Source organism: Diadema setosum, chromosome 11 (genome assembly GCF_964275005.1).
Source record: "Diadema setosum chromosome 11, eeDiaSeto1, whole genome shotgun sequence".
Taxonomy (NCBI): domain Eukaryota; kingdom Metazoa; phylum Echinodermata; class Echinoidea; order Diadematoida; family Diadematidae; genus Diadema; species Diadema setosum.
Genome location: NC_092695.1, coordinates 4,782,615 through 4,926,262, shown reverse-complemented (window position 1 = coordinate 4,926,262; position 143,648 = coordinate 4,782,615). Strand labels below are relative to the sequence as shown.

Below are 143,648 nucleotides of genomic sequence, written 5' to 3'. Positions count from 1 at the left end.
CATAACCACTATGAACCCAGTCAGGATGATCATTAAAAGGGCCTACGGTAATATCATTTTCATCACAACAACTATCATCATTATCAACGTCATCATCATCATCATCATCATCATCATCATCATCATCATCATCATCATCCTCATCATCCTCATCATCAACAATATCTCCATCATCGTCACATCATCATCATCATCATCATCATCATCATCCTCATCATCATCATCACAGTAGCCTAAATGTCATCCTTAGACTGCATGTCAAAAACAATTAACTGCCATTAACATGTTTTCCTTATTTATGGCGATATCATCGCACTGAATTTTCTATTTCAACGTCACCGTGAATTAATTTCGTATAATAGACTAGCATAATCGTGCGACAGACGAGGATTAGGGTCTTTCCTATAAATTAGGCTGTGTACAAAATTGCTCTTGAGTGCTTGCATTACGTTATGAATACTATAACTGAAGAAAATTAATCAGCCTCGAATATTTACCTCCTCACAAATTCAATAATGCGGATATATCCGCATTACTTGTTTGTTAAGGACCCGAGTATTCCATTATATTATTTGGAAGCTGATATCATCCGGATGATATCCGCACCCAGATTTGGAGTTTGTTAACGCCATTCCTAGATAATGCGGATCATTTCCAAGTTGTCCAAGTTGGTCATCCTTTTTATCATCGGAAAGGCGTAGGCATACCCAATTGTGACAATTTTGAAATTCACACTGCTCTGTTTTGTCTATCTTAAATAAAGTAATAAGATTGGTATGTCCAACACATGTTTATTGGATTGCAACTAGGAGTAAAAACTTGTATTGTGTATGAGTGGTGCCATTGATGGTGAACATGCTCAAGTGCCATTGATGGTGAAACTAATTAACATGATAATGATTGAAATTTGTGTGTCAGTGTAGTGAAGTACACACTACATAGTATAGAGACTTGGTAATGTAGGTGTATTGAGAACTGGTTTTGGCTGGTTGGAAGTTGGCCATTTGGTTGCACCTAGGTAGAGGAGTGTAGTAGAAGGGGTCAGACACGCCCTAGCTGCCATGTTGAGTGGACAGAGTTCTCTAGAGCTGTCACACGGCACAGTCTACTTTGCAACATGCAGCAATTCGTCTGAGAGTTTAATCTAAGCAGCTGTAAACTACTGAGTTGAGGAAGGCTGCTAACCTGCCAGCAGAGTTGGAGCTGGTTTTGCAGTTTGTAAGCTGTATTCGAGCAATTTTTGGTCACCCCCGATGGCACTAAGGACGGAACAGAAGTTTCCGTGTCGCACTACGGACTGGACTGGAGTTTGAGTAATGCACTTAAGCTGGGACTGCATGGCCTAGCGTCTCCATGTTGCTGAGACAACGTGCATGCGAGGGTAGACGAGTTATCGCGATAGCCATCTCGCGTTGGTAGTGAGAGTCGCGTGGTTACATCGTTAGTTAGCGAGACTAGTGGACACGTCCATAGACTTAGAGAGGCCAGATCATGCATTCGATACACATTCGCATAAGAGAGCAGAAGTATTTTCAAAAGTCTGATGAACTTTCAAAGACTCGTAGTGAGATGAGATACACTTCAACACACCGAGATATATTTGATTTGTACCTATTGAGACCCAGGTTGTTGTGAAATTTTCAGGTGGTGTATAAGTATGAAATACCAAATTTCCCAGATGTGACATTGGTCATTATTGAGTTGAATCATAATATGCATAATGTATTCAGGTCAAGTCTGTTTCAGGTAAATCAATGGAGAATGTGGCTTTAAAGTGTGATGACTGGGTTTAAGACTTAAGTGAGATTATGAAGTAAGATGTGGCAGTGATTCTGAGCCAGAATTTGCAAATTTTCAGGACAAGTCAATTCAGGACTGTCAATTGAGTTGTGGTAGCCCTGTTGGGTGGGCACGATATAGATAATGGACGTGAAGAGATAGAGTTTTAGATGTCAGGTGAGATAAGGACCTGGACATTTTGGTAAATTTGGATTGACTCAGAATCAGAGAGGTCGCACAGAGTCAAGTCAGCTCAGGACTTGCTGTGGACCAGAGTTAAAGCCAAACTTAATTGGTTAACAGCAATAGCATCTCATATGACCTGTATACATGAGACGGAATTGAAGCAAAGGGAAGTCAATTTGTGAATTAAGTTTGATTTTTTTTTTTTGTGAGAATAATTGAGGTTGGGTCCGTGACCTGGTGGAATGGTTTGAGGTCAAGACAGTGTCAACTGATGTGTTTAATCTCTTAAGGGGGCGATGCACTTTCAAACAGCAAAAGTGAGATTTCGATATTGACTTTTGCATCGGTTTAATGTTTGGAATTTGGAGATTTGAATGGACGAGTTTGCTATAGAAATGGAGTGACCAGTCAAGCAATCCTTTGTATGTGAATTGAACTTTATTGGAAATAAACCTTGAGAGGTAACTGTACATGGCATGTGTGAAGTTATCCTTATTTGAGTAAACCCACGTGACACCAATGACGATTATCCGTCTTTTCCAGTGGTCTTTTTTGTTTGTTTATTTGTTTTGTTTTGTTTTGTTAAAAACCTCGTAGAAAAGGTACATGAAAAAACCCCTAAAAAACTCAATTTCATGGAATACTGTCAGGATCATTTTTATATGTTGATAATAATAGTATTAAGGATGTTTTTGTGAAATATACTCATAACTCTTTGTCATTATCCCCCTCCCATTAGCGTCTTCGTTGCCATCATGCTACCTTCATCTTTGTCGTCACTTTCGAAAATGTTGTTTCCGGATTAACGAACCTTGTTTCATTGTTGGATTAACGAACCTTCGGAGTAATATAAACCTTATCTAATTTTTGGAATTACGAGTCTTTAGAGCATATATTTATTGCTTACAGCATCATGTCTACATCGTCTTCACGATTTTATCATCTATATAGGCCCAAGAATGATATAGAAAAATGCAAAATGTCACAAAGCAATACAGAAAAAAAATCCTAATTTTGAACAAAGAAAATGAATGTAGTTCTGTTTATTCTCAACTAATATCAAACACACTCTTCCTATATCACTGGATTAGGTTCTGTACGCCTATCTATCGTGAGTGCTTCTGCATTTCACGCACGTTCAATTGAAAGTACACTTGGCTGGGATTGAAGATTCTTTTCGCCGATTTCAACTTAGACTAGTTGTGCTAGTGACCGGGTTTTCGTTGTCTTATCAGGGATTAATGATTATCAATTGACGTCAGAAGGTACTCCATGGTATCAGTAAGATGAAACTAACCCTTTCAAGACGACCAGATAAAAATATCATTGGCGTTGTAAATAGCACGGATGCCGGCGGTATTGGTAGGCATCTTGTCCGCGGACATGTGATTCAAAGTGGCACTGTCAGGGCCCTCGGGATAAGTGATTTCCTTTCATTCTTATCTATTTTTTTTTTTTGGTGCTTTTTAATTGAACGAGGATGAGCCGCCTTTAAAGGAAACCAAATCCAAAGTACGTAAATGTTAATAGAACACATCAGTATAAGGTTTGAGAAAAATAGGACAATCAAATCAAAAGCTATCTATGATTTTTTTTTTAAAAGTCTTGGTGCCGTCATCGCTGGATAAGAAGACCACTACAGTTCATGACGTCACAATGGACAACAATATGAAGAAACTTCAAGATAATTCAACAAAATTTGTATTCGTGAAAAGTACGCATTCCATCGACTTGCATGCTGACATTATTGATATTCACATTCTTCTCATGCTTTCTGAAAGAGGTAAGTTAAGTGCTCTTTTATTGTGCTAAAGAAAAGTGAAAATATGTTGAATTGTCGACATTTCTGTGGTTTTGGTGCTTTATCTTCAAATTGTAATTTTTACCAATTATTGTTCGTTGCTTTCATTGTTTCATTAGGTAGACAGAGTAAACACTTTTTGCTCATTTGAACATATTTTGCTGTTCATAATATTGTGTGTTTCGAAAGATTAATTTTCCTGTTTCTCTTTCAAATTGGCTGAATTCTTGCGAATTTCTCTTCGATCTGTAAGATTTTACTAATATTCATTTATAGTTCCGTCTGCTCTTTCTTCAGTGTAAGCAAACATGCCGTTAAATTCAGAGGTGCTTATTAAGGAGGACAAGGTGACATTTTCTGCGGCAAATCCCAAGGACTTGATAGGCTAATGCGAGAAAGTTGTTGCCGACAGAGCAAAAGGAAAACATAGAATAAAACACACATTCCCTTCCGAACCACACACACACACAAAAATAACATTAAGTATTTGAATATTGGACTCCTCAAGTGCAATTATACCACTGGGAAACCAAAGCGGACGAGTTCCTTCATTTGTAACTTTTGAAGTAAGATTACTGGAAAGGGAATCATTGTCCTCACCATTATTGCATATGTTTGTTATTGTAAGACAGAATCAAACTAATTCCTCGTCGAAATTGCCACCTTTAAATATCCATTCAACAAAACATCTTAATTGGGCATTATTACTAAAACCGCGGGATAATTATTAATCATATTATTAGTCTCTCAGAAACTATTTCCTGCAAGATACATCACCGTTTTTCTTTTCAAGCGAGAAAAGTGTCTGTGCGCAGAATCTCCTCCGTATAAGCAGGATGAACAATCATCCAGATCGGTTACACTGATAAACCTCTCCTCCGTTCAACTCTCACTCAAAGAACGAGGAGTGCCTGCTGCCAAGATTGTGTTACAACAACAATTAAAAAACAGTTTAACGCTCTCGTAAGTATAATATACCCGCTTCACCCGAAGAAAAAGGAGAAGCAATTTACACTGAAAAAGGAGAAACTACGACTGATGAAGATAAACAACCCACCAAAACGCGTTGGAGCTATGGCGTCCGCGCTACCGCTCCACCGCTTGGCGAATTTTCGATTTACGCCCTGCTCTCACGATGTCGACGCGGCGCTGTTAACCACCCTTCAGGTGTAATTTTCCATGCGTTCGCGCACGAGGTTTTTCAATCATCAATCAAGCTTCTGCCACAACTCGTCCACCGTCAGAGATTTTCATGCTTCAAATCGTTTCAGTCTCGATTTATCGCCTTTTGCTATTGTGAGGGAATTTGAAAAGCATCATTTAATGAAATGATACTTCACTGGCGGTGCTACTGAAGTATCACGCTGTCATGCCTCTGTGCACCCAGGGTTTCAATAGTGTTCAAGCACATGTGAAGAGCATAGTAAAGACCAATTAAATGATACTGTTCCAAATCATATCTTAATCAAAATATGCATTGTTATCATCTTGTTAAGGTGGTAGTATGCTACCTCCACATTGATTTAACTTCTGTCTACGAGACATATTGAACACAATGTGACACTCTTGATGAAAATTTGTGTATAATTTCAAAAGAAAAGAATGCGAATACTTGTCCTTTGGGGAATATAATAGCAATACACTATTCTCTTTATAACGTATAAGAAATTACTCTATAGCATGGCATTCAGCCCTCCCCTCAAAAAAGAGGGGAACTTGTGTGTGGTTGTGGTCTTTTCTACAAGACGTTTTATTCTAGGGTTTGTCAACAGAAAGACCACACCCAAGCTTTCACCCGACATATCATGGCGCACCGTAGATCCGCCCCAAACATGAACTTTAGTACCAAACTGTGACCTTTATTGTTTATCAATAATAAAATAAACACACTTCAGTATAATGATAAATTAATGATAGTATCTGAGGCAACTGCCAGCGACGTGTACATGAAGCTGAAGTCCAGAAATCTTGTCAATTCATGTGGATCTCATAGGTCAGTGCATACTTAGTGTGCCATAGGCAATGTCGATCCAATTTTCACAACAGCATCAAAAGAGGTAATGGATTTCTGGACAGAGCACACATTGCCAATTTGCAGTAAAGATAAATCACGTCGTAAAAAAATGGAGCATGATCAGGTTCATCTACATTGTACCACAAGTACCACGCACTATATTGGCAGAACTAGTCTCGTCTAGAGTAGATGTAAAATTAGTGACTCTAAAGGAAGTCAGAAAAATAAATAAGTTGAAAGAGAGCATTCGAATTTTAGCATATGATGTTTAGTGGGCCGTCGATCCAGATTGATGAAGATAATAATGATAATGGTGATGATGATGATGATGATGATGATAATAATAATAATAATAATAACAATAATAATAATAATAATAATAATGATAATAATAATAATAATAATAACAATAGCAATAAAGCAATAACAACAATAATAACAATAATAACAATGATAATAATGATAATTATCATTATTATTATAATGATAATGATAACAACAATAATAACGAAACTGATATTACTATATACTGCTATTTCTAATGATGACGATATTATTGTAACTGTTTCTTTTTCAGTAGTTTTACAGAAACCTGAAGCGCTGTTACAACATACAGTTTTTATGAAATGATCATTTAATCTGATTATATTTTTAACAGTTTACTCTTGACCTTAAGAGCTTCTTCTGTGACACATAGTCGGAGTTGTTGTGGTGAAATATTCCAGATAAGAGATCCAGCATATGAGAATGTGCGCTCGACTGCCTCGGTGTTTGCTCGTGGGATTTGAAGTAATGTTTTGCCGTTCTGCGAGCGGAGTTGATATAGATAAAAGTATGGATTTCAAAACTGCTCTAAGAGTTGATGGAAAATTTCATAGATATCAAAACCGACTGACCTTTAACCCTCGGCATGCCATATCCGTTTCCTGTCCATTGGTTTGTGTGTGAAATTTGTGCACATTTGACTCATTGACATAGAGAGGATTGAGGAGCTATCGTGAGGGAATCTGAAAAATCGATTGTATTCATCCATCCAATAGAAGGAGCGCAAGTACCATAATGGGGAGATCGTAAAAATATGTACCTATAAATCACACATTGCTTTAAGATGATGATATCACTGAAAATTGCTTAGGGTATGGAGAGTATATAAATACCATATTCTGCAGATAGCATCACAGTTTCTACATTATACATCCTCAATACATCTTAATGTCTGTTTCGGGAAATTGATGGTAACACCAAGAATAGTGTCTAGAAAAAATAACTCAAATGCTGGTAACGTTCGAGCATGTAATCTGTTGCTTTTTTGTGCCATATGTAGGCATAAAATACCACCTCCTTCTCCTTCTCAGAAACGTTGAATACTGACTACATTTACACTTATATTTATAGCATTGGAAGAAATGAGAGGAAATGGCATCGCAGAAATGTTTATACAGGTGAGCGACTCCGAAGTTTTCTTTTACCGTCTTAGCCCATCTTTGGTATACGATTCGACTTTTACGTCCTTTTCTTTGCTGGAACAATAGCTCGATTGGTGTTATATTCGTTGCATCTAACTTGATGTAAGAGTAGGAGAAGATGATATGGGAATACTAGCTGATCGTGTTATTTTTGTCTTTTGCCGAAAATCCCCAGGTCCCCCATCCCGTGCCGCCTCCTCTTTAAATCCCCTCGAAGGCCGTTACTAATACGACGTATAGCCGGCTATTTTCTTGGCATAAATGCCGCCCATAATCGTGTCCTAAAAACGTGTTTTTCTCTTTTGCTACCCCCTCTCATCCTGATCCTTCCCTCTCCATTTTCTTCACAGCGTCTGATTTGAGGATGTAGATCTCTCCCTTTCCTCCCTTTCTCTTCGACTATCAAAATGAACAAGACAAGGAAATAAAGTAATATAAGTGTATACATTATACACTTGTAGTGTGTATAAGTAGATAGTGACGTAGATACGCTTAGCTAGAATTTACTCATTCATGTTATGTATATAATATATCTATTATTGTTTTTTTTTTTGGTAAAGTTATCTATTCCATTATCATCACTCCATCTCTTCCACACTGAAATTTTATGGAGACCTTTTCAATCTTAGTTTGTTTGTTTGTTTGTTTGTTTGTTTTTTGTTCTGATCTCAACTGCCTTTTCGCTATTTTGATCAGTTTGAGAGCTGCAAGGTCACATGACAAGAAATCCCAACTGATCTCAAGATTGAAGCGCCAAATCTGAGACACTCCTATAGGTAGTGTTTTGACCAAGAGTTTCGCTTCGTATACTACTATGCAATAACTTCATCCCTACTCGTGGAAAAGACTCATAATGCAGACAAAATGACCATTGTAGATAATAAGTCAAAAAAAAAAATCTCTAGGCTTTCTCTTCCAAGAAGTACAGTCATGTGATCACTGCTATTGAACAGTTGATGAACTTCGTGAAGCAGGAGAACATAAAAATGATAAAAGAAGCAAAGTACCTCCACTAAAAACTGGCAGGACTACAATTTCAAAATACTCCGTGCATGTTCATCCACATATTTGCCCGCGGTAATAATATAGTTGATATATTCTTTTTACGACTCGAGTCAATTTCCATCATTCCCCTTTCTTCAGTGGCCTTTTTTCCAAGAATTGTGTTTTTATGGAAGTCGTGTGGCCGCCAATATGATATAGCAAATGGTCTGTGAAGCCATAAGCACTCATTAAGTATAACATATGACGTTATATTTTCAATATCTCAAGCATCGTCATGCAGCGAGAGAGAGAGAGAGAAAGAGAGAGAGAGAGAGAGAGAGAGAGAGAGGGGGGGGGGGGAGGGAGAGCAAGACATGACCTTATACGTCCCCAGTCCAAGATAGTTTTCCCCCTTTTTGTTTGTTTATATTTTGGAAAGCGCGTTCAACATGGAGGATGTCGATTAATCTTATGTTGATGACTATAGTTACGCATGTCTGGAACGTTCTATAGTCCTCTTGTGAAAGTACAGAAAGATAAAGAAGTTTTCCTATTGTCTTTAGGTTGTAACACTGTTAGCTTTGCCTTAAAAAATGTGTTTCCTCGTACTTTAATGTAGTTACTGTTTATAATGATGTTGTCTTTATCACCTGCTGTACATGAATTAATTCTGGATAATATTACAGTTATACACATAATAAATGTGTTAAAGTGATTCAAGTCTTGCAAGCCTTGCCTTTCAACAGACCCCTTTTTTCCATTTTTATGCTCACACTGTTTGTCAACTTTACAAAGCATGCATTGCTATTTTTGGTTATTGCATATTATATTTTATTATGTAGGTTATGATCCTTACAAAATGATAAAACATAATTCGTATAATGTATGTTTTTATTTCAACTTTTGTTGGATGGAAACACATGACAGTTCAATGGTATGGAAATGTCTAAAATGAAAATTGAACGTGAGGTTGATGATGAACAAGTGCAAGAATCACAGTCCTGTTTTAGTTTCAACGTGGGTGGCGGTGTGACGTATAATTGTCGTAGCAAAAGGTGACATATTACAAACACACAGGAGAAATGCAAAACCTGAGAAAGAGTTAGACGGATTTACACTTGCGTGGGGAAAACATGAGATCATTAATTGCTGAGAATGTGAGGTTATTTCTCGCTAGTATGAAATACCTGAAAATGAAACGGGATAGTAGCATAGTGGCAACAAACGGAAGAGAGTGTAAGGTATTTCGATGATCATACTTAATCACAAGCACATCCTTACCTTTCAACATTGCTATGGAAAGGTAAGGATATACGAGTATAGAAACCCACAGAGAGATATTTCGGTTGGTATCCCTGTAGGTGAATATGAGCCTCTGGATACATTATGTGATCATATTTATGACTTAATTTCTTGTTTCTCAGACCATACAGAATAGGGATTATCAAAATCAGGTTATCAACCATTTGAAAAACTAAATTAAAAAAAAAAAAAGGTTCCTCACGAAACAAACATCGCAAAAGGTGTACGAGGACGTTAAACACCCACATCTGTGGGTTTATCTTTTGACACGCCATTCCCGGTAAATAACTATTCTCATTCGGTGGAAATTAAAGAGTGATTTGAAGACTTGGGGGAATTCCTCAAAGAAAGGGACCCTATCCGTTCCGATCAACAATCGATATCTATTTCAGTTATGACGTCACCAGCCCATCTGTTCTGCCCTATCTCACAATCTCTTCTTGTAGTACGACGTGAAAGACTTGCAGCGCTAGCCGGACATCCTAGACATAATCCATACATGTTTGCGCATCTTGTCCTGTTTTCTTTTTCACTGCTGCAGTGTCAGCGTACCTCGATAAAGCAGGGAGGTGGGACTCCCTGGATAAAGCAATACAAGCGACTTTTGACAACGAGGACACGGACAATTGATTCTTTGTATAATATTTTTTTTTTTTTCATGGGTGGAAATACCACTTAAGAAATCCGCTTTTTGCATGGAGTCAGGTGGTCCTTGTCTCGGGCAACCCCGAACTGAGAACCTAGTTCATGGGCATATCTAACGCTGTGATAATACAGATTCGCTAAAAGTCAACGAAAGCAATTACAAGAGAATTATAGGCTGGTGGAATAATAGTCAGGGATTGGATGAACAGAATCACGTGATCACTGTCCTACCGATGGAATGAACTACTTTGAGAATGTTCTCTTATTGTGTGTGTGTGTGTGTGGGGGGGGGGGATACCTTGTAAACGCTTGAATACGCAGTGCTAAAATGAAGCGCAGAACCCCTGAATCTGCGTTGTGTTGTGTTCATTTATTTATTCATTTATTTATTTATATATCTATTCATTTATTTATTTTTTTTTTTAGAAGAGCTGCACGTGGTATGTATTGAGTTCAAATATTTTAGTAAAGCAATATATAGAAAGTCGTTTCGCCCAGACGTGTCTATAAAGCAGATGGGCAGATTTTCTCGTTTTACTTAGACTAATATGGCAATTTCCCTGAAGAGGTTGGGATATGTTTTTCTCTTCATCAGCTCCGATATAGAAAACATTTCATTAATTCAATGTTTGAAATTTTTAGATTCCCATTCGTGAAACCACGAGAATATCAAGGACGTGTTTTTATCTTATTTTGGACAAGTTATGTATTCATATAACAATAATGCACTTCCTTCCTTTTATGATTCTATGCTCCCCAAAACCAATCATTTCATAAACATCCCACTCGACGTTCTGATGAGGTCCACTTACCTCTTCTACGAACGCTATTATAGCTCAGAGTACATTAATATACTGGCCCAAGTTTCTAGAACTCCCAAAATATCGATACCAGAATTGCTCCTTCGAGATAATTGATTCAAAAAGAGATTTGAGTGCTGTTTTCATTTGCAATCCTATGTTCATTGCCACATGTTTGTCTATTACCCGAGTGCAGTTATCATCGCTTTTGTCCAGCTTTGTTTCTCTTCAAGTTATTTCCTCAATTCATTTCCTGCCTATAACCGTTTCTCCAACACAAAGTCGATGAAATGAATTAATATTTCATGACTAAAGGCGACACTGCAGCAAGATGATCAGATTTATGTGTGAAATAAACATTCCAAGCGAATAATCGGCCTGTAAAGATCAAACATTTGATACTGTGTTCTGTCTGTTTGCATGTATGCTTGTTTGCTCGTTTGTTTTTACTGTGGGTATCATTTAATACCAAGGCATGCACACAAAGGAATGTTCAACAAAACAGTTTTAATCACGGCTGGAGGATATCCCTCGCGTAGTACATTTTATCGCACAGAGTCCGGGAAGAAAACAAAGGTAGAGATAGACTATAAATAACGACTTTTTCCAATACATGATTGAAAACAAGTCGTAGACAAACACCTTGAACTCGCCTAATCACGCGGGATATTTCAAGACACCCGCAGGACATGTTTAACCTGTACTGAATTCGTGTACATGCTTCGCTTGTAGAGATTCCGATGTTCTGGTTTCATTTTCTCTTATTTTTATTTATTTATCTATTTATCTAATACCATTATTATTGTTTAATCTAGCTGTTGCTTTTCAGTAGTACGTCATGCAGAATGATGAAATTAACGTTCCCTTAGGATAAATTCTCAGTTGCCTAACTTAAAGACAAAAAAGAAAAGAAAAGAGCTGAACAAGATATAGACCTAGTTCCATCACACTTATGAACAAAAGTAATACGAACATTATCAAGGAGTGAGGGGGAAGTCACGTGACGTCCATTTCTTTAATAATCATCAAAAGGGAGGGACAGTCGATGTAATTAACAACAAATTATGGCCGTTTTCTCTCGAGTTGAAATTTTTCTCTGGACATGGAGACTTCATTAGGTCTTACAAATTCCAAGGTGCCCCGGAAGAATAACGTGCGGAAATGAATAGAATAAAACGAACAATACCAGCAAGGGAAAGGAGTGGGCGAAGTCGGAAGAATGATTATTTATCATGATAAAGAATATGACCATTTAGACGTCCGTCCGTGTAATGACACAGCCCTCATTATGCACTGGGAACTTGATTAGGAACAGCGTTGTTGTTCAAATAATTGTAATCATACTTGTGTAAAATGCCACTTATTTCTCGAAGGCGTATTTCCATAAACATTATATGATAAAGACTTGCTTTAAAGAAGTAAAAAAAAAATGAAGAAGTATCGATACACTTCCTCCAAACCAGATAGAGATGACGCACCAGAAATTCTTACATGGTTTTTCTCTTCCCGTATTGAGAGAGTTACACGAGTAAGATTTTCTTTGATTGACTCTGCTCCACTCCTCCCCCTGCGCACTCCAAGGTCTTATGCAGAATGGCTTTGGCAACTGTCGTTGTTTTGGTGACTGGGCAATAGCTAGAGACTTTCATTTATGTATGTCCGTCTCAAGCTAGCTTCTGTTGCAATGTTTGCAATACTTGAGAGAGGCCGGAGCATCATCAGATCATCTATTTTTCTGCAAAGTGTATACGTCTATAAACTGCACATCTATCCTTCTCTCTGTGGCCTTAACTGTCTCTGTCTGTTACCACTGTCTGTCTGTCTGTCTCTCTGTTTTGCATCTCTTTTCTACCTGGGGTACAACTCATTTCACAGAGGTTGGGCGCGGCGGCGCCCCCTATCTCTAGATAAATTGGGCAAACATGGCAAAACCGAACGCCACTTCTTCGAAGCTTAATCATGGAGGGAAGTGCACTCTCGCTACTCAGAAATGGGTCTCTGATGAGTAAAGAGTTCCGGTCATCAAACTGAAGGCCGGTGTTAGCGAAACGAATCGTCGTATCTACCTAGTAGTTTTGGACGTAAACTCTCGCCAAGGTGGCTTTTGAAATTTCAACCCTTGAAGGGAAAATGAATAAGGAGATACTGTAATTAGAAAAAAAAAAATCACTTTTAATAATATGTTCTGAATGGAGATATATGGATATCATTTAATATGATATGCATGGAATTTTGTCTATCGGCCTAACTTGATTAATAGATTTGATCTTCAATAAGAAAAAAGACTAAAGGGCAATAAAATCCATTTCTATGATACATGAGGATGACGCGCGCATTCCCCTAATTTCATGTAATTTTAGGTTCCATTGTATTTCTCTGTAGCATTCTTTTGCTTTGATTGAAACTGACACATCGACTGCTATATAATATGTTGGTATCTTTTTTCCTTATATATCCAAACTGGACATGCATAATGTATTTTTATATTTTGTTATATCTTATGTATTTTTCATCCAGAAATACGAAAATGAAAATGAAATTGAAATTGAAATTTCATGTAATACAGTCACATGTCAGTACTTTTAAACTGGAATGCGGCTCCTACGACGACAAGTTCTCAGTGCGATAACATAATGTACGACAAAATATTGACAAATATTTCTAAAAAAACAACAACAACCCACAAACTTATCTTTAGACATTCACTTACCAGCTTATTACATGTATACATAATGACATGTATGATGAAGTAAATTCGAGTCTGATACATATCTATCTGATAAAGCACAAGGAATATTCTTTGTTAATGATTCAATGATTCAAACTATATTTTCACTTTTTTTTTCAACAGAACGTACAAAGAAATATGTGGAATTTGACACGCGCGTCGTTGAAAATAAACATAACCCGCCAGAGATAACAACATGTTCATATTCATATCTATGTGGTCAGAACAAAAAAGAGATATACAATCGTATTTATACACTTTGCGAAAAAAGTGGAAGTACCCACTCAAAGACTAAGCTTGTATTATGAGGGTACCTCTGAGGAAGGGAGATAGAGGGGGTGAAGAGCTTACAACTACAAAGAGTGCGGGAGAGTGGAGAAATAGGGGATAGAAAATAAAAATGAAAGTGTGGGGAAAAAAAGGAACAGGAAATATGGAAGAGAGAGAGAGAGAAAAAAAAAAGCCTAGATCACTTAATAGTTCTTAATGATGCCTTTACAATCCAAAACATTAAAATTCTTTATTGCACAGTTACCCTTGACGGATTCACAGAACTGACGTCGTGTTCTGGTCCGTTTATTATAAGCGTTGATAAAAGTTGAGTGATCTGATTACTGACAGAACTTCATTAATAGTGAAATGACCTCAGAAAGAGATTTTAGTGAGGTACATTGTATTAATGAAAAATGGCTAGTTTTTAGAAGGACAGTTCCTGGAAATTTATGTTGCGTCAGAAAGATGTCTCGTGTGGAGGGTGCCGATAATAATTATAGAGTTTTAATTATGAGAAACCATAATGCTCATCGGTATTCTCTGTGATTCATAAACATGTGCATATATCCTTAGAAACGTCCGCCGAAATTCACGGTCTATAGCAGTGGTTTGATAACGTGGCCGTGCATTTGATCTTTTAATTAGACATCTAGGAAACGTGTCTTGCTTGTCTATCAGTGCTTCCTTGGGAATTCAAATCATCAGTGGTAATAGTTCATTTTATTTTCAAGTATAATAAAAAAGGAACAATACTCTAAGGAAAGGCAAATTCCAAATGATTTTTATAATTCCCATCATGTAGTACATTAATCGACAATGCCATATGTAGATTCGTGGTATTTAGTGTGGTCCTTAACCCTAAAGGGGCCGGGGGGGGGGCAGAATCCGCCCCCTCGACGTTTCGCGCTATAATTCTGTAACGCGAGAAGGCCTCGTCGCGAGGCTTCTTGACTTTTTTTGTTCAAGTCTCGCGCAACTTTTGAGACCAAATTTACAACGTACGTGTGTACTTTTTCGAAGCCACGCCCATTTTTGTAACCGCATGTCATCCCAAAACGGGCACAATTTTGTGATTTTGTGTAGATTTCCTATGGAAAACTGTGCTCTGTCATGAAAGTCATAAAAACCTGATTATTTTTACAATTAATCACTTTTATTGATTAATTTTCGGCTTATTATGGTAGAAAAGTGGTCAGTGACAATTTCCAATAAAAACAAAACAAAGAAAAAAAGTAAAAGTCGAAAAACAAGGAAATACATAAGAAATTCTGAAAACAATAAAATACATAAGAATTGAAATGACTTTTGGAAGTTTTTATGATGTACAATTGTTGAATATGCTCAAACAGATGTACAAACCAAAAAGGAGACTCTCAATGTTTTTAATTAGGCTAAAATATGATCTTTTGATTAATTTGCATGATTAATGAATTAAAATTAATAACTGGTTTCTTCAAAAAATCTTTTGACACAATCTTGTAGATTTTGACGTGGGTGTCACGCATGACAAATTTCGTCCCGATCGCACCTCCGATGGTCGAGATCTTGGGGGGGGGGGGAAATCCGCCTCCCCCCAGTTTTAGCATTCTTATGTGAATCTGCTACGTCATCATCCTCGTTCATTGTAATTTGTTCTCAATTTTGAAAACATTGTTATTTCTCATACTAATCACTACAAATTCGGACATTTTGTACCAAGTATAACCTATTATATAGATGTTCAATTGCAAAAGTCTGAAAATCATCCGGAAGTCTCCTTTAAAAGCTTGAAATGTCAAATATGACACTCGGTAGGGTGTGATAATGGGATGTGCTTTATACCGGTAGATGTAGCGTCACCATCTCTCTATATAGCATAGATATGTCAATGAAATTTTCATGAATGCCTCTCAGATCCCCATGTCGCCGGGACGATATACCATTCCAGACGGTATTGAATGCCGAAGCCATGTCAATGTGTATAATGATGAACAATTAAAACGTTTTCCTCTAAAATGCGTTGTCTGTGATTTTTTTTTTTTCGTCAAAACCTTAAAATTTGTTATAAATAAACCCAACAGACCAAAATGTTTGAAGGTTCAGTTTGCTTTTAGGGCTATATGAAATGATAGATAGATTTTGACAGAATGACAAAACAATTATACAGAGGAGTACTTGATGCAGTACTTAACCTCGAAAGATTTCTATGTTAGATTATCTGGTACAGTGAGATGCGAATGAGGAAGATAATGAATATATTCATCTGTATTATAATCGACTATATTTATTTGTACATTCACATATTTCTCTGTGAATAGAACTATTCACACATTTCTTAGTACATTCTGTACATTGTAGATATTCCTTCGTACATTCAAAGAAATATTTACATGTTTCTGTGTACATTTTGTTGAAAAAAGTGAAAATAAAGTTTGAATTAAATGGAATTGCATAGAAAGGGTTCAAGTTGTATTCATCATCACAATTTAGATATATGCACAAAAGGTCGTTTCTTTATAAAGTGATGTTGCTTGAATTTCAAAGTCAACAAGATAAGGAAAAGGAGAAGAGAAGGGAATTAAGGGAAACGCTTTCAGCTGGCTTCACTGAAAATTAAACGGTGAGTACCGAGGCATCGAAGTTTTAACAATGTTTAATGGGATTGGCTAATTTCCAGGCACCGAGTAGGAATTAAAACGGCTCCAGTGAAGCGGCGGCTGCTCTGATAAACAAATATGTTTAGATGATTTGATTAAGTCATTAATGTCTTTAAGGAAAATCAATCTACGCACATTCCTTCCAAGAAGTCGTAAAAGACTTAAAGCCATGTCATAGATTGGGAAACTATGATAGAAAAAAAAAATCTGCAAATATTCGATAATGTTAATCAGCCACATGTAAAGAATCGAAGTACAGAAAACATATCACTCTGAAGGTTTACATACCACGACCAATGCATAATTACATTTGTATACAGTACAAGCGCTCTTACAAGCTATAAGTTGTAACAATTCATGAAAAATTTTGTTTCCTCACAATGGTATGGGTTACTACTACTACTGCAAACATTTCTTGGAATACGCATAGTGACATTAACGGTCATCGCTGGACTGTCGTGTTAATGTAGGGACATACTGACAGAGAGAGAGAGAGAGAGAGAGAGAGAGAGAGAGAGGGGGGGGGGGTTCTGTGGATGGACAGTGGGGACATGACCGCAGATAAATTGTAGTGTTGCATGGATTTCCCGACTGACTGACCACGATGACAAAAACGTCAAGTGCCGTGTTCACTTGATAATGACTTTCCACTGCTGCTTCATTCTTGCTTATCTACTTGGAAACAACAAAATTAGGATTTGGTTTCACGCGATAATATCTTCTTTTTTTGTATCGTGACATTTTGAGCAATGATTATTGTTTGTTTGATTTTTATTGCAGCAGATTTCTTTTTTGTTTTGTCCTCAAAATGAATGTGTACTGCTGCGTAAAAGGACAGAGGACAATAGTGATGATTAATTGATATATGTACATTACTTTCTTTTGTTTTGAACCTGCTCTTGGAGGTTTCTCCCAAGACTACAATCCCTCACTCAAGCCAGTCATGAAAGATTGGTTAGAAAACCCGTCCCCCCCCCCCCAAAAAAAAAAGAGGGCAAAATGCCCCTCTTAAGTTTCTGGCATGTCACTTTTGACCTCAGGTGTTTACATCAATCAAGGCCTTTGTGACATGCCTTTGCATTCATTGACATTTTCAGCTCTGAATTTAGGCCCTCGTATACTGTCAAAGCAGGCGCAAGGATAGACACAGATGGGACAGGTAATCTGTCTTGTAGTGTAAACATACTTCATCGTTTAGTTTAATGTCATACATGAAGAGTAAAAGAAACATTGCCATTTATTATCGGACTATAATCAAGAAAGTGCAAGAATTGCAAAGTTTCACTTACACAAGTTTTCCCCCTGAGCAGTTTCAACACAGTTTCCCATTCACTTGCATACAAACTACACCGTATACTGATGTCCCTTTTCGACATAAATTAGCCCAAGAGTGATAATGCTTCACATTAAACTGTTCAAAAGATGTAACGATCTAGTCGTGATTACTATTATTATTTTCATTTTTTGTGAAGAGGAAACGGCAATTTTGATCGCTTATTTTTAAAAAGGATAACGAAATTTTGGTTATATACCGGCCAGTGTAGAAATTACAACCTTCATAGGTTGTCAATTTAAGATAATCAAGTGTTCCTGAAAACATATTCAACATGAAGATTTTCGTCCGATTTTAAAAGAAGGTCAATATGTTATTGCATTTTAGTTTAACGTCTTTAATATCAAAGTTAATTTAAACACGGGGTGCAGTTTCCCTTTAACTGCTTTCCTCTTTTGGATCGATTAACCCTTTGCCTTCTGGACTCCAATGGATCATGTAAAAAAAGTTTATGGCATTTGAAATCCTCAGTAAGAAAAGATTCTTTCCATGTTCTGTACTCTCAACTCGAAGGAAATACAATATTATATAGGTAAGGATCATATATGTTAATATTGATATTACATCTGTCATGTAATCGTACATATCGCATATCTCTTTTCTCTCTTTTGAGCCTTTGTAAAGTCTCCTAAGATTACGTGTTTTCCAAATTATTTGTTTTGCAAAAGGTCGATGTCTTTCAGTCTGGTGAGAATATATTTCAGTGACGAACATCGGATCATTCTGTTTTTGTTTTTCTGTCGCAACATGAGGAATCATCATTTTTAGATGTCTTCGCACCGAGACATTAAAATATTATTTTCGATGTGAAACATCCCCAGAGAAAACAGGGTGATAAAACCATTGATTTCCACCCTCTCGTTTTCTCCTCATTATATACTCAAAATGGATCCTGACCAGCTCTGCTTTTTATTATTATTATTTTTTTAAAGACAGAGCATCATACATATTTCATTTCAATACATCAAATTCTCTAAAAATTGTAATGGAATATGTCTTTCATTTCACATTCGATTCTCTACCAGCTAAGTAGATATCAATGTACTCCGAGGCACAAAAAAATTGTCAACTTTTATTTCCAAGCCAATAAGTTCTTTCCTTCGAATTCGTTTTCCGGCGAGAGAGGGAGAGAGTGAGGAGGGAGGGGGGGGGGGGGGGGAGAGATATAGTTACTGAGAGATATATAAAGAGAGAAAGAGAGACAGACAAACGGACGGACAGAAAGACAGAGGGACCTGGAGAGGTAGAGAAAGAGAAGAGGGGTGTTGGGGTTGGGGGAGAGAAAGCACCATTTTCAAGCGCACTATCGCAATCAGCTGATATCCGATACATTATCAGTGAAATGTTGCTGGAAGCGAGGATCACCTCGATGCGTTTATGGATTCTGATGTGTTTTCCATCTACGACGTAGAAGAGCCGAGCGATAACATTACCAAGCGATCCGGTACTTTGCAGAGTGCATCAACAATGGGTTATTCTATCAGTGACATGGACTTGGTTTCGACTGGGGAAGGGGGGGGGGAGGTGGGGTGGAGTGGAGGATAGTTAGATGGGTAGTCCTGATTTTCAAAGTCCTCCATTTCCGCGAGGTTCAATTATATCTGGGAAAAAAAAAAAAAACCCACCACCAACAACAATACTGAGCTGTCTCAGCTTATACCCACGAAATATATAAAAGTTGATTCAATGTGTCTTGGTGTCTAGTATTTCGTCTTGAGTAACATACAAACTATCATTAGGCCTGTTGGTTTCCTCTCACATCCCTGGTTACTATATACATGCATGTATATGATATATGCATATACATTATAGGCAGGGCTCGACACTAACGGTGGCCCGGTGGCCCCGTGGCCCGGGCCACCAAAAACGCACGTCGGGCCACCAAAATTTCAGAAATGAAGAATTTGGTGGCCTGATCGGGCCACCAAAGAAAGGTCGGATGTTTGCCTTTGGGCCACCAAAAATAAAAGTTAGTGTGGAGCCCTGCATTAGGCGATTGACAGAGATAGAAAGAGGAAGAAAATGATACATGCAGACATGCATAATCATGTACTCAATATCAAAATCAAACCTGATTGAGTTTACATCAAATCAGCTTAGATGAAAGATACTAATAAGAGGTACCATCCTTTTGAAAATGAGCGAAGTGTTATCATAAGCACACTTGGGCCTATGTTATCATATTCGAAAATCATGATGGGTCGAACCTTAGTGACTATTCCCAGACACTAAACTGCGCAGCTTTAAAGGGATTGCATACGTTCGTTTGAGACTTGGCTTCAGGTTTCGAACTTCTTTAGATGAGATAATGAGAAACCTCTCATGATATGAAAAAGCAGGTAATTTTAAAAAGGAATTCAGCGTTTATTTGATAAAAATTTGTTTTGAAATGGCCGCGATATTCAAAACAATGCAATCTGAATAAAAGATGGGACTCAACTTTTATTTGGATCGCTTTATTTTATATTATTTTTGGATATCTCGGCCATTTCAAAACCGATTTTCATCAAATAAACTGTGAATTCCTCTTAGAATGGTATCCTCTGTAACATTCCAAAAGTGTTTTTTTTTTTTTTAGTATCTCGCAAAAAGTTGTAAGCTCAATTCTCATCTCAACCAATGCCATACCATCCCTTTGGTGGCGTTAGTATAACTATAGAGCTACAACATGTAGCTCCATGGTATAACATGACCTTCATTTCGTCATGGTGTACGGTTCGGTCATACCTTGGCTAGAAAGCACGCCGAATGTTTTATTCGTCATTGGGCTATCCTTATTCAGATAAGGCCAAAAGTCAAAAGGTGCACTTGAATCATACTCCGGCTGCTTGTCCATTTGTCATGTTTGTCGTGCGTTATTACGACCGTTTAAGACCATGATAATTCATAATGGGTATATCTCCAATTTGAAACTTCCACATGATTATCTCTATAATATCAAGAGACAGTTTGTCGTTTAAAGCTGCTTTAATCAGACAAGAATAGAAAGCACCACCCACATTTTTTATTTTTTTGATTGCCCAAGGTCTTGTTCCCTTGATGGTGATTTTTTTTTCCTGATCCTCTCGTTTTTCGAGATGACAATACAAGATACCAGATAAAGTGACTATAGCCTTCACCTCCGTCCGTGTTTTCTACATATTGTCTCTTTGCTCTAGAGGATGTTGCGCTCAGTTTCTAAGTTTCCATGGTAACGTGTTTGATCACCTGAGGAAGATTGCACATGATCTGCGTGAAACCCATCTTTTATTAAAGTTACACCGACTGAATTAGTCCCTCCAGCGCACATACTTGAGACATCAGCTTCATCGTTATTTGAGGCTAACGAAAGAGAAAATTATTTTTACACAAGATAAACATCTGAGGTAAAGTAATTGAGTTCTCTATTACGACCAGTAATATTTCCACTGACAACAGGCCTATAAGAAGTCAGTTGAGAGATATATTATAAAGTGCATTCAATGCTGACGTCAGTCAAAACACAAGATCCTCTACACGATAAGTTGTCATGAATAATAGGAAAGTCAAACAAAAACGGTAAAATGACAAAATCATAAGAATTGAGAAAATATGAAAGTCTTTGACGAAGATGAGATGTTAACAATAATCATATTCATCATTATCAAATCAAAGCAACTGTAGAATAAGTTTTAGCTTCTTGAGACAAACACACCTTTGATCTTATAACGATTCGTTTACCAGCAAGTGGACTATGAGGCATCATCTTGAGTATATTGTGACCGACATCCTCGTTACAAAAAGAAAAAAAAAAAAGAAAAAAATCATGAGTCTGAAAAGAAACCTCTCACTTTTGTTTTTATCTTGAATTCATACGAAACATGCCTTGTTCTACAAGTTGAAAAATGTACATTCCCCATGAAACTTCACCTTATGTGTGCTTTGTAACCCCTTGAGATGAATACCTAAACACATCCATCAAACAGCGATCTTTCTGAATACCGGGACAGGTGGTGAAGTTCACCAACACCGCGAGGTACAGTAATCCTGGCCCGCGGAAAGGGGTCGAAGGTTACAACGTGCCCCGGGATCTCTTAACATCGTCGGGAGGACGAATAATAATAATCATAATAATAATGCAAATGAAAACTACAACAACAAACACACATGAATCCAGACTAATCAAAACTGCAACAACAACGACGACAGAAAACACGGGAAGGAAATAAACAAAAAGGATTGATGGGGAGGCAAAAGAAATGTCCTTTTTATCGTTGTCACGTCTGCAGTTTACACGTGCGTAAAGAAAGCGACTTGTGGGGAATGTCTGAGGGGCCTTGCTTCTACAATGAGGAATCGAGAATGCACTTTCTTAAACACATCATCCAAGGTGTCAAGGCGACTTGTTCAAACTCGTGTAGGCGTCTTAAAAGGTAAGGAGACGACTTGCCCAAACTCACCTATGCATCATTTATTATTTATTCATGTTTTCTTTAAGAAAATACAGGGTAGACACATTCAGTTTGCTAGTAAACAGATTTACAATGACGCCCTGTAGATATACACAAAATAAAATTACAAATGCATTTTATAGTACATGATTCACACAAATACAAACAATTGCATAAACGAAAGAAATAAACTTAAAGGGACATTCCAGACGATTTTCATAATTTCACATCATATAGTACATAAATCGACAACTCCATGTATAGATTTGTGGAATTTATTGTGGTTCTTGAGCAGAGAAACGATACTTTGAAAAACCTTAAACAAATTACACTGAACAAGGATGATGACATAGGAGGCTCACATATTTCAGAAATGTAGAAGTGTGTTTCCATTACAATACCGCTTGCTTGCGAGTTCACCTGTGTATAATCTATGCATTCCTTCTTCTTTTGTTCTGCTTCCTTGAGCCCCAACTCATGCATTCTTATGGTGACTCTGCCATGTCATCATCCTTGTTCATTGCAATTTGCTCTAAATGTTGAAAATATTCTTATTCTTCATCCCAATTATCACAAATTCTGAAACTCTGTCCTCAGTATAACTAATTTATAGTTGTTCAAATGTAAAAATCTGAAATCATCAGGAGGTCTCCTTTAACTATATTTCTGTTACATACTGTGCAATACTGTGTATATCAAAGGTATAGGCCCTTAGCAATTTGGAAAAGGGGAGAGTAACCATTAAAAATGTCTAGTGGGTGTAATACAGAAAAAGAAAAAAAGGTTTTGTTGAATTCATGGGAGAAAAACAATAAAGCACGCGGATAAATCTTAAACAATTTGTTTTACATAATTATTATATTCAGACACGAAGACAGTTGTACTGTAATGGGGAGTTTGTTGAAAAGAGAGCTACCGGTGTACGAAAAGAAACGTTTCTATATTTGGTTTTCGGGTGAGGTATTGACAGAGTGCTATTGAACATCCGTGTCCTGTACGTGAAGGTTTGTGTCTAGCTCATACGGCACGACTATGTCGTCTGATGTGGAGAAATATTGGCGTCTTTTAAAGTTTTGGAGAGCGAGTCGCACTCTCGTCTTCTTGTCCGAAAGTTTGAGAAGCATGCATGCCCGCACGATCTGTTCTCCCAAACATGGCGCCCGATGTCCTGGACGACATTCAACAGTTCATTTCTACACCTCAGACGGTGCCGTAAGAGCTGTAGATGAAGACCTTCACGTACAGAACACGAATGTTCAAACAAGTCAGAAAGTCAAATTAATGTCAAATTGTCTTCAAGTAAATGTTACAAAGCAAACCGGACAATTCGATTTTAAAGTGACCAGATGAGCCCTTTATCCTTACACCCTCCCCTCCCAACAGAGAAAAAAACAAACGAAATATCGACGATAAATCTCCTCTCATTTGTTTGGTTTGGGATAGAACAATTCTCGGCATTTGTACCGAATGACATCTTCGAATGATATTTGGTATTTGATGTTTGCTATTCACGCCTCGCAAGGGGTGTTTTTGTAAAGAAGGGCTTACTTCTCCTTTTGAATATCGAACGATGGGACTAAAAGTCTAATATAATTTCGATTCTCTTCCTGCACTTATTCCATACATGCAGATAATTTTAAGGAAGAGTTTTCTATGTTGCCGCAAGAGAAAGACATGACTACAAGGCAAAGAAACATGAACAAAATTAATGTGGAACAATATAGCGGCAGACTTGAAATCAACGAGAAAACTTTAGTTTTCTGCTCTAGTTATTGATTGAATTCAGAACAGAGGAATTGTATGTGACCTTTACAACTCTTTTACGGGAGCTTTGCCCCACTCTCAAACATTATTTTTGTAGGCTTTCTCTCCCTGTTGCTGTAATAAAAACCATCTTGCAAATCGCCCTCACTAGCCAACTTCAATTTTCCAGTTCTGGTATCTTACGCATTGCTAAGTCATGAGGCGTATCAACAACACCGTTTGAAATTCGCCGCTGTGAAAGATGATTTTTCCGCGATGTGACCAATGTTCAGTGATCAGCCCAAATAAAGCGTTCTCTCTTCGAGCACTTTCCAAGGTCAGAGCTAAAAATTGTCAGGATTGAATTTCTCTTCAGTTATTTCAAAGTGATTTAACTTGACTTTGATTTTTTTTTTTATGCGTGACTGTTGGTTCACACAGGACTGGTGATTAGTCACACACACACACACACACACACAGCACACACACACACACACACACACACACAAATGTGAAAAGTCGTTCTTTAGAATGATTTGTAAGCTAGCCCGTCCAAACTCTGGATTGCTGATTTGAGAAAACTGTACAGGAATTGCTAAATAGTTATGTTACTGATCACGTGCAAGGGGCAAAAAATTGTTTGTTCTACAGAATAAAGGATAGATTAGCAGCGAAACAATAAATACTTGATAAATTCTTACTTCTAAGGCCCCCCCCCCCCCCCGCCATTCTCTGGCTGCTTCTGCATGGCTGTCTCTGTAATAATATAGCTGGGATGACCAAAAACGGGTGCTGCTCGTTATTCCGAAGGTTCGTTATTCCGAAGGTTCGTTAATCCGAAACACACAAATTCCCTATACCTAGATTTTCGTTAATCCGAAAATGAAAAAGGGTTCATCAATCCGAACATATGTGGCGTTTTTCCGAAGGTTCGTTATTCCGAAGGTTCCTTAATCCGAAAATGAAATAGGGTTCGCGATTCCGAAGGCTCGTTTATCAGAAAATGAAATAGGGTTCGTTATTCCGAAGGTTCGTTAATCCGAAAATGAAATAGGGTTCATTATTCCGAAGGTTCGTTGATCCGAAATGAAATAGGGTCCCGTCCTGAACCTTCGTAATAACGAGCTTTGTTTCGATTTCGGATTAACGAACCTTATTTCATTTTCGGATTAATGAACATTCGGAATAACAAACCTTATCACATTTTCGGATTAAAGAACCTGCGGAATAACGTATCTTCGGAATAACGAAGCTTCGGAATAACGAACCTTCGGAATAACGAACTGTATCTCAAAAAACAACTTCTAAACTAATTCAGTCTTACAGTATGATTAATTGATTTGCATAATCTTGTGTGGCTGTGACCAAATAATCATTGTTTGGTTTAGGAGTTCACATGAAACTTTAAAATCTAGTAATCCCGTTTGGTTAAGGGTTAAAGGTTAAACTCTCTACCTTAACGAGCAGGGGGGGGGGGGGGGTGGATCAAATTACGGTTGCGCAAGAAATTGTTGGGCTTAACTCCATACAGATGACCCTCATTGCTTTTTTTTTTTTTTTTGCTTATATAGTTTTTTCAATGAATTATTACTTTTCTCATATATGTTATAATGCATTTAACAAGCAAGTTATGTTACTTCATTTTGTTGTACTTATACGTCACTACATACGTATACTATAGATAATGTATATATATATATATATATATATATAACTGCATCTTATGTCTGAATAGTTTTTCGTCGTTCTTTCAGTGAAATTTTTATTTGGTTCACTTCCATTACTGCATATACCGTGTTGTTATGTCACTTCATTTTGCTTTATATCATGCTATTATGCTGTATATTGTGTCTTCATTCACTGAAAAAATTGAAACAAAGAAAAAAACTGCACTGGAATATGTAAACACTTCTATCTTGACAAGTTCATTATTTTCTATTTCAAGATTCTTCGGTTAAATATAAAACATAATATGTTATATGCACTGTTTCGAGCCACTAATAGTAGAATTATGAGTTCCTCGGTGACAGAAACTGTTCTATTCATTCCACATCGGAATTCACAATTACAAAAAAAGAAGCTTTTCAGCGCATGAATATTTGTTACTTTAACTACAAATACAACATTGTTTTTTTTGTTTTTTTCTCCATTTGGAAAAAAAAAAGAATTATTGAAGATATCTGTATCAACGTTCTCAAATTAGATTCTTTGTCTCGAAGCGTGTGGAAATACCATTAAGGAGTCTAAAAGAAAGTGAAATAAAGCTCACGGATTACCTTCACTTTCTTTTGGGTGAACAAATCTAAATTTGGGATAAAATTTGATACATGATATTCCATTGCCATTGGCCATTCTTAAAAAAAAAAAGAAATTTAGTCGACGAAAACGTGTGGAATCCATAACGTCATTGTCACAATGTATCTATTTGTAGAGGAATCGGGTTCTCTGTTACAATGTGATAAAACGTTCAAGAAAGGCCCCTTAACAACAACAACAAGAGAAAATGCAGCTTCTCTTCTTGATATCTATTTTTTGTTAGCTTACCTTCGGATTTATCTCCTCTCTTACTGACGATTCCTCTACAGTTCATCAAAATTATGACGGTATTTGGCTTGACAAAAAAAGAGGAAGCATGTGTCAAATTTCACTTGATTTAAACAACGCGTTTCAGCAGAAGAAGGGTAAAGCACAAGACTTTGTTCTTTTTCTTCTTCTTCTTCTTCTTCTCCTTTTTTTTTGGGGGGGGGGGGGGATTCTCGCACTTTTGGAAATTTCACTGTCATCAGGAGACAGTGACATTTCTCTTGTTTTGTCGTTTTTCAAAGAAGTGAATGCATGCGATAGTTCTGAATTTTTTTGCTGGGGTATGCCGAACGCATGACTGATCGAATCAATATGTTGATGTAATTCTGCGATTACCAATTCTGCAATATGCCGCCATCACATACATAGCTTTCTCATTTTATATTATACGATGTGATGAAACCTCCAAAGTCTCGTTTGTTTGATAACATTCTCTCTATTCCATTAAACTTTAACAAGGAGTAGGATTCCAAAATAATTCTTGTCTTCTTTTTCTGCCCCGATGAATCATGACATCGATGCTGCATTCGAAAATCTGTGCACAAGTTTGGCTCACACTTAAAAGTTACCGTTGATGCGTTACACCCTTTGTGAATACCAATCTACTGAACACGTTTGGAAAGAGACTACAAGAGCCTTTTCCTTTCCAAGATATGCTCAGATTAAGCAGGAGCTATCGATTCGTCAAAATTATTTATTTATATCATAGGCATGGTTAATATAGATTTATGGTTGATAAAGATCGGGTAGACCTTTTTTTATAGGCGTATCACGTGTGTGGTGTAGAATGGAAAGTACATGATAAAGGGTAAAACCTTAACGGATTCTCTCTCAATGATGCCGCCACGCCCGTTGCCGGGAAACGGAGTGAGCTTCGGGCTTTCTGGTGACGTTAGCGGGATGGTTGGGGCCAGATACATGGAAAGTACAATCAATTCATGTATGCGCGTTCAATCAAGTTCTCGAATCTTGAAAAGGTCCTTCTAATATAGCTTTGCGCTGCGGGAATATATTTGATTACCGATTCCTATTGCTAGGAAGTTAATTGATACGTTGAAAAAAAATAACCCAAACAAACAAACACAAGAAGAGGGGGGGGGGGGGTATTGAACATGAGGTATACAATCCTTCTGGGGAATGCAAACATCTTCTTAAACTTCCCGAAACACCTCTAGCATGCTCAGGCATTCACAATGCTAGGCACTACATTAAATTATTAGTGGATGGTGTTTTAAAGGTCACATTAAGGTTAAGGGCACGGTATACATCAGATAAAAAGATATTCATAATTACTTAGAGATGGATAGCTGTCAGGACAAGTCGCACGTTAATTTTCCGTGAGTGTCCAGAATTCTTCTACATGGAAAAAGCAAAGAGCTGATCTTGAAAACTCGTTAATATAATCCCGTAAATAATTCATTTGTGTTTACATTGCATCAGCAGTGATCAGGATAAAAAATGAATTTGCATTTTGTTAGAATCAGCGGGATACCAATATAGGTTTCTGTGTTTGTCTTTGAAATTGACATATCTTTAACATATTCATTAACATATTTGAAATATTTCGCTTGAATGAGATTCATTTAAACACAGTTATTTTACTGAATACTGAATTGACCATTGTGATCAGTCTGCCCTTGGAGCTACTAGTAGCTCCATGTCTACCTCACGCCATTCTTTCAAGGCGTTGTTGAAGGGAAACACGGGAAGTATAAAACGCAGTAGCGACAACCGACTACAGTGATTTAGTTTAAAATTTTGAACATTTATCTTTTAATTCTTCTCCATACATGATAACAATCACTTTATGAACATTGATGAATGCAACAATGATTTGATTTTAATGGGGCCACATCACCTCCTTGCAGATACAATGTATCGACTGAGCACACATACACACATGCACACCTATCACACACACACAAACACACACGCGCGCGCACACACACACACACACACACTTTTTCTTTTTCAGTAGTCTTTACTTGGTTTCTATGATTTCACATGACACACAATCAGGCAAACACACACACGACACACACTCCCAGACGTTGAGTGACATGCATTCTTACAGTATTAAACTCACAAGTACATTTTTTTTGTAACTCTTACAGTCTGATTTTTTTTTTTTTTTTTTTTGGGGGGGGGGGGGAAACCAATCTGTTATTTCATTGTCGTAATTGTTTCATAGCTTATACTTCATATTTTGCATACTATACTAATTGCGGGGAAATGAGGCCCTTCAGATTGTCAAAACCCTGATTGTAGACGTCAAAAAAGACGTTTAGACAAGAATCTAAAAGCATCGAGCTTGAATCACTTTTAAGGAATCACGACTGGCAATTTGTAGTCTGGCTCCTGGGGTGATGGGGTTTGACCTATCATTTCACTTCTACCACGGGGCATGCATATCATATAATAATGTTATGATGTCATATGGGGGCACTGTGGCACTGTGGATAAGCTCCGTTTAAAAGAGTCTTTCAAACTAGAGTTACCGCGACAACCGTCCGGGCAGTCTTTTATTTTTCTTTTCTTTACCCTGCCTGTAAACGGTCCCCGCAAAATGTTGCTCGGACATTGTCGCGGTAACATTTGCCAAATTCTGCCCTAGTTAGCCAGCTAGGATTTTTACCTCGACATTACCGTGACAATCCTCTTAAAAAGCTTTCGCGGTATAGAAACTTTCTGTTGATGTATGCACTCAAAACTCAACAATGTTCAATAGTCCAAACAGAATGACACACCGACTACGCGCATGAACAGGACTGGTATAGAGGTTGTTGTGGAAACCTACCCGGAAAAGGTTTTCGGTATGTTTCTATCAAAACCGTATACCCCTTGCTTTTCCCTGCGGTTTTATTGCCCGAGGAGAGGAATTTTGTTCTCCGGACGTTGTCCTGACGTTGTCGGAGTAAGATCTGTTAAAACAGGACTTTAGACTCTTGACTTAAAATCAGACGACCCGAGTTTGAATCTAAGTTCCTTGCATTATTTACGTCCTTTAACAAGATGTTTAAAAGCCACCTATCAACAAAGGTGTAATGTGAAGCTGACATTGTGAGGGTCCGGTAGAACAGTGGATGCTACCATGGATAAAGAGGATCATATTATTATCATTATTATTATCATTATTATTATTACTATTATTATTATCACTATTATTATTATTATTATTATTATTATTATTATTATTGTTATTGTTATTATTTTTATTATTATTATTATTATTATTATTATTATCATTACTATTATTATTATTATCATCATCATTATTATTATCATTATCAATGTTGTTGTTGTTGTTATCATCGTTATTGTTATCAATTAATATTATACTCCGGCATATAAGCATTTGTTTTTCATTGACAGGCATTGAAGTTTGTATAAGGCTCATTTCAGTTACGTTTGGAAACGTAATCGAACTCGTATACACGTTTCGAAACAGGTTCGGAAACGTAGTTTCAAATGCGTTATCTCGCTGTTTTGTGTTGTCATATCAATGAACTATTTTTCGGCAAGTGTGAAACCCCTCTGCGCTTTGCAGCTATTACGGCTATATTCGATAGGGAAGAGTGCGATTGAAATTGGGATGGGTAAAAATTCGTCAGAAGTTGATAACCTCGACCATTCCTGGATGTAATGACCGAGTAAATTGGCGTTGAATCTGTCGTCGTTTCGAACCCAGGACGTTACGAATTTCACAGCTGGTAGTACTTCTGTGTAACCTATGGTCACCTTGCCCAAATTATCGGGTACCAATGTCAGCTGTTGCCGCAGAGAGGACAGACATATTCCAAATTCACCGAATTGCAATTCCTCCTGAAACTTTCGTGTGTGGAAGCATGTTAAACCGTAAATGTGCATTGTGCTTTCTTTATGGTTTTGCGATGAGCTTTTGCCCGTTGTAAACATGTTGTTGCTGTTGCACTGAGTTTACAACTGTACATCTCGGCATGAAAATTTACGCGAGGACACGTGTAACACTGACCTTCCTAAACTCTGGGGTGTTTTTTGTTTTTTTAGTCAGAATTTTTACGATGATCGATGGGAGCAATCGCCTGCACTCTGTAAGCCGTTTATGATTGCGTATCAGGTTCGGAGAGACCGTTTCCTCTCTCATGCAGAGCAAGGCGTCACCATGGCAACGCCTAGATGGTATCACGTGAAGATGGGAACAACTGGACCGGGGAATAATGAAGCTGTTCTCTGTTTAAAGCGGGACTTTGTAATCCTATCTGCCATTATTATACCGACTACGCTCACCTTTGTTTCTCTCACCGTACAGACGACTGGATCCACTTAAGCGCCGGTGTGTCTGATTTCCAGACTGTAAACCAAACGAACAAAGAAAAAAACACGTAAGAGAGAGAAGTTAGAAATAGAGATAGGAGGAGGAGGAGGAGCAGGAAGACGAGTGGGAGGAGAAGGAGGGATAGATGGAGGGAAGAGAGGAGGAGGAGGCGAAGGAGGAGGAGGAGGAGTAGGAGAGAGAGAGAGAGAGAGAGAGAGAGAGAGAGAGCTGAAAAAAAAAACAGCTCTACAGACAATAACAGGCTGGGAGACATCTTCACTTTCACCAAGAATAAGGAGAACTCTCTCAACCTGTGTAAAAAATTGAACCCTTTCTATGATAGGGATAATTTTCAAAGTAAATTGGAAGAAATAAAACAAGAATTGACTGGAGAAAAGACTGGTTGATGTATTTTTTGTTTCCATTTGAATGATCATAGCAGAAAATAAATCAAACATTCCATGTCCTTCGTCACACAAAAATCATCTGAGTAATCCAAGGGGCTTGATAAATATACAGTACATCAACTTCAACATTGAATGAATCATCATAAAATTAAGCAACAAAAACACACATTACACACATTGGTTTATGGAAAGCTTGTGCAGTCCTAGATGACAGCGAACAAATTCGCTGTTAGCGTCAGGAGCAATGGAAAAGATAGACAGCCCAATCGTACAAACTTGGAAATGAAATCGCTTTTTGAAACACAATACAAAAACCGAAAATTTTTTATTTGGTGTGGACAAAAACAAGAAAACACACAAAACAAAATACCAATTATTGTGATTTGTATGGTGCTGAAAAAAAATCACCTTACCCTATTTTCTTCGGAAACCCTCAAAGTGATTTGCCTCGTGCAATGTGTGTGAGCGGCATCGGAATTAAAAATTATTCCCATTTCAGTTTTCAATTCCATTCTTCAACTACCAAACTGCTTGAGCCTGGGGTGAGGATACCTACAGCCATGCTTTGGTCATTGGTTTAGGTTCAAGTGCTCCCGCTTCCAGCCACATGAGATTTGTGTGTGTGTGTGTGTGTGTGTGTGTGTGTGTGTGTGTGTTTCTTCCTCTTCCTTTTCCATTCTTCTTCTTTCCAGATTTATGAACGGCGACGGATAAAACAGATTTTTGCTTCCCGATCCACTGAGCTATAATTCTTTAAAAATGCGAATGGGCCTTGGAATTTTAGACCATCTGAAACGACAGTAATCTGTGACACCTAATATGATCTCACGTGATATTACGGGGAAAAGCGGCTAAAACTTGAAAGATATGTCTGACCCGGGTTCAGAATATCACATTTCACACCGATAGACACTATACAAAGTGAAACAAAACATACGAGAAGGTATCTTCACAGTATCTCAACCCTAGACTGTATGCACTCTAAAAGTATAATAACGATTAATTGAAAATAAAACAATAATCCAATCAATTGAACATACTGGGTCCTGTGTGTGCAAGTGAAAGTGAGGTTTGGACGGAAAAAAAAAATACGGGGTGGGCGGGGGGAGTGGAAAAGATGTGTTCTGATAATTTTTTTTTCTTGTATGTTTGATTCGACACATGAAATTGAGTAAGGCCCATGATTTGCTTTTAATTTCATGAGTCGCTCTGCGATCAGGACTGTCATGTCCCTTGAAGTACAGGAAAACTTTTACTAGCTTCCATGAATGAGATTTCTTTAACAACGCGTCAACACGCGTTTTCATAAAGGCAGAAAAATAAGGAAGAAAATGCCTGCCATTTTTATTTGGACTTTCCATCCGTGGAAGGGTTCCCGCATGCATCACAACAACGATTATTCAGACACTAACTCCTTGATCATAAATTTAGTCACCTGTTCATCATGGCTGTTCATGGCCAAATTGTAGACATTTTCAATTACAATTGGCATTAGATATTTAACTAACGATGTTTACCACACGCCCACACGCTGTATTCGCGGAAAGCTTGCATGCCATCCACTGAAAAGCGTTCTGGAAACATACACACATTATATCACAATCATTAGATATCACAATCGTGACAAGCGAAGATATCGAACATCCAAAACCACGACAACAACAAATTATGACATTGTCTATTCACTTTTTGTTGTTGTATTGAACAATGGACAACAAACCTTGTCAAAAGCGGAAACAAAAGATTGACAATATTTTTCCCTACTCTGTGATTAGGGAATCAGGAAAATTGTCTTCCCTTTACTTTTCTTTCGAAAATAGCTCATCTGAAAGTGACACTTCTTTCTTCCTTTTTTCGTCCCTTATGTTCTACCTAAGTTAACCATCGACCATCATTTGTGAGCAAGTATAAATGAAATAAACGTGAGATAACAAAACTATCATCTAGCCTAATTTTGCATAAGTGTATGACTGAAAAAAAAAATGTCACTGTGACGAGAAAGTCCAATTTGAAGTTTTAGTTTTTTTTTTTAGATGTTCTTATCTTGTGTCAGTTTTTTTATGAATCTTATACTCTTGTGTTTATACTTTATATTGTATTCAAAAAATCCTTTATCAGACGAGTGTAAGAGAAATGAAAAAAAAATGTATCACTTTGGATCATGTCAACTTTTTCTTTTCTTTTCTTTTTGATGACGGAAATAAATAAACTATTGAATTGAAATTGAATTGAATTGTGTTTGATTTCAGTAAGAATGATAGACCGAGTGGCATCTTTGTTAAGAACTTGAGTGCCTTTAGTGCAGAAAACAAATTAAAGTTGCATACACACTGTCTGGATTCCATGGCAGAGGATAGGTTAAACTGTGTAATCGTTTTCCAGCGACAACAGACAGTTTTGGCGGGTAAATCAAGTGACGACATGTCATTGACATCAAGTTGAACACGTACGCGATTTACTCTATAATCCCATAACTGTGAATACAACAGCGCAGCTGATTTTATTCCATGAATTCTGTTTTGTTCAGATCAATTTCATCAAGTTTCAGGTGACTTTGTGACGAAACGACACTCACAAAAAGTCATGGTAAACATCACTGCCTCATAAATTTGGGTAAATCGTCCATAGCGACCATACTAACTCGGCTCTAGCTACCGCACGTACTCTATACCAGACTGTGCACAGCTGTCGACTTAAAGGTGACCTCTTCTTATTATTTTGTTGTGTCTGTAAGTCTATGCAATTTGTAAATCAGCACACGAGTTCGTGTAACATTGTATTCAGATGTTGTAATAAAACAAAACTAAATCTTACATTTGTATCACAAATGCAGGCTGTTAAACTTCGCTCAAAGGTATCATTCCACTTCTACAAAAAGCGATTTTCCGCAGACTAAAACTTATCAATTGCTCAGTGTGTGCATTTTGAAATAGGCCTACAACGAAACTTTCTTTATGGAAACTTTACAGTTAGCATAAAATACTTTTACATTTGTATACAGATGAGTACAATGTGTAGGATAATGATGATAGCATTGACAAACAATAAAGGTTCCATGACATTTGTTCCTGCGACATTATAGCTCCCGTGAAATCATGTGCATGCTATTAAAGTCTAACGTAAATTCTACCCACACACATAACCCTAACCCTAATCATAATCCTCGCATCAAACTAAACCTAAAATCCTACCACAACCTTTACACTAACCCTGCGTCCTTGGAGAAAATGAGACCGGAGCAATAGTCGCAGGAGCAAATGTCGGTTCACCCAAACAAACAAACATACAAACAAGCAAACAAACAAACAAACAAACAACAAACACGATGAAAACAAAACAAAACAAAACAAAACAGAAAATCTCGAAGTTGACGGAAAATGAGGACGAGATTGAAAGGACTGTTTGCTCAGACCTGTGATCGAGGTGATTAACATATTCTGTGTCAATGAATCAAATGTTCACAAAATTCACACACAAACCTAAGGAGAGGTAATTAACGTTGCATGCAGAGGGTTAAAGATACACCGACTCTGGGCGGCGACCTAAGTCCCTACACTGAAACGAGGGTTGAAGATGGCCCGATACAAGGAATGTGCAAGGACAGTTTAGCGTCGAATCGCCCGTCATGTTTGATGAATATCCATTCCTTGATTCACGCCAACAAACAGCACCAATAAAGACAACTGTTTTCTCGCTATCAAATTTATGTTTCGTCTATCCTGCTCTCAGGGTAAGCAGTTTAACCCAGTATGTCATGAACCCATCCTCTGGCCTTTTAAAAACCCCAATTGCGTTGTAGCCTCGATCAAGGCGTCGACTGAGAACCAGAAGGACGTTATCACAAGCTTGGAGGTATTGAATTATTGGCATCATGTTGTAGAACTTGACTTCTCTTGTCAATCAAAACCACAATTAAGGGTGCTATTTTACTCGATATTTGGAACAATACTTATTATCAGTCTACCAAATTTTGATTGAATAAGCTTTTTATTTCATGAAAATTGATTGTTTCCTTTTTATTTAGAAGTCTTAGAACGCAATAACGCTCTTCTGGTTCTCAGCTAACGATTTGTGCTTGATGCCCCGCATAAGGTGATGTAAAAGGAGGAGCAATAATAATGACCCCAACACACACTGTTAACTAGGCAGGCTGGTGTGAAGACCACCGCATCCTCCAAGCCGCTGAACTCTCTGGAGGATACCTAAACAAAAGACCGTGAAAGTTTGACAAACAATCGGGAAGAATAAGACATTCCTGTCACAAGTAACAAGCTAAGACTGGAGTTTGATAAGGTGATTATGTTATCGTTTTATGATACCCTTTTCACAAATGCATCCCAAAATTATGCGCATAAGAATAATTAGTACCATGCGGACGATTCATAAAAAGAGCGCCCATTTTAAATCAAATAAACAAACAAACAAAGTGTGAAAAAGACGTAAACTTGTCATAGTAACTGCACATGTCCCCCTATGATGCTTGCGCGAAACGGTGGTCTGCCGACTGTACCATGAGAATAACCCGCATTATTTTGGAATTGCGTTCTCAGACCCGAAATCTGGTCGTGATTCGACTATTATGCGGATGATAACGTCGTCGAAACATTGCAGGATACTCTGGTCCCGCTCCGGGGGAAAAAAAAATCTGTGACGGATCGCTGAACAACTAAAATTATCGCTATGAATACATGGAAGTGAAATGGTGCTCTTACTTGTTGTCGCTGATTTCTTTCATTTTTCTTAATACGTGTCCACAATATTCCATCAATAATTTGATATGGAACAGTAAGTATTCTGTAATTATCACTTTATTTCACTCCACATTCATACGATCACACCCATATTAGGTTAGGCCAGCTCAGAATAGAACAACGAAGGACGTGGTATTACGTGTGCGGTGATCACAGCACCCCCTCCCCCCTAACAACATTAAACATGCCATAATTTGTAAGGATTAAATGCCAATTAATGCGGAGTCGGCCTTCATCAGAGCACCGGCTTCGGGTGCTGTTGACACACTCTAAAAACAAACGCGTATCATATCAGTTCTCCGTCGGGTAATACGCAATACATAGCACAATGAGGTACCATTGTGAATAAATATGTGCATAGAAGAAATGGTAGCAGACCTGAAGGATACATTCATATAATATTTATGGAATACAAGAAAGGAAAAACATGACACAATCATGTCAATTTCATGCCATGTCCATTCAAGTTAAAGGGAACGACATGTTACCATTCTTATTGAATTTAAAGACAATAACAATGATTGACAGAATTAAATCCTATTGCCGAACGCAAACATGCAGTTCATGTCTTACTTTGCGTTGCCTTTGATACTTTTTCAAACCTGTTTTTGTGGGTTTTTTTACAGCGGAAGAAATGTACTTTTCATATCATTTTCAAGGCATTACCACGTAACGCAGATTGTTATAACATCAACAAACGATGAATCCCTCGCCATGTCTTTTGTTAGTCACATTAATAAAACATGCAAGTTATGCAGAGTCGAGGAGAAGGTGCATTCCAATGTCTTTTGTTAAACACTATTAGCAATGATTGACAGATGAGGTCATCTGAGGTATATTGGTTTCGAAGGATTTTTTTTTTTTTGTGAGCGTTCCCAAGTAATCTGAAGAAAAATAGAAGAAAAAAATCGTTAAGATATATGGAATGTTTTTAGATATTCGTTTCACTGCAAAAGTGATGTGGAGGGTATCATAAATCAACACAAATCAACATGCATTTGGATTTCAGGGCCCCTTTAAGAATTTGAATGATTTTTTTATTTTTTTATTTTTTTTTTTGGGGGGGGGATCAAATCGGATGGGTTAATCTTTCGTTATGATAACAACATCAGGTAGCAGACATTGGAAATAAATTCCTCATAGTTTCTGATAGAATAAACGGATCAAGAATATTTGATCACATAACATGCGCTGAGTTCATCATTTGATTGCATTGGGACGAGCAAGAGGTTTTTCATGGGAAAAAAAAGTGAAGAACACACGATTTCAGATATCAAAAGTTAGGATACAGCTGCACTTTCCGTGTACCTCTAATTCTCGCCCTATTCCTATCGCATTGTATATTCCACTTATAGAGGCATCAAGGATATGTAACTGCAAGGAGGTAAGAAGAAACCTCCCTGGTAACTGTCCCTCAATAGTGCGCAGGATAGCTGTGTTTATGCATGATGTTAGAAGTCGGATTTTCCAAAAAAAAAAAAAAGAAAGAAAGAGAGAAAAGAAATATAAACCCCCAAACATTGACATGGCGCCCACAATAGTTCAATTTACATTTCGTAAATCGAGCGGGAATTGCAATTATAAATGTAAACAACACGCTCGCACAAAGGGTCGATTGGGCTACAGAAAGTTGCCGCTGCGAATGCCACCCGCCTATAATTATATCCGCCTACTCGGATTGAATGGATATAAGTTACTGGGAATAGCTCGCAAATCGATCTAATTGAAAATCACTGCATGCGCTCCCTTGTACTTTCACTTACGTGCGCCTAAGATGTTACGTAATGTACCTACATTAAAGGGTTTTAAATGACAAACCCCTACAACAGTTAATGACCTTATGTCATCATTGTGTTGGGGTCAGTGATCTCATGTATCTTTAAGCCATCTTAAGTTTGTTAAGGTGCCTGCTAATGGAAATAACTTGGCTTTTTGACATCATTGGATGCTGAGATTTTTAAAGACACTGTCGTTAGGATACTCCTTGAACATCCTCGTTTTAGCGTCATCAATGCAATGTAAGTCTATTCAATTTAATTTGAGGCTCGAGGACATTTCTACTTCTGGCTTTTTTGTTTTGTTTTGTGGGTGTGTGTTTTGTTAAGGGAGGAAGATACGTTCGGCCAATCACCCCAAATCTTCTCCGGAAGTTGGCGATTTGACATGGCTCGGAATTGATAGCGTATGTAAAATTTGCACTTAAACTGCCAACACCTTTAAGTATGAGCAATGAATTTTGGGGAATTTTAGAGCATTCCTCAGTCGGTTTGAGGTATAGAAAGATCCTCATCAGTAACTGACTTGTCAGCAACTCGACTTAATGGAAAACTCTACTCTATTTCAGGCTAAATCGAATCATGGTTGCTCACGTGCTGATGCGACTGATACGGCGGATACCGGGTAGCTCTTTCTTGAATTCATTAAAAAAAAAAAGCATGAGGAAAAAAAAAAACACACCTTGTAGTTGTACGGTAAAAAACCATCATCTATACGATTTGCATATTATGTGACTGTGCCGATCTATTTAGAATACATGTAAAAACTTCAGATTCAATAGGTTTCTCTGTGATTTAGTCCGATTCTAATGTAAATGTAACATTTCAGTTGGTTTGACTTTGCCCTATTAATTGAATTCTGTCGAATTCCCTCTACATAAGCATGTATTGCCACTATGGCAACAGCTGCCGTTCCAGGGTACAATGAACCCACGTCTGATCTTAAAGACCATGATATTTGGTGGATGGGGGCTGCTACGCTCTGGATTAATTTCCCGGCTCTTATTGGAAAGACATTTTGTTTTGTTTTTTCTTGAGTTCTCAAAGTCACACAACATGCGTAGTAGTGCATAGGTAAGCGAGAAACCGAGGAAAATGAAATGAAACAGTTGCACAGAATGCAAGACAAGTAGGGAGGTCAGATGGGGGGGGGGGTGAGCAGAGAGACAGAAATATATACCCATGCATAGAGAGCGAGAGTGGAGGGGGAGGGGAGATGAATGAGGAGAGCGAAGAGGCAGTTGAAAAGATGACCGAAGCTGGGAGATAAAGAAAAACACCAACAAAAACAAACGGGCGATACATGAAGAGAGAGAGAGAGAGAATGGACAGTTAGCTTCGTGGTTAGATCAGGGAGGTTATCTTCCACCTTCCTGGTTAAATCAGGGAGGTGGGAAGAGTCTCCTCCCAGGTTAAACAGAGAGGGAGAAGGACTTGGAGGGAAAGAAAAGATCGATTCATAATTAGCCCTATTTTTAAATGCTGACCTGAATTGAGAACGGGAGTACGTTTTCATCCCCTATAAAATACGTTGAAATTGAGCTTTACTTTTCTCTCTATAGGACGCATGAACTAATTCTTTCCATCCATGAACTGATGCTTCTTGTGCATCTAAAAACACGATTCAAAGAGTCATGAGCATAATGGATTCGATTTTCGGTTTCGTTTTTCCCCCTGAGCTCTACACTGATTTCTCATCGATTTGCATCTTCTCTAGGCCAAGTAGCCCGCTCAACCAAAGAGTTTACACCTTGTTTAGGCTAATTGCGACTAACGGTCTCTTGTTTTAAGACCACCAACGTACACAAACAAGGCCTATCAGTTCTTGGTCATTGAGATGTGCTAGCTCATGCAAATAGGCCTTGATAAAATTTAAGGGGCTGAGAAGATTAAACATTGCAGACAGGCGTGCGTCGGGAAAACACCGAGAGGCGGGGTCTACAAACAGCCAGAGGATGTTGGACAGTCCTGGTGGTCGCTGTCCAACTTGCAGTGGCCAATCGTAGGGGAGCAGGTGGAACAATGCACCAATCAGAACTCGATATCACTTTCAAGCGCGCGCTTTTGTTGCCGCACACCACGCACGCACTCGGCGTCAGTCGTCTCGGGCTGTGCTTGGGCATCGGATTTCACAGAGCGACACCAGTAAATGACGCACGTCTCGAGGGGCGGAGGAGCGATGTTTTGGTTACGCGGTGCTTGAGAAACCTTAGCATTTCACAGGACCTGCACGGAAAATGCTGACAGACTCGCGTTGCACTTCTTGACTGGCCCACGCTCCACTGCCTCACGCTCACTTTCCGCAATTTACGCTCCATCCCGCAAAATTCGCACCAATATCTTCTGATATTTTTATCAGCAGACGTTAGTCTAAATTCCGTTGCCAGCTAGCAAGGATGTTTAACAACTTGTGCAAACTCTTTCCCGATTCTACCGCTGACGTGTATCTGTGATTAAAAGCTATCGATATCAATGTAGGGTGCGGACATAATCCAAACAAGCAGCTATATCAATCCCTGGATATAAATTGTTTCGTGGAGAGAAATAGCGGAGAAAGGAGAGTTACCTCTTTCTATGAGGAAGACCTTGCCAGAGAAGAGAAAGATGGAATGGATTTGCATTGGTAAGTATTATAACAGTCATAACAGCTGTCTGTAGTCGTTGTCATGGTGATATTATGTCGAATTTCCTAATGCTCTCCATGGACCCAAATAGCATTGTGTCTCAATTTTACTGTTTTGCTTGAACCAGGGAGGTGGGTGAGAAACATTCTCTCACTTCCCTGCTCCAGTACTCAATACATTGTTTTGACTTGGTACTCTTTCTGCATCGTGTATAAGGGGGAAGTTCGGGCTGACGATGTTTGATGCGAGAAAGAGCGTGAAGCTGAAGGTTGCTGCTACGATCAGTGACGGTGCGATGGCAGTTGCCGCTAGCCGTAGCACCATCTCTTCCACCTCCCTGGTAATACTGCGGAGTAGATTGTACCAGTAGATCCATGATTGTACGAGTACAGTACAGCGACATATTATTTTCACCTCTCTCTACTTCCGCCTCTCTTGCTGAATGTTATCATTTTGCCAGAGAGGTATTCAGCGAGCTCGCCTAGTGCCTCTTTCATCATTCACTGCAACAAACTGTTCACCGAGGCAGTAGTGAGAAATTGCAAACGTGGATCGTGAATGAACACACGTTCAAGTAATCCTCGGAATCGGAATTGTATCCAATCCGTCTAAGCGCTTTGTAAATGACACCTAAGTCCTAACGATTGCCTCACCCCGAAAAAGAATACTAGAAACTTCGTATCAATGATGTCAAGAGCTTGATTGATATCATCATATTCTATAATTCATCATCATAAGAAAGATATCTCCTTGAGATTGACATCGCGTCATGTTCCATCCTGCAACCTTAATCTTAGACTGCTAATACTTTTCGAAAGTTTTTCGCAGTCCTGTATTAGTACTTCTTCTATAAAACTTCTACTACTCTATTACTTCTACTACTTCCATTACTCCTCCTCGTCCTCTTCCTCCTGCTACTACTTCTACTACTACTACTACTACTTCTAACGATAATAATGATAATGTTGATAATAATAAGGATAATGATATTATCATTATCCTCATTATCATGATAAACATGTAGTAGAAATCATAGTGGTAATGGTAATAGTAGCAGCAGTGACAATAGCATTAATTTCACTAATTAGGCAAACCTACATGGAATCTATCATCATCAATATCATTTGCGGATTCTTTTATGTTCTAATGCAATGTATTAGAAATACTGCAAGTAGTAATACAAGTAGTATGTTCTAGATGACAAATCGAACGAAATTATCTTCCTGGTTTATTCGCAATTGTTCGTGGTTGAAGATGGGACATCACCTTGGCATACAGGGAATGAGGTACCGATAATGTAAGGCTGTGATTAAAGTGCATGGCTGCCGAAGATTGGTAGAGTGAGCTGAGGGAATTATCTTTCTTTTCTTTTTTTTTTAATACGCACAGTTGGATAGAGCAGTAGCTAAAGACTAGCTGGAATGAGAACTTTTGCTGTTTATTCTCTCTAACATTAACAAGAAAGATTTCACTGTTTTCTGGTAGGCTTGACACTGATCGTGCAGCTTTCCATGTCTTCTTATTAATCCCTTTACCACCTCCGAAGGACTGTTAAAGAACATTATTATCCCATTTTCACAATAATCCTTTATATTTTATAGAAATATAGAGTGTCCCTAAAAGAACAGGTCATGGTCAACCTTGCCAAATTCAAATTCCACTGAAACAAATATATATGGCCTCGAGTGCGAGAGGCTCGGACAGCCCTGAATGGATGAAACTGAGGTTTACGTGGGTTCTACGGATCGGCACACTGGACGTCAGTGAGCGTGAGTTCCACAGTTGAGAGAGACTGGCTGGGTATCAACATTGTCGAGAGAGGGCGCACTACAAGATGACTTCACGGTTATTCTTACCATGATGGCCAGCTGTTTGTTGGTTATTAATGGTTTCATTGTGGTTTCGTGGATGCATAACACTTTTTTAGTCCTTTGCTCTGTTTCGCCGAATGTCAAAGTACAGAATCATTGTAGCAATTCATACACTAAGTTTAGAGCCAACGCCAGAACTCCACGAACACTTTATTTTCCCATTTCAAATCTGCGTCAAAATTCCACGAAAGCGTAATACTAACAGTAGCAAAAATAGAAAATAAATGAATAATAAATATATAAACAAATAAACAAAATAAAAGGTAAAATAGTTGATTAAAAAATTTGCTTGGTCTTGTAGATAGGATATGATTGGAGTTGATCCTCACGTCGTTTATCAAGATTTGATACAAATTCTGCATCTCTTTCTTTTAATAAAATCATTCGTAATGCATTACTTCAATGAGATTAGCTTTTGATGAATCACCTGTCATAATAGCCATGGAGCGAAAACCAGAAAGTTATTGGGTGGATTATGTGGAAGCTCAGCATCAACTGCACTGTGACTGATACTCTCTGGTTGGTTTGCTCCTTACCCCCCCCCCCCTTTACCCTCTTACCCCTTTAACCCCTTACCCCCTTGCTCCTTACCCCCCCCCCCCCCCCCATCTCTTTCTGTGTACATGCTTCATTTACTTGCGATTCTTTGGTCCCAATTTACGAAGGTGGTTTGAAGTTAAACCAATTTTATGCAAATGCCTTCTGCGTAAATGCGATTGACAGAATGATTTCGTAAGCCAACAGACGTCCAGTTACAAACGCACATTGATACGCCGCATGTCAAAGGTAGTACACCTGTTTCATGCTTATTTTAGACTATGGTCTAAATTTGTGCCATACGGGTCTATTACTTTAAACCACCTTCGTGAATTCATGCCTTTGTGTTTTTATGTTGCAGCTGTAACATTTAACATATTTTTGCCAATACCCGCACATGCGTGTATGGGGGCATTATTCACTACAAAAAACAGTCTTCACTGGTCTCGTATACGTATATCCCTAGTGATAGGTTAGTCGTGTCTCACAACAACGCATAGTGTAAGAATAGAAGAAATTTCCATTCATATTTCTATTTAATGGCATGATAAAACCTCCCCGATGCATCAGAAAGTACATCCCTCTGCCCAAGTGAATATCACACGAAAGGCATTTGATCTTAGCTTTCATACCTCCTACTCAATCACATTGGCGGATTCAGCGCCGCGAAAATGGCACCCGCCATTCCAATACCCTCATCATCCTATCTCCTGATGATGATTCTAGTGTCTTTTCTCGTATCTCGTGGCTTGATGATCACGTGCTGGATGATATCATGTGCCAGTTCGTCGACTGTGGATAGCTGTAGCCACCTCAGGCGACTCCACACTGGGGATGTTATTACTTTCGCTCTTCATCCAGAGCGGAGGTCGTGGGGGACTTTTCCAAGTTCACCGTCGGTGCATTGTACTCAATCGCAAGAAGTGAAGTGGGGTCCATTGTGCGCGCGAGATGTGACCGTGTCACGCCACCTGCTTGATCTCCATTGTTCTATTGTTATCATCATCGCTATAGTTTTTATCATATTTGCGTGTAAGTGTGTGTGTGTGTGTCTTTGTGTCTTTAGAGCAAGGGTCGGACTGCTTTGTCTTTCAAAAAACACAAATGATAAAGGGGGGGGGGGGGAGGGGGTGGCAGTGGAGGGCGGCATAAAACCAAACATACTTGATCTCAGTTCAGCTCGATGGCTTGCGAACCCCGGACCTCTTGTCGTTGATCTTAAAAGTTTACACACTCAGAAGACCGGGCTATTCAGGCGACAACAACACTCTGTTCTTCGGACGAGGATACAATCTGGACGAGCTTTTAGATCCACATTAGTGACGTAGAAATCATAAAATGTTCCACTCAAAAGTAGTCATTTCTCAACCACTACGACGCTGGAAGGATTTGATTGGAAGACCGTTGCATCGTTTTTGGTTTTTGGTTTTTATTTCATTTACTTATTTACTAATGTATTTATTAATTAATTTATTATTATTATTATCATTATTATTATTATCATTATTTTAGCAATTTTCTAGTTTTCAACTCGACCAAATCCATGGTGTAAGGAAAACCCATGAGGGGAAAAACTTGAAAAACTTACATAATTTACTTGTTGATTATGAGGTGTAGATTTATCAAAAATTTGAAGTGTCACCGTACCTATTTGGCCCAAGGAAAGAATCATTATTTTTATTCAACTTTAGCAAGAGCATAGTCGCTCCGCGCTCCTAAAGGTAAAATCTCTTTCCTATTCAACTGCATTTGTTTTCCTGAGGGGAGCGCTCACGCAGTTTAGTTTACAGAAGTTACGACCCCTCTCAAATGTGTTTTACTTGGAAACAGAAGCTTGGCAACGTGATAGCTGGAGATATTCCTTTTCAACCTGTGTCAAGAAATTCATATTGAATTTCAAATAAACAGAATCTGCTTGTAAAATTAATTCTAAACTTATGTAATGTTGTGTAAGTATCGCTGGTTAATCACATTTGTTTCTAAAGGTAATGGTATCTGTGTAATGTAAGCAAAGTGCAATGCTCAGCAAGGTTTTATCGACAATTCCTTTTAAATTGCGTGTATTTCTCTTCCCAAAACCCGGCTAAAATGACAATTCGCAATCAAACAAACAGAATCTTTGAAGATTCATTACCAGAGTTGTAGAATGATAAAGATATTGAACTGTCTAAGATTTTCCATGTTTTCACTGAGCAGTGCTATCGGTGGCAACCAAATAATTAAACCACTGGATATTGTTATTGCCTCACGATGTACTTATTTCAATTTCAATTTATTTTCATAATTATTATTTCTCGATGAAAAAAAATACATCAAATATAACAAAATTAAATAATACGTGATATCCAGCTAGGAGGCATAATACTGCAAAATGATATACATGATATCCAGCTAGGAGACATACATAGAATATTGCAAACATATAAAACGTAGTGGTCGATCTATGAAAGTTGGAACCTGAGAATGAATGCTATAGAAATATGAAGGAACCTACTTAAAAGCGAGCTTGTTGAGTGTAGGTCCCAGTTAAAATCGAGTTAAAGATTGAGATGAGGAGCATGGGTACAACAAATGACCGAACCATAGAGAAAAAAAGAAAATACAAAAAATACACATATACAGGGATATAGCAAATTCTTCTCTAATGCAGGTTTCGGGGTCGGATAAGCCACATGCTGCAAGCGGATGAGCAGTTGTCATTCTGGCAATAATAACAAATATGAGTTCCTGATTAAGAACATTGAAAGGAATCATGTTTTTAGCTAGAGCCTTATCGAGTAAAACCACTACTCTTTTTAAAGTCAGTACTGCTGTGTTGTTACCATTTTTCACTTCAAATATCAGGGTGCAAACGATTTTATGAAATTCTTGTTTAATGACATAGGAATTAGGACATTCAGTGGAGATTTGTGTTGAGAGAGTTGTTGAGGCGAGGACTTCAACACTTCTTGGGAGCAGTGATTTAAAAAAAAAATCTTCGAATTGTCACATTCAACGCATATGCATAGATCAGTCATATCACAAAATACCATACCGTACAAAAATTTCGCAATAAAGCCGCAAATATAAGGAGATATGACTAATTTTCCCAATACTAACCGTCACGGTGACGGTTTATTCTGGAAACTTTTTAAATAAAACTATTGTTCACATTTTGCATAATATTTAACAATACTTAACATTGACTATACTGAGTAACATTTTCATAGTGGTTAACCCTAACTCACATTTTAGAACTATTTTAAACCACCGAACCTGTTTTTTTTTTCTTTTTTCATCTGCAAATGTTTGCAAGGGGCTTTAATTTCATCCGGGTATCTGCATGGGTATATATAGGACCTACTGCTTGTTCCTGAGCTCAGCTGATGACCAGAGTGCGGTCATATCAACTGCACAATCCAAGTATTCTGCATTTTTTTTGACAAACTACTTCGAAGTGCGCTTGATACGGAATGTAGTCCCGATCGTTTACCCGAGAGACGGCGGAACATGACGTGACAACATTCGATGCATATTCGTGAGAACGCCTACACTTTTGAAAATATTTCAACATTGTTTTCTTAAAACGGGAACCCAATGAAACCTATATAGAAGATGATATTAAAGCAAGGAATGGAGGAATATTTTCACTAGGCTGACACATTACCCACCTCGTCAGGTATTGTTAGCTATCTGATGAACCCTGACATTCTCACACCAGGCCATTTAGACATGAATTCACATGGAACATGAGCATGTTTCTAAACAGCAATATCTCTCTGACCTAGAGGCCAGGAAGTTTTACAACCGGAGATGTAAGAGAGGGAGAGATAGATCTAGATAGAAAAGAGAGATATAGGGAGAGAGAGAGAGAGAGAGAGAGATGGGTGGGGGAGGGATGGGAGAGATATGGGGTGGGGTTGTCGAGAGAAGTAGGAAATGAACATCGCTTTCAACATGCATCCTGCACGCGTCTTCTTCGCTCACGCGGTGAGGTTTCTTTCTCCGTGTTTACACATCTCTCGTGAAATCGACAAGCAAAGTGTTATATGTATACATGACCCTATTTCATCTGCAACGGCATCAGAATAACGCGAGGCAAAAGTTTCGTGACTTCACCGTGTTTGAGATATCATAATGTCGACCGATTTTGTGTGACCCATTTTCGTAAGTGCGGAAAGGAAGTGAGTGAAAATATTCCAGAAAATAGAGAAACGCATTAGTCGTTCATTGAGAAACAAACAATGACGAGCAAAAACAGACACACAAAATACAGAACCAATAACATAGCCAAACCACACACACACCCACATACACCCACGTATACACAGCTGACAAGAGATGCTTGCAAATGCTTTCATGCGTAACAATCTTTCCCATGTCGCTCTTTCAAAATTTCATGCCTCATCTGGATTGTCTCTTTTTGTCTGCTCCCCGAGTCTACTCAGTACATAGATTTCGCTCGATCGCCCTCGCTAAACTGACGTCATTGATTTTTTTTCTCTCAGGTTTGAAAAAGAAAAACAAAGTTCTTAAATTTCTTGGTTTTTTGCAGATTAACTTCGAGACTGTCACGGTGGATGCAAGTTGGGCTGCCAAGTAATTCTCTCTCTCTCTCATTATTGTGTGTGTGTGTGTGTGTGTGTTTGTGTATGGTTATGTATGTATGTGTGCGTGTGTGTATGCATATAATTATATATATATATATATATATATATGAAGAGAAAAAAAGGAGATATTTAGATTTAGGAGCTGTTTGTGTAGTGAGTGTATGCATACTTGTCATATTTACCTTCTATCATCTTACAAACGCAAACGCAACTGCTTCAGTTAACACGCCCCTTTTCATCTACGAATAACGTCGCCTCTACAAGTCAGCAGGCAAGAAGCTACCGCAATGAAAAGCGTTCACTTTGCCCTGGCGCCTCGGTCCCAAGTGGGGCCGGAAGCATTGTGTTTATCGACTTGTTTATAACTGCCCCGAGCGGACTTAAAATAGCTTCACCCTCCCACTCCTCGACTCGAAATTTACCTAAAGAGGACGTTTGCCCTTGAAAACATGACGACCTGCCATTGCCATTGCCTGAGAATATCAGCACTGTAAGGTGTAAATATAGGCAGGTTAATTGGTGTAAATGGGCTCAATTTACTGAAAGTATACATTTTCTTCTCGTCCCATATTTCTTTGTCCACCCACACTGTACTGTCATTACACGTATTAGCCTTTCACGTTATCTTTGTACTTCCACCAAACTGTCGTGCGTTTTTATGCCCATAGGAGTATCCCAAAATTGTGTTTTTGGCGCAATTCATTACGGCTGGATTCACAGGCTAGTGGACGTCCTGGCGGATTTTCATATCCCACCCAAGCTTGAACTCGGCTTGAACCTCCCCCTGTGGGGGAAAGTATAGCCTCTTCCCGAATTGAAATGAATGTGTATGGAGAGTTCTTTTATTAAATACCTCCGTTCATATACGATGATTTTTATTTTATTAGGGTTTTATTTTTTTCACATTTTTTTTTTTTTTTGGTTTTCTCCTGTCTGATTTCCTCTTAACTGCACTTTCCTGCTCCTGGCTGACCAACGAGATAAAAGTAATTCTCGCAATTATTCTTGCTCTATTTACTGCTGTTGCTCCCTCTGGTGAATTGCTCAGATTCGAAGTGTCTTGCTCGACAGAGTTATAACATGCCAGCTGAATTAATTGCCATTGTGAGGTGTTTTCCTTCGGTTCTTGGTGTTGTCTGCATTCCATCATGTTGTGGTCTGTTGTACATACAACACAAGACCCCATCATGGTCAATTTAGTGTATATTTTCCCCGCAATTGCTCGTGGAAAACAGGGTTTTTGTTTTGTAGCATTAAGGGACATGTCTAATGTTAAACATGTCTCTTAACCGTTGAAAATTATCGGTTTCTGTAACGACATTAAGATAAAACTTAACTGGTATATGTGTGTGACTTTCACGAAAATTTCCTGTCAACAAAGTGAGCTAAAAATGATGTGATTTATCTTCAGCATGCAACAATACAATTGAAACTAGAAATGATAAAATTATGTCATTTAGTTATGAAGATATGATCGATCATTTGGCATTATGTCAAAATCACAAAATGGCGCCTAAATGGCGCCTAGATGACGTCACAGACAACTTGACGTCATGAAAAAGATTTCTCTATCGAGATGTTGACATGTTATATGATGACTGAAAATTTCATGTTAATTGGTCATGTCATTGTTGAGATATTGCGTTCACAAAATTCGTCAGAAAGAATTAGGAATAAAAAAAAAGGAAGATCCCGTATAGATACAATAGGTGATACGCCGATAGCGTATCACTTAATAAAAAAGGAAGATTCCGTACAAACACAATAGGTGACGCCGTTAGCGTATCACCTAGTAAAGAACTATTAGTAATGGGAGCTTTCTCCATTATATTCAAGACAAAATATTTCAGAAATCAAGAATTTCTTAATAAGTAAATTAGCAAGTAGGAAACTGTTTCATATAAAAGTTATCGTTGCTACGCGATCAAACTGCAGTAGTTGATGAGAAGGACTCGACTCATTTTACACCCAAAGGCTGCTAAACCCTTGTGTTTTCGGGTTGTCTGTCCGTCCGTCCGTCTGTCCGTTCGACTGTCCTTCTATTGCACCCAGATCTTGACAAGCCATTCCATAGATTTTATTATACCTGGCCAATATGTATTCTACATGGTTCCGATGAAGAAGTGTTTATCAGACTTTGGGCAATATACGTAAAGGTCTAAGATACCAAACTGCAGCTAATGTAAAAGATGCATTTTCAGGTCAGTTAATTACGACTGTCCACTGCATGGTTATATAATTTTGGAAGAAGGGAAAGACTGCCTTGACAGTTCATAACAAAATAATGGTGCTGAAAAGTCAACATATATATATATATATATATATATATATATATATATATATATAAATTTTATTTGGTAGCCATTACTCCCCTTTTGAATATTCAGTGCTGATGTTCGTTGGTTATGAGAATAGAAGTAATTGACTATTATTGAATCCTTGCATTAACAATGTAGTAAAAACAAAAGATTAAAAGTCAAGGTCAAAGGTTGCTGTACTTTGGTTGAACAAGATGCAGCCCGTAGTTTCAGCTAGCATGTCCAGTTGTAACGTTATCTGGTAAGGGTTACAGCTCGTTATTCCGAAGGTTCGTTATTCCGAAGGTTCGTTATTCCGAAGGCTCTTCAGTCCGAAGATTCCTTATTCCGAAGGTTCGTTTTTCCGAATTTCATTTTCGGATGAACAAATCTTCGGAATAACGAAACTTCGGAATAACGCCGCAAATGTTCGGATTAACGAACCCTTTTTCATTTTCGGATTAACGAACCTCTAGGTATAGGGAATTTGCGTGTTTCGGATTAACGAACCTTCGGAATAACGAACCTTTGGAATATCGAACCTTCGGAATAACGAACAGCACCCTCTGGTAAGAGGGATAGAAATGACTAATGCAGTAGGTTGACTGGAATGACAGGGCTAAACGACGGCCAAAATTTACTCGAAAATTTTTCTGGCCAAAAATCCCACTGGCATGTCAAAGAATGACCATCCTACACATTGTATTGCAGTAATTGCGTGAAATGTGGATGGATCCAGTTAAACTGCTTTGGTTTCACATAGATTTTCTTTCAAACAAAGAATTAATAACCGGTAAAGATTTATAATATACACGTATGTGAATAAAAGATTATTGTAAGGTGATGACGCAACCAACGTCCCCTATGTACATATACGGTTGATCATCTTACGTGATCAAAATTTCATAACTTTTATTTTGTTTGTACTTACTTTAAAAAAAAAAAAATTATTGCGTTCGTCCGATATTTCTGTAATTGTTAAAGATCAATAATTTAACAGGGTGTGAAATTCCCCGTAAAAAATAGAGGTACAGAGGGAAAGGGAGGGGTGGATGGATCGGATTTGGAATTGGTCGGAATTGAATTGAATTAAATCCATGGAAAATGTAGGCTGTCGAAGCCGCCAACCTCCCCCGGCCCTTGCGCGTGTTTAATCAGCTTTTAGTTGTACACTTTGTGGCGTTCCACTTTAAGAGCCTTTTCAGATGGACATATCACGGAATGTCGTTGACCTGAGGGTTTGCAATTTTATTTCGAGAAAACGATACGCACTTCACGGCGTCTGGGGACTAGCATGTGTCCTTCCTTGTCCAGACCATGAGAAGTCAAAACTTTCAGATATTCTTTCCCCCTTGAGACAGTCTTGCAACGTCTCATCACCCCTCTCAGAACGAATACTACCGGGGGCACTCCTTGTGCGACCGTCTGAAATATGATATGAAAGCAGCAGAGAAAAAATGACATTAGAGTGTCATCAAGAGTAGGGTGAAATGTCAAGATCCCTGATTAGAAGAAAAACAAACAAAGTAAACAAACAATGCAAGCATAGTGCAGCAAGAAGAAAGAAAATGATAATAAAATGCATGGTTTCAAAACATGAAGAAGATGATTTGCTACGACAGATCTTTATCATTTTTCTCCCTCTGTACCAATGTATTTGAATATTAGATCGCAACTGCTGATCTATATTTCAACAAACATGTCGGAAAGGAACCAGTGGGATTCGAACCTGTCATCTACTATGTGGGAGTGTCAGAGCCTGGGTATATTTCCCATGTTCATGTATTGTGTCGCTGACGGCAACCAGGGACAGCCTGGTGGAGTATCACTACCCGGAAAGCAACAGATGACAGGTTCGAATCCCACTGGTTCGTCATCGTACTTTTCACCCCTCTGCCTTATTAATCTCTTGCATTGAAGGGAATAATTCTTATCAAATATTAACACTTGTGATAATCTTGCCTATGGCTGAAATCAATGTTGTAATAGCTGTGGTATTGCCTAATATGTCCCATCAAGTGATGTCGTTTTATAGCAATTTCCATTTTGCTGTTCTAGATGAATATAGTAGGAGAATGTGCATTTTTACTCTGATAATGTAAATCCATTCTCTGTTCTTTGACATACGTTTGATGTAACTCACGAAATTTGCAGGTAAAAATCAATGCTCGTTAAATTACATGGCTAGTAGGTTGTTATAGGACTTAAACCGAACTATGCTAAGTGAATCAACAGATAAGGAGATAACCAAGAGTCTAATGATAATCATGTCCACGTAGTAATTATACAAAAGCAATGATGACAGACAGGTGAGTTTGGGTGAAGGATATTTTGGCGTTCTGCTGTTCGGCAGTGCTGTTCCAAGGCCGTGCAAAGAAGAAGGTAAGAAGGTTAAGAAGAACGTAAATACATAGCCAGAATTGTACATACCTACGTGGAACGAGTGCAAATCGATCATTTGTGGAGATTATTTCCTGTAAGTTCAGATTTCTCTTTGATGGCACGCGCATGGAAGATGACATTGTGTTGTCCAAGGTTTCCGTAAAGGTCATTTCCTTTCCAAAAAGTAGTCACATAAGAGATTTTGACTGCTGTATCTTTAGAAGGTACTTAGATATGGCATAATCTGGTTCAGTCGTATTTTCACTTTAACAAAAAAATTCAAGTGTACGTCATATACGCCAAAAGCATTTTTTTTTTTTAAATTTCGAATCAGTATTTTACGTTTTGTATGTTTTTGCACATTTCAAATGGGGTCCAAACACATACGAAAAGCGCCTACATAACGATATAGAATCTCCAGATGTTCATTATGAAGTAAGAAACGCAAACAGCATTCCGGAGCATTACTCTTTAGTCTGCTGTGTAGTATGCAGCGACCTTGCCTTGTCAACTTGTGTTGATCGAGATTCAAGAAAATATTAAAGTGGAAGTATAATCATGGCTGTCAACCTGGAGTACGGTAGCTTCAAATCATACAGCCGGTAGGACAAGAGACGAACAGAATACTTTAACAATCTCGACGTCTGATGAACACACATGCATGGAAACTCAAGTTGGAATTACTGTCATCTTGATGTCCAAAATGCTGAGTAATATGCCAGGCTTGCCCTTGTGTGTAAGCTATTGAGACTTGAGAGAGGTGGGCTCTGATTAATATAATACATTGATGACGATATTCACAGGGAATGGCTAGTAACTGATCAGTGGGAATCGGTGGGAATGCTGGGGGATGATTGTTCCAAAGAGTATATAAATATATCTGTTGTTGTGTGACAATTATTTGCTTCAGAATGGTCTCATATTCAAGTAATGCGCAATTTAATGTTTGCAGGTTAGCATGCCTGTACAGTGACGGGGCGATCGTTAACGGTCCGTTAGCGAATAATGATCAGTTACTGATCAGTTACTAGCGATCCCCTTTAAACTTTATTTCGGACTAGGAAAGACGCTACGACTGCGTCAAGTATTACGAACTTCCATGCACCGCTTATACTTGCAACTGCTCCAAATTAATGGTGCCCGTGATCTTTCCTTTCCTTATCATTACATTATTTAATCATCATACAACTGTGATATTCGATTCTTCTTCTTACTCTTCATAATCAGATCACAGCAAATAGATTGTTATTGAACCTTAAAAAAAAAAAAAACACACACCGAAATTTATGAATTTCAGCACCTTATTAGATATAGCCTACCCATGAATATGACCATAGATGGCACAGTCCGGGAAATCGCGGCCCCTACGACATATTTTTCTGGATTAACCATAGACAATAAACTTTCTTGAACACTTCATACTAACAGCTTTTGTCGAACCATATCCTGAAACTTAGAAGCCACTAATTGTAAAGTAAAATTGACATGGGGTTACACGCATTTAACATAATTATCTTGAAAGAAAACACTGCGAAAACGTTGTCATATTTCTTTGAGAGCTCATTCAGATGAGTTATTTTTTCTGAAAAAACCACACGATATTGAAAATATTTGATTTTAGATATTTCGTCATTACCTCTGCCAATTTATAGAAAAGCTTGAATTTCAAACTCCGACATTCTCGACTATGTCAAACTCTGCCTCCTTTTTTCCCTTCCACGAAACAAATCAATTCATAAGTATTCAACCCATAACTTGAAGGAATTTTACTTGCCGTTAACGAGAACTATTCTTACCTATTCTATTTTTACATCTGCTTGTCCTAAATTTTGGAATTCCCTTGATGACAGCATTGAATTAGCACTGAGTATTACGTTATTTAAATCCAGACTGAAATCGTTTCTTTTACGTTTCTATAACGGGTCTAGAGGGAACCATTATCACATTTAAAATTTTCAGTCATCCAAACCTTTTTATTCTATTACTTTGATTTATACAATGCGTCCTACGCAATTCTCACATGTTATCCAGCGTGCATATTCTTCTGCCTCCGAATTTTGAGTTGTGTGCGAGGATTTGTTACGTTTCATTTGCAATTTCCTTTCCCAGTCCAAAATGATCCGTTTTCAAACTCATGACTCTTTCCACCCTCTTCCTTGGTACAAGAAGGTGACCTTGTAAAGGGCTTTTGTAAGGGTTTAAAGGGCCCCTGAAATCCAAATGCATGTTGATTTGTCTTGATTTATGATAGCCTCAACATCACTTTTGCGGTGAAACGAATATCTAGAAACATTCCATATATTTTTAACGATTTTTTTCTATTTTTCTTCTATTTTTCTTCAGATTACTTGAGAACGCTCACAAAAAATCTTTCCAAGCCAATATTCCTCTTATGACCTCATCTGTCAATCATTGCGAAAGTACTGATATGTTTAACAAAAGACATTGGAATGCACCTTCCCCTCGACTCAGCACAACTTGCATGTTTCTGTGATATGAATCTGACTAACAAAATACATGGCGAGGGAACATGCAAGTTATGCAGAGCCGAGGGGAAGGTACATTCCAATGTCTTATGTTAAACATTTCAGTACTTTAGCGATGATTGATAGATGAGGTCACAATAGGAATATTGGTTTGGAAGGATTTTTTGTGGACGTTCCCAAGTAATCTGAAGAAAAATAGAAGGAAACAATCGTTAAAATATATGGAATGTTTCTAGATATTCGTTTCACCGCAAAAGTGATGTTGAGGGTATCATAGATAAACACAAATCAACATGCATTTGGATTTTAGGGGCCCTTTAAAGGACTAGTTTAGTATTGGTGGAGATGAGAATTTGGCTTTTAACTTTTTTCGAGATACCAGGAAACCACTTAAGTACAGAGGATGCCATCCTATGAGGAATTCAAAGTTTATTTGCTGAAATCGGTTTGGTATGGCTGAGGCACCCCAAAACAAAGTAAAACAAAGCGATTGTAATAAAAGCTTGGTCCCAACTTTGATTAGGATCGTTCTTTTTTGGATATCTCAGCCATTTCAAAATCAATTTTCATCAAATAAACGCTGAATTCCTATTAAAATTACATGCTCTTTCATATTTCATAAAAAAGTTTCTCATTGTCTCACCAAAAAATGTTAGAAATCTGAAGTTAGGTCTCAACCGAAACTATACAATCCCTTTAAGTTTCGTCATCGATGCCCGATGTGTTGTTGTCACTCTGCGTTATTCTGCCCGTGATAGCATTTCCTCTACCTTATTAATGATGGTTGTGAGTGGAATGTATAAACAAGTCTTGCTTTTTTATAGTTTTCCCTCCATTTTCATAATATTTCGACATAATTTAGTACAAATGCTATGTTTGATTTGGTTTGGTTTTTGTATGTGTGTGTGTTAAAAAATAATTTCAGAATTCGTGAGATACCAAACAAAAATGAAAATCTCATGATATAGATGTTAATGCCACGGAAATTGTTCCCTGGATTTAAACACTTTTTTAAAACGATTTCGATGCAATTCATAACCTCCTTTATGATTTCTCAGGAGTCAAAAGAGAAAGGAAGAGAGACAGAGACAGAGAGAGAGAGAGAGAAAAAAAAAAACCTTTCTTGAAGAAAATCGGGTGGAACCTTAAATACACCCCTTTTTCATTTTTAGATTCTTTTTCTAGAAAGCCAGACTTCGTTGGGCAAATACCCTTTCTCTCAATCAAGCTTCAAGAGAGAGGTACTCAAGATCCAGCTCCGTTAAACAGTCAGTCCGCAGCATGTATGCTAATGAGCCGATCAGGCAAGATTTATTCAGCACTCTCGTTGACGATCTTTAGGTTCGAAAGGTGTCTCTTCGTGCGAGATTTTGCGAGACTTTGATAGGGCTATGGTTTTCACAGTGTAGCGACTTGTACATACATTCGTCATGGCTACAAGTCACGGTAAATTGTTCTCTAGACCTTGATCTTTATTTTGATACTAAATTTGCGTATAATATCGGATCTTATCATGACTATATAATCAGTTGAATTTGCGTAAATTTTACCTGCTTTTCACGGAAGATTTTGTCGTCTAAAGTTCTTTTTTGGTTCCTGACCGGATTAAGAAACTGTTGTTTCTGATTTTGGCTTTTTCGTAGAGAGGAAACTTAGCTGCTAATCATATATTGGAGTCAAGGAGACGCAAGAATGATTTATACTAGTTTTTCCGTTTTGAAATGTCTGTAAAATTTACTCCTAAGCCGGAAGTATGGTCCACACAAAGTGTACAGTGGCGCGAAAGAGCTCTCTCATTGGACAGTGCTTGCATTCAGCGCTTGAACTACACGCGTGCCAAGAAACCGCAAGTGGCATGAAACCGTTATGTAGCAACGTAATGACGTAATGCAAGCGCTGAATGCAAGCGCTGTCCAATGAGAGAGCTTACTCTTGAGATTGCACGGTTTCAAGCTGATCAGCACTTACATCGATGTATATTTTACTGGTTCCTGACCGGATTAAGCAACAAATTGTCGAGATTTTTACATGGATACAAAGATTAGGAGATGGACTACCAAATAAAGCATTTTCATTGAGACGCAAGGTGAATTTGGTATTTTTTTTGACGTTTTGAACGTGTACTGCACGAATTACTTTTTTCATCAGTTTTCAAGCTCAAATTACGCTATGATATTTTTCATTTACAATAATTTGAGTCACATGTGACGATAGTTTACATATTTTCCTTGAATTTGATACCAAATTTGTGAACATAAGGTGTATTTTGGTTGTCGAAAGCCCAAGGACAAAATCCCCTTACGCAGCTCATTACGTATGCAAGCCTAGAGCGGGCTTGCATACAAGTTGAATAAATCCGAGCGAATTATCGGGTGCTGCGGACTGACTGTAAAGGGGAAGGCTAGTAACTGAACAGTGGGAATCAGTGGGAATGCTGGAGGATGATTGTTCCAATCCATGTGGGATTCATTTAAGAGTACATTATATATCTATTGTTGTGTGAAAATTATTTGCTTCAGAATGGTCTCATATTCAAGTAATGTGCAGTTTAATGTTTCCAGGTTAGCGTGCCTGGTCAGTGACGGGGCATTTATCTGCACATTACTTGAATATGAGACCGTTCTGAAGCAAATAATTTTCACACAACAGTAGATATATAATGTACTCTTAAATTAATCCCACAAGGATTGGAACAATCATCCCTCAGCATTCCTACTGATTCCCACTGATTGGTTACTAGATGCCTGTTTTTAGCCGCACATAGCTCAAGGTAGATCTCTTTTTAATCCAGACACTGTACATACGCCTGCACAGCACAACAGTACGAAAACACACCCGACGGTGACCTCTACTTATAGTGAAGAAGAAGAAGAAGATATAGGAGAAGAGTGGTGGTGTGGGGGGGGGGGGGGCGGCGGCGGATATCAGACATGCAGCTTAGACGTTAGATGTTGATGTTTTCGTCTCGAAATGTGCCTGAAAACATCAAATTGGAAAAATTCGTAAGCAATACCTCCGAAGCTTTAGCCACTCTACAGCCCACTTTTGAATACCCCCGGTGCCACATTCCTCCCACGATGTCATTCAAATGATTAAAACTTGAGTATTATTAGTCTCTTTTTGCCTTAGAAATTCCTCTATGCAATCACACTTCTTTCAGTTCTTAAATTACAAATAACATTTTCTTTGTGTTTGTATCTCCTTGAAAAGTGCAATCACAGAACGAAATCAAAGCCATATGGATCTACTCAGCAGACTTAATCAGATGAATTGCTTTATCCGTGGAAGTGCATTCCTTTTTTTATATCGACATGTATCACGTGCCTGTCCACGTGATAGTGGGCATGGTGTGTAAGGATCCAACACGCTGATGAAAGGTCTTTGTCATAAAATGTAAAGGTAATCTTTGTATGATGAAATCACTAAAACCTCATGATAAATTCATTTCGAAAAGAAAAATGAAATGAATTAAAACATTGTTGATAGTCTAAGCAAGAACGCACGAATTTTATGGAACCTCCTATAAGTTCACATCATGATTAGATAACTGCTGTACGTTTTCCTTTCAATAATCCGCTGTTATGGAAACAGGGCTTACCACGTACCAAGTCTATGGACAAGCAAAATATTTAATAGGTTTCATAGTAATTTTCACATCACCTCCCTGTTTCATTGTATTTTTTTATTGTAATGTGTATACTTTTTTGTTATACAATACTGTAAGCACCGTATGAATGTTTATAATGTACTATCAGCACAGTGTGCACATGTGAAATGACAATGCAGAAACCAACAAACCAAACCAAATCAAAATCAAATCAAATTACAATGAGGCGATTAGGACATTTCAAACTTCTAAGCTTTTTCGGAGGCCAAAACACAGGCCCTATTAATGATCACGATCACAGAGACATGATTATGTCATATCTTGATCATCAAACAAAGATTGCAATTGCTAAATAATTGATTAAAAATAAAATCATGTGTGAATTCTATTATGAAGAGCGCATCGAGAAAGTTGAAGAAAAATTATGCGATGATAATGTGACCTCATACATATAAGTTGAAAGAGATACAAATAATTTTCTTTTGAAGGAATGATATAGTTTTGATTGAGATGGGGGATTCAGATTTTAACTATTTGAGAGATAATGAGAAAAAAAATCCACTTATGAAATATGAAAGAGAATGTAGTTGTAAGAGGAATTCAAGTTTATTCGAAAAACAAAATATAACAAAGTGATCCTAATAAAAAGTGGGTCCCACCATTTATTGTGACCACTTTTGTTTTTGATATCTCAGCCAGTTCAAAAGCAATTTTCATCAAATAAACTTTGAGTTCCTCTTAGAATACTTTGTATGCTGTTTAATATTTCTAGGGAGTTGAGACATTCTTCTCACCTCTCTGATATTTCATTATGAGGTTATCCATTAATTCACAAAAATGGAATTCTGAATTCCCAGCTCAACAAACACTACACCATTTTTTTTCTTGTACTCAAAGTTGAAATGCCTCCATGACTTTTGTAAAGTATTGAAAATATGAAGTGATTTTCAGTTATGACCATTCCACTCTCTTCATGTTTAAATGTTTCCATGAAGGACAGAAAGAAAAAAGAAAACCGAATAGCATGTATGATAAGATCAAGCGAAGCTAACTGCATTGAAATGAACTGAAATAGAATTACGACCACTCAAAGGGCATCATGCATAACTTTCCTCGATAGAATTACTGAACATTGCCCTCATTTTGGCTGATTAAAACATACAAAGAAAGAAAGAAGAAGGAAAGAAACAAACAAACAAACTGGGACAGGTATAGGGATGTAACTACCAACAATGAATAAACCAAAACATCGTCAAAACAACACACTTCACGTCCAAGTCCAATTTCAGATCATTGGTAACTGTTTCCATTAGGCTTACATTTTCTTTTTAATTTTGTCACACTGGAAATGCACGGAAAACAACGAACCTCTAATTTTGCAATTACACTCCGGGAATTTCCATTATTTCACTGTCAATTATTGATATAATATAGACAACCCTGACATTCCAGAAGTCATCAAAATGGTGTTATATCACAATATTATTGTCCGTGATCATTAACGGGATCGTTCGCGTAGGCGTATTCGACGGCATACAGCTCAAGCGTCGGGATAGGAAATTCCGTGGAAACGGAGTGGAAGTTGGGATGGCGGATGGCCTTGTGAATGAGGGAGATTAACTTTTTGATGTCCGTGTACTTTTCGACATGCCTTATTCTAATTGTCCGTGAAAGTGCCCATTGGACTTTACGCATGATGCTATCAAGCGTCATTAGAGTGCCCGCAGGCTAACGTAGTCATAAAGTGTTATGAGCAGAAGCTTTGAAGGAAAAGAACTGACGGATCGACGTGCCAGACTTTTAAAAGGGATTTGTTCACTGGTCTGTAAACAATGAAATCGAAATGCTTTAGAACTTTACTGCAAGACTTCTCTACAGGATGAGGCTAAAATCTACTTGTTGTTTTGTTTTTATGGTTGACGTTTCAAAAAACAGGAGTTCCTTGCATGGCTAGTGCTTGGTTCTCGCATAATTAAATGGATGCGATTGTAGGTTTTAAAAGAAGGTCAACAAGTGATAGTGCATAGAGACAAAAAGGCGACAGGTGCAAACTTACCGAAGCATCTCGTGTGAACAAGAATGCCATAAGGCGACTCGCAGAATCTGGCCAAGGTGTCTCGTTTTAGGGAGGGATAAACCACTCCGGGGCGTCTTGTTTCAGGATGAGAAGCCGCCTTGGTGAGTTTGTAAAAAGGCACTTTCCCGGCGCACGCTGTAATGTCTGCAAGATAGTTTCATTACAACTATCGTGCATTTCCTATCGAGACAAACACTCTCGTTCTGCAATGTCACACCCGTCCCACGACTAATGACCTTCTGTCAACACATTAAAGACGCAGTGCACTCAACATCGTCTGGCCATTGATTTGGAGATGAAAAAGAATATACCCATTAGTCCAGAGGGTTGAAACATGGAGCACTCGAACCAGCGACAATGACGGCAAACCTTGAACCTCGTCAGTTCATTTCACGGGCAGAGGATGTGTGTATGTGTGCTTGTTGTTTCAAATGTTGGGAAGCTTAGTTTTCTTCGATGGTTGGTCTATAGGGTTAATGCCCTGCACTGCCTCACCCCGTGTCTAACAAGTGGAAATGAGGTGCAATTTAATATGAGACTAAACACTAAATCAGTACCATGTCAATCGAAGAGATTTCAAAAGAGGAGATTATTACGGCGTTGACATAAGGCTTCTTTACACCTGCCGCTGTCAACTTCTATGTCTGCGATTTGTGCAAACTAGATCGTGTAACTTATAGACTTAACATTCTAAACATCTGTCGGCTTATCATTACGCTTGTTGGTGTTAGTATTTTAATGCCAACAATACATACGCTCGTCCTCAATAGTCAAAATCTGTTCTGTATGGTTTTATTACTTTGTATTATGCAACTAGCGAGGACTTAACGCGGTTCCCGGCGGTAGGCCAATAAAAAACTCGCATCGGCTTCCTTCCAGCCCGTTTAAATCGATTTCACTGCCAGGTTCCCTTAATGCGGACTGTGTGCTATGCTTCGTGTTTTGCTTCGGTCTAACCATGGAGCTACCAACCATTTGGTAGCTCCATGGTCTAACTATTTTGCCGTTTCCAAATGTTGGCAACTGCCTGTGAATTGTTCAAATGGTGTTTGTGATGATACCAGTTGTATGCTCCTTGCATATAAGATTCCCATCAGCTGTACTTAACTATAGTGTGGTTACTAGTGTCGGGGTGTGGTATGGTTTGGTTACTGTCGCCAAAGACCGATTATCAATAAGAAGTGTGTTTATTGATGTGTGAATTTTCTTTAATTTGTCTCCCTCTACAAATGAAATTCGTAAGATCTGTAATTTGTTAAATTTCAGATCAGCAGGTGCCATCTTACAAATTTCATTTTAGAGGGAGACAAATTCAAGAAAATTCACCTACCTAGTATGATCTTGTTATAAGCTAGTCCCATAGCTAAGGCCATTTTTAACAATTTGAAGTATCCCGAAGCCTTAAATCCTAGTAAGTAGAATTAGGTGTAAGATAATACGAAATAGAAGAATATAGAACCAATGTCGTTGATATTTGATTTATCTATGTGGAACTTCTTGAATTCACAACACCGCTCATGATAGAACATTTTAGACTTTTATAGTGTGCTCTGTTTATGAAGATAAGATTATAAGGGGTTCCATCATCAGGTGAGAAAACCGCCTTGTTGACCGACTGAAATCCGACTTTCATCGAAATTGAGATGCAAGCCTACATACGCAGGGTCACGACTTTTACAGATCAGAATCAGGGCGATCCCAAAAGGCAGTCGGAAGATAACTTGTTTGTAACATGCACCATAATGGGGACAAAATATGCCCCAAATCGGGGACGCTTTTAATGTTTTCCTGTCAGGATATAACTAGATATTAAGTCTCCCCGTAGGCTCCTGAAGAATTAAGGTGACTTGACAATTTTGCAAATGAGGGGAAACAGTCTTGTAGGAAGGCTATCATCAAAGTCGATTGTTTCTTGAGCTGACATATGGCAACACATACTGTGCGCGTGGCACCGAGTCATCTGAGGGGGAAAAATAACCTTGTTATTACTTCAGCTCGTCATGTTTTAAACAATTCTGACATCTTTGAGAGCATGAGAGAAGAAAATTAGGTTCGATATCATCGCATCGAGTGCTTAATTATGGAGGCCAGGTAACGAAGGTCGCCTTGGGTCTTAAAACTGGGTTTGAGCTACAGCCAGCTTCACTCTCTCAAAGGAAAATTTATTGCATCTTATCAATGTGTTGTGTAAAGAATTCGCGCAGAAAAATTCGCGAAGCTCTATCACCCAGGAAACACAAAGAACCGTTTCATGACTTTACCATTTTTTTTTTGTACTTCAAACATAAGTTGTGATTATTCTTGCATGTTAACTTTGTTTACATGTTTTGCTTTTAATGTTGATGATACACATTGTCAAAAAAAAAGAACAACAACAAAACACAGCTACAAATACAATCCTCGGCATGATTATGTGGTCAGCATGGACAATGGTGAAGGAATATTATATCAGTCGCTATACATCTACTTTAATAATAATAATAATCACAACGATAACAAGGACTTCTTTTGCCAAGGTAGCCTCTTCAGTGATGCCACTATTCTACCAGAGGGCTCTGGCATTATCATCACTCTAGCGTTGCCAGGCACCCATTTATACACCTGGGTCAAGAGGGACATGTTGGGTAAAAATATCTTGTCCAAGAATGTAAGCATTGGGCGGGAATGGAACTCGCGTCCTCCTATTGGGAGTCGGGAGTCTCATCCACTATATGCCACAGCACCCCCACTCATTCGAATTACAAGATGTTCTCTGAAGAAAAAAGGGACCTACTAGAAGCTATAAACTATGGGTGTCTCAAAAGCTCATCACACTACTGAAGACACATCAAATACGATGAGATTTGACAGGACGGGAAAGAAAATGACACAGACATTAGTTTGTTACACAAGACCGTTACACAGAGGATCTTTCATACCGTGCCTTTAAGAGAAGATAGAGAGATGAAGGAAGATGGAAGGCTGTAACCTGCATGTCAGCCAAATGTTGAACATGTGTAACAAAGGGTTATACAAATACATTTTTGTTTTAGTTACACAAAACTTAATTGTAGTGGAATTGTTTTTCTTCTATGCTTGTGTAAGCATAACCAAAAACAAAACAAGTATACAGAGTAGGTTTTAGAATGAAGTATTTGTCTTTTTTCATCTTTGATTTTCAAACTCAAAAACTTTTCATCAGATAATACTGTAATTGATTTGTGATTATTACTGAATATATCGCTCAATACTTGGAAATGGTTGGAATATAATATCACATATTCAGTTTCTATAAAATTTACGCATGTTTGAAGCTAGGTTTCAGAGTTCCTAAATTTTCAACCTCTTGCCGATAATATAGAATAGCTTTTTTTTTTAATGCCTCCCCCACGAAATGTCTGCGGAGCCATTATTATTTCGGGTTGTCTGTCTGTCCGTCCGTCCGTCCGTCCTTCCGTCCATAATAAATTTTGCGGACAGCTAAGAAACCGTTTGAGGTATCCTAAAGAAACTTGGCATGTATATGCATGAATGGGCGAAGTTGTGCCTATCAACTTTTGGGTGAACATGCTTAAGGTCAAAGGTCATGGTCATGGTCAAATACTCGAAATTTCACTATTTCCCCAATATCTATGCAATGCCCGAAGATATTTTCTTGAGGCTTAATGTATACATGTAAAACCCAAATAAAAATTCTCTAGAGAGAGTTTTAGGCCATGAAGTCAAATTTCAAAGGTCAAGAGAAAATGTTAAAATTTCACTTTTTTTATCCATATCTCGGAAATGGTACAAGGTATCTCCATGGAACTTAGTACGTATGCATATACTGACTGGCAGTGATAATCCAGGGAATTTGGGGTTATGGGGTCAAAGGTCAGGGTCAAAGGTCTAGGTCAACTTCTCAAAATTTGAGCATAATATTTCCCTCATATCTATGCAATGCCTGACAGTGATTTTCTTGGGAATTTTCACTGTCATAGGGTCAAAGGCCAGGTTAAAATGCTTAAGTTGTACTATTTGATACTGAAATTACACCTTTTTTCCAAACATTGGAAATTACTCAGTGCATAAACTTATAAAAGGGTCAAAGTCGAGTAAAAATCCCCAAATACCCAAATACCTGCTCTCTTAGACAATATAGCCATTTATCCCATTAAAGAAATAAAAAAAAGTGAACATTCAACACATTTGTGACAAATATGTCATTTTAATATTTTGCCAATTATGTGAAACCGTCATCACACAATGACAAGAAATACTATAGACCTATTCGGAGAACCATGCATTATGGCGGAGGCATGGCAGTCGTCATATGCGACATTTCTAGTTTATACAATCTATGTGTGTGTGTGTGTGTATGAGTCCTTCATTCCCACACAAAAGCCGTGAACAATTCCTGTGAATACTACGCCTTGTAAGCGCCATGGTCCGGGGTTGATGAATGCCTTCGATGAATGCCTTATTAATTGTTGATTAATAAAGCATTTATCTACCCTGCACGTGCATGGATGAGAAGCTTACTTCATAGTAGAGTTTCTATTGTGTGCGTGAAGGAATGTACTGGTAGTCTGGGCTAATGATGTTCGCAGAAGGGATAAATGAAACTCATTTGATATTCTGCTGGGAAATTTGCAAGAGGATTGGTTTCTGGGAAACAAAGACTGGGAATTTGTTGGAGTTAATTGGGCCTACTGCAATTTTCCTTCTTCATCTTTTTTTTTTTTTTTTTTTTTTTTTTTTTTTTTTTTTTTTTTTTACAATTTACTGCAATTTGGTGTGACTGCAAAAACGAATTTAAATCAGTATGCTTTGTTGTCTTCTATAAAAAAAAAATAGCCGATCAGTATGAATGCGTGTTCTTGTATGTGCAGTACTATCCTTTGTAGTTGCAATATCATAAAAAATATGTTTAATATGTGCAGTGCTATCCTTTGTATAGTTGCAATATCATATGTAAAAAACAAACAAAAAAAAAATTGACGAGAGTTTCCTCGATACTATGCTGCATTTACCGGTGTTTACGTAGGGCAGTTTTAAAGAGAAAATACGATTCTTTGAACTCAGAATAAAGTTCATGTATTCATATTCATTAACAAGAATTGCTCTCATTATCCTTCTTTCATTTCTTGCTTTAATAGTAATTATATAAGCACTGCACAAACAAACGCGGCGCGTGATATGAAATATTAGATGATGTCTTGTATATTTCTGTGTGAGGGATCAAGCAGCTGAGCATTGGTATTTTCACTCCTCTCCAGTCATTCACGTTCTTCTTCTTCTTCTTCTTTTTTGGGAAAGAAGTCCCAGGTCATGATTCGTCTAGTCTCTGTACCGCTGTGGCATTGCTACTAGCTTATGGAAAGTTTGAGTACAAACACAGGTAAACATAAATGTTATTCAACTTTTTTCAGGTCATCATCAACGACAGAAAAGAAAATAATTTCAGTGATCGCTACTGGAATCGTTACATAACAAGGTTTCTTTGTTTTTCAGCAGCTTTTCTGCCAGATATCTTCTTTTGATAAAAGATGGATATACCTGTCTTTGTATTTTATACAAACTCTTCGTTTTTGTGTTTTGGATAGCACTGAAAATTTCGAGGAGTTAATGAATTAAGTTGTTATGTGTGTGTGTGTTTGTGTGTATGTGTGTTGGTGTGATATGGGGGGGGGGGGCGGGAAAGGTATAATAGTCTTCATAACCCCCACCACCAGCACTACTAGGGACTCCTTTACATTCACCCCCTCCTCTTTCTAACGTCCAAAACTGATGTAGAATCAGACAGAGCGTAAAAACAAAAAGATCCAGTTGAATATCAGCTTGAATAACAAATTTATGTAGTGCGTCGTCTATCTGGTTGGACTTTTTAGATACGTTTGCTTCTGCTTTCTCTGTGCTAGTTTTCGCACTGCTCGCTTTCCAATCTGTTTTCTATTTGAGGGCAATATATACTTTTCTGAAAGACCAATATTGTGCTGAAGGGTACAATTTCCCCCTCTATCAAATTTCAATTAAGCTGTCCCTATAGCGTCATATTGCAATTGAATAAAGAGGAAGGTCACATTGTGACGTCGCAAATCGCGACCAGAAAAGACCAATACAACAAAGGGACATTGATATCATCATCATCAGGATGATCTAATTTGCAAAAAAGTGACTTGCGAGCTATTTTAATATTTCGTAAAAAAGTGTTAAAAATAGAATTCCATAACTTTATTATCAGAGTTCGACTTTATTGAAAGTTGTATCACAGTACTTATTTGATTTTATAGTATCTTTAAAGGTTAAGGTATAGACATCTAGTGGCATTATGTTTTTAAGCTCCGAAATAAACGACAGTGAAGTGTCGAGGGAAAACATCGGGGGCAGACCAATACGATACGTGATACAGCTGAAGAGCTGATGACGCGCACAGTGTTGTGATGCTTCATGCATCACAAGCAGAAAGAGCCACCCCACTCTCGACGTGGCTATACAGAATTCGATCTCAAGCGGGGGTGAATTACTGGTTGCTGGCGGGATGCCGCCTCGGTATTCAAGGGTAACGTTTCTGATGTCGACGACGTACCCAAAGTGACCGAATGCCTAGTATCTGAGGTATTTAGTGACATCCACGCCCCCCTCTAGTAGTTGGGAGACCTACATTTTCCGGTCCTGAACATTTTATGAAACAGCTGAAGCAAGCGACATGTTCCTAACGCATGCTAAACGTAATGCAGCATGACAGAGAACAGTTTGCTAGATACTTGGTAATTAAAAAACGCCATCTACAACCATCCATAACCGATCCTTGCTTGCCGCCGTTCGTGCATTACCCATCACATTCACCCGATCCGAACACGAAATGGGGCACACTGCTCTGTCAGGGGCTGATGAGGAAAGTTACATCGACCCGCTAAATTACTTCTGATCGTGTTGGATGCGCGTACTGTGTAAGGTGCAGTGGATGTAATTCCGATCAATTCAATCTGTTTCATGATAGGAGCCGCGTAAACTCTGCCATAATTCGCGTCGCATACTGTTAGTCACTACACTTGATCCAATTTGTCGAGGGTCCCTTTTCTTCATTATTGCGCGTTTTGATCACCCAACCATCTGGAGATCAGTGTGCAAGTTGCGCAGGTGCGCTGTAATTGAGGTTATCCATTTGTATGCTCCCCCTCCGTCCTGTGGATGTAGCGGATGCGGTGTGAACGACAAATTACCATGAAGGTAGGGAGAAACCACAATTTATTAAAACTAGAGCTTCGGACCGTGTCCTCATTGTCCCGAACTGTTAACTCATTTCCCTCTACTTAGCAACCTCCCCTTCCCCCGGTGTCATCTTCGTACTGATCGTCCATTGTCCTAATTATCTACATCTGTGATATTTGTATGTTTTGTTAAAGATACTCTTTTTATACTATTTTTTTGTGTCGTTTAGTCTGGCCATTATGTCGATATTAACATGAGTGATGAGTATCGCCAGTCGAGCCATGATGTGCAGAGGAAGTATATTATCTCTATTTGACTACTGATTGCCCTGTTGACCATAAGTCCCATCGATTGACAATGACAAATAGTCTCACAATAGTTTGGTTTTATTTGTTCAAGGGTACATTTGATGACTCTGAAATGACAGTGTGAATTCTGACGACTTGTGTGTTCAATAACCGTTCTTCCAGAGAAAGAGTAACCAGGAAATATAGCCACCTCGCCGACGTATTTCTAAAAGGTTCTCGCTGTGATACATTTCTTACTCATGAGTCTCATTCTGGCGAATGGTAAAACAACCACTCTTCTTAAACCGTCTGTCAATCAAACAGTTTGTCAAGACAGAATGCACCAAAGTAAGTGCACGAAGACACGAGAAAGGAGAAAAAGATTGAGCTAATTTTCTGTCATGTCTGTTTCCCCTTATAATAGCCCGTTACAACATTCATACACAGCAATCCCAATCGTTTGAGGCCAGTTTGCAAACTGTTTTGGTTGACAAACAAAATTCCTAAAAACCTAAATCTTCTGAGTTGCTTTTTTTCTTCTGTGTTCTGTCCATTAATCATGTATACTCGTATCATCGCAAAATGCAGATATCTTTTCAGTTGTGTAATGAGAAGAGGTAATTGAAAATGGAGGCTTATGTCCTTGCAAATCGCCAATTCTATTCAATTCATACATGCTGTATGCTCTACATGCAGCATCGATTTCTATTATGCCCACGGGATTGTCTTAGCTATGCCCCTAAAATGGCTACAAATATGTCCTTGCCGATTACGAACGACTTTCAACTCTTTCAAACCGGAGCAAAGTTCATATCTTACTTAGATGATTATGGTCAAGCGCACTGCTGCGCACGTCCGCTTACAATATCATATGGGTAATGGTAATTTCGTAGATGCTCGCTCTTTCGTTTTCATCTGAAACGGCAATTTAAAAGGCATTTCCTTATGTCATAATCGCATCATGGGGAGATACAAGATCTCATTCCGGAGTCAGTTAGCCGTGTAAGCCAGGAGTAATGGCTCATTTACGTCAGGAGTTTTCCGGGTACCAACTCGTTTCACAGAGTGATCTTTGGCTGCTGGCAAGATCCAAATGGTCTGCAGTCTGGAACGCACCCACGGCCTTGACTCGTACAGAAAGAGGTACAGTATTATTCATCTATAGCGCAAGATCTCCGTTGGGAAATCTCAACCTGGACGCGGGAGTCTAGATTAGAGTGGGTGCACTTGTTTATACAATGCCTCCCTCTGGTCAACGCCTACGACAAGACTCGCATGATTCAAACATTTTCAATTTTTATGAACCTGTTGTATTTTGCTTTTATCCTATCGTCTTTTCCAAGCCCCTTTTGATTTCGGACAGTTAGTTTATATGTTTTACAATGATTTTTTTTTTTTTGTGTGTGTCTGGAAGTTTTCAGTTCAAACATCTCCTTTGTTCACATATAAATACATCATGCCTTAAAGGGGATGGCTACAAGGATTGGAACAATCATCCCCCAGCATTCCCACTGATTCCCTCTGATCAGTTACTAGCCATCCCCTTTAACATGTTGCTTTGATTCATATGTTGTTACAGACTGATATCGTTATGAAATTGACAATTCTTATATTGATTTGTATGTTTAGTCTCCTTTTTTACATGCTCTGTATCTCTTTGTTTTCATTTATCATTGTATTTGGAGAAAGAAAATGCAGAAATAAACCAAACCAAACCAACACAAACCAATCTACCCATTGAAGAGTTTAATAATATCAGATAGTGTGATTACAGTTCGTTATTCCGAAGGTTCGTTATTCCGAAGGTTCTTTAGTCCGAAGGTTCGTTATTCCGAAGGTTCGTTATTGCGAAGATTCATTATTCCGAAGATTCGTTACGGATCCCATTTCATTTTCGGATCAACGAACCTTTGGAATAACGAACCCCATTTCACTTTCGGGTTAACGAACCTTCGGAATAACAACCCTATTTCATTTTCGGATTAACGAACCTTCGGAATAGCGAACCCTATTACACTTTCGGATTAACGAACCTTTGGAATAACCTTCGGAATAACTAACCTTCGGAATAACGCCACAAATGTTCGGATTAACGAACCCTTTTTCATTTTCGGATTTACGAACCTCTAGGTACAAGAAATTTGTGTGTTTGGGATTAATGAACCTTCGGAATCCTTGGGAATAACAAACCTTCGGAATAACGAACAGCACCAATACCATCATAACCAACAATGGAAACCGGGAGCTGTGGTTATTTAAAGGTATTTAAATCAGTTGATAAGTAACTGTTCAAGAGTGTGTGTGTGTGTTTTTTTTTACAAGTTTCCATAACTGATAGGATTATACTTTCTGTATCTTTACTGCAGTAAGCGTCTTTGCTTTGCCGAAACATCTCACTGATACATCCTTAATGAAAATAATGAAAGCAGAAGAAAAAAAAAAGTGGATGTTTGATTGCAAATTTTCGTCTCAACATTGAGATTTATTTCATACCAAAATGATGTCCATAAGAGGCAATAAAATCAGGACATGCTAAAATTCATCAAAATCACATATTGGATGATGTGAGCTTACGGAGGAAGACCCCGAAAATCGGACGAGTGCAAGTCTTGGAAATATATGAAAAGTAGATAATAACAGATGTTCCTTTTTATTAGCATTTTGGCCATTGTAAATAGCTTATGACTTGGAAGCGCTTTAGGGAAAATTCGTCTGTTCATTATTCGTAAATTTCAAGAGGTAATGGATTGGTGTGTGTGTGTGTGTGTGTGTGTGATTGAAAACGAGCAAAGAAAATAAGATTCCATCTCAATACGAGCCCGAGACCCCCGGATTGCTATAGACCGATAATCTTTTAATACCGACTGATTCCGTAGTACGGTGTTCGAAACACATTAATTCTCATTACTTGTAATATATCAGAAGCTATCATTACGCTGACATAAAGTGATGAAGCTTTTTGTTTAGTTATTAAATGCAAACAAATAGGAAAGCTGACCAGGAATATATAATTTCAATGAAAGTGAATAAAAAAATGGAATTCCATCAACTTAGATCTACCCATCTCTACTCTCATTTCTTTGAAATGGTATTAAAAGAATAAAGGAAGATGCTAGAAAGAACGAAGCTTCCACCCGTAAATGTTCATGTACACTCGTTTTAATGTGCATTTTATCATGTCTGCCGTTTTGCCCCGCGGGTTTATTTTTGGGAGATCCAACTGTGAGATATTGGACGTTTCCCCATTAGCGGTATCAATTTGCCGGAATTATTGGCTCAGGATATCAGAAAAAGTTAGCTTTTGATAGATGCATTTTCGACACAGAAAGTCTTGGGTATGCATGGTAAGTGCTGAAGCATTTCTTTTTTTTTAAATAAAATCTTTCGGGGGGGGGGGGGGGAGGGGAGGAGGGGGAGGAAAGTGCGGGTGTTCTACCATACGGTTGTTCGCCTCAATGCTCCAAGGTATGACATGTCAAAACATGTAGTAGTGAGTTTGACAACGCAGCAGCCAGATTTCGACATAAATATAAATAAACCGCATGATGGAAATTCTATGATTGGTTGAGTTTTTTTTTTCTTAGTTACAATAATCGTGTGCAATGGAAGCATATTGGAAAAGCCGGCCGTCCTGGTGAGATGTCACGAGAGCTCCAAAATGATACGAATAAAGGAGTTTTTTTTTTTTTTTTTTTTTTTTTTTTTTTTTTTTTTTTTAAACCAAGATTGGCCGGTACGTCATCGCCATCTTTAAGTAGCACATCAATGGATGATCTTAAACAGATTTGTGTATGTTACCTCAACGACAAAAATTTAAATGTAAAATCATCCCCGCAAAGGCCGATCTATGGATTTGCGAGCGAAAAAACAAAACAAAACAAAACACCAAAACACACACACACACAAACAAACAACAACAAAATAAATAAAACAAAAAGATAAAAACAAGCCAAACTAGTTACATCACCAAAAAACAAAGAAGAAAAAAATATGATTTGTTCTTTTTCTTTCTGCACTCGACGGCTGTCCCATATCCATGAATATGCCTTTAAGATAGAGAATGTAGAAGATGAGGAATAATAGATTAAAGGAGACGTGTTGTAGCTCCATGTTGTAACAGTGTACGTGTGCTGCGACCTTGATGAATAGCTGAAACACGCCCTGGATGACACAACTAGCACATAGCGTGGTCTGCTAGGACACCCCGAATATCAGGAATGGAATATTCAGTGTGACAATACCACATAATTTATTCAAAAATGTACCCAGAGAAATTTTCAAATGGATGGAGAATTGCATATGTGAAAATTGTGGTTGCACGATCGATATCCTTTCGCTAATAGTAGTCAAATGCTATTCGTATATAGGTTTTTCATATCAAATGAGATTTTCGTATGCTTAGCCACATACGCACTCTCTTCTCTATAAAAAAAAAAATAAAGAACGTAAAGGCATCGCTTGTACTGCGTCAACGAAGAGGGTGCAAACTATAGCAAAGAAACATTGGGCGAGGGGGTTCAAACATTATAATAATTATAAGAAATACAGTAGTCAATAAAAGTAATACATACTTATGATAAGGAATACAGAAATATGTAATCAAATTCTTGTGTTACATAAAATGTATTATTCAATATAAAAAAGTAATGACACTTTGCAGGGCTATCATTTCCTTACAATATGGTGAGCTTTGGAGGGCGCAATGTTGGTTGGGAGGAAAGGGGAATTCTTCCTCTTTCCATCGATACCTAAGTATGCTGACAAAATGTCACGCATGACTGAACACGTGGTTTTTAAAGACATCAATAACAAATTGCACTTTTGCCAAGTTTGAGTGTAATCGTGAAGGAACAATGAAAGCCTCACTGAAAGGATGACGTCTGTCAATGAAAATGGGCAAATTAACAAGCCAGCCTGCACGACTGCAGTATAATGATGATAAATTATGCAGGTGTGTGTTAAGGCTTTCTAACATTTTATGGTCACTATATTAACCTTCAACATGACCTGTTGTCGATTACTTGGCCACTCCCACAAAGGCTAACCCATTATCCAACTTTCTCTCTTCACGTTCAGTGGTTTATCGCTGAGAGCTATAAGTGTTGAATATGAACAGAGACAATGGACTGTGTGATCTTAAATTCGATGGAATCACACCATGTGTATTGATGCCCAGTAATAGTCCCTACACTTATCCCGAAATTTGTTTAGATCTTGTCGTACAATGTATTGAAAAATGAATGCAAAAATAAAACTATAGTGAACTGAATAGAACTGAATATACCTCTTATATACATTGTTCCCTTGAAAAGATTGTCTACCCACTACCATGAGCAGTAACTTCATCACGCCAACTATAAAAGAAGCACCGCCCTCGCGGGAACAAACTTGGAAATTGGCACGGAAACCTCGAATCCCAAGCAATCCCTAGCTAAGAGCTGCCCCGCGGGCAGATAGCAGATATCGAGAATGTCACGGATCGATAGCAACCGGAGATCTGATCGCTCGCATGATCGTCGGCATCAACGTGAAAGCCGTCCCCGCAGGGCGTGTGTCTAACTTCTCTGCCCTTGCACTTCATACTTTCTTCAGTGCTATTAAGTGGCAAGTTATACCCCTGTGTCTATTCCTCAGCGGCGTAGCGACATTTTGCATAATTTCCATTGCACAATGTGGGACGAACGTGCAGTAAACAATGATCAGGGTCTTTGCACAGCACAAATCTCGTCATTTCCGGAGCTGGTGGGCTAGAAAGATTCAGAAATATCCAGCAGGAACGTAACTATGTCTCTATCAAAACAAGAACGAAAAAGAATCTACTAATAGTAGTCTAAATATGTATAATGCCGCTATAGTCACTTACTGTCTAAAGTGATCTGATTCCTCCATAATATCGATTATAAGTGTTCGTAGAAAGACTCTCAAAGACGTTAAACGGGTTCTTAATGTTCCATTTGCACACCACAAACAGCCACTGTTGTTCTTAAATCCATGATAGTACATGTCTCTCGAGATACAGACGGAAATTGCGTAGCACAACTCTGGGGATTTGTGCATTTTTGCAACTTCTTACTGCACATTGTAAGAGACGGTTTTGTGGAAAGCGAACGATATGATTGCCAAGCGGGTGATTCATTCCGTTTGTAATCTGCCCCCTCTCCCCTCCCCCCCCCCCGCTCACGTATGCTCATTTAAAAAGAAAATCCAATACTTGAAAATACTGTGAAACTTGTGCTTGATTATACACGGTATATTATCAAAATGTTATGCAATGTTTCCTCCCCAGAGGGCGCTGGTGGCCTTATCTCGCCAATCTTTACATCACGAGTCCATTTCGTAGGTGTGGTTCATGAGAATAGAGAAAAATAACAGCTCTTTGTAAAGCATTGGTCAAAATGTCATCAAGATTACAATGGCCGATGACTAGTACATTTCTATCTCTCGAACTTTCTTCGTGAAGTCACTTAAAAGTGTTGTTATTTATTTTAGTTACAGTTCGTTATTCCGAAGGTTCGTAATCCGAAAATGAAATTAGGATTGTTATCCGAAGGCTCATTAATCCGAAAATGAAATAACGTCCGGAATTCCGGGGGTTTATTAGAATGCACCTTTTTCTTGCCATTATCAGAGTAAGTAACTTTATTTTATTCTTGGATTAAAGAACCCTACTTCATTTTGGGTCTAACGAACATCTATCTACATTTGCAGCTATAGTTAAATGGGTTTAAAGGGAAGGTAAACCCAAAAAGCAATGTGGATTGAGTGAAAGCAGCAACATTAGTAGAACACATCAGTGAAAGTTTGAAGAAAATCGGACAATCGATGCAAAAGTTATGAATTTTTAAAGTTTTGGTGTTGAAACCGCTGGATGAGGAGACTACTAGAGGATATGACGTATGAGTGGACAACAATATAAAGAAAATATAAAGGAAATTCAACAAAAATTCACTTTTCTAGAATTATGAAAGAGCAATGGACCAACCTCTTTCAGAAAGCAGGAGGAATAATTGCTACCCCTAACATATGTCAATGTCAAGTTGATGGAATTTGTAATTTTCAGGAAAAATGGATTTTTGTAGAATTTTCTTTATATTTTCTTGGTATTGTTGTCCACTCATACGTCATAACCTCTAGTAGTCTCCTCGTCCAGCGGTTCCAACACCAAAACCTTAAAAATTCATAACTTTTGCATCGATTGTCCGATTTTCTTCAAACTTTCACTGATGTGTTCTACTAATGTTGCTGCTTTCACTCAATCCACATTGCTCTTGGGGTTTATCTTCCCTTTAATGAATCATTTTCTGAAAATACTACATCGACTTCAATTATGCATGTTATGACTACTATAGTTTGTAATGCGCAGTAGAATATATCATCATCGTATCTCCTTAATCATTATCATAATCATTACGTATCTTGGTCACAATATATAGCCTCGCCCCTTTTCTTTATTGTTGATTATGTAATATTTAGACCTAGCCGTTTTCCAGTATATGTTTCAAACTATGACACCTGGTAAGGGTACCCTCCCCCTCTCTTCCACTCATGTCCCTATGGGCACGCCAGGGTCCTGTCGTATTATTTGAAAGGAAAAATAAACGTAAGTCATCTTTTGGTCAATCATTTCGTGCAGTTGGCCCTTTATCTTATATCAATATAGTTTTTAAAGTCACTATTGCAATATTAGATTTAACTTAATATTTTCACGTATTCTTACAGACACATCCATTATTCAAATTTGCTTTAGATTGTCTAATTTTGTTTTCTCTGTTTAACCATCTTACGTCGATTAACTTATGAATGTAGTTGTATGTGATGTACATATATATGATGAATGTAATGCAATTTCCCAAGAAGTTGTGCAGCACGGTATTGCATTCTAGAGTATGAATTCAAGGGCATTACATTTGAATGAGGTGTTTATTAACTTTCCTTAACAATTAGTCGTTGCGATTATGAGGGCTACTAATTTTGGTCATGCTTCGTGGTCAAGCTTTAAAATGATCACCCCTTTTCGTTAATGCTTTGCCCGCTTAGACTAATTTCCTCTTTCTCGCCGCATCTTCTCAAAGAAGTAAATAACTTGGACATGGGGACATTAGCAGTATAGTGTATGTTCTTGTAACATAGTTGCGTTGCTTACAAGCTGTGCTATCAACATGATCAATTTCCCATCTCTAATACCCATCAAGTCAAATACACTACGTACATACATAAATGGCTGTCGGGGAAAGGGCATCGGAAGAGAACGATAAATGGCGTCTAGTATAGGCACTGCTTGGCGGTTTAGAACCGCCAATTTATCACTTTTCATGAGAAATTATAGTGTAGACCAGACACTTAGCTCGTAAATGTCTATTTGTCCAGGGCGGTGGAAAGATTTGTCCCTCTTAGCTGGGAAGCAAAAGCCATATATTCATGTAATGAAGATTGGCAGCACTGATCCGTAATGCATCCCCAATGAGCTGCAAACACCGAAACGTTCCGCAACTGCGTCTACGTGTTGCGCACAAGATATTGTCTCTGGTATGTACTCAGTTTAGTAGTTTGGATGATGTTATGGGAAACTCCGGAATGAAGGTACGTCGTATTCCTAAAATGTTTAGTTGTAGGGCCTTATACTCGGCTCTTAAAATCAGTCATATACATCTTTGCTTTGCATGATAACGTTGCATTTCCCAAGGGGAGAAAAACTACAACAACAACAACAGTGCCATGGGACAAATATACGGACGTGACGGAGGTTAGGAATGATGATAAGAAGCATACTCTATAATAGACCCTTGGAACTGGGCTTTGTAACTCTTGAGAAGACAAGAATCAGTCGTGAGAAGTATTTCAGCTGCATCTTTTATCCATTTACTACTACTAACAGCTGCCGGTAAGCCTGTTGCAAGGGATTTAAATGTATGGGGGAAAAAAGGCCCAGCAGGACAATAAAGATTTGTTCAAGAGGAAAGAAATATGAGGGAGCATTATTCATGAATACTTATCCATCATTCGGGATCCACTGTACGACAAAGACGAGTGGAGCAAAACTAGGCCGCGTCTGATGATCAATGTGAAACTTGTCAAAAATGTTCTCATGTTCGAAAGTTTGTTTGTTTGTTTGTTTGTTTTTTGGGTGGGGGACAGTTTTAGTGCCCTCTACTTTATCGTGTCTTTCTTTTTTTTTTAAAAATGAATCCATACTGAGATATTGGTATACGATGGAAAGAGCACTTTACGCATCATTTAAAACTCCTTATATACGAGAGGTATGACCAAGTATGAGCCGAGGGATACAGCTTTCACATCGTGTTGTTTATTTCGTGTATTTTGTTTTGCAACAGCAATTAAAAATCATTGATTATCACAATAATGATATTGATAGAAAAATAATCCTAAGTTTCAATTTTACATTCTTCCCTACTTTTTTTTTTCATTTACAAAATGATAGAATATTTAATGAAGCGTGAATAGTATTTGTTCGAAAACTCGCACTTTCAATTTTATTGACAATAAGAATCCTCCATGACAGATTTTTCACGGACGCTGATTAAAATTGATCATAAAGAGAAGCATCGTTCAGGGTGTAATAATCAATGTGTCTATTCTGTAGGTCTGCTACATATTTATAATAAATGAAAAAAAAAATATACACACCTGTATTACTGTAGGCGTGGTTACATGAGAAAATCTGAGAGTTTCCAGGCATAAATTCACGATCGATTTACCCCGTACCGATCGCAGTTTCTACAAACTGATAAGATTAATACTCGATTAATGTTTCAGCCATTGGTAACTCGTGAACTTAGAGATAAAACTTTTACCTCTTATTTTCATTGTTGTCTCTCCAGAAAAAGCCTTGGGAATTTGAATTTCTGATTTTCCTCGAGGCTGTTCAGCCCATATATCTACTTTGTTTATCAGATCTGAGAATGTAGGACAGGCAGATGTTATGAGGCCCGATTCTTGCGGTGTTTTCCATTTTGAGCGTGCACCATAATTCCGCCTGCTCCCATATTTTCGGTATACGTGAGACCTTTTCTGTGACCGGAAGAAATTGATCGATCAATAGATGGAAGACAGCTCTCGATTGTGTGGATCGGAACGTGTTTGTTTCGGTTTGCTGTGACTTCATACTTAAAGGACAAGTTCACCTTCATAGACATGTGGTTTGAGTGAATGCAGCTATATTAGAACACTTCAGTGACAGTTTGAGGAAAATCGGACAATCCGTTCAAAAGTTATGAATTTTTGAAGTTTCTGCTCAGTCACGGCTGGATGAGAAGACTACTATAGCTTGTGATGTCACATGTGTACAACGATATAAAGAAAGAATAAAGAAAATTCAGCATATTTTCATTTTTCTCGCATAACAAAAGAACACTCGACTTCTCTCTTTCAGAAGGCAGGGGGAATAATATTACCCATAACATTCATAAGTGACAAGACGAAGAAATGTGCACTTTATTCCAAAAGTAAAGTTTTGTGAAATTCTCTTTTTATTTTCCTTATATCGTTGTACGCATGTGACATCATACACTAGTAGTCTTCTCATCCAGCAGTGACTGCGCAGATACTTTAAAAATTCACAATTTTTGAACGGATTGTGCGATTTTCCCAAAACTTTCACTGATGCGCTCTACTAATATTGTTGCCTTCACTCAATCTACATGTATATGAGGTGAACTTGTCCTTTAAGACCGCCTCAAGTGTGATGGAGCTACGCATTGCGTGTTAGTTTGTTCTGCTTTTTACAGCAGACTGCGTATGCTTTTAACTGATTCTCCGCTTCTAAGCGCCACCGTTTGCGATTTCCTCTCCTTTTTTTTTTAATGAAATAAAGCATTGCAGAAATTGATCAGTAAAATCCTCATTCTTGTGGTGGTAAGTGTTTTTCTTCCTGAAAATCTGTGTACGTAGTAATTAGGCTGAATTGAGGAGAGAGACTGTAGACCTGAGTGTCGCAAACTGTAAGCAATCTATGATTTTTTTTCTTTCTTTTTTTTGCTAGTTTGAAATATTCAATTTTGACATTCCAGCTCTTAACCGGAAGAGACGAAATATGCGAAAACTAGACGAAATTTGGGATGAGTTGTTTGCCCGAGGTCTTTCCTGGCTCAGAGATGGGTTGAGGGATTAATGTGATGATACTGGTACGGACCCCAATCGATTCAATGCACCATAATACACCTTGTTTCGTGTGTGGCAACGGGCCAAACTGTAACGGTATGTGCTCATCCCAACCGTGGAAGCGGGGGCCTCCCTGTCTCAACGTGCTGTTTATCCCACCTGCCATGACCCATCTTTCAATATAATATTATTAATTACTTTGGGGGATTCGGTGATATCGAGTTAGAACAGCAATATTGAGTTGATGGTAGCACAACATGATTGAAAACAATGAACCAGGAATATAAGAGAAATCAGAAAGTGAGAACCTGCTGTGTTGTGTTCAACATAAGCGTCGAGGATGGGTGTTTAAAAAAGAAACAGGGGCCTCTGTGAGATGGCGCGCTCTCTAGGTGATAAATGACCGGAAGAGACTGTCTAGACGTAAAGAGCATGCGTGACGTGTTTACCTGAGGGGTACAATCTATTACAAAGAAAGAAAACCTCGGAGCGAATCACGAAAGGCATGTCAGCGGGGTCACCCGCATCCGAGCCTTTTGTCAAGGCCCTCTCGCTGTGTATCAGGTGAAATTGTAACTGTTTGAAAAAATCTGGGCACCCAAAAACGAAAACAACAACAACAACAACAGACAAACAAACACAAAATTATATCATAAGTTTAATCATGTTCACTTATCGTGACTCCAAGCAGAAATCCCCCTCAGCCACTTATCCGGCTTGGCCCTATACTTTGGATCTAAGCGATCGCTGTAACTCTGAAAGTAAAAAAGAAATAATCAAATAGTCTTATTGTAATACTGTATATAGGATGACCATAGCCACACCAGCATATTATTTACCATTGTTACGTAAAGGAGCCTGAATGTCTGGATCTCGTTCCGAATAGGTAACTACGCTGTCATATTACGACCCCTAAAACAGTTTATACGTGGATGAGTGTTTCGCTGAATTTCATTGCATTTTTCCCTTCATGACTTTGCTCTAGAGGTTTAATGGAACGTAGTTTCATTTGCCTCTCTAAGGTCACAGAGAATCTGTCACAAATGTGTAAGGGGAAACCGAATGAGCAGCTAATTTTGACAATACTTCGAGGGGTGGTATGATATTGGTTGAGATGAGGATTCAGCTTTTAACTTTTTGTGAGATACTTAGAAACCACTTTATGAAATATTAAGGAGCACACAATTAGAGGAAATTAAAATGTATTTGATAAAATCGGTTTTAGAATAGCTGAGATATCCAAAAACAAAGTAAAACAAAGCGATCCTGATAAAAGGTTGGTCCATCCTTTTTTATTATCGATTCAATGTGGATTTCGCAGCTATTTCAAAACCAATTTTCATCAAATAAATCTTGAATTCCTCTTAGCATTATGTTTTTTCTTTCATAACACATGCCATAAAATTTTTCTCACTATCTCACAAAAACAGTTTGAAACCTGAAGTTCCATCTCAACCAAAACTATACCATCATTTTAAAACATCGTGCTTAACAACCAAGGAATTCATTTTCGTCATAATATACCGAGCTTGAGCTTGAGGTTCTCATCCAAAAGAAGCAAACAAACAAAGAAATTAACATACAAACAAACAAATCAAAACAATAAATAATACCTTGTATCGAAATTTAAATTTGGGTATGAAGACTTCTCAACACTGATTGGAGAAACTACTTTCATGGCTTTGGATGAAACCCAAGAAGTGTTTTCACTGAGAAATGGTGTATGATTTTTCTTCACTGGTTGAAATATATGATACTATAAATAGTATACTGTATGTCAGCGCAAGGGATTTCTGCAGCACTGGAAAACGTGTATTTCAAGAACGTGCCTCAACAGCGACATACTATATACGCGCCTAGGCTATGAGAAGTAATATCATGCAGATTTTACTTGTGATATAAGGTGTGAGAGGTTGGGAGTTCCTTCCAAACGACGAACCTATTGGATATGACACCGAATGGATATGAAGTGCGAGATTGTAATGTTAGCTGTATACCCTTCTCTGCTATGATCAATTTCCTAGGCAGACTACAATTGCATCGCGACAAATAACAGTCAGTCACAAGAATAACATCAACATCAACAAAGAAATGCCTCTCCGGTTGCTGCGCTTCATCGGCAATATGAGGTATTCAATACGAATTTCATCATCTGCGGTCCACGGTGTAGACAATGGATTAACCGAACAATAACCCAACTCTTATACATCACACCAAATATACGCTTTCCCTTTCTGTCAAGGCAAGAAAACAAATCCTCGACTCTAGCACTGCCGAAGCCATAAATCGTGTTAGGCATCAAACTCTTTTACATGTTATTGATGTCCCTTTTTTTCTGTCGTTACTTTAGCCTCGGGTAAGATACATTGCACATTTCCGAAATGCAGTCGATAGATTTTTCTCCGTGAACAGGAAGCACAAACAAAGTGACATGCGAACAAACACCAAGATAAATATTGTCTCCATTTATACTGTCTCGCTTCGTCCAATGTTTTGTTCTGTGTGCAATGCATACATGCTTCCTTCGTGAACATTGAAGTCGTCAATATTGTGAAGTGCCGTCTAGTGATACGAATTCTGTTCAACTCGAGCTGTATTAGATTGCGCGGGATTTAGTTTACAAACTTTTTGTGCATGATACGTCACTTATGTTATAGCATAACGAGTAAGGTATCATATTATAGGCCCATTACCCAGTAAGTTTTACACATTGAACCAATAGGAGGAAGGAAAAGTCTCATTGGGAGTAATGTGTGTGCAAGGATCAATCAAACGATCCTTTTTGTACATCGATTTCCGATTCGAATTCCGTCGCTCCAGGCGATAAGATTATTAGTTTCAACTGTCGGCGGACAAATGTACCGGCATTTGATGACAGAGAGGCGCAGCAGATAAGAAGGAAGCAACATTTGCACACAGAAGAAGAAGATAATGAACTTTTTGTATTCCATGTAGGCCCGCACAAAGGAGAGTATTGCTGTAGGAAAACCGGAAAAAACAAAACATGAATTCTACCTCTATAATGTCTCCAGCCTACTTCTCTGGAGTTCAAAGTGAATTCATGGCATGGAGAAGTTACGTCTTTTGCATGCATCTAAGCCGAAGTAATAGTTCTACAATGGTGATGCTGAAAAAAACAAAGAGGAAGAGTTTTTTTTTTAATTTTTATTTTATTATTATTATTATTATTTTTTTTTTTTGAGGGGGGGGGGTGACTTGTTACAGTAATGTTGTTGAAGTAGTAACAGATATAGTAATATATTCGTGATACATTTGACAATATTTCCATTCCATTTTCCAGATATAACAATGAACAATATGGACAGTTATACTATTTCGTGAAAACTTGGGACAATAAATTTCATTTTTCGTATCTCTTGTACAGTTTTAGATGAAATGTTGTCTTCGTTTGATCGTTAAGCAATGTTTCCCTTTTAAATAACGATACCATTTTCTTGCAGCAAACATGCCTGGATGGTTGATCTATTCCTATCACGCGCTGAAGACACAGTCAAGTTCATATCAGTGCAGGCGGTTTTCTATTTTTTTTTTTCTGGTGAGACATCCTACCCCAGGGAAATGCAAATACCACGTGCATGCCCAAACATTCTGCACTCCTCGCCGCTATTGGGGAAGTTCATGATCTCGCTGAGTTAATTAGATTCATTTTCGATATATCCCGGCTGTCTCTTTCCATCATTCGGAGCTCATTATGAATTCATTACAGCAATTTACTTGTTCAGTGTGACGGTTTAAGCGTTGCTGGGCCTCGGTGTCTTTATGAAAGATGCGGAGGAGAGAGGAGTTTTCTTAGATTACTATTAGCTGTCGTATTGATGTATTTGTGATTAATGAGAAGTATTTTACGACTTGCGGGTAGATAAACGCCACCAACATATAACATCTGTCAATTAATATAATAATGATAATAAAGAATATAAACACTTGTAATGCGGCGGTATCCATCATGAGTAGATGTTCATGGCGCAGAGGAGTGCAGAGAGAAAAATATCTACGGAGAGAGATGTGCGAAAAGGGATGAAGGAAAAATATATATATATATGCATATACATATAAATAAGTATATATATATATATGCATATACATATAAATAAGTATATATATATATATAAACTTATATATATATATATATATATATATATATATATGCATATACATATAAATAAGTATATATATATATATATATATATATATATATAAGTTTTCTAAATAACCAGGTTTTGAGTGAAATCTTTGTTGGGGGTTTTGCAAGAAAGTTGCAATCAATTGCAACTTGCAATTAATTGCAAGCTCCCTTCTCGCAACGGAAACTTGCGATTGATTGCAAGTTGCAATTGTAGATATTTGCAATCGATTGTAACTCGACTTTCTTGCAACACCCCATTGAAGTTATCATGAGATGGCGAATTTCGAACGTCTTGTGGGAGTTCATTCCCACAAATTATGAGTCTGTGAAACAGCGAGTAGAGATGATTTCATAGACCTTAGGCTATATAGGATATACCGACATATGCCTAGGAGAAAAGGCTCAATATGCCGTCATATGCCTAGGGAAAAAGTCATATAAACAGGACTTCCAAGTACCTAAGCAAAGCTTTAAAAAAAAAAATATCTCATACTTATTCATTTCAGGAAAATGCTAGAGAGCAGATGTTCCAGACATGATAAAATATCAAATGTGCCCACGTACTAGTAATCCAAAATTGGCAGCCACTGGACTATCAATCAAGAGATAGCGATATTGGAATGATGCCAGGATTAACATCGGCGAAGACATTGCTGATATTCGAGTCAGTTTAATCAACACCTCTATCTAGTGAATATTCCATATGAAGAGTTTGTTTTCAAAAACCGATATACTATTTGCCAAATGGAGATATTTGCGATTAAAGGTCAAGAAAAATGAAGAGAATAATAAGAAAATTTTTGCTTCTTTTGACCATAACTTCAAAAATATAGCTTTATATGTAGTGACCAATATATCATTTAAAAGGTATTATTTTGTACTTTATGACAGAGGCCGTACTTCAAAATCTTCAAAAATGGACTTGTCGGTTTTTGCAAACAAACTCTCCATATCCTTATGTATAAAGAAAACTTCTATTTGTTTCTTAGTATGTATATTTATTCCATTTGAGAAAAATATAGTGATATTTTCGATGCCCTTTACATGTGAGACGTGTATATATATATATATATATATAATATAAATTATGTTTATATATTCATAAACTAATATATAAATGAATGAACAACTACATAGATAAGATAAATGAATGTATAAATGAAACGTATATAATATATATGTATTGTTTTATATGAAAATCATATGAGTAAGGAAACAAAAATAAGTCCTTCCTCAAATTCTGAAAAAAAGTAGAGCAAAGGTTTCATTATACAAAATATTCATAAAATAAAAAAAATATTCAATTCAATTCATATTCATTTTTCATTCACTCAGGTGTCATGCACAAATTAACTTCCAAGCTTCTGAAATTTACACAAAGAATTCAGACTTTTCACACAAAATAAAAGGGAAGAAGAAGAAAAAAAAAGCTGTGCCTCATCGATCTGTGCGCCTCGCTACGCACGAACATACACCCACAAACCCACACATGAAGGCCCCCAACCCAGTTTTGAGCAGGAAAACAAAATATCGGGGTTACAGTATAACGTCATCAGTGTCAATGTGTCATAATATCTGATTTCACTATAAGCGTTGCCTTACAAACACACGCCGCATAAAAACAAAATTAGGTTTGAATAATGGCGTGTCATTTTGACCTTGTTAAGAAATCGCAATGATATTTGCTACTTAACTCTTGCCTCGCTCTGTATAGCTGTAAACATGTAGAAAGACACTTTGCCCTCTGAAAGTATCAAATATGCTCCAAAACATCAAGTGCGCAGATGAAGATTTTCAAATAGCTTTACTCGCGAATTTCCCTGATGCAGGCTGTTCGTTCTAGAGAATGAAGACGTTGGCCGCGTCCAAAAACCAATCGATTATAAACACTGACGGGAATTAACGTCGGATGACGTTACACACCGGGGACTTCGAAGCGCCCTCTAGCTTTCGGTGACCCTCCTCCCTTCATCTCCAATTCACGATCACTAATACCGGACCCAGGGTTGTCTTACAGTCATCTCTTGAAGGGTAACGGTCATTTAGAATGCAATAATTGTCTTTTCGTAGAGGTCGAGAGTCCCAGATGTCTAGAACGCGGCCAGTGATGTTTAGACGGACGTATTCGGTTTGGTGCCGAGGGCTTTGAGATAGAAAGGTGGATAAGAATGGGAATCCCCCATTCATAAATGGTTACGTCATTATTTCCGTCAGAACGGATAAACAGAAAGAAGAGCCCGCAATGTGAATAAACAAACAAATGACGCATACATATCACATAATATAAACACTGCATGAGGGGGTCAGTCTAGTAAAGAATCATTCCCATATTGATATTTATCACATCATGAAATACACACATACATATCATTAAGGAAGCCAGACGACAGATAATATTTGCCTTATGGTCTGCCAAAGTTTGTTTTTATGTTATTCAGTTCTAATATTCAATCCGCGAAGAGGTAGTACGGAAAGTCACAGCAAATATCTTGACAGCGATCGCATTCGGGATCACTCCGTCCGTCGGATCACCTCCCTGGTCGGATAGACTTCAGCAGGGCTGCTTCGTGTATACAGTAGGAGAGTAGGCCTGCTACAGAAGAACGAAAAATAAAACCGACACCCAACAAACTGCCACGCTACTTCCCTGGTTGGTAATGGATATTTCTCCATTGTCTATTTATCTGAACGATGCCAGGGGCATTTTGCCGGTTCTACACAACACAAAAATCACTGAAAACCACCCATCCGGACTGCGCTTATAAAAGATCTGGGAAATTGTTGATTTCTTCAGCAGTGTTGGCGAGAGGTTATGCAGCTATCGTATTGCAATATTGTTCTACTGCATGTATAATGTGACGTAAAATACTGGCGCATCCAATATTATGAGAGTTTTACAGTGTTATATCCCGTATGTAATCGCAAGGACTACAAAGAAAGCACTGGTTGTCTTTCATGTGTAAATTGATAAAATTATCTCTTTCTCTATATACCTCTGTATGACCTACATGAATTAAATTTCCTTGTATTTTTTTTTTTTTGTCTTTTACTAGACGTCACCTGCCGTGAGGGATTTCGACTATATTTTCCCTCGTTCTTGTGAAATTAGAATTAAAGGGGATCTCCAAGCTCGAAAAGAATTGTATGTCAGTTTTTGCATGGAAAACACCGACCAGTAATGTGACAATAATTTCTGTGAGGAGAAAACCAAGAAATTATCGCTGGCGTTTGCGAAATCTATTGAGTACATATCAACCCCGTCTGCGACTCTGGTCTGCCTGTTGCTATTTACCTCTACCGAAATTTGTTACTATCGTTAATCAAAAAAAAAAAAGAAAAAAAATCCGACCAATCAGAAGATTTCTTTTCGAAGAATCACAGGAAATGAACTACATTGTATAACTTTCGCACTGCAGATCGATGAGCACATCAAACAATACTCCAGTAGTACCCCCGGTCGATTTGACTAACTGATTTACTCGAAAATGGATAGTGCCGTATGTGTACGAGTCGTGCGCCTCTGCTGTCTCATGAATGATTATCACATTGGCAGGTCTTCAAACGATCCCCTTGCTCTACTTCTGCTCGTTTCGTTCGCAATTGTCGCCGCTAACAACAGTATATGCGGGCCGTTTTAAAACGTCTATACTCCTGCCATAGAAATGAGACAGTTCGATCTGGAAAAACACGCAGAATTTACCGTTGTGATGAAAAAATGCCACCTGTAGAAGTATCAACGGACACGGTGCGCAAAAGAAGAGGAAGAAGAAGAAGAAAGTAACTTGTGCCTTGTCTCATATCACGCCATCGACAGCTGCATGAAATTATGATAGTTTAATCACTATGGAAACCACTCATGGAGTAAAAGGTCAAAATGTGAATAACCGCGTAGAGGCAGAAGTCAACATGTTCAGATCAAACCGAGAGCCGGATGGTTCGGAGGGTACATGGTATGGGGGGGGGGGGTTAAAAAGAAAGGTATAAATCTATTCAAAACAAGCTGTTGGAATGTGTTCGAAGGATTGTGAGATTTTTACCAGCTTTTTCTGCTTAATGATGAATTATGAGTACCATTCTTATTTAGTAGCTGCATGAAATTGTTATGGCTTAATCGCCATGGTTACCAGTTTCTTGCAGCACTTTTCCACCTTAAACCTTGCCATGCACGTTGGAGTAACAATTAGCATTACTTTGTGGCTCGGCTGAAATCACGTTGTTTTGATGTGTGTCTCTACTTGAAATACTATTCGGCTTTCCAAAGTTGAATGAAACGATCACTCTGTGTTCTTTTGAGCCCTTTCAGGAGTTCTATCGGCTGCCACCGCAGCCTGGACTCGTGTACAGCCATGGATCACCCGGCGAATATTTTATACGGATACCCTTCCGAGGGACGGCTTCTACCAAAATGCTCTGAAATTAGAAAATGAAACCGAGGCCCTTGAGATATTGTCTTGGAGGAAATGAAGGTTTGGTTACTCAGGGAGCGAAGGCAAAAAAAATTACACCTATTAAGGCGTACCATAAAAGGTGCCTGATAACTGTGTGTGTGTGTGTGTGTGTGTGTGTGTGTGTGTGTGTGTGTGATATGTGTGCTGTATGTGTGGGTGTGTTTTTGTCTTGTAATCGTTTTCAAGAGTTGCGATCAATAGTGATTTTTATGTAACGGGGTCCATAACTCCTCCAATATTTGTCGCAAAGGCATGTAAACAAAACTGACCGACCTGTACGCAGATCATACTCGAAATCCACACGCAAAAACTCGCCACTAAACCGCGGAGGTGGTGGTCATTATCATTGATCTCGAGTTTTGCCCAAAGCGATATCGCTGTCAGAAAAAAAAAAACCCGCTCGATTTTAACTTGAAAGAATCATACAATGGATACTGATAGAACGTCGCTGAAAGTAACTGAACTGAAATGAATGTATAAATGTACATTTGCGTGTGTATAATACACATATCTTCAGTAATTTAAGTTATTAATATCGTATGATGTTGCATGAACACCCACAATAATCTTGATGTATATACAATGTATGTATGTAGGCCTATGTATGTATGTATGTATGTATAAATGTATATATATATATATATATATAACGTTTGTCAGCAAAACTTGGATGAGAGACGTGGCTGTGATGTTGAGTAGCAACCCCTTTTGAGCTTTCGGGCTAATTGCTCTTCTTCAGAATCTACAATGACAATGTATAACAACAACTTTTAAGCCCCGCCAAGTTCTGGTATAGTCCATTGCTATAATAATACATGAAATGTTGTGCAAACATTTAAACTTCCAGGTTGTGGAGACATCATACACTGTATAGGCGTAAGATAGTAGTATTCCACATGCTTCTGCTTTCTCTTCCTTTATCTAGTTCGCAAGTTTTTGGCCCCGTAGGCCTTCATCAGGACGAGTGGAATACTATCATCTTACATATACATCTGTACAAAAACAAACATTGTATGCATACATACAATGTTTATATAATAGGTATTTACATACACGTATACGTATACACTTTTGCATAGGACGCCATCAACAGAAAAAAAAAAAGGAGTGCACATGAGCACGCACGTATGCACACGTTCACGTCCGCACATGACCATTGTGTGTTGCGTTGATAAGTACATTCTTGTCACTGAAACACGTGCATGTGATGTTCAAAAGAATTGCAGTCGTCGAAACTAAAAATTTTCTATAATAATCATGATAATACAAGCTTTCTTTTTTTTGGGGGGGGGGGGGACGAGTTCAAGAACGACAGATGAGATCAAGCTCTTCTTTCACACCACCCAGAAATGTTTGATTCGGGCATTAACGAGCATAGGTGATTTGCGACTTTAATGCGTAATCCAGCACGAAGTTTGGCTGCCCCTTCCCAATCTCATGGCGGGTTTCACCTACTGGAATGTTTGCATGCTATGTGAGATGGGGTCCCAACTCGCCGGGGGATGTAATACTTCTCGTTTAACAACACTCCCACCCTACATGAGCATCTAGATATCAGCATTTAAATGTCATGATGGAGAATGAAATTTGCATAGTGGTCTCCTCTTCTCGCTTGAGTCGGAAAAGGAAAAATAGAAAATGCTTTCAGTATTATAGACGCCACCAGCATTGACCAGCGAATTTCCGATGACTGAATGTAATGCTACCTCTGACTGTAGGGGGATTATTGTCGACAGACAGACCAGTTGGTCATTACATACTTTTTTTTTTTCTGTAATTTTGGTGTTCATGTGCCACTGGCATACCACCGTCAGGGGTTGGTATTCTATTTTAATCCCTCTTACCATGATTTTTTTTTTCTCATGTCAGAAATGTACACTCGGTTGCCTTCTGCATTGCTCTCCTTTGTCTATTGTACATGTTACAAATAGTTACTCAAAACTACAGTATCTCACTATGCTGGCCCAATGGGTTTATCATGACAGTCTTGATTTTCAAACAGACAAGAATGGACACAGATTCCTCCATATTTATTTGAAGTTATTTTATCCGTCTTTTTCGCATAGGAATACAGTCGTGTTTCTGAAGTATCGTAAATCACTAAGTGTTTTGAACAACAGTGAACAATGTGAATATATGTGAGCCAGCAAGAAGTTTGCTAGTAAAGCTAACCATGATGTTTTCGTTCTTTCAATTTCAGTGCTTTCCTTGATTGATGGATAGTTCAAAAGACATCGGTTGGAACCCCGAACTTCGGTCAGCATAACCTCGACATCCCGGTCGACAATGGCCAACAAAACTCTTTCCGGACCAGGTGTGAACGTATCCTCGGCCTCGACCGAGGTAGCCGACCCCGGCGCTTCTTGCGACGTCCTCTTGCCGGATTTCGACGCCTATCTAGCTTGCTTAGGACGCTTTCTGCCCAGGAATGTATCTGGCAGCGACCTCAACCATTCGTCGTCGATAGAGGGCGAGGCCCATGCCTCCCCTCATGTGACCTTCAGCAAGAGCTTCAGCGCTTTTGTTATAACGCTCTACTCTCTCATCTTTGTCGTGTCCTTGGTGGGCAACTTTGGTGTGTGCTACATCGTCGTGCGCAAATCGCGCATGCGCAGCGTCACGAACTTCTTTCTAGCCAATCAAGCGCTCTCCGATGTACTGATGACTGTTTTCAATATTCCATTTGTGGTGGCGAAACAGCTGACAAGTCTATGGGCAGTGGGCGTGGTCATGTGCCACCTCGTTGACTATATGGGCGTCATGTCCGTGTACGTGTCGACGTTCATACTAACGATAATCGCCATTGACCGGCATCGAGTTCTAGTCCACCCGTTGCGACCTCGCATCACCATGTACACTGCTGTGATCATTGCGATCTCGATCTGGGTGCTTGCCTGCATTCTAGCGATTCCGTATGCAGTGTTTATTAATGTTGTTACGCACAACCTCGATGGCACGACGGGATACACGTGCATTTACACTTACCCGCAAGATCACTGGACAACTGTCGAGAACTCTGTGGCATGGAGCACGCTGCTACTTCAATATGTTTTACCATTCATTATCATCGCCGCCTCCTACATCAGCATAGGCCGGAAGCTGTGGTCCACCAGAGCGGTAGGGGATACCATGGCTGCACAACAGGCAGCGAGCGCGCGCAGGAAGATCAGGACAACGCGGTTACTCGTTCTTGCCGTGCTGGTATTCGGTGTCTGCTGGCTGCCGCTCCATATCTACTTGATCCTTACAAGGTATCTTGTTCGTTACAAGCACGCCAGCACGTATCTCTCTTGCCATTGGTTCGCCATGTGCAGCGCATGCATCAACCCCGTCGCTTTCTGCTTCCTCAATGAGAGCCTACGCACGGACATCCGGGTCACATTCAGTAAGCTAGCCAGCAGGATCCGCGGCACAAGACACGAAGGTCAACACAACCAGACATTGTCCCTTGGCGCCAACCAGCAGTCCGTCACACATCAGTCCGGCTGGACCTCCGAGGGATCCCCGCGACGAGGACAGCAGCGGCCTCCAGATGTGAAGGGCAACCATGGAAACGTGGTCGCCATGGCAGCCATGGCAGGTTCTAGGGCGCCAAATACTTCCCACGTGTGATGCACCCGCGAAGCAGTGGGTGAACTTGCTGTTAATGACGTAGTTCATTCGTGCGCACGAAGACAAATAGCTGAAAGCAAACACCTCTTCTCCAGAAGACGATTCAACTTTCTTTTCCCACCTTATCTCCTGTGGATATGAAACGATAACATGCACGTTGCTAAAAATTCACATGGTGGGGAGGGGGTATGTAGACATAATAATTTTATGTACGTCAAGTACATAAACGTTTTGAAAATTAAAAACAAAATCGTCTTGACATTTGTAACCTGTCGTCGTAAAGATAAGTCTTCATGGTTCTACTCGAAATTAGTGCTTACGTTTGATCACTGTGTTTGCAATTCTGCTCAATAACTGTAAAAGTGGCATTCATAGTTATTTGATGAAATGCTCAGTGTGAATTTCTTTGGGCTGAAGGGAACATTTTTACATTTTGACGTCGTCGAGTGCTAACGTCGTATCAGGCTACACGCTAATGTTGTCCGGACATACTTTGTATATATTTCTCTTTTTAATTTTAGTTTCCTGTCGCAATTAGAAAAGTATTAGACGAGAAGTCAATATTTTAATGCGACACAGACAGCAATTTGTACAGCTTTTCTTGTTTGTCTGCCCTTTTCATTTTTTTAAAGCAAAAAATGTGATGTTATATGATTAAATCTACTGAATTTTTTCTACGTCGATTTTAGATACTCAGTATTAAAACTTCATCTTACTGTATTACATTTATATCTCTTTGTCTATTCTCGGGAAAGCTGTTAAAAATGTACTGTAACAGGAACGTATTCCAAATATGTGTCTAGTTCTTATTCATAAAGTTAACTTTAACCGGAATAGACTTTTGCCAACTCTTCTTCTCATTTGGTTGGTTGTTGTTGTTTTTTTCAAATATAGAACTAAATGATGCAGTCATCCGTAAATTGAGAGTAGACAAACGGATTTTTGCATTGTAGAAATGTGAAATGTATTGCATGACTTCCAGCTTTTTTGCTCTGGATTCCCTTGCCAGAATACTATCCCGTTGCTGATGCCCTCTTTGACTGCGGAAGACACTTGACAAACTAGGCAAGGGTACAGAAGGACGGTCATTCACCCTCTGCCTTGCCAGCACATTCATTTCTTGTCCCTGGGTATGTGTATGAAATTTGAGCACATTGGAGTCATTACCACATACAGGGTTGAACAAAGCCAGTTTTCACGCGACTCGATCTTCAGTGACGGCCTACATGTATATTAATACTAACCATTGTCGTGTTTTGAAAACTCGCTCTCCGGCATAGTCAAACGAACATAGTGCAGATGCTACCCATCAGCCTGCAGGGCAATAATTGTTAAGAGCCTTTCCTCCTCCAAAATTGTTGTTGCAATCATGTGTCACGTGTTCAGATCCTCTCCCATGCGACGTACTTTGCGAAGAAGAAAATGGGATGGAATGTTATCAGAAACCCTCATATGACAGTCATTTCCAGTTTATTAGCCGACTATGAACATTGTTACCGCCATACAAAAGAGGACCACATAAGTTTATGTACACTTCTATCGTCGAAAGAAGCGAATTATTGTAAAATATGCTAATAAATGTTTCAACTTAAACTTGTGTGTTAGGTTTAAATTGAAACAACATAACAGGAGTGTAGTTTGAGGATGAATCTACAAGAATATCTGACTAGCGTTCATGTCACTGGCCAGTGCAGTAGGACCCTACACTGTACGTTGCCGAATCTTGTAAAAACAAAACAAAATTGTGAAGGTGTCAGTTTTCTTCAATGTGTCTCCCTATATATTGGGGTTAATTCGAACTGTCAGGACGAAAAGGCAGAGGTTTACAGACCAATCTAATTCTTCTTTGCTTTAAAATGATAGTTTTAAAAAAAGGATTTTACTACCATTTATTACTCAACTGGCCCTATAATGTGAATCAGTTACCCATTACATTTATGTGTCAGATAGAGCTAACAGTTTCCACTCAATAAAATCTTCAGCGTTTGGTTTCGATATTTTTCACACGTTGATCTCTACAAATTGAACACTTGTCAACTCAAAGTATCCAACATTACCTGTTATAGCTCACGATGTAAATACCTATAGAAAATAGATGTATTTGGGTAACGCTCGTGTGAGTTGTCGTTTTTCCTTTAATATGTTTTAGGTAAGCATGTTTAATGGTGGTTGTTTTGCATTTCTGATTGGATTGTTGGTTGATTGAATATCTAAGTAATGTCATGGGAGCAATAAAGTAACATTTGTGAAAAAATAATAACATGTAATAATGCAAATTCTTTGATAATTACATGATTAGAATATACACATGATTGTACCTGCCACGTGTATAGTTGAGGTTTGAGTGTGATAGTGTGTGATATTCTATCGCTGTTAAATTCATAAAGTAGTACAATGTACCCCAACAACATGAACAACACATCATCCAGGGTTTATTGAATTCCCGGCTGGATCAGAGACGCTGCACTCTGATAGAAATTATGAACATCGCTGTAAATAAACGCCGGCAGCTTCAGAAAAACTTTAAAAAGCCTGCAGATGACTTCAGCTAATAAATGACTTTTTGATTTCATCAGATGACAAATGTCTAAACCATATTCACAGCAGGCGGTATCTCATTAATGAGACGTTAATATTACATTTATATCAAGTATTTATTTGTGTGCCATGTACGAGTACTTAACGATGCAGTTGTTTATGTTCTTCCTTTCTCGAGACTCAAATGCCATCCATTCATTTCATTGTAAATGAAGAGATTCTATATTAAAAGTTATGAAGTTTACTCTCAATACTGTTTTCACGTGTCTCTTTTTAAAAAAATGTTATACACGTTTATGTGGTTTACAGTGATGATGAGTGTGTCAAAGCACAAAGGTATAGCTTTGCAACTTCGACAAAAACAATGCGTTTAGAATTACGTTTAAGATCATTACAAAATGAAATGTTAAATGTTAAATGAATCATGGACAGCCAACTTTCTATCCCTATGGTTGTCCCATCGGGAAAATACTTGAAATTGGTGTTTACAGAATTTTCCCGGAAAATTGCCATGAATATTATAGTAGTTAGCTTGCCTTTTCCCGATTTTGTGCTAAAATATTGTATTACTGGGATGGTATAGTTTGGTTGAGTTTGGGGTTTCAAGTTTCCACCTTTTTGTGAGATAATGCAAAACCTCTGAGAATTCTTAGAGGAATTCAAAGTTAATTTGATGAAAATTGGTTTTGAAATGGTTGAGATACTGAAAAACATAGGTCATAGTAAAAAGGTGGGACCCATCTTTTATTAGAACTATTTTGTTTTACTTTGTTTTTGGATAAAAAGTTAAAATCTGAATAATTAATCTCAATTAAAACAATATCACTTCTTTGAATTGCAGAGAGAAGTGAACGTACATTAGACATTTTATCTTTTAACATCAACAACAACAACAGAGCAGCAGCAATAAAAACAACAACACCAACAACATCAAAAACAAGATTCATTGGAGGGTAAAACTCCCTGGCGTTTTTGAGAAGGTTAATTGTTAATGCTAATGGCATATATTATCTAAAATTGTGAGGATGAGCATGCTGATCGAGTGCAGTTCCCCATTATATGCATCGCCAATTGAGGCCGCGGAGAGAGCATCAATTCTTCAGAATGAGAGTGGAGTGCACTCGTAGTCCCTCTTGAGACCAAGCATTGTCTCAAAAAGGCCATTGACGTTATAAATAAATGTGTTACAGGTGGTAATGGTATAGCGTTACGACAGAGATGAGAATACGTGGTGTCCTTGAATCCTGGCATTATGATGAACGAGAAAACTGTTACGGCGACGCTATAATTCTATAATGTCATAAATCCCTGTTGTGTGTGTGTGTGTGTGTGTGTTTTAGTGCCTCTCTGCGCGAAAGCTGCGAGAGATATGAAATTGTCGGGTGTTTCCTTACTCCGTTTATCTTTCGGCGCGCCTCAGATCTCTTGGTGACGATGTTGTAAGAAAACTTATGTGATTGAATTTCGGGATCTGTATACCCTACAAAAGCTGCACGAGTTGACGATCTCCTGATAAAGCCTTTCGGCAGAAGCTAATACTATGGTGAATTGAAAACACCTCAAAACGCTCACAATGTCATCCACTCGAAACATCAGCTAGAAATATCCGATGGTGCTTTCTTGATATAAAACGTGACACGCTATTTGCTCCTGCGACAATATTGCTCCGGTTTCGTTTTCCCCAAGTACTTAAAGGGTTACGGTTGTGATAGGTTTAAGGTTTTGTTTAGTATGAGGACTACACATAGGTAATCCTCGTTATGTTTGATGGTAGATTTATGTTTGGCTTAGCGTGCAGATATTTCATGAAAGCAATTGTAGCAGGAGCAAATGTCATGAAACCGAAGGAAAGACATTGTAATGATTATACAATACTGTTTGATGATGAGATGCTCAGAGTGAAGGTCAGGGTCCAAGGTGGGGACGACATTTCCATTCTCTCATATGAACTATGGCTGTCATTTAAATACCGTTGGTTGTAATCTGGCAGAAAGGTGAGGAGTCTGCCCGCCGATACAGTAGATTATGATGAAAGAGAAGTTTGGTTGTTTTCGTGGGGGGGGGGGGGGGTGTCCATTTTTTGTTTTTGAGTTAAGTTTCTTGAAACTTGAACTAGCTAGATAGACGAAAAATTGCTAAGGGAATTCAAATTCCTGCTAAAATGATGATAATGATAATAAAAAAGATTGATAGAAGTCAAAAGTCGCAGCACAGCTATACTTTGTTTGAGTAATTTGAACTTTAACTTTAAACCTGACCCGAACTCGTTTTCCAGTCATAGCATCAACTACCGGCCTAACGAGAAAATGGGGATGTATTTTCATTGTGCTTGAAGAAGGTTGATGGTCAAGCTCGAAAATCAATTTATGTTAATTTGTATGAGGGACAACAGCTATATAAAATGTATAGCCTATTCCAAATGAGAGGTAGCCTGCGCGCTGCAGTCGTAATGTTTTTTTTTTGTCTTATCCAATAATAGCTTTACACCTGCAAAGCGAACGCTAAGACGGCGTTTATTAGGCAAAAATTGTGTTCTGCACATGCGCAGATATCTGTTTCCATTGTCCAATCCAGAGGCTGCGTCGTCTGAGCTTTCGCGTCGCGTCGCTTTCTACGTCCCATAGTAACACTATGTTTTAGGCAGAAGAGAACCCGAATTGCTTCATCTTCTCATTTCTCCACTCACCTAGGTTATCTTCTCTGTCTTAGAGTCCTTCTACAGACTACACCTCATGATGCAACATCAAAACGTTGTATCTAGTACGCTCACCATTTAAAATTTCACTAATCACATCGTGCCAATTTAACGTCCAGTAGCTTGATCAGAAGCATGCTGAGGTGATGTGATAAAATTGTACAGCTCACACTTTATACCCAAGCAAAATTTTACAATTGCTATTGTTTCCATGGTAAACATAGATCGGCCAAGTCTCCCTACTGCTGCAGAAGGCTGAATGCTACATGACACATTTCTCCATGTCCTTAAAAGTACAAACCTCCCCAAATTTAGAATTACAATATCACACTTTGCCTATTGGGATGCCTGAAACACAACAGTGTCACCCCAATTGATTTTTGGTATCCTAATGATTTTGACATTTAAGATGGGTGTTGACAGCCCTGTATGATATCACAGCACTAACATTCGAGAGTCTTAGCTCTACGAGGATTCCATATGAGTGACTGCTAACTTTGTCATTTTCCAATTAAAAGCCCATTTTAGAGCCTGATGTTTAAAGCCCAACGCAGTGGATGATGAATCCACCAAAACAAGTTAACGCTTACTCGTAGAGGGCGCTATCCCATGTTTGACTCAAGGGTTCTGCTTTACTCAATGTGACCTCATTCTCGTCCACCTTTCGCCAGCTAAAGTCGTAGAAAGAATTGCTTTGAACAGGTGCACTACACGTTATTCATATCATAATTTCCTTCTCAGAGAGCAATTCGAGACCTGAAAAGCAAGAAAAAACAACAACAAACAAACCAAGAACAAGAACAGGAACTAGAAGAAGGAGGAGGAGGAGAAGGAGAAGGAGAAGAAAAGGAAGAAGAAGAAGAAAATGAAGGAGAAGAAGAAGAAGAAAATTGGTTAGAACAAGCAAGTTTATTCCCCAGCCTAATGGTCCTTAAGAAAGATTTGTTGATTTCAGAGTATCGTAGGTAGCAGGACTAAACTCTTAGTACATGTAACTTGAGACAAGCCCTTCTATTTCCGTTGATTTCTTGATTTAATTCCATTTTAAACAGCCGTGCTTATGGGAGGGAATTGCTTTTATTCTACTGAATAAGAAAAACCGCAACATACGTCAGAATTTGGAACACGGCACTCTGAAATAACGAATGTATTTTCAGGCCTCGAACAACACGACTAAAAGTCAATTGCGCACAATACAACACAAAAAGTATTTTCATGGACATCACGCTTTGACAATACATTCCGTATGACTTGTATGTCTACTACTGTATCAAAGTTGTTGGAAATTGAGGGGACTGCTAAAAAGCAGTGCTTTTAGTTTACAGTCTCCTAATGAAAATAACTACTTGCCAAACTATCAAAACTAAGCAAATTGTCTGAGAAAGAAAAGAAAAGAAAAGAAACACAAAAAGAAAAACATGCACAAACTCACACAAACAAACACGAGGCAGCTCTCTTGTAAAAATAAAGAAAAAAGATAAGGGTGGAAGGAATAACCGGAAGAGACTAAAGTGGAGACTGAAAAGGGCGAAGGAAAGAGAGATGAAATGTCAAAAAGAAGTTTTATGTCTTTCATAGACAAAAGGAACATAGGTTCACAAAACATATATCATGGTAAAAAGTTATATACATATATTATATATATATATATATATATATATATATATATATATATATATATATATATATATATATATATATATATATATATATATATATATATATATATATATATATATATATATATATATATATATATATATATATCATATATATATATATATATATATATATATATATATATATACATGTTTATATATATACATATATATATATATATATATATATATATATATATATATATATATACATGTTTATATATATACATATATATATATATATATATATATATATATATATATATATATATATATTCATATATATCACGTTAGGTTGAGAAACCAAGAGACATGATATTTACTAAATAATGTTGAAATGAAGGTAAATCCAAAAGCAGTTCTTGCAATATGCATTTCCCTCCAAACCATCATAACTATGGTGCAGAAAAAATGGTAGCTAAAAAGAAACATACAGTATATTGTGTATAGTGACAACACCACATCGGACAAAACTGAAAAAAAATCCCAACAAAGCCGTCTTCTTGCAGCAATAAATAGTAGGGGAGGGGGGGGGGTGGTTAAAAGAAAGAGACATTAGTTGGGTTTGTTGAAGAAAAGAAACAAAACCGCTCACAGGAAGGACATTTGGGAGGGAGAAGAATACGTGCACTGGGTGGCGTCAGAGTTGGGTTGGACAATTGAAGAAAGAAAGTAAAAAGGTTTCGATGACAAAAAAAAACCAAAACAAACAAACGACAAAACAAAACAGTCGTCCGTCATATGTCATGTCAGTTTCGATTCTCACTGGAGTTACCTTTCAAGGTGGATAAATGAATTTGCAGGGAAAGTCTTTGTTAAGTGCCTGAATCTTTTTCAAGTAAGTGGTTATTAGCAACATTTCACGCCATTTCATTTTAATGTCTTTGCATTGGTACAAAGACAATCCAGCTACTACTGCTATTACTAACTGCAGCTGCTACCCTTTCAGGGCACCCTCCCCCCGCATGGCGATTAGCCCCCGGCTAAATATTGGTAAGTGATAAGGTTAAAGTAAATATTAGGGCTAGGGTTAGGTTTAGGGTTAGAGTTTGGGTTAGGATTAGGTTCAGAATTAGGATTAGGGTTAGGGTCAGGGGAGGGGTCAGGGGTAATTTGCCCAAGGGGCAATTGCCCTAGACCCGCTGATACTACTACTACCACCACCACCACTACTACTACTTCTGCTGTTTCTACCAATACAATAATGTAATGTAATTGCTCTTAAAAATGATCGCCATTGGTGATGTCTCGACACCCTTGAACAATGAAATAAACAGGAAAATGGAGAGTATAAATTACGAACTCCTACTACGTTGTCGTGGTTATCAGCTTACGTCCTACAGGTGCTCCTGGGATGCAGACGTCCCTCCCCCTCCACCTTTCAAGAACTGCTTACCTTATTACCCTAATCACCAGAAATAGGAACCAGGATTCGAAAACTTTGAAATTCTCCGTCTATTCCCATAATAATCCTTTTTTTTTTGAAATGCCTTCCTTTTACCTTATAGTGTAGTTACCATTCTTTCACCACAAGATCATTAATTTTTGTCATCTGCTGTCAATTAACGTTGTTTGTAGAGCTGCTTTCTGGACATCAAACAAATAATACATAAATCGCAATGATTTCAATGCGTCGATGCCTGCACTGATTATCATTTCCGTACTTCCGGTCATGCCACGTCTACAAACTTCGAAATAAAAAAGGAAGTGCATTTTAGTTGTTCATTTTGCGGCTTACAGTGCAGTACAAGGATCACACTTTGCTACTACTAGTATTGTATATCCTGACGGGTTAAGGTGCCTGCACTGTAATAATGCAGACATGACTTTAGTGTAGTCTACTGAGATGTAAATCTTCGTCTCTTCAAGTTAGTAAGGAGGAATGACTTGTAGGACCAACAATCTACAAGCTTCGACTTTTGATGAGCCCCACATCTCCATCCCCCAATCATTTTGATATCACTCAAGTCCTGTTTTAACAGACCTTACCGCAACAATGTCGCGACAACGTCCGGAGAACCGAATGCCCCGACTCGTGCAAAAATCCGCAGGAGAGAGCGAGGGGTACCGTTTTTATAACAGGCACACACCGAAAAACTTACCCGGGCAGGTTTCCACTATCTAAGTAGGCGTGTCCACTGACCACCATGTTGCGCATGCGTGTTGAGTGTCTGAAAGGAATGCTACCGCGTTGCGTTCTAATACATGTAGAAGGGCTGTCGGGGCAATATCGCGGTAACGTCGGGGTAATGTTGGGGTAATTACCCTAAGTGACCAGGGTAGAATTTGGCAAAAGTTACCGCGACAACGTCGGAACATTTTTGCGGGGTCCATTTTAACAGGCAGGGTAAAAAATGAAATGAAAATGAAAATAATTACCCGAACGCTACCCGGACGTTGTCGCTTCTCTCATCCGCATCAAAAGTATCATGTACCCTGCTTTTTGGATTACTTATGTTAACATCTCTTACCTGTTATTTACATTGTGCATATATTTGCTATTGCTATCATTTTGATTTGAAATTTATTCCTAAATTAGTCCTGGATTGACATTTGAAACCTTCTGAAGGGTCCCATGTCCAATAAAACACAGTGTGCGTACACAGTAATAATTGCCAAGATATACTTTATTCTTTCCACCACAACATTATATTACATGACTCGTGTCCATACACAATATGCATACATAAAAATTATGTATTATCATTCTTATGTATAAAATCAATCTACACAGATTTTGAAAATAATATTAAAAATAATAAAATAACAAAATGCACATAAACGCACTTGCAACTATATAAGTCACCTTTACACTGATTAATTTTGTAACTACCCTATTTGGTTACACAATTTGATATGTATTAAATGATTTGTAAAGAAGTACAAGCCATATTATTATGCTTTTCGAGAGGTCGCCATCAAACTCAAGCTTCAGCTTAAGATGACGGTCTCTTTTTGTATGTACTAAATCGACTGAATAATCAATGATTTTCCAATTGTTCTTGTATAACTATAATTCACCTTTACAATATTTCATTATTTGCAAATTATATAGGACTATATTCATATCCATTTTGTGTTTGATACAATGCAAATAGTATTCAAAATTGTTTATGTTGTACATATGTGAAAAATTCAGAAATAAATTAAATCAAATCAAACCAAATTGATTCTGCTGAGATGGAGCAAAAGATAAACTTGAGCCTTAACCTGAATTTGAACTAAGGAGTAAGAGGTGACAATGATTGCCACCGCTAACACCCCACTCTCCAACAGCCCCACCAAAAAGAAAAACGCTTGTGCCTGAAAACAAATTCTTATTGCTGCGATAACAAACATAACTATTTACCCATATGGGTAGAGGAGTTTGCAGTTCATGATGTTTACAGATTTGTGTCTATAGACTCCCTTTTGTTCTCCCAATTCTTCTATAAGTCATTCTGGGCATGCTGGGAAAGCAATTTCATGTAGAGGTCTTTTTTTCTTTTTCCATCACTCTTTGCTACACTATTTGTGACATTCAGCACTTTGTCAACATATCGCAGTATGTGTGACACCTTTCCCGCATATACCGCGGTTGAAGGACGGAACATAAATAGGGAACTTGTTGCAGTGTCTAAATCACAGGTACATTAAACCAGTACACCACTGATGGCTTCATGTCAACGTGATACCTCATAGTCAATATTTGTATGCCATCTACATATTGTAAGACTATTAGGCCTACGTGTGCACAGTCCCCTCTAAACATGGAGCCATTTATGTCACATTCAACATGAACACCAATGACGTTCCTGCTCTCCTCTTTTCCAACAAGTTTCTGCGAGAAACTCTAAACCCTTGAAAGATATGACGTCGACTTCCAGACTAATAAAACAAGAAAAAAAAAAAAAAACCAAGAAAATGAAAGAAGAAGATATGCATGCCAGTGGGTGGCTCGGCTTTCAGCCTTGATTATCGATGAAGAGGTGTTGGTTTATGCCGACATTCTTCTCAATTTGTCGTTCTTCATTCTTTACTTTGTCAAGGTTTGTTGTCAACTAAAACTCGGAATAAATCACGTCCGACGCAATCATGTGACATGCACATAATTTACTCATATCTATCATTAGTGTGGGAGTTCGGAAGTATCTACACAACATACTTGCCTTGCATACAAAAATGTGGCAGATCCTTGATTGGAGTTAGTTCTTCATATGGAATCTTCGCATATCATAGCCACCATCATCATGGACGGAAATTGTACGGCATATGGCGCGAAGTGGGATGCTATGCCCATTTGTAGTGGGTACATCTTCAATATTATCTTAAGTGTATGTTTCAATGCCCTTGCCATAGCTATTACAAAACGCCAGGTTCAACTTCAGGAATTTATGAGAACTCTTTATCAACTTCTAGCTGGACTTGATCTAGCGCTAGGGATAGTGTGGAATGCTTGGTCCATATTGTGGTACAACCTCAAGGATCCACAGATGTGCACTTTAGGGAACAAAACATTTTTGTACGCCCACCGAGTCCTGCTGAACTCAGTTCTAACGTGCATCTTCGGAATAAGCTTCTGCATGTTTATACAAATAAGTAGACCCTTACGTTTCCCAACCATTGTAACGCGAAAGCGAGTGATTACATCTTTCTTCTGTGCATTCGTCACCATCATGACTTTGAACATAATCAATTTCCCTTATCCTGGTAATTCCGTCATTGAAATGAAGATCCTGCAGTGTCTGAATATTCCTTTCAAACAAGACGTACACTTCGCCATACACCAGTGGATGCAGACTGCAATGATTTGGCTATTCAGCTCAGCGATTACAGTCGTACACATCGCTGTCTTGAAAATTGCTCTCAAGCAATGGCGAACTGTTGCCCAAAACAGCAGACAACTGAACTTTCATCTGCAGACAATCCCTGTACAACCAGGTTCGGCTACAGGACGAGATCTCCCTTCTCACACATGTCGCGGAACACCATCAGCTTACGCGCACAATCTACCAATAAGGCCACGAGTCTTACGGACACGCGGACGTTTCAAGGGCATCTTGACAGTTCTTGTACTCAGCGGTTCGTTTGCCGCAGCCTGGTATCCCGTGGCTGTGTATTCCGTGACGACTTCTGACGCCGACTGGCACATGATCCTCGATCTTGCTGCAGCAACAAGTACTTGGATACATCCACTCGTGTATCTTCTCACCAATGCGGAAGCACGGAGGATAGTGGTGAATCTCCTGAAGCGTTTGAACCCCCCTCGGCATTAAGAACGTCAGAAATACCAATCGGGGTAACTGGTTTCTTCATTGACTAATATTTTGACTAATAATCGAACGGTGGTTACGAGCTAAACTTTAACTTCAACTTGCGTTATGGTTGAACTATTGCAGTAACTACTAATTTAGTGCCACTGTCATTGACTGGATTCACGTTGGCAGCACGATAAGAACAAACTTTACCGAAATCCCTGAATTTGATAACACAAAACTAAGAACACATTTTGAACAAATGCAATTCAATTGGATGTGCTATGGTACAAACTTCACCAAAAATAGTCAGTGATTATGACATGCACTTATCAAAGACTGGTACAGGAATATGGTGATAACGGCATTGCACATTACACGCATCTTTAAAAAGTATAATTCTCTGAAGCCCCCCATTTAAAAAAAGAGCAGCAGCAGCAACAACAACAACAAAAAGCTCAACATGACAGTTTAATTATATACCAGTTGATGTAACTCATGAGAATGAACCAACACTGAAATTGACTGGAAACGTAATGACAACAGCATACATATTATTATGACGGATGCGACGGACTAAAAAAGGGGTGTCAAAGCTCTTATTACTGATAATCTCTTCTTCATTCAAAGGGTGTTGTTGCATGTTTGAGTGATATCAAAGAAAATGCGGAATTATAGAGGTGAAGGGAAGCAGGTCGTTTGTTTTGTAAATTGGCACCGACTTTATGTCCTTCCACCTTACTGAATTACTTTTTAAATTCACAAAAATTATATGAATTCACCTAACGAGGTTACGTCACCAATCTTTTTTTTTCTAAGCAAATTGACAACTATGTTTTGATTTTCGTTGATTGGAAATTAACTATGATCGAACTTAATTGAATTGAATTCACAAAAGCGAGTAAACATCCGAGTGATCATTTCGTTCTCACGCACACTTTGGAATAAACCTGTGGGACCGCGTTTTAACAAGACATAATATGTCTTCCAGAAACACATGTTGAATGAATGCTTACTCAATATTTATCGTTTACTAAACACACACACACACACACACACACACACACACACACACACACACACACACACACACACACAACTGTTCTGTGAAGCTTTCATCTCGCTTGTCCTATAATACGGATTGCTACTTCACAGGGGGCAATTTCAATGTAATACATCCTTACCATTTTGAATGCTTACTAGGTATTGATCATGTCTCTTGTTACAATTCCTTTTTACCGTTTTCATATCATTAGTCCGTTCTGCAATAGATGCTTCTTTGTCGTGTCCTTTTGTGGAATCGAAATGCAGTATCTAATCTTATTAATTGCTTATATGAAGCCTACTCATAACAAAAAGTATCCTCTCCTGACATCTCGGTAATATATAGTGATAGGGTCTTCAAAAGTAGGTTGTAGAAGGACATCATGTCACAACCTATCACTTTGGACAAAGATGATGCATGACGTCTTGGTAGATACCACTGTTTGCTTGGTTCTTGAAAGTTGACGGGTGAATTCCCAGACGTCAGCCTCTGTCCTACGTCGTACTCTATGTATGGCGAAAAATATAATGGCATGGGAATCATTTTTGCGGGGGCGGACCAAATTACAACAGTGGGAACATAATGACTCCCGTCTCTACGACACTGGTATGTTGATATTTTGTAAAGATCCCTTCCGCAAATAGCCATTCAAGGCTTGTTTCGAATAAGCTGGGAAACATTGTTTAAACCAGCTTGAACATTTTTCGGTAAAACAAGCAAGTGACTGTGGAGAGGAGCCAAAAGAGACATTTATGTGGCTCGTTGGTAACTCGCAAATTGCCATAATTCTCTCTCTCTCTCTCGAAAGAAAGAAAATATTCCCTCGGTTCTGACTGTTTAATTTTTGATCGGATAGTATCACTCGACCTTTACTGCTTTCAAGCAATTCAAGTTAAAAGTGCCGTGAAGCCCATTTATGACAGTTACTTTACGCTCGGTAGGAGAATGGCACCCTGCAACATAAGTGATGTTGACGTTGCTAATACAATGCCTCTTTCCAGCGTGTATATTGTCAACATTTTTCTGTCCATTGTCTTGAACTCGTTCGTTCTTGTGGTCATTTATCACCAGAGGGAATTGCAGGACGTGATGAGAATGCTGTACCAGCTTCTGTCTATTTCTGATTTGTTCATTGGAATATCTTGGAACGTTTGGTCGATGGTATTTTACTCCTTCAATTGTCCAATACCATGCTATTATGTGAGCTACATGTTTCCCTTCATCCAGCGAGTTTTGTTCCTGTCAATATTGGCCTGGATATGTGGTATCAGTGTGAATAAATACATCTTAATCAGCAGGCCACTTCGATATCACAGCATCGTCACAGAAAAGAGAGTCAAGGTTGTCTCAGCGTTTTGTGTCGTTACTATCATGCTACTAAATATCACCAATCTTCCGATTCCTTCCTGGCCCTTTTTCAAGCAACATGTGAAACAATGTGTCATGCACGCTCCGATTTCGTCGATTCGGAACATCAAAATCATTCTCATCTCGACTCCCAGCATGATCTCGATAATCTTAACAGTCGTGATTGACATTCTCTTGGTTCGGATAGTCCTCATGCAGATTCGGGCGGGCAATGGGGTTGAGGCGAGAGCAGGGGCCAGGTGTGACACTGGCGCTCGGAGCGGCAGGATTGAGGTAACGCTCGCTAACTCGTGGCCTCGTTGGAGTTGGCCGCATCAGTGCTACACTTGTTGCAAGATCTGGGAGAGTTTTCTGCACGGGTTCATGAGGTTCAAAGGAATAGCCACAATTCTGCTCCTCACTGCTACCATTCTTGTAGCGTGGACGCCACTGACAATGCACATTTTCTACCGTGATTATTGGCACGCGTACATTGATCGGGTTGCTGCTGCTAGCCCTTGGGTTCGCCCAATTGTCTATCTCTTGTCCAACGGGGAGGCTAAACAAATTTGTCGAAACTTTGTACGCCGACACGTAATTCGACCTTCGCGTATACTCCCTGTTTGAGCGCTGCTGTTGAGATACGCCATACATCTGCGTCTGCATCTTTTTTTCTTCAACAAAACAAACACACACACACACACACAAATACACACACATGCACACACACCCACATACACACACACACACACACACACACACACACACACACACACACACGTATACGTTCACAAACGAGTTGTTATTGGGCAACGTTAGATCTGGGACGCTCATGCTATTATAGGTTTTCCCGGTCAATTTCATAATTTTGTCATTAAAGTTCCTATTGTGAGCATTCAATTTGACGCAATTCACGCTCGCAGCACTGAAACAGCAATCAAATTCAAAATCCGGTCATTCAAATTCACAATAGGAGCAATCAATATGTGGCATTGTACTATGTATTGCAATTGTATGGTCAAATAAATGCATTTTTTTTTTTCATTTACGTCGTAAATCTAAGATAGGAGCACGCATTTCGGCAATGAGCATTCAATTTCATTTCAAGACCGGAATCTCGTCGGTCTTTCAAATTCCTGAAAAGGCATCCATGTTTCAAATAAGTGCATTCAATTTAAAGGAAGTCGTGCATTTAGTTAGTTTGGGGCCGTGTATGTGTGTCTTTTTCACATAGCTTTGAATACATTGGGCTTCTTGATGAAGACTGTTTATTTTGCCGTATAGGTTCACCTGTTCACTCCAAAATTTGAACTTAACGAGCATGACGAGGGTAAAATGGCAGCCATATACAGGAACATGAGGCACTGTATACAGACGAGCATGATAGGGGAGGTTGATTAACATCGTCTAGAAGAACAATATTTCGACTACATGGAAACAGAAACCACGAACATTGTAGACCTACACGTCTTGGTTGTTGTTTAAGCCCCCGTTCCACTATCACGATCTGCACCCCGATCTATCCCCTTCTAGCAGATCGGGAGAGAGCGGCAAAAGCGTACAGGGATTGGAAGCATTGTAGCAACAGCGTTTGGAGGACGGAGTGGGAGCGGGAATTTGTTCAGATCGGGAAGATTTTTTGAACCTGTTTACATACAATTTCTTCCCGATTTCCCCGATCCAAATTGAAGGCAAGCGGGGAGAGCGTAGTGCCAGTGTAAACACAACGGGATGAGCGTAAAATGGTCTTTCTGAGCGTAGTAACATCGGCACAAGAATGGGAAGTATAACTAGACCACGACGTGGTCCCGCTCTTCCCTGATCAAAGCACCACATTCCCGCTTTAACGTCGCTCTCACTGCGTTCTCTACTCTCAAGGCCTGATCCTACGACGCTCTCAGTACGCTGCATTCCCGCTTCAGTTACGCTGTTTCCGCTCTAGCTACGCTGTTCATACGCTTTCGCAGACTCAATTACGCACGTCATCCGATCTCGCCGCTCTAAAAGGGACGCAGCCGATACGCTGGAAAATTCGCATCCGATCGAGAGGCAATACTGTGAGGACTAGGACGACGTTGTCGCTGCGCCGGTTGAGGCAGAATTATGAAGAATGAGCGGAAATGTTCGAAGAAGTAGAAGAGATGGAGACAAAGAACAGAAAAAAAAAAACCCAGCCAAGCAGCTACCCACAAGGCGAAGAAAGAGATGCTGAACGTGATGCTAACAGAGGAAGAAGAAGAGGACATGGTAGAATGTAGAAAAAAAAATGAAATAATCTACAACAGGAAGAATACTGATTATAACAGCAAGGGCATCAAGAAAATGCCTTGGAAAGATCAGCACGTCATTGATTAATAATAAATTGGTGCAGAAGAACTGTGAGTTGAAGAGCCTCTCCGAGGTCCACAGTATATCTCTTTGGTTCTGCATGCTAATGAGTTGACTGACTGAGGATCGGCAGCCGAATCGGGGTACAATGTACATCGGGGCATATCGGGCACCTTTCAGCTCTCTGGACGGGGCAACAGCGTGATCAGATCGTATAGATCGTTCAGAGCGTAAATACAGCGTGCATAGATCGGATAACATCGGTAACATCGTACTGACAGCGTAGTTACAACGTTCTAAAGCTTAACAGCAGCGACAGAAATTGTATTGACTCATTAATGATCATCGTGGTAAGAGCGTAGCAAGCACCTGTTAATCGTAAATAGAGCGTTCTTAGAGCGTTCTAACATCGGACTGTGTCCAGATTGGCTCATGTTTTACCCGCTCCTTCCCGATCTGAAAATTGTCAAATAATGGCGAGAACGGCATTGTGCAACATGAACTTTATTGATATCTGGGGCCTTTTTCATAAAGATTGAGCATTATGAAGTTGCAATCAATCGAAAATTGCATGTCTTAAACAACTTTGCGATTGACCGCAAGTAACGCTCGATGTACACTTGCTTTTTCTCGAAATCAAGCGTAAGTGTAAACAGGGACTTACGCTCGATTCAACGAGTTTGATCAATCGCAACTCTTTATGAATCAGGTCTAGCTATTTGTTAACTTTTGCAGAACTATGTGAGATCACTGTTGCCCATTTTTAGTGCGCGTGGTGTCTTCAACGAGTATGTTTAAATTGCCGTCAAGTTGTATGGTGCACTGCTGATTGGACCTTATGATTTAAAATGTCTTCAAATGAAAAACTGAGAGTACATGAACACAAAACAATACAAACGCATTGATCATAATTTATTGCACATAGGCATGAGTTGTACACGTCTTTGCTTGTTTTATAAGAAACGTTCGCCTATTTCTGATCCCATCCTTACCCCATTACCCCCATTCTTCAAAATATGTACGATATATTACCTGTAAACATACACTGCAAAAATATTGGTGTTAGATTTAACACCATGGGTGTTATATCTGACAGTGAACAAGGACCACACTGACGGGTATGTTGTGATAGTGTTAAAAAGTGTTCATCTGGCATTTCCTAGTGTTATTTCTAACGACACCATTATGGTGTTTATTTGATATTGCTGGTATTAATGTCAATGGTATAACACCCGCCCAGTGTCAATAGAACACACCAACTGGTGTTACTGTGGTGTCAAACTGTTAAAACTTTTTTATTTTACTTTTCTTTTTTGTTGCAACCGAGTTCGGTGTTTTATAATATGTGGCACCCAACTTTTTGCAGTGTAATCATATAGATAATAAACTTTTGTGAGTAGTGTATATTGGTGTGCTAATGTAAGTTACTTTCGCCCCTTTCTCCCCCATTCTCACCCCATTACCCCTTCTTCTTCTTAAAAAAAAAAAAAACCCTTTCCCTCATTAAATTGATTGCACCAAGTGGAAAATTGATCATCTTAAAATGAAATTGAACGCCCCAAACAAGCTCATCGTGACTATCGCGTGAATTTGAATGCACGAGTAGGAATTGCAGTGCTCACATTTGGAAATTGAACGCCCATGCGTGAATTTGACTCCCGAAAACGAAATAGAGCTTCCATAAATGAAATTGATTGCTCGGATTCTGAATTTGAATGCCCCAGTGTTTCCGCGTGCGTGGGCTGTGTGGATTTGAATGCACATTCATGAATTGGAATGACAAAATTATGAAATTGACCGGGAAAACCTGTATAGGTAATAATGTTGTTCCGCGCATGTGCGAGATCCCGTTGTCCAATCTGTGAGGAGGTGCGTCATAGCGTATTAGCTTCACTGATGTAACGTATTATTGTCTGAAGCTGCCTAATATGCTGACAATAAAGCTATATTCAACACTACGCTTCAGTCGGTCATCTTTCTATTTCTTTTCCCTTCAAATTTGCCATCGCTAACTGTATTTAATGGTTATCTTTGAATGTGCCGAAACATTCTCTAACAGGATTGCAGCTGAACTGTCATAAAAGCGAGAAGTCCTGATGGGACGAGACATGTTTAAATTTGCTCTGATTTTACACAGACATTATTACTTCCTATCGTCCAGTCGCCCTTTCTTTCAATTCAAGTCATAAGATTTGGTTGCTTTCTCCTATCATTCTCTCACTATTCGCAAATAAACCTTGTATTCTATCAAAATAACTGACATCGCAAAAATGAGCTAAGAAGAAAAGCATGAAATACAATTCGTAGTCAAATGAAATTTTCTTATCCTTGTGCTTATTTGACAAGGAAAAGGTTTAAAGAGGTATAAAGACAGGATACTCTGGTATTAAACAGAACGACACCTAGATTTATATCATGTAGACGTTCCCCACTATCTGCACTCTTTTTCAGTCTCGAGCAGAAATGAAATTGCAGCGGGTGCAGAAGGAGTCATGAATGAAAGTTCGTAGCTAGAGAATTTTGAACAGCATAAAGAGAGTGTATGGTGGAAAAACACTAGAGTAGAAACTGTGTATCGTTTGTATCTGCCTTTCGCGAAAAGACTGCCTTGTCTCATCCCGTCTTTAAATCTCGAAGTGTAATTTTCGTATAAAGATACAATCTTCTCGCGATGGAAGTTCCAAATCTAAATCAGACAGCGAATATGGGCGATACAGCCTCATTAAGTATATATCTATTAAACGGGATCCTTGCTTTAATTTTGAATGGAGTGATTTTCGTGGTCATATTCTATCAGAGAGAGCTGCAAGACGTCATGCGAGTTCTTCACCAGCTTCTTGCCTTATCGGACATGTTCTTTGGTATATTTTGGAATGCCGGCAGCATAATTTACATATATTTCAATAACTCTATTTCTTGTGCTGTCACGAGCTGGTCGTACCCTTTCATGGAACAACTAATTACTATTTTAATAATGGCTTGCGTCTGCGGTATCAGTTTGATCAAATACATACTCGTGAGTAGACCACTTCACTATCACAGCATCGTTACTCAGCTAAAGTTCAGGGTGGCCGTCGTAGTTACTGTCACTTTTGCCCTGCTGTTAAATGTCGTTCTTCTACCACTGCCATCCTTACCTTTTTACGGACTTTACGTCACAGAGTGTTTGACCCATCAATTCCACACGTCGATTTTCAACATACGACTCATAAGTGTTACTACCCCTTGTCTGATTGTGATATCAGTTACGATCCTTATCAATATTCTTTTATTGCGGATAGTTCTCGTGAAATGTCGGGCTGTGGGTGATGGGGACTTCCGGATGATGATCATGAATACACATGAGAGAAATATTCCCGACCCAAATACCCGACGTAACCGATCGCTATGCGATCACTGTTCACTGGACTGTGGATCTGTGAGGTCTAACTTAAAGCGGTTTAAAGGGGTTGTAACTGTTCTCCTTCTGACTGTTACTACGACTGCATCATGGATACCGCTAGCACTTCACACCTTCTTGAGGTACGACCCTTCAATGCATGGACATATTGATCGGGCGGCGGCGATGGGTCCGATTTTGAGACCAATCATCTACCTAGTGACAAACGGAGAAGCAAAGAGAATTTGCAGAAAATTTGCGAGTCGCATTCTTAGCTTCACTACTACCCGGGAAGAACGCTAAGCATTGAACAGACTTGGATTCTATGTCGCCACGATTGGACGGAATCAAGTTGTAACTTAATAAAAAAAAAAGAATGATTCGTAATACAACAGAATGATTTCGTTCACCGTAAGACTGATGGAATTGCCATAAAACCATCCTCTATGAAAATTGGAGAGACATATAGAGTATACTTTCATACAATAAATAGCACACCAAAAATAATTAACTAACGGAACAATGGGTCAACAGATCATGGAGTATAAAAAAAATGTTACATATAAATGAAGAAAAAGTATATTTTGATACAGAAAATAAGAACTAAATCAGTGAGTCTGAAAGGAAAGACTATCAACTTTCTTTTGTTCTGAGGAACCAGCAAGGGATTAAGGAACCAGCAAGAGATTAGGCAGCCTAGGAACAATAGCAAAGTTATAGTCTTCTTTTCAGACCCATTGGCTTTAGTGGTATGTTTATAACTTTAAATGTATTTTTCTTTGCTAATATTGATTTTTTTTTTCTGATTCTTGGTGTAATAGGTTACTGAAATGTAGCTCTTACACATATCAAAAAATATTTTTTGGCCAAAGATACACTTTAAGACCAGTCGTACGACCGGACACCGCACACTATACGACCGAACCTTACGAGTAGGCTTACGACTGTAAAGTGCGCGCAGTGCGCACTGCGTGCGCTTGCATTTTACTGCATTGTGAATGGCTGAAAGCCTACGACCGGTCGTAGAAATTCAACATGTCAAATCTCTACGACTGGCGCTAAGACCCAGTCGCACGACTAGAAAATGGCAAGACTGTGACGTCACACTTCTAGTCTTAAGGTCTCAAGACCGGTGAATCGGGGCAAAATCGTGTAGTGTGCGGCGGGCTTTAGGCAACGTTGGATCTGTGACGCTCATGCTGTTGTTATTTAGGTAAAAATGCTGTTCTGCGCATATGCAAAATCACGTTGTCCGATCTGTGAGGAGGTGCGTTATGGCGTATTATATCCCTCATGTAAAGCTTCTTGCCATAGGATTGTACAGAGCACGAACATGGTGTAGTTTTACTAGATAGCTACGAGCAGCTGGTTACTAGCCAGCGGGATATAGTACTTTTGGGAATCCACGATTTGCACCCAATCGTGATCGTGTGATCTATATCTACATTTCTCACTTAGGAATGTACGCAGTGCGCGTAGTAGCGATACTTTTGAGCGACAGTCTAGTCCTGTGGCTTGTAGCTAGCTAGCTAGCTAGCGCTAAACCTAGAGCGCGGTGTGCGACAGCATTCAGAAATCTGTGGTGCGATGGCGTGGGTGTGTGTAACGTTAGTGGACGTGTGATCAATGCATTCAGCTCACTTGACAAAGTGACTGCTTCAAGTAACGGAAGACTGATCGCAGGAGGACAGCATCAGGTACGAATTAGGAATAAACTAAAACCGATTTTGAAGATGATCTGGGTAACGAAGCCGCTTTAGGCCTACTTCTAACGTAGTCCTGGACCTCCTCGATCTTTCCGAGTTTTGCACGCTGTAGTGTAGCTCTGTGTAGGAATCAACAACAGCGCAGCGGTGTCGTTCGCTACGCGCTGCACGCACTGCTGCTGCACTGCTACGGCCTAACGTTAGATTTATCGTTCACAAAACCTGCACACTTTTCCAAAAGGGAACCGTCATTACTCTAGTAAAATGCTCGAGAGGGATATAAAACAAATATCGACTGCTTTCTTTCGGGCCATGGTAAAACTATTTGACCTCGGTGATGTCTCAACAGTGCCATGTCCCTCGACTTCGTCTCGGGACATAGCACTGTTGAGACATCACCTCGGTGCAAATAGTTTTACCATCTCCCTCTGCAGCAGTCGATATTTGTATATTAGCTTCACTGATCTAACTAGATTGTCTAAAGCTGCCTAATAAATATTATGCTGACAAAAAAAAAAATAAACAACTCTATATCAACACCACGCTTCATCTTTTTATTTCTTTTCCTTCAAATTATCCATCGCTAACTGTACTTAATGGGTATCTGTGAATGTGCCAAAACACTTGAGCAGAATAGCAGCTGAACTGTCATAAATGCGAGAAGTCTGCTGATAGGACGAGACTTGTTCAAATTTGCTTTAATTTTATACAGAAATTATTACTTTCCAGCGTCCAATCGCCCTTTCTTTTCAACTCAAGTCATAAGATTTGGTTGCTTTCTCCTATCATTCTCTCACTATTCGCAAATAAACTTTCTATTCTGCCAAAACGACAGACATCGCAAAAATGAAGTAAATTAAGAAAAGCATGACATATAATATTTTGGAGTGAAATGACATTTCCATATCGTTGTACTTATTTGACAAGGAAAAAGGTATAAAGAGGTATGAAGACAGGATACTTTGGTAAAACACTGACACCTAGATTTATAACACGTAGATGTTCCCACTATCTGGACTCTTTTACAGTCTCGAGCAGAACTAAAATTGCAGCAGGTGCACAACGAGGCATGGATGAAAGTTCATAGCTAGAGAATTTGAACAGCATAAAGAAGAAAAGTACGTACTGCGTAACGTGGCAAAGTATATTGCGTTTGTGCTCTCTTGGAGTAGAAACTCTGTATTATCTCTATCTACCTTTCGCGAAAAGACTGTTTTGTCTCATCACGTCTTTAACTCTCTTAGTTTAATTTTCGTATAAATCTTTTTGCGATGGAAGGTCCAAATCTAAATCAAACAGCGAATATGGGCAATACAGCCTCGTTAAGTATATATGTATTAAACGGGATCCTTGCTTTAATTTTGAACGGAGTAATTTTCGTCGTAATCTGCTATCAGAGAGAGCTGCAAGATGTCATGCGAGTTCTTTATCAGTTCCTGGCATTACTAGACATGCTCTTTGGTATATTCTGGACTGCCGTCAGCATAATCTACATATATTTTAATAACCCTATATCTTGTGCTGTCACGAGTTGGTCGTGTCCCTTATTGGAACAACTTATCACCATCTTAACGATGGCTTGTGTCTGTGGTATCAGTTTGATCAAATACATACTCGTGAGCAGACCACTTCACTATCACAGCATCGTTACTCAGCTAAAGTTCAGGGTGGCCATTGTAGTTACTGTCACGTTTGCCCTGCTGTTAAACGTCGCCCTTCTTCCATTGCCATCCTTACCTTTTTACGGACTTTACGTCACAGAGTGTTTGACCCATCAATTCCACACGTTGATTTTCAACATAAGACTCGTAAGTGTTACTATCCCCTGTCTGATTGTGATATCAGTTACGATCCTTATCAATATTCTTTTATTACGGATAGTTCTTGTGAAATGTCGGGCTGTATGTGATGGGGACTTCCGGATGAGGATCAGGAATACACATGAGAGAAATATTCCCGACCCAAATACCCGACGTAACCGATCGCTATGCGATAACTGTTCGCTGGACTGTGGATCTGTGAGGTCTAACTTAAAGCGGTTTAAAGGGGTCGTAACGGTTCTCCTTCTGACTGTTACTACAACTGCATCATGGATACCGCTAGCACTGCACACCTTCCTGAGGTACGACCCTTCAACGCATGGACACATTGATCGGGCGGCGGCGATGGGTCCGATTTTGAGACCAATCATCTACCTAGTGACAAACGGAGAAGCAAAGAGAATTTGCCGAAATATTGCGAGCCGCATTCTCAGCTCTACTACTGTCCTGGAAGAACGCTAAGCATTGGACATACGTGGAGTCGATGTCGTTAAGATCGGATGGAATCAAGTTGTAACTTAATAAAAAAAAAAAGAATGATTCGTAATACAACAGAATGATTTCGTTCACCGTAAGACTGATGGAATTGCCATAAAACCATCCTCTATGAAAATTGGAGAGACATATAGAGTATACTTTCATACAATAAATAGCACACCAAAAATAATTAACTAACGGAACAATGGGTCAACAGATCATGGAGTATAAACCGGTCAGCAGCCAGCTAGTCGCCGATCGAAAATTTTGAGGTGTGGTCGCCGATTGGTTGTCGATAGTTAGCAGAAATGTTTTGATTGTTGGAGGCCGTCGACCAGTCTTATCATAATTTTGTGAGACCAGGCTCTAAGGACAGTATGAGGATGATGGAATCATTGATACGCTGACAAGATGGATGCTTCATTGTTTGTGCATTCCCATTATCACCAAACTCTAGAGTAACATAAGTATAGATTTTAAGTTTTAGTGCTGATACTGGTTGTACTTTCCAACCCTTATTGTGTCTGTCATGTCTGCAGATAGCAAAAATGTCGTTTTATATTTCTAGCGTGTTGGAAAATAATATCAACACATTGTACATGTTAGTTTCTGTATCCCCCAAATATATATATATATATATATATATATATACATATATATATATATATATATATATATATATAGAGAGAGAGAGAGAGAGAGAGAGAGAGAGAGAGACGTATACCCTTGTGTGTATGTTCTGCTTCAGAAACGGATTTTTAATCTAACATCACATCGCATCCTGGTCGCTGATGAAGAATGCGATGACTAACCTGTTTGGTGTCTTGTTTCAAAAACATGCGCTTTCCTCGCCAGGATAAAGCGTTTTAATGCCTTTTTAGGTTTTAATCTCATAGATATGTCTGCATTTCAACAATTAACATAAGTAGTCAGTCATTTATACCTACATAATGATTCTTGTTTCGATAGATTATCAATCACCGCTGATGTTAAATTAGTCTGGTAATAAAAACTAGTGCATCGATCATCGATAAAATATACACTGAAGCAGCTACATAAAATATATTATACAGATATTGACTGGTACGGGGTGGAATATAACATTCTTTGGACCGCCAGGGAGTTATATTTTCCCAAGGGATTATATTTTCCCGAAGCGCGCAGCGCTGAGGGAAAATATGATCACGAGGGAAAATATAACTCCCTGGCGTTCCAAAGATTGTTACATTCCACCCCCTACCAGTCGATATCTGTTATATTAGATGGCCTTGCCCTTGATTATGCTTTACAGAAGAGCCTACACTGACGACGCATAGCCTAACCGTTTATACGCTCATGTTAGCCCGACCAGACGCTGTGTGCGCGCTGTCGCGATTTTGTACAGCGGCGACTAGGCTCATGTCCTCTAACGACAGTAGGCCCTACTAACGTTAAGCTCAAGTCCAGTAACGACGCTTTATAGTTAAGTTAGGCTCAGGTCCAAAAGATATCAGCAGATGTTCTAGGGTCTACTCACAAAACAATTCTAACTTTACTCTTCGGCCTAACGTTATGGCCTACTGGGCAATTTTTATCATTTGACATTTGTTTCGTAGTACAGGTAGCCTAACAGTTAGATTCTAATGTTTGTTAAATGTTAGGCCTAATTTAGAACTAACGTTAGAATCAAATTAGCTCCCCATGCCTAGTGCATCATCTTTTTCTTCCCCGTGATTTTTAGTCAATTTGTCTTGTGCCAGGACCGGTATAGACATTACAACATTAGGCCTACCTTCTGTCATCAGGAATCTGCAGCAATTTCAAAATCAGTCTCCTTTTTACTCTGTTGCAGAGATGAACATTGTAGAAACACAGTGATTTGCAAACCAGTCTAGCCTACTCGGTGTTGTAGTCCTCCACTTGTTCGATGTAACGTTAGGCCAACAGTTAGATCTAGACTAGTCTAAATAAGTTACGTCAATAAAGATGAATGAACTGTCCTCGTTCTAAGAACTGAACTGAACGAAATGTCTCACAGACTATTAACTCGCTTGTTTTAGGAGATGTTTAGTGGAGTTAGAATCCTTATCCTCCAAATTCTTATCGAGCTCGTCGTCGTTTATAGACAAAACGGGGTTCCATTTGGAAGTGTGAATCCAAACTTCGCGGGCCGAGTGATACGATACGTGCATGTATAGCAGGGGCGGATCCAGGAATTCCGTAAAGAGGGGGCGTGTTTACAAAAATAAAGGGGGGGGGGGGCGCACGCACCCCTCCCCCATTTATTTTCTTTTTATTTCTTTTGTTTCAACAAAAAATAAAGGGGGGGCGTGCGCCGGTTGCTGTCCTCCCTGGATCCGCCCCTGTATAGTAAACGGTACATCGGTACGGTACCTACCCCAACCAGACAAGCCTAGCGCATGGCGCTACTCCGCGTCGCGCCGTGCATGCCGTCTACTCTCTCACGTACATCGTGTGTGTGTGTGTGTGTGGGGGGGGGGGGGGGGACAGATCATATCGATCCAGACTGCAGCAATCGATAGTAATCGTTTGCTCGTCCCAGTTATCGATGTGGTCCCACACCCTTATATTGGTGTAATTGTTCTTATTTCAACCGTAAGAGGGCGACACACATGGAAGAAATATATTCATTTGACCAGTTGGTGAAATATAACGAGCTGGGAAAATATAACATTTGCGATCCTCGCAAATAGTATCATGTGACGAGCTCTTGACCAATCACATACCAGAAACTGTCTAAGCCATCTAATATAAGAAACTAGTTTACATACTTATAGTCAAGACAGGGTTACTCCCACCCCAATGAAATTATATTTTCTTTAAACGCTATATAATGCGTTAACTGCCAGTCATTTTAATACACGCCTCATATTCAACACATTATATTGGTATCATGACACATTTACTCTCAATATGTTGCTTCATTGTGAAGTATCATAACTAAGTAATAGTACACTTGTTTTATAGTCATGCTAATTGTATTTCCAAATGACATAAAATACTGAATTTGAGTAGATGCGCCATGCTGCCCATTTTGCCGAATTTTGACTCACGTAGATGACTGACGTTTTAAACTCTAGATTTCTCTATAATGCATGGCATTGAACATTTCAGTAACCCGTATAAACGAACGTTAAAGACGTGTTGGGCATCAACAGCTCATTTGCTATATAACTTCTTCTATAGCGTCTTCAAAACCAATGAGCTCCAGATTTATCGCTTATTCATTATTACACCCAAACGTGTTAAACAGTATAACGAGGGAAGCAAAACAACTTACACGTTATGTGTTTGTATTCTTACTACTATTATCTACTACCAGCTGACCAGCACTCAGTTTGTCAACATCAGTGGACCTTAAATATGACGTCACTGTTGTCTTGAGGCAGGCAGCCTTAGAATAGGCAAACATGATCTGCAGTCTCTTCTTAGTAGCGAAATATACACTTATTTTGAAGGTAGAAGGTTTAGTTAATTATTTTATTTTTTTAGCCTCAGTCTCAATCCCTCAGCTCAAGACAAAATGTGACCGTGCATCACAAAACCAACATAAGGTCGCATGCACTGATTTTGCGTAAGGACTGAAAATAGGTAAAGTGGGTCAACCCAGCCAATCTTGAGTTTTTTCTTATTTTCTGAAAAAGCAAGTCTTCTTCTACATTATACTTAAGTTTGGGATCATGAAACGAGCAGGAACTTGAGTTTTCAGCAGTTTTTTAACACTTTTTGGTGGAATGGTGTGATTACGAGTTTCTCATAGAGTCCTCTTCTCATTTCTCAAAAACCCTGTCCATACTCTTCACTTCTAACTCCAATAACTTTGGAAAAAATAATGCTATTGCATTGAAAGTTGGCATTCATCTACAGAATGTGTTGATAAAGTATATTTGATTTCAGCTTAATTTGATAATTTCGTCATTGTTGTTGCTCTGGTGGTTAACATCCCGTTGTTTGTTGCATTCATCGCACAGCTAGCATGCTTGGTAATGATTAAGCGCTTAAATAGAGCATATACTGTGTATACTTCAGAGCCTCTTTTCTCAGTTCACACTTTCCAGAGTATGTGCTTTCTTTCCAATATTATGATAGGTTAGGAGAGTCCATTTGAATTGAGTTATACCTCATTTTAAAGCTTAAAGTGTGCTCTTTCAGAATCTGCTCTTAACTAAAAATCCATGTCTGGCGACTTTTTGTTGGTTTTATGATTCAGGGTCTAACATAATTTTGCGCACAAGGGAAAATCACACTCTATTGTTTCATTGATTAATCAGTTCTATCAGTTCAAATGAATATTCATAGTCACTTTGGAAAAGGAATTGTCTTTCAAATTGTTGAATTTGAACAAGATTCTTGATATCACAGACTCGGTGACAATATATTCTCGACTAAATCTTTAGGTCACTCGAAAACCTTGTTAGTGTCTATGCGTAAAGGGTACTCTAACGTTGTCATGTATAGATATTATTTGTAGTTGTTGAATGATTACACCAGGCACTCAAAGCTTCAGAAACAAGACAATGAATAGACACAAACGCCTTCGCACAGACAGACTATCTATTTTCCAGGGACCTATCTTATACAATTATGCAATTATACAAGCTTATTAGCCTTCTAATACAGTCCTCCCACGGTATTTAGTAGTTTCTAGGACATGGCATATATAATGTAATATTGAACCGTACGTACCTTCAGATTGTATCCGTTAGGCTGTACATTTTGTTGCTGATAATAAAGACCCTTGATCTCTGCTGGTAAATTGTTTTACTTGTTTTAAACTGTGCGTTCATAATATGTAAATAACTTAAATTCATTACTTGCTACATTTCAATATTCAAAATGTTCAGTTTCTGTTATGTTTACACATTGCCAGTGGAAATTACTGTGAATGACTTGACTTAATTTGAATTTATGTATGGGCTAATGTAGTTATTGTCATATCACATCATATCTTATTGTATCATCTCGTGTCATATCATGTATTCAGTCCTAACATTTGTGACTTCGTTATTTATTTACTCTGACCAAAATGTGATCATGTGAAGTATGTCCTGCTGTTGTTTTGCTGTAGTCATGGCAGTGTTTGTTTTATGTAAAATAATAAAAAAACGTTTGGCTGACATGAACTGAGTCGATAGTGTGCTTTTGCGGTAGTGATGTGTCGTCTCAACTTTTGTCTGCATCACGAAAAATAAGAATATTTGTATCGAAAGCCTATGATGAGCTCTGGTTACTTTACATTCCCCAATGCTGCTTTTCAATGTAAGATTTCAAATCCACAAATTATTTTTGTTTTGTTGTACTAGAAAAGGCGAATCATCTGTAGGTTTCTACCTTTGATATTCTTTAAACTATGAACAAGACACATGAAAATAACTGAAATGAAACAAAAACAGAAAACACACACCAAAAAAAAAAAAAAAAACAGAAAACAGAATAAAACAGAAATGCACATTTGCATTCATTGTCCAAAATCTTGTAGATAAATGCTCCGCCGTTGCTCCGAAAATTGCGACAAATGCACCGAGACATTTTTTTTTTTTTTTTTTCGCAGACATTCGGTCTGGCGATCTGTGCTCCGAAATATCAATACGAAGGGGAACATGGACGTTGATCCGTCTCCGAGACTTTTTTTTGGGGGGGGGGGGGGAGGGAGGGGACGAGCGTAGGGAGCATGCCCTTATGCTTATGCAGGATCATTATTTCTATATAGGGACAAGAGTAAGCCCTATATTGTTTGAGGTGAACACTCATGCGAGGAGCGAAGAGACCGAGTGGGGGAAGGGTGTGGGAGCTTGGGACCCCTCCTCCCACTCAAGGGAGATTTTGAAATTTTAGAAGTGAAATCCAGAGATCTGGTGAATATTTTTTGGTGGAAGTTGTCGACAAATACGGAGAAAAAATTAATATTGGAGGAAAATGCAAATATTTAATGCGGAATCTATCATCTCTTCGTTGTGTGTGTCTGTTATGCGTCTTCGTTGTGTATTAAAAAGATGGGCAGACGAGAGCTTTTGCATTTGTAGAATTGAAATTAAACGAACTGAATTTGAATATATATGTATATATGTATATATATATATATATATACATATATTTATTTCTTTCTTTTTCTTCGCTGATGACATTGTTGTTTTATATTTACATAGGAATGTAAACACACTTATAGCCATATTGAATACTGAACTATCTTATCTTATTCTAAGAAAAAAAAAAATCATTTTTTTTTTAAGTGAACGCAATTATTGAAAGAACTTTGCATATACAAATTAAAATTGTGCGGCACCATAATCATTGTAGTTAGAATGGGGGTAAGATTCGTGTTGAAAAATTGCATGTATAATATATGGAGGAAAATGCAAATGTTTAATACGGAATCTATCAGTTCTTCGTCGTGTGTGTCTGTTATGCGTCTTCGCTGTGTATTAAGGAGATGGGCAGAAGAGAGCTTTTGCATTTTTATTATTGAAATTAAACGATCTGGTGGCCACATTTGGGGGGACAAAAAAAAAATGGAAAATTGTTAATCGAAAAGTACGGAATTTGTATACTGAAGGGGAATTTGAATTGCTATGGTATAGTCACCTCTTTTTTCCACGTTTTTGTCTTCGTTGTGTGCTTACGGAGATTAATCAAATGGGGACTGTGTGTATGTGTATGTGTGTGTGTGTGTGTATGCGTGCGGGGTGGAGGGGGTGGGTGTCCCTCTATCCTCTCCTTTCGTTGAATGCGTTATTTCTTCTTGATTGTGTCGTAGAAGAAATTGCTAAAGGTAATATTTGTTGCGGATTATCAATGGACCTCTCAAAAGCTTTCGATACCATCGGCCACCATATCTATATAAGCAAAGGGTAATATGAATTAAGAGGCTTATGACCTCTACAGCGGCTTTATTGTTTGATGAACAGAAAACAATAGTGGTGACTGATGGTGTCGAATTCACATTAGTAGAGGTGAAGTTCGGTGCACCTCAAGGCTCTGTGCTGGAGCAACTTTATTTGTATCCTAATGTTTATCAAATTGTGATTTTTCCAAAATTATTTTACTATAATTATATATACATATATATTTGCTGATGACACCGTTGTTTTATATTTACATAGGAATGTAAACACACTTATAGCCATATTGAACAATGAATTACATTTGCTGGACGAATGGTTTGAATGAAACAAGTTATTTCTTAATTTTAAGAAAACAATGTACCGTATGTCTTATTTTATTGCAAGAAAAATTCAAATCTATTTTAAAAAGTGAATGCAATTATTGAAAGAACTTTGCACATATAATTCAATATTGTACGGTACCATAATCATTATAGTTAGAATTGGGTAAGATTCATGTTGAGAAATTGTATATATATATTTTTTCTTAGTAAATTTGCAGTCCAGGTTAACCAATGCTTGTTAAGCTAAGAATTTCTTTCCAGATATGAACTTTAATATTTCATATGCTAGTGTTTATGTTTAATCATTAATGTATACTCCCATTTTTTTTTTCCATGATATGTTTAAACCTTCATTGCAACTGACTGACAAATTGCCCTACATCGACGTAAATAAGCACTGATTTGATCAGTGTTTTAGTAGCAGCCATGATAAAAAAATCAAGGGCGTACGTACTCGAGCAGGATTCGACGCCCATGATTTTTTATCATGGCTTCTACTAAAACACTGATCAATTCAGTGCTTATTTACGTGGATGTAGGGCAATTTGTTAATCAGTTGCAATGAAAAACACCTCGACGGAAGAATTTCATGAATTTGAATGTTTAAACCTTATTCATGTTTCCATACTAACCCTGGCCGTTTAAAGAGGAAATCCAGTCCAAATATGAGATAAGCTGATAAAAAAGAGTAAAATCTTATAAGTTCAACGGAATAAATTTGATTGAAATCGGATGAAAAAATAAGGAAGTTATATAACATTTTGAAGTTTTGCTAATTTCTGCAAAACAGTTCTTTTACAGTGGATATGAATATGCAAATGAGTGAGGTTACCATGTCACACCATGACAATTTTCCATTGACCGTGTAAAAAAAAAAGTGACGAAAATTCAACGTTTTGGTCATTGAAGTCTGAAACATGATGCTATTCTTGGTTGAATAACTTCAGAATAGTGATCAGTTAGATATACCAAGAATTGAGCCTCTGGCATAATTGCGTTTCAATGAAAAACTGGAAATTTCAAAAATTTATGTACAAACTATTATGATAAATTGTGAGGGAATGACATGCTCACTTCGCCATTTGCATATCCATATTGACTGTTTAAGAACTGTTCTCCCCCCCCCAAAAAAAAAAAGATAATGGAACTTCAAAATGTCTTAACTTCCTTATTTTTTTTTATCCGATTTCGATCAAATTTATACCGTTGAACTCGTAATATTTTACTCTTTGTTATAAGACTAACTTATATTTTGACCGGATTTTCCCTTTAAAGCTGGCAATGTCAATTCCTGTACATGAATGATGTCAAAACTAAGGATTATCATTTCAGCGTACGTCAAAGTTCAATTGACTCTGTAATAATTCATGTCAAGAAAAGTAACTATTCTAAACAACAGTTTTATTACACTTTTTCCCGTTCTTTTCTCATTCCATTTTGACCTATGTATCTTAAATCATTTACTTGTTATTCTCATTCTTATTTAACGCTTATTTAGGCCTACATGACGAAATTTGACACAACACTTCAGATTCTCGCCACACACGCACACACACATGCTATTGTTATTTAGGCAAAAATGTTGTTCTGCGCATATTCGAAATGGCGCTGTCCAATCTGTGAGGAGGTGCGTCATATAGAGTATTAGCTTCACTGATCCAACTAGATTGTCTAAAGCTGCCTAATAATTATGCTGACAAAACAACAACAACAACAACTCTATATCAACACCACGCTTCATCTTTCTATTTCTTTTCTTTCAAATTTACAATCGCTAACTGTATTTAATGGGTATCTGTGAATGTGCCGAAACATTTGAGCATAATAGCAGCTGAACTGTCATAAAAGGGAGAAGTCCGCTGATAGGACGAGACTTGTTCAAATTTGCTTTAATTTTATACAGAAATTATTTCTTATCTAGCGTCCAATCGCCCTTTCTTTTCGACTTAAGTCATAAGATTTGGTTGCTTTCTCTTATCATTCTCTCACTTTTCGCAAATAAACCTTTTATTTCATTCTATCAAAACGACAGACATCGCAAAAATGAGGTAAATCAAGAAAAGCATGACATACAATATTTTGGAGTGAAATGCAATTTCCATATCCTTGTACTTATTTGACAAGGAAAAGGTTTAAAGAAGTATGAAGACAGGATAATGATAATATAATAATAGGTCTTATTTATCCAGGGTAGCCTCTTCACTGTTGCCACTGCTCTACCAGAGGGCCCTGCCATTTTAATAACCCGCAGCGTTGTCAGGTACCCATTTATACACCTGGGTCGAGAGGGACATAGTGGGTAAAAACATCTTGTCCAAGGACGTAAAGCACTGGGCGTGAATCGAACTCGGGTCCTCCGATAAGGAGTCGGGAGTCTTATCCACTATGCCAAATATACTTTGGTAACACAAAGACATTATACGTTTATAAAATGTAGACGTTCTCACTATCTGGACTCTTGTGCAGTCTCGAGCAGAACTGAAACTGCAGCGGGTGCAGAACGAGGCATGGATGAAAGTTCGTAGCTAGAGAATTTTGAACAGCATAGAGAAGAAAAGTACAATGTACGTACTGCGCAACGTGGCACAGTGTATGGCGTATGAGCACTAGAGTAGTAACTGAGTATCTTTTGTATCTGCCTTTCGCGAAAAGACTGTCTTGTCTCATCCCGTCTTTAACTCTCAAAATGTAATTTTGGTATAAAGATACAATCTTCTCGCGATGGAAGGTCCAAATCTAAATCAGACAGCGAATATGGGCAATACAGCTTCGTTAAGTATATACCTATTAAACGGGATCCTTGCCTTAATTTTGAACGGAGTGATTTTCGTGGTCATATTTTATCAAAGAGAGCTGCAAGACGTCATGCGAGTTCTTCACCAGCTTCTTGCCTTATCGGACATGCTCTTTGGTATATTTTGGAATGTCGGCAGCATAGTCTACGTATTTTTCAATAACCCTAGTTCTTGTGTTGTCAAGAGCTGGTCCTACCCTTTCACGGAACAACTAATCACTATTCTAACAATGGCTTGCGTGTGTGGTATCAGTTTGATCAAATACATACTCGTCAGCAGACCACTTCACTATCACAACATCGTTACTCAGCTAAAGTTCAGGGTAGCCGTCGTAGTTACTGTCACGTTTGCCCTACTGTTAAACGTCGTCCTTCTACCACTGCCCTCATTACCTTTATACGGACTTTACGTCAGAGAGTGTTTGACCCATCAATTCCACATGTCGATTTTCAACATAAGACTCGTAAGTGTTACTATCCCCTGTCTGATTGTGATATCAGTTACGATCCTTATCAATATTCTTTTATTGCGGATAGTTCTCGTGAAATGTCGGGCTGTGTGTGATGGGGACTTCCGGATAAAGGTTATGAATACACATGAGAGAAATATTCCTGACCCATATGTTCGACGTTATCGATCGCTATGCGATCACTGTCTGGACTGTGGATATGTGAGGTCCAGCTTAAAGCGGTTTAAAGGAGTCATAACGGTTCTCCTTCTGACTGTTACTACAACTGCATCATGGATACCTTTAGCACTGCACACCTTCCTGAGGTACGACCCTTCAACCCATGGACACATTAATCGGGCGGCGGCGATGGGTCCGATTTTAAGGCCAATCATCTATCTGGTCACAAACGGAGAAGCGAAGAGAATTTGCCGAAATGTTGCGAGTCGCGTTCTCAGCTTGACTACTGCCCGGGAAGAACGCTAAGCACTGAACATACGTGGATGCGATATCGATAAGGTTGGATGGAATCAAGTAGTAAGTAGTAATTTAAACAAGAATATTTCGTAATACAACAGGGTGATTTCGTTCAACGTATCATGGAGTGACCGGTCAACAGAGAGTCGCCGATCGAGAATTTTGAGATGTGATTGCCGATTGGTTGTCCATGGTTGGCAGAAATATTTTGATTGTTGGAGGCCGTCGACCAGTCTTACCATAAATTTGTGAGACCAAGCTCCAAGGACAGTTTGAGGATGATGAAATCGTTGAAACGCTGACAAGATGAATGCTTTATTGTGCATTCACATTATCACCTAACTCTAGAGTAACATAAGTCAGCGTAAGTATAGATTTTAAGTTGTAATGCTGATACTGGTTGTACTTTCCAACCCTTACTGTGTCTGTCATGTCTGCAGATAGCAAAAATGTCGTTTTATATTTCCATGCGTTTTGAAAATTTGAACATCATGTACATGTTAATTTCTGTATTAATATATTTATATATTATATGTCTTCATTTCAACAATTAACATATGTAGTCAGTCATTTATTCCTACGTAATGATTCTTGTTTCAATGAATTAACATCAGTCACGGCTGTTGTTTAGTTAGTCCATGTAATAAAAACAAGTGTATCGATCATTGATAAAACATAAACTAAAACAGCTACATAAAAGCTACAGAAACTAGCTTACATATCAAGAGGATGGCTAGTAACTGATCAGTAGGAATCAGTGGCAATGCTGGGGGATGATTGTTCCAATCCTTCAAGAGTACATTACATATATTTTGTTGTGTGAAAATTATTTGCCTCAGAATGGTCTCATATTCAGGTAATGCGTTTCCAGGTTAGCATGCCTGTAAAGTTCTCACCGCGATCGTTAACGGCCCGTTAATGATCGCCCCGTCACTGTACAGGCATGCTAACCTGGAAACTTTATCATGACATCATGTTATTTTGAAGGTACAAGGTTTAGTTAATCATTTCCATTTTTTTTTTGCCCCAGTTTCAATCCCTCAGCTCAAAACAAAAATAATAATACTGCGCAAAGGGACAAATCACACTCTATTGTTTCATTGATTAATCAATTCTATCGGTTCATTTGAATATTCATAGTCACTTTGGAAAAGGGATTGTCTTTCAAATTGTTGAATTTGAACAAGATTCTTGATATCATAGACTCGGTAAACTATGCGTAAAGGTAACTGCGACAGCCGCCGTACGAAGTGTGGCGGCTGCGCCGTTTTTGCATTAAGATCTTGAAGTTGTACAAAACGGGTGCCGTTGCGGCGCTATATTTCCTTAATTTTTCAACAAAAACTACTAGGAATACTTTAATGGGTCGATTAAACCTAACTGATTCCAATCGCTGACTGTTTGATGCATTTCATTGCTTATGATGCAGAAAATGTTGTCTTATATTAAAGTCAAATATCTTCAGCTCACCGATGCTCACTAAAACTCTTAATCACTTGCACATGCGCACAGCATGCATTCAGTGCAGTGCATTGACAGCTGTATTGCTCGCTACATTGTGCATATTCATTTCACCTTATATGCACCGTGCGATGATGCATTATTTATATCCTTGAGCATCCGTAACGTTGACGTCATTGTTCACGCATGCGTAGATGCGTACTAATGGATATACACATTCAAAATGGCAGCAAGACTCTCCACTAGGGCAGGCCGCTTACTCCAAAAAAAATGTGGAAAATTTTGCAGTTTCCAGATAAATTGGTGAGAAGAACCAAGTCGATTGGGTAATATACATTTCATTTTTTATTGTCACTGGGTTTATGATAGAAATTTAGCCATGCTTTATTTGTGAAGTCGCCGCATGTGGCAATAGGGGGTTATTCGTGATTTTTGCTCCAGCTCAGATGCGGGGTAGCCGCCAGGACCGCGCCTTGCGGCGCGGTCTCCGGGGCTAGCGTAAAGGGTACTCTAACGTTGTCATGTATAAATGTAATTTGAAGTTGTTGAATGATTAGACCAGACATTCAAAGCTTCAGAAACGAGACAATGAATAAACAAAAGACGCCTTCGTATATAGACAGAGGAATCTCTTTTCCAGGTACCTATTTTATACAATTATACAATTATACAATTATTTCAAGCGTATTAGCCTTCTAGCTATGTACAGTCCTCCCACGGTAGTTAGTAGTTTCTATGACATCACATATATAATGTAATAATGAAACATGTGTACCTTCAGATTGTATCCGTTAAGCTGTACATTTCCTGATAATAAAGACGCTTAATCTGTACTGGTAAATAATTGTTTTACTTAAGTTTTAAACATAATATGTAAATAGATTCATTACATTACTTGTTACATTTCAATATTCAAAATGTTCAGTTTGTGTTATGTTTACACATGGCAGTGGAAATTACTGTGACTGACTAGACTTAACGTTAATTAGTGTATGCCGGGCTAATACAACTATTGTTATATCACGTCATCATCTCATTGTATCATTTCATTGCATTTTTTGTCATATCATGCATTCAGTCCTAACATTTGTGACTTCGTTATCTATTTGCTCTGACCAGAATGTGATAATGTGAAGTATGTCCTGCTGTCGTTTTGTTGTAGTATTTCATGTAAAATAATAACAAGTAGTAGTGTTGTAGTGTAAAAGTAGTAGTGTAAAAAAATTGTAGTGTTTGTTGTAGTATTTTATGTAAAATAATAAAAAAAGATTGACTGACGTGAACTGTGTGGATAGTGTGATTTTGCGGTAGTGATGTGTCGTCTCAACTTTTATTAGGAAAAATAAAAATAGCTTGTTTTGAAAGCTTCTGATGAGCTCTGGCGATTTTACATTTAATACCCAATGCTCCTTTGCAATGTTGAATTTCAAATCCACATTTTTTTTTTTTTTTTTACTAGAAAAAGGCGAATCTTTTGGGTTTTAAATTAGACGCCTGAAAATAACATAAATGAGACAAAACAAAGCAATAATGCACATTTGCATTCATTGTCCAGAATCTGGCAGATAAATGCTCCGCCGTTGTTCCGAAAATTGCGACAATGCGTCGATGCCTTATTTTTTTCGCAGACATTTGGTCTGGCGATCAGTACTCCGCCGACATTTTCTCAAAATTCAATTCAATTCATTTCAGTTCAATTCAACTTTATTTTCATTTCCATTAAACAAACAGGGAAAACTCTATACATTGCATTAATTAAAAGAACATATTTGTAATAATTTGAAAAACGTAAATTAACAAAATACATAATTGCATTTTTAAGGTATATACATAATGCATATGATGGGAATGAAAATAGAGGGTCCCACTAAAAAGCCACGCTTGTACGATATGGGACCTTCAGAAATGCATAAGACAACGAATGACTTCATGAAACTACAAACAAATATATGAAACAAAATCAAAGAAACCAATGTCAACTGACATGAAATGAAATAACAGGAAGGAACAAAAAAAAAAAGGAAAAGAAGAAAAAAAAATAAACTGCAATACTAGCCATCGTGGACACTACAAGCAAACTGGATTCCATGATAGGAGTAATAAGACGAACCCTGGAATGATATTGCGAAGAAATGGGTACTATACCGGAAAGAATGCAGAAGAGCGGACATATAAAAAGGAGAGATACCCGGTTCAATAACAGTTACATCTGAGGAGGCATTATATTTGACCGATTATTTTACTCTAATAACAGAAAATAATTCATATGTATTTGTTTATGTATATAAAAGAAAGATGGTAATTTAATTGAGATAATGAAACAAATCTAATTCGGTTGTATGTTATAAGATTTCAATGAAAAAGATTTTAATTTATTCTTGAAAAAATTCAAAGTTCTTGCTGTTACTCTATCGTTAGGAAGGGAGCTCCAATACTGTGGCCAATCGTATAGATGAAGGTGTTCTGAGCCAGCAGAGTTCTTAAAAGGGGCAAATGAAATTCATTCGATCGCCTTGTTGGATAATTGTGAACGGATCTATTTTTTCGAAACATTGCTTCAAAAATATTAGGAAGAAATAATTTTATCATAATTATACATAAATTGTCCTGAATTATACAGATACAAATCCTTAGTTTTCAACATTTTGTTTTCAAAAAGTAACGGGTCAGTATGAGACGAAATTTCACTATGACATATAATACGGAGTGACTTTTTTTGTTTGTAATAAAAGTAATTCATCTAAGAGGGTTTGATTTGTATTTCCCAACGCAAGAATACCATAATTTAAGTATGACAATATGATAAATGAATATAATGTAAACAGGGACGACAAAGGAAGACAAACTTAATCTTGTTAATCATACCAATATTTCTTGAAATAGTTTTACATATGTACTATCAATATGGAATTACCATGAAAGCTTATTATCAACTGTTATTCAAAGAAAATTAAAGTGGGAAACATTTTCCAGTGGAATCCCATCAAAAACAATGTCAACAGGTAGTGTCTCTATAGAGTTGCAAAAAGAAAAACCCATGTATTTTGTTTTATGAAGATTAAGAGAAAATTTATTTGCTTTTGTCCCTTGGGCGACATTTTCAAATTCAGAGTTTATTGTATTTACCTTAGAGGATTATCATGCAAAAAATGAAATTTGGGTCATCCGTAAAGAGAAAGAAAGAGAGAACATCCGATGATCTACAATAGTCATTTATATAAAAAAAAAGTGAACCTTAAAAACTTTCCTGTGGGACCCCACATTTGCTATGTAACATTTGTGAATTACAACCATTTAAAGAGACATATAGCTTCCTGTTCATGAGGTAGTTCCTGAACCACTCCAAGGCCTTTGCACGCTCTACGTAACGATGTTATTCATTAAGTAAAATATAATGGTGTCGAAGGCCTTGGTGAAATATCAATACGAAGGGGAACAGGGACGTTGATCAGTCTATAAAAGATTTTTTTTTTTTTTTTTTGGGGGGGGGGGGGCGTAGGGAGCATGCCCTTTAATATGCAGGAACATTTTGCTATAGGGACGAGAGTAAGTCCTATATGTTAAACGAAGAGGCATTCAGAGATCTGTGAATACTTTTTGGTGGAAGGTTTTTGAAAGTTGTCAATAACAACGGAGAAAAAAATATTATAGGAAAATGCAAATATCTATACGGAATCTATCATCTCTTCGTTGTGTGTGTCTGTTATGCGTTTTCGCTGCGTATTAAGAAGATGGGCAGAAGGGAGCTTTTGCATATTTATAATTGAAATTAAACGATCTGGTGGCCACTTTTCAGGGGATAATTGCAAAATTGTCAATCAAAAAGTAACATTGAATTTGTATATTGAAGGAGAATTTGAATTGCTATAGTATAGTCACCTGTTTTTTCCTTGTTTATGTCTTCGTTGTGTGTTTACGGAGATTAACCGCATTAAAGGTGCATGGTCCCGGTGTTTTAGTCAAATGCGTACGCGGGCGCACGGCGCAAGTTTCCTATAGAGACCTACGCTATCAATGCAACTCCTCTTTAGCGCTACGCTTTGACCCACTTCCCCGAGTCCGAAGAAGTCCGATTCACTGTAGTCAGTGGTCGGATCACAGTTCGGCTCATGATTCGGCTGAGGGAGATGACAGCTTTAGCAAACTTCTTTTGTGATGTCACAATAACAAGCGCATATGTACGCACCCTGGCATTACTACAGACTGCGCGATGCGCAGAGAAGACAACAAAGGCAACGTTACTTAGCAACACCTAAGCACTTTACTCTTGATGACAGCTCAACTTCGGTAATCTTCGTATCAATGCTAACGGTGATCGGCAGTATCATCAACAGCGCCCTCTACACTACCGGGACTATGCACCTTTAATAGGACTGTGTGTGTGTGTGTGTGTGTGTGTGCGGGGTGGGGGGGGGGGGTGTCCCTCTATCCTCTCCTGTCGTTGAATGCGTTATGTCTTCTTGATTGTGTCTTAGAAGAAATCGCTAAAGGTAATAGTATTTTGTTGCCGAGTATGGACGCTTTCGATACCATAGGACACCATATCTATTTAAGCAACGGGTTATATGAAATAAGAGGTTATGACCTATTTAGTGGCTTTATTGCTTGTTGAGAAGAAAACAACAGTGGTGATTGATGATGTTGAATTCACATTTAGAGGTGAATTTCAGTGCACCTCAAGGCTCTGTGCAAGAGCAACTTTTATTTGTACCATAATGTCAATGAAATTGCGAATGTTCCAAAATTCTTTTACTATATATATATCAAGAAAACAATGTACCGTTTGTCTTATTTAATTTCAAGAAAAATTAAAATCTATTTTACAAAGTGAATGTAATTATTAAAAGAACTCTGCATATACAACTCAATATTGTACGGCACCATAATCATTGTGATTAGAATGAGATAACATTCATGTTGAAAAAAAAAATTGTATATATCTTTTTTTGAGTAAATTTGCAATCCAGGTTAACCAATGCTTGTTGAATTTCTTTTCATAAGTTATATTAACTTTAATATTTCATATGCTGGTGTTTATATTCAATCATTCAGGTATGCTCCCAATTCATGATATGTGTAAACCTTATTCATGTTTCCAGCATGATAACCATGGTCGTTTAAAGAGAAAATCCAGTCCAAATATGAGTTTGGATGAGTCTTCAAAAAGAGTAAAATCTTATGAGCTCAACGGTATAAATTTGATCGAAATCGGATGTAAAATAAATAAATTATATCATAACTGCTTGATAACGATTGCCCCGACACTGTACAGGCATTGTAACCTTGAAACATTGAGCCGCACATTTCTTGAATATGAGACCATTCTGAAGCAAATAATTTTCACACAAATATAGATACAACAATGACTAATGTACTCTTAAAGGACAAGTTTACCTTCATAGACATGTGGGTTGAGTGAATGCAGCAATATTAGTAGAACACATCATTGAGAGTTTGAGGAAAATCGGACAATCCGTTCAAAAGTTAAAAGTTTCTGCTCACTCAAGGCTGGATGAGAAGACTACTATAGCTTGTGATGTCACATGAGTACAACGATATAAAGAAAGAATAAAGAAAATTCAACATATTTTCACTTTTCTCGCATAACAAAAGAACACTTGACTTCTCTCTTTCAGAAGGCAGGGGGAATAATATTACCCTTAACATATGTCAGTAACAAGTCGAGGAAATGTGCACTTTATTCAAAAAGCAAAGTTTTGTGAAATTCTCTGTTTATTTTCTTTATATGGTTGTAGGCATATGACATCATACACTGTAGTAGTCTTCTCATCCAGCAGTGACTACGCAGATACTTTAAAAATTCATAACTTTTGAACGGATTGTCCGATTTTCCCCAAACTTTCACTGATGTGTTCTACTAATATTGCTGCATTCACTCAATCCACATGTATATGAAGGTGGACTTGTCCTTTAAATTAATCCCACAAGGATGGGAACAATTATCCCCCAGCATTCCAACTGATTCCCACTGATCAGTTACTAGCAACCCCCTTTAACAAACGAGTTTTTATTAGGCAGCGTTGGATCTGGGACACTCATATTATCGTTATTTAGGTAAAAATGCTGTTCTGCGCATTTTATGTTAAATCACGATGTCCAATCTGTGAGGAGGTGCGCCATAGCGTATTAGCTTCATTGATCTGACTAGATTGTCTAAAGCTGCCTCATATGCTGACAATAAAACTCCATTTCAACACTACTCTTAATCTTTCTATTTCTTTTCCTTCAAATTTACAATCGCTAACTGGATGTAATGGGTATCTGTGAACGTGCTGAAACAATTGAGCAGAATAGCAGCTAAACTGTCATAAAAGCGAGGAGTCCGTTGATAGGACGAGACCTGTTCAAATTTGCTTTAATTTCATACAGAAATTATTACTTTCTATCGTCCAATCGCTCTTTCTTTTCAATTCAAGTCATAAGATTTGGATGCTTTCTCCTATCGTTCTCTAATCATTGGCAAATAAACCTTGTATTCTATCAAAATGACTGACATCGCAAAAATGAAGTAAATTAAAAAAAGCATGACATATGATATTTTGGAGTGAAATGACATTTCCATATCGTTGTACTTATTTGACAAGTAAGAATGTATAAAGAGGTATAAAGACAGGATACTTTGGAAACACACCGACGCCTAGATTTATATCATGTAGACGTTCCCACTATCTGGACTCTTTTGCAGTCTCGAGCAGAACTGAAAGGTGCACAACAAGGCATGGATGAAAGTTCGTAGCTAGAACATTTTGAACAGCATAGAGCAGAAAAGTACGTACTGCGTAACTGTACGTGGCAAAATACATTGCGTTTGTACTTTCTTGGAGTAAAAACTCTGTATCATCGCAATCTACCTTTCGCGAAAAGACCGTCTCGTCACATCCCGTCTTTAACTGTCGTAGTACAATTTTCGTACAAATCTTTTCGCGATGCAAGGTCCAAATCTAAATCAGACAACGCAAATAGGCAATACAGCATCGTTAAGTTTATATCTATTAAACGGGATCCTTGATTTAATTTTGAACGGAGTAATTTTCGTCGTAATCTGCTATCAGAGAGAGCTGCAAGATGTCATGCGAGTTCTTCATCAGTTCCTGGCATTACTAGACATGCTCTTTGGTATATTCTGGAATGCCGGCAGCATAATCTACTTATATTTCAATAACCCTATATCTTGTGCTGTCACGAGTTGGTCGTGTCCCTTATTGGAACAACTTATCACTATCTTGACGATGGCTTGCGTGTGTGGTATCAGTTTGATCAAATTCATACTCGTCAGCAGACCACTTCACTATCACAACATCGTTACTCAGCTAAAGTTCAGGGTTGCCGTCGTAGTTACTGTCACGTTTGCCCTGCTGTTAAACGTCGTCCTTCTACCACTGCCCTCATTACCTTTTTACGGACTTTACGTCAGAGAGTGTTTGACCCATCAATTCCACACATTGATTTTTAACGTAAGACTCGTAAGTATTACTATCCCCTGTCTGATTGTGATATCAGTTACTATCCTTATCAATATTCTTTTATTGCGGATAGTTCTCGTGAAATGTCGGGCTGTGGGTGATGGGGACTTCCGGATAACGGTTATGGATACACACGAAAGAAATATTCCTGACCCATACGTTCGACGTAACCGATCGCTATGCAATCACTGTTCGCTGGACTGTGGGTCTGTGAGGTCTAGCTTCAAGCGGTTTAAAGGAGTCATAACGGTTCTCCTTCTGACTGTTACTACAACTGCATCATGGATACCGCTGGCACTGCACACCTTCCTGAGGTACGACCCTTCAACCCATGGACACATTGATCGGGCGGCGGCGATGGGTCCGATTTTAAGGCCAATCATCTACCTAGTGACAAACGGAGAAGCAAAAAGAATTTGCAGAAATTTTGCGAGTCGCATTCTCAGCTTGACTACTGCCCGGGAAGAACGCTAAACATTGAACATACGTGGACTCGATGTCGTTAAGATTGGATGGAATCACTTTGTAACTTATTTTGAAAAATAATGATTCGTAATACAACAGAATGATTTCGTTCACCTCAAGACTAAAATGATTACCATAAAACCATCCTACATGAAAATTGGAGAGACATAATAATAGAGTATACTTTCACACAATTAATAGCACACCAAAAATAATTAACTAATGGAGCAATGGGTCAACAGATCATGGAGTATAAACCGGCCAGCAGCCAGCTAGTCGCCGATCGAGAATTTTGAGGTGTGGTCGCCGATTTGTTGTCGATGGTTGCCAGAAATGTTTTGATTGTTGGAGGTCGTCTACCATGCAGTCTTACCATAATTTTGTGAGACCAGGCTCCAAGGACAGTATGAGGATGATGGAATCATCGAAACACTGACAAGATAGATGCTTCATTGTCTGTGCATTGACATTATCACCTAACTCCAGAGTAACATAAGTATAGATTTAAGTTATAATGCTGATACTGGTTGTACTTTCCAACCCTTTCTGTATCTGTCATGCGTGCAGATAGCAAAATGTCGTTGTACAATGCGTATCAAAAAGAAAGGCAATCTAACTTTGGAGGGTTACAGTCTTATAATTGTGAGCTATGGAGAGCGTAATGCTGGTTGTGAAGAAAGAAGAACTCTTTCTCTTTTAATTGATACCTAATTATGTTGACAAATGTCATGCATGACTGAGCACATGAACTTTAAAAACAACAATGACAAGTTGCACTATTTCCAAGTTTGCGTGTTATTGTGAAGGAACAATGCACGTTTCACTGCATGGATGAGATCTGACATTGAAAGTGTTCAAATCAGGCCAAGTCATGAGGTCAAGTCATCAGGCCAGCCTGCACGACTGTAAGTTCGTGTTTAGGGTTTCTCACCTTTCATGGTTCATAACCTTCGACATGGCCTTGTTGTCTGTAACTTGGTCCTTCCAACGAAGGGTAAACCATTATCCATTTTCTCTCTTCATATTCAAGGCATGGTTTCTCCCTGCGAACTTTGTTTTGAATATGAACAGAGAAAATGGACAGTGTGGGTTGGCCTCTGTGTGAACGACCAAGTTATCCAACAGATGGCTTTGTTAAAGGTTATGGACCATGTAGAAAAAACCCTAAACACAAATCCTAAACATAAACCTGCATTCGTACAGGCTGGCCTATTTGGCCACTTTCATTGACAGATCTCATCCATGCACTGAGACATGCATTGTTCCTTCACAATAACACGCGAACTCGGAAAAAGTGCAATTTGTCATCGTTGTATTTAAAATTAATGTGCTCAGTCATGCATAACATTTGTCAACATATTTAGGTATCAATGGAAAGAAGAAGAATTCCCCTTTCTTCACAGCCAACATTGCGCTCTCCATAGCCTGACAATTATAAAATTGAAGCCCTCCGAAGTTGGACTACTTTTTTTTTTATACAGCTTGTATATTTCTATGAGTTTTGAAAAAATGAGTGCAATGTACATGTTAATTTGTGTATTAAAATATAGATATGTCGGCATTTCAACAATAAACATCTTTATATATATATATATATATATATATATATATATATATATATATATATATATATAGGCGTACCTGTGTTTTGGTGCCTTGTCTGCTACCGGCGGTTTCACGCTGTCGCGATCCTCAGGCAGACTGACAAAGTGGTGTGTTTCTGTGCTCATGTGGCGCGGTGGATCGGTTTGACGCTTGGATGATTTTTCTTTTCCGGTGTCTGCATTTGGATATGAGCTCGGACAGCATTGAGCACTTTTCAATCCTCAACAAACTTCATATTCCCGACGGATATATACCAAACGGATATATATATATCTATCTATATATATATATATATATATATATATATACACTTGGTGATTCTATCCTTCTATGAAGAGTGCTCGATAACCTCAAAGGGAGAGCTTTAGACAGAAGTATTGGAACAAGTTCACGTGGTTGACTGCAGGTTCATCCGTATTGCCTGATGATTGTGCCTCATGGAGGTTGCATGAAACTCCGAGTTGCAATAAATATGGATGAACGTGCAGTCAACCGCGTGAACTTATTCCAATACTTCTATATACATATATATACATATATATATATATATATATATATATATATATATATATATATAGTCAGTCATTTATTCCTACATAACGATTGTTGTTTCGATAAATTGATATCGGTCACAACCGTTATTTAATTAGTCCGTGTAATAAAAACAAGTACATCTATCATCAATAAAATATACACTGAAACAGTCAGTTTTTCAGTGTGTATGCGTAAAGGGTACTTTAACGTTGTCATGTATAAATATAATTAGAAGTTGTTAGACCAGATATTCAAAGGTTCAGAAACAAACAATGAAAAAAAAAAACACCTTCGCATAGACAGGGGAATCTCTTTCCCAGGGACCTATTTTATACAATTATACAATCATACAAGCTTGTTAGCCTTCTATAGCTAGTACAGTCCTCCCACGGTAATTAGTAGTTAGTAATTTCTATGACATCGCATATGTAATGTAATAACATTCAGATTGTATCCGTTAAGCTGTATATTTGCTGATAATAAAGACCCTTAATCTGTACTGGTAAATAATTACCAAAATCATTGTAGAAATAAATACCATAATCATTGTAGCTAGAATGGGGGTAATATTCATGTTGATTTTTTTTTTTTTCTTGAGTAAATTTGCAGTCCGGCTTAACTAATGCCTGTTAAGCTAAGAATTTCTTTGCATGGATGTTACTTTAATGTCTAATATTCATATGCTAGTGTTTGTGTTTAATCATTAAGGTATACTCCTAATTCTTTTCATGATATGCTTAAGCTTTATTCATATTTCCATGTTAACCCTGGCCGTATTAAGAGGAAATCCTGTCCAAATATGAGTTAGTCTAATAAAAAGAGAGTAAAATCTTATGAGTTCAACCGTGTAAATTTGATTGAATTCGGAGGAAAAATAGGAAGTTATAACATTTTGAAGTTTTGCTAATTTCTGCAAAACAGTTCTTGTACGGTGGAAGTGAATATGCAAATGAGTGACGTAACCATGTCATACCCTCACAATTGTTTATTGATCGTGTACAAATATGACGAAAACTCAATGTTTCTGTCATGGATGTCTCAAACATGATGTTATTCTTGGTTGAATAACTTCAGAATAGTGATCAGTTAGATTAGGATTTAAGCCTCTGGCATAATCGCGTTTAAATGAAAAACTAGAAATTTCAAAAAATTATGTACAATCTATATGGTAAGATGTGAGGGAATGACATGCTCACTTTGCCATTTGCATATTCATGTTGACTGTTCAAGAACTGTCCCCTCCCCCCCCCAAAAAAAAAATAATAACGGAACTTCAAAATGTCATAACGTCCTCATATTTTATCCGATTTCGATCAAATTTAAACCCTTTAACTCGTAATGTTTTGCTCTTTCTTACCAGACTAACTTATATTTGGACTGGATTTTCCCTTTAAGAGACGTCATTAGAAACCACTTAGCTCGTTTAACCTTAGGACTCATTTTGGCTCGTTAAGCGAGTGTACATGAATGTTTTTTAATTAGTTCAGCATTCTTAACAAGTCCAGCACCACTCTTTCTCGCTTCATAGTCAAGGCTAGAAGGCACCCAACCTTGTTTTTTCGATATATACAATGTTTTTTGATAGTTTCTTGTCAATTCGAGGGTGCTGATTCCAAATCCGATTGATGCCACTCGCGTAACCTTGAGCATTTTCGGCAAAATGCAAAAATCCAAAATGGCCGCCAGATATGCTAATTCGGCCGTGATAAACACAAAAATGTGCATTATATAACCAATTATTCCACCAAACTTTGTACATTTCTGTTCCTAGAGTTACTCCATCTCCATTTGCAAGAGAATTTTCATTTCATATAGGTTCATTTAGTATTTAAAGCTCATTTTTTATTCAAAATGGCCGCCATTCCCATGCTTATGTGCTATATGAATGGCAAAACATATGCATGGAAATATAGAACAAATTTATTGTATTTCCAGTCCCGTACCTACGCTGTCATGAAGTGTTGCATGTGTAATACAAATATGTTGGGTGTCACTTACAATATAGAAGGCCTACATGTATATTTGAGCATTTAATATTCATAAACCTTACGATTTTTAACACAATTTCTTACACACTTCATTTTGTCTCAACAACGAATATAAGTTCACTAAACGTCTCGCAAGAAATCAATATACCATCATATTCTACATGCAGGTTGAATATAGAAATGTAATAGTAACACAATATATCAAGAAGCCTAGATGAATGGTATTTATCAAATAATGTTGAAAATGGAGGGGAAGCTAGAAAGCAAAGCTTTTAATATGCATTCCTCTAAAGCCATATCAACAAAGTACAGAAAAATCCTATACAGTAAGTGCAGAGATACATGGTGCAGACAAAAATACATCGGACATTAATGAGCCAACTAAAAACCCTTTACATTGTAGATTTTCTTTTTTTTTACCAGCAAGGAGCTGGGGGGGGGGGGGGAGGGAGGGAGGAGTCCTGAGGCGAGTTTGAAATGGATCATAACCTCCATCACTTTGATATGATATAATTTAGAAGTACAGCCGTGATATTATCGAGCAAACTTGATTTTCTTCTCGAATTAAAACAACAAAAACTTGTGAAGGCATAAACGTTCGAATTTAAATGCATTGTTTCTGTCACTCAAGAAAGTGAGATTTATGTTTGTATTACTTTATTGTGGAAAAACGAATAAATTCGAACTTGAACTTGAACTTGAACGAAACTGTCCAAACGCAATACCGTACAAATAATTCATTAAACATCAACCAATTGGGAAGGAGCAATGTGAGATACCTCTTTCAGTTCTCTCACAGTTCCCAGGTGTTGATAACATTTTGGCATCATGATCTCTTTCAATCTTGTCTTAAAACTAAAACTTTCATTAGTTTATCGTCTTTAAAGAACCCTTTAATTGGATGTTTGGCAGCAGGCGACATCAGCCCCAAGTTTGAAGAATTCTCAGGCTAAAGAGGCATATTAGTCCTGCAACTGCTTTAATTGCAACAACATCTGGTGATGTTCAGCACTTCCTCAGGGGTCAGAGGGCGATTATTTGCCATAGAAAAAGAATGAAGACATGAAGACTTGCTTGATCACCACCCGTTGAAGCCCTATGGCTTTGTTGCCAGGCCAGAGACAGTTGTAGGTAACTTGGGTGGTATCAGAGATGACACGAGACCAGCATCTGCACCAACCTGTTTTGGGGTCAAAGCTTTCAAGTTACGGGAGGGAAATCTCGACTTGTGGGATTTCAGACGCATTGATGGCAGGTTGTTCAAGGGGGCATCCTATGAAGCGCTTTGTCAGATCTTTTCTTTTTGACAGCTGTTATAAGCTACTAAAATCCTTGCATCTGATTGGCTGACAGCAAATTTGTCCGACAAATTTGTCAGACAAAACGCTTCACGAAATGCCCCCATGCTATCGTGTTTAGAAGGTCAGGGTATGCGTTGACGGCACTGGTGACACTTGCCATCTTTTCCTTCCAGCGTGAGGGAGAGTGATCGAGTGCCAGTGAAGGAGGGTAGACTTCCTTAGCCTATGCTTGGAAGGCTTGCCACAGAGGGCTACCTTGAACATAGCGTTGGCAAGATGGTTATTAAGATGGAAGGCATGGGTCTGATGATAATCTTATAAAGGTTGGGGCAAAGTCTCCAGGAGGTGAAGTACTCCTCTATTGTCTTGAGATGGGTCAGTACTCGGCTGGTGTCATCCAAGGACTTTCTATGAGACGTAAAGGCGAGATCATCTGCAAACTTCCTACGTGAAGTGAATGTTATGTCACCATGTAAATGTTAAAAAGAGCTCTAGTGGAGTTAGTTTACAGCCACCATTAAGGAGGCCATCATTCAGAGTCCTAACACAGCTGGTCTGGTTACCTAAAGCAATCCTGAATCTGCAAGTGCTGAAGATTAAAGACAAGCAGTGTGAAGTTGTTATAACACTGCTTTCAGAATGAGGCAGCACTTTACAGATCTCAGAGTCTCCCTTGACATCATATACTAGTACGCAAACACATTCACTCCGAAAAAATGGTGGTAAAATTAATCTACCATATATAATTCATCTGGGTTAACATGAAAAACTTTTGGGTATTATTTTCCTTTCAGAGATTTGACGACAGGAAGTGAGGTGGTCCGTTTTTTCCCCTTTTCCCCCTGACTCATATTCTTTCTCGGATGAGGGGACTGAAAAGTTTGTATAATATCGCTTTTAGACAATATAGAACAGGAAAGGTAATAACAATCTTGATGTTGGCGTCAATTCAAGCTTAGGTGGATTTTCCAAATTCGTAGGGAAAAAATCAGATTGAGGTACGTAGCAAATTCGGATGTTTGCATCAAAAATAAAACAGCTCTTGTTACTAACAACCTTCTGATTTATAATCAGCACACAAATTGATAAATAGTGTACCTGAGTGACAAAAAAGAAAAGAAAATCTGTTTATTTCCATGTACACTTTGCCGTTCATATTTTGCAGGGGTATATGAGTGGCATCCATTTTGGAGTTTTGTATTGAGAAGAATATAATAAGCCTAAAAACAATTAATTTTCTGTTCGTTTGCTTGTTTGTTTGCTTGTTTTGCTATTGGCACTCATCAGATTTGCATTGCACATGCAAAACTTGATAAAAGCGTGGTATGTGACTGAAAATTCGTCTTCTATTTCTATGCATATTTTTTGCCATTCATATAGTACATGAGTGTAGGACTGGCGGCCATTTTGAATTGAAAATAAGCTTAAAATGCTAAATGTACCTCTTCAAATGAAAAATTTCTTGCATGTGCAAGTAGAATTACGCAAGGAACAAAAATTTTAAAAACTTTGAAGGAATAATTGGTCATAAAATTGACATAACGGGAATTATCATGGCCAAATTAGCATATCTGGCGGCCATTTTGGATTTTTGCATTTTGCCGAAAATGCTCAAGGTTACGCGAGTGGCATCAATCGGATTTGGAATCAGCACCCTCGAATTGACAAGAAACCATCAAAAAACATTGTATATATCAAAAAACAAGGTTAGGTGCACTTTCTATGGAGCCTAGCCTGGACTATCAACACACTATTCAAACAGCATTAACTGTATTAAGCTATCAGTGAATCAGTAGACCTTTTTTGCTTGTTTTTACTTGCCTGATCCTGCATCGTGTATAAATGTTTGTGCTTGCGTGTGATAAGAGCTTGATGTGTACACTGAGTGACAGATTTGAAAATCTGCTTCCTATACATCATTATTATGATCATTGTTAAGTGCTTTTTTTTTTCTTTACAAATCTATAATGGTATCAGCCATTTGTCTTGTATTAATCTTGTTTCGAGCCCCATCAATTTACAACACTAGCTCCAAAGTGGTCCTGACTGTGATCTGTATGCATGTATACGCGCATTGTTTTTGCTCTTATTGTGTACATAATGTACTCTCTCTCTCTCACTATATATATATATATATATATATATATATATATATATATATATATATATATATATAAGTCTCGAACCTACTGCTGCTGCTGCTGCTGCTGCTCGAACTTGCTCGGTGCACTCAGGCAGAACGCGAAGGGCATTCATAGGTCATACTACCCAAACAATAATTCTACTTGCTGAAAACAATAACACAAATGTAACTACACACCGTTAAACGACAATGTCATCAAAATACATATCCCACAATTGCGTAAACTATAAAAAAAAGCTACAGTATGCTTGGGTGACCCGCACCTCGTCATAGTTAATTTTTGTTCATATTTGAATCACATTTCGTCACTGAAATTCTATGAAATCCCCTTCACATACAGGAAAAATGCTGAAAATTCCAATGGAATCACACGTTCACTGATCGATATCGA

The 143,648-nt window shown here is 38.3% G+C and overlaps 1 protein-coding gene across 1 annotated transcript; it reads left to right on the top strand.

The window, feature by feature from the left end:
* The first annotated feature begins 40,088 nt into the window (after positions 1 to 40,088).
* On the top strand, positions 40,089 to 91,472 carry LOC140234986 (prolactin-releasing peptide receptor-like). The gene is made up of 2 exons (XM_072315021.1): positions 40,089 to 40,532; positions 89,753 to 91,472. The coding sequence occupies exon 2, from the start codon at positions 89,839 to 89,841 to the stop codon at positions 91,162 to 91,164; it is 1,326 nt and encodes a 441-aa protein (XP_072171122.1). The 5' UTR covers positions 40,089 to 40,532; positions 89,753 to 89,838; the 3' UTR covers positions 91,165 to 91,472.
* Positions 91,473 to 143,648: the final 52,176 nt, after the last annotated feature.

What these genes read in the sequence shown, in the direction of transcription:
- LOC140234986 (XM_072315021.1), top strand. Translation starts at nt 89,839, where the DNA reads ATGGCCAACAAAACTCTTTCCGGACCAGGTGTGAACGTATCCTCGGCC.